This window comes from Diabrotica virgifera, chromosome 4 (genome assembly GCF_917563875.1).
Source record: "Diabrotica virgifera virgifera chromosome 4, PGI_DIABVI_V3a".
In the NCBI taxonomy this organism is placed as follows: domain Eukaryota; kingdom Metazoa; phylum Arthropoda; class Insecta; order Coleoptera; family Chrysomelidae; genus Diabrotica; species Diabrotica virgifera.
The window spans coordinates 82,332,527-82,476,705 of record NC_065446.1 but is presented as its reverse complement, the minus strand read 5'-3'; positions in this window follow the sequence as shown (position 1 = coordinate 82,476,705).

The window sequence follows — 144,179 nt, the reverse complement described above, 5'->3', positions numbered from 1 at the left end:
CACCGGCGATACAACAAAGAGGGCCATGTCATCTAGAGTGCAACCATATCACCTAGACTGCAACGACCAACATCTGTAGGCCTGGTGGCCCTGAACACCTACAACCCCAGAGCCAGTTGCAGGACAAACAACAGTACCATTCGACATCAAGAAGTTACCATCGAATCAATACCAAACGCCATAAGTATAATCCAAAAATTGTTAGTTTTTGGGCAAGAATTTGAATTTGTTATTGCATTTAATACATATTTTATTATATTACCAGAGAACGGCAGTTCTCGCCAGTGGCGCACACCCCCCCCCCCCTACACGCGACACTATATATACACGAAATTTTCGATTTTCTAAATCTGATTGAATTCAAAATTGGGCCAACTCCCATCTTAAAGTTCAGGAAAAGACTCACCCATTCATATGTCAGCCATCTATTTTGGTCCAAGGGTATGGATTTTACGGCCCTTCCTATTTAGGGTCTGTTTTTCGTTCTCGTCCCCAAAACTCCCAAAAATTTCGAAAATTTAAGTCTGACCTTTGCGGCTTCTCATAGTATTGATCATTACCTTTCCAACGCATGTCTAATTTTGAAAATCGGTTATACCATTCAAAAATTACCGAGCTCAGAAATATGACTCAATTTCTAATTAAAAAAGGGAAACTGTTTGTGGATATGTATGTATGTATGTGTGTGGAAAAGTTAAAGCGATCTGAATTTTTTTCCGTGTTTGAAGAGGGGGTCAAGGCCGATTCAGAACAGGTGTAGTTTGTGACTTTTGACCACCCATAAGCCTGCTATAGGACTTGGTAGGTACAAAACGGCATATTTTTTTGGGGGTATATATCTTCGGTTCAAGAAGAGACAGGAGAACCGCAAATACACCAAATCAATAGTGTTGAGTTAAGCTTTAAAATGGTTTATAAGCCGTCAGGATTAGACATACACACAGCTCAGTATAGCCAAAAAACTGAAAATCTAAACTTTGAAAATTTTGGTTTTTCGACAATTACTCAAAATTTCAACCTACGAATTGCGCCAATAACTGAGCGTTTGTAGAAGGACTCTAGACGAATCTTACGGTGTGTACCCTATATCCAGGAAAATTCGAATTTTTAAGTTATAGGCTTCATAAATATGATAAAATATATTATCTATGGGAAAAAACGTTTTTCAAGCTGAATAATTCCTGTAATAGTTTCAGTTATCATACTTAACCTTAGATGCATCAGATACTAATTGTCAATACGTTTCAAACTCATGTTTAGTGATCAAAATCGGTTAAGCCGTTAAGAAGTTATTAAGCTTCAAAAGTATAATCCAATTAACGATTATTCCCGAAAGGGTTTATGTAGTTGTACTGATTACGACGCTAAATTTGATCTAGCAACGGGCAATCCAAGTTAATTTACCGGACATCCCAATTTTTGTTTCAATCTATTTCGAATAGAAAAAAAAATTAGTGTACAGTCGCTGAAAACTACATCATTTGGGAGAAATGCGACAAAGGCGACCATTTATAAAGCTTAATGTGTAATGGAGAAACATTGCATTTAACTTCATACATTTAATTTATAAATAACTTTGAAAAACTCCTGATACAAGAATAAAAAACCGCTAAACGCCGTAAAAATGAGTGGCGCATACAATATGCCAGCTACAAAAGCTCTGATATGAATATTACGTGGCGCGAAAATGTATTTTCAGTTTGATGCAAAACAAAATTCTAGTTTTATTGTTCATATTTTTGATTAAGACAAGGTGGACTCACAACTTGGGAGATTGAGGTAGTCTAGTGTAAACGGTAACTATCGTGGTTGGTTGAAATATTATTTTCCAATGGTATTTCAATTACCTGTGGTAGTTTATCGCTTCACTTTGGCACCCGCCGTGCTTTTAACGCTTTAAAATTATTAAACGAAAAATATACCAAAAAAATTCCCTTCAACTGGATTGGAATGATCACTGGAGAGGTACATTCCGGTGCAGGTTCAGTGGTATTCAACTGATGACTGGACTGAAATGCTACTGGTATCATGTGAACCAGACATAACGGCAATATCATTATGCTTTTAAAGTTATCTTTAAATATTATCTTTATGTACTTCGATAGTCATTAAAATTCTGTAAGTATCCATGTAATGTATTTTTTTTAAATATATTTTTTTGACAGTTTCTAGTTAAACTAAATTTGAAATTTAATAAATAATTCTTCCAATTATCACTCACTACTATAAGTAGCCATTAATTTAATTTTATGAATACAAATATATACTTTACATGGAAAAGGTCTCACATATTTCAATTTTTTATTGAAATGTCGTGATGCCAATTAAAAAAATTATCGAATAAAAGCGGACTCGCCTTTCAACACATAAAAATTTCTTTAAAATTCATATCTGTGTGGCTTCTGTGGACGTTACCAGTTACCAGCATCCATTCACATTCCGAACTTCAAATAAATCAAAGCTCGCGTCAGAGTTAATTAACGGGTCGTAATTATTTAATTTGATGTGCGAATCCCACTAATTAACATGGCGTTTGTGGTTCGGAGGTGTTGATGAATTCATTTCATTGAAAACCTTTTGATTTACACGTTTTAAAGTGTAATTCTAATAAACCGTTTGCTGGTCTTTCAATTATCTGATTTAATTAATTGGTTTGGGCACTTTTGAAAGCCGGAAAACAGTTTTAGATTAATGAGGGACTGGTACTTCCAAATATGACGTTTAATTTGAGATTTCACTGAAACAATGAAGTTTCGCTAAATATTCCATTTTAAGATCACATTCAAATGTGATAAAACTTAAATCAAAAATATCTTTTTATTCTTAGTGCGCCGCATATCTATATTGCCACTTAAAGTGGCAATAATTGTAGCTTTGGAAACTGCTACACGATATATTTCCGCAGATCAGAGGTCAAACCATCTCCTCAGATCTTTCAGCCACGAGTTCTGACGTCTTTCTACTGATCTTAGACCAAACTAGACCAAACTAGCCTGTCCTGAACGCTTTAGGATAAACTAGTGTGGCCTAGGCCAAACTATTTTTACTCCAGGGAAATAAGGTAAAAATATACCAAGTTCGGGACACTTGAGCAGCCAGGTTGCAAATGGATTTTTTGGGTACTATATACATACCTAATACATTATACATACAAAAATGCCCGTCACAGTTCGGACGAGAAATTTAGTTATTAACAAATAAGTGTCAAAAATGGCAGTTTTTTCGTTTAAATCGCTACCAGTAAAAACAGGGTAATTAAATATCTTATTTATACTGTTATTATTTTAGTAGATGAGCCAAGGTTTAAAATGGCAGTTTTTGAATTTCGGTTCGATTATTTGTTGCTTCAGAAATTGCAAAATAAGACTAAAATTTCGAAAATAAAAAAATTGCTCTAACTTTTGTGAAAATGACCTTAAGACTTTCATGTTGCATGAAAAGTTGGAACAAACAGTCCATATAATGCACAAACAATTTTAAGACGATTCGTTAATTAGTTTAAATTGTATTCAATTTGTTTATCCCAATGAGCTTTTATTCGCAATATTATTGTTCAGAAAATAGTAATGATATAGCAATTCTGTGAAAACCACATAAAAGAAGAATAGTCATATTTTCAAAGTATTTTAAAAAAATTATTAAAAAGTCATTTTTATCATTCCGAAAACATTTTACTAAAGTAGGGTCATTTTTATTTCAAAAACAATTTGAATAACTTTGTTAATATTTACTGTAGATTAGAATTACTTTGGGATTTGAAAAGCTGGTATTTTTATACGAATTTTGAAAAAACATTTTTTGCCTAGGTTAGCCAGTCAAAGTTAGCCACCTTTTTTATTTAATTTGCAGCTACTTTGTTTATAACAATTAAGCAACCCAACTAGCGCCATTTCGAAGTTGAAGGTATATAGTTTATGTGTAAAAATTTGAGTAAACTTTAAACTTCAACAGAGTTGTTAATAAAGCTTTAAATATAACGTTCTAACGAAATCGATTTGTGGTCGGTGGAAATGAATTATTAAAATCCGTGCACTCAAAAAATGAAACTGATTCTTCAAACATATGCTGCGATTAATATCTCCAGAGTTTGTTGATTGATTTTGATCATAATTTTTTTAAATTGTATGTACTCGTAGTCTTGTAGAGTACGTTATGTACGTAAATCCCCACCTAACATTTCAAAGTGTTAGGGGGAGTTCCCCTTATCACTCAGGGATATGAAAAATAGATTACGACCGATTCTAAGATCTACCGAATATACATATATAATTTCATAAAAATCGGTCAAGCGGTCTCGGAGGAGTATGACAACTAACACTGTGACAGGAGAATTTTATAGATGTAAATATATAGATCTGTATTAACAAATAGGTGTTGGTGATGGAAAAGTGTAAATTAAGGGTTGTATGTATTTTTAAGCCTACATCATATAAAATTAAGATAGACAAATTTGTCCAAAAAATAAAAAAAAATGTCAGGGGGGCAACCCCCCATATAACCTAGGGGTATGAAAAATAGATTGAAACCTATTCCCAGTCCCATAGGATATACTTGTAAAATTTCATAAAAATCGGACAAGCCGTTTCGGAGTAGTATGGTAACTAACATTGTTGCAGGAGAATTGTATGTATGTATATTGAAGTAACTGTGAATTAAATAATAAAAGTGGCTAACTTTGACCGTAATTAACCTAGGCGAAAAGTTTTTTTTTTTCGAAAATTTGTGTAAAAATACCAGCTTTTGAAATTCCAAGGTAAATTTACTCTACAGTCAATATTAACAAAGCTATTCAAATTGTTTACAAGCCAAAAATGACTCTACTTCAGTAAAATGTTTTCGTAGTGACAAAAATTACTTTTTAATGATTTTCTTCAATAATTTGAAAACAAGACTATTGTTCTTTCATGTGGTTTTTACATAATTTCTATATAATTATTATTTTCTGAACAATAACATTACAAAAACACTTTGGGATAAACAAATTGAATAAAATTTAAACTAATTGACGAATCGTCTTAAAATTTCTTGTGCAGTATATGAATTCTTTGACTCAACTTTTTGTGAAATATAAAAGTCGTAAGGTCACTTTCGCGAAAGTTATAGCAAATTTTTTATTTTCGAAATTTTAGTTTTATTTTGCAATTTTCGAAGCAACAAATAATCGGACCAAAATTAAAAAACTGCCGTTTTAAACATTGGCTCATCTACTAAAAGAAGAATACTATAAATAAGATATTTAATTATCCTATTTTTACCTGTACCGATTTAAACGAAAAAACTGACATTTTTGACCCTTATTTGTTAATAACTAAATTCCTCGTCCAAACTATGACGGGCATTTTTGTATTTATAATGTATTAGGTATGTAGTACCCAAAAAACCCATTTGCAACCTGGCTGCTCAAGTGTCCCGATAAAAACCTTATTTCTCTGGACTATTTATCCTAGATAGAGCCGTACCTATCGGATTTTCAACACACAATACTACAATTATTGCATCCTTTGCAGATGACAGCTCTATTATCAACTACCGAGAATTAAGTAGATGCCTCTTTTCATCTCCAAACCCATCTAAACCTACTCGCAGAATGGTACAACCGATGGAGAATACATTACAGTACAAGTAACATTTACCAGCATCCGGGAAATCTCTCCTCCACTCACACTTAAAAATACACACATCCCCGTCAGTACAGAAATGAAATACCTTGGGTTGCACATCGACCAAAGTAACATGGAATAAACACATCCAAATAAAATGCAGGCAGTTGGATCTCAAGTTCAGACAAATGTACTGGCTCCTTTTGGTAGGACATCCAAGTTGTCATTGAATAACAAATTACTAACACGGTGTGTCCAGTAATCTCACGATTCACAATGATTTGAATATTCCTTGTGTAAGAGATGAAATACAGCTGAGAGCGACCAACTATGAATGCCGAACAAGAATCCATAACGAACTGATTGAACACGGAATGGGACGTTTCATCGCCGCCGGTTCATCGCCAGTCCATTTCATCGCCGTCCGTTTCATCGCCAGTTAGTCAGTTGATTTTGTATTATGGGAGATATTAAAAAGATTAAATTAAAAAGATAAAAAATATTATTATATTTACTGTTCTACTTCCCCTAAATTTTTGTACAGAAATTTTGGGTTCTTTTCGAATTTAAGAAACAGTTTCTCTTGGTTGGAAATGTTGACCGTGAAATTTAAAAAAATTATCATTATAATATATTTTATATTATAAAAGTTTAAAAGCCTATTAAAAGATTAAGTATGGCAGCGGGAATGGTTATATCTCGTATTTCCTAGAATTCCAAATTAATACTAAAAATAAATAATAAATGTAACTGTCGAAAATTCGGAAATATATCAGATAGCGATTAACTGACTGGCGATGAATCGGCCGGCGGCTTCGAAACGGCGGCGATGACCTGGCGGTGATGAAACGTCCTAGACCCGATTGAACATCTCCACCAGAATTGACCAGCAATCAGAAGACTCCAACGAACGTGGCCACAATATTTATTACAACAACGAAATAAACATATAATATAATATATAAAGGGTTGTCTCCAGCTAATGCCGTTTCCCTTCCGTCAGTTGGGACTTCCATTTTTTTCGATCTTCCCAGTCTCCGTCTTCCAATTCTTTCTTAGACATGGCTTTGTCGACTTCGTTTTTCCAACATCTTCTCGGTCGTCCTCTTTTTCTTGGTCTTCTTGGGCTCCATTCTGCAACCTTGTATATCCAAGTGTTTTCTGCTCTACGTACGTGGCCATATTATTTTAGTCTTTTCTCGTCTATATGTATATTACAGGGCATTTTTTTCCACTTGCATTCGTCTCCTTATCTCCTCATTTGTTATTCTGTCTCTTCTGGTGAGACCACAGCATCTTCTCCAGTATTCCATTTCGGTTGCCAGAATGCTCTTTTGGGTTTTTTGTTTATGACCCAAATTTCTGTGGCATGTGCTTCTTACTATATACTTAACGACGGGAGATTATCAAAAATTATCGATTTAATTCAGATTTCTGTAGCTTTCTATTGGTCAGAATCTCCTATGAATGAAATAATCATATTAATTAAATTAATTGATTAAGATTTGGTAATTTTTTAAAGACTCTTAGAAAAAATATTGTTCCTAACTCTTGCAGAAAGTCTCTTTTCCGCACTCGAGTGCTTGCCGAACTCCCGCTTCGCGTCGTTCGGCAAACTGCAGTCGCGTGTGGAAAAGAATGACTTTCTGCACTTGTTAGGAAATAGTATATTGTGCAAGTGCAGAAAGGTACTAATTTCTCACGAGTTTGAAAAGTTGCGGTACGAGCGCAAGCGAGTGCCGCAATTCAAACGAGTGAGAAATTACCTTTCTGCACGTGTTTCACACTATACTTTTTCTACAAGCACAGTTTTTCCTAAAAATAAAAATCACAATTTCCAAACGACGATTAATTATAATAGGTACCTATGTGATAAATTTTAAACTGTATTTAATTAATACCTACTAATCAATTTAAATTCCTTATACCTAAATAAATTGCACAGAAATCAGTTAAAAAATTAATGCACTGCCTTAATTTTTTTAAATTTAAACAATTATTACACATTATTGACATTATATTTATGCAGTCACGGATTTACACAAAACCTACTTCATTCGACGTCTCTTGCACAGGTTGCTAAATCCTTATTGGTTATTTGATAATTATAAAATGTATAATAAGAATAAAATTGTAAAATAAAACAGTTGTAACATCCATAATTTAGTTTCTATGCTATAGTTAAATATAATAATTGTCTTATAGGTTATATATTTGTCTAAAGTTTAACCACGGATGTAAACAGAATATAACGTTACTCAGAATGCGGTAGTCCACGGATGTAAACAGAATATAACGTTACTCAGAATGAGGTAGTCAACTGTGCAGAAAAGAACTTTGCGGCACAGAAACGTCACTTTGCGGCACAGAAACGTCACTTTTCTGCACACTAATGTCAAATATCTTATACTGTGAGAAAATATCAAGTTTGCTAACATAAAACCGTGCAGAAAAGTGCACTTTGAATAGTGGTTGTAGAAAAATAACTATTAAAGCACTAGTGGCTTAAAGTAGCATTTTTAACGCTCGTATGGAGTGCTAAAAATTCCATTTTTAACATGGTTGTAGAAAAAAATAATTTAAATAGAGTTGGCTAAATAAGCATATTATACAGGGTGTCCAGAAACTCTACCGACAATCGAAGACAAAAGATTCCTCAGATAATTTTAAGACAATTTAACCCAATTCATCTAGTCCGAAAATGCTTCCTAAAGGAGCTAGAGCTATTTGAAGATGGCGTCTGGTAATTATTTTTTCTTAAAAATCTCCAGAACGCTTCTATTTAGAAAAACGAAAATTGGTGTACACATATTTATTTTCCAGAGATAAATCAATTCCATCCATTGCAAATTTTTAGTACCGGTCATAGGAGTCCGTTTTGGGTAGGACAACAGTTATATTATCGCATAACTTTAGTTTTTAATTTTTAAGCATTTTTGAGTCTGGAATAATAAAATGTAAGGTATTATAGTCCTAAAAGGTATTAAGTCGATAGGATACACCGTTTTCTAGAAAAATCCATTTGAAATTTTTTTGTTTTTTGAATATAAAAAAAAATTCAAAAAAAACTATTTAGCAAAACTAAAACTGGTACGTTTATTTATATTCCAGAGATGAATTGATTTCATTAATTGCGAATTTCTAGTACCGGTAATATGCGTGCGTTTTGGGTAGGTCAACGGTTATTTTATCGCATAACTTTTTGTCTTTAATTTTTAAGAATTTTTGACATTAAAATATGAGGTATTCTAGTACTAAAAGTTACTTCTACTTTAAGTTGGTAAAGCACACCGTTTTTTTTTATTTTTTTCAATTTTTTTTTCAAATTCAGGAAACGAAAAATTTTCAAATCGATTTTTCTAGAAAACGGTGTGTCCTACCGACTTAAAGCAGGAGTAGCTTTTAGTACTAGAATTCCTCACAATTTAATAGTCCAGTATCAAAAATGCTTAGAAGTTAAAGACAAAAAAGTAATGCGATAAAATAACCGTTGCCCCACCCAAAATGGACGCCTATGGCTGTTACTAGAAATTCACAATAGATGGAGTCGATTTATCTCTGGAAGATAAATATGTCTCCCAATTTTCGTTTTTCTAACTAGAAGCGTTCTGGAGGTATTTAAGAAAAACTAATTACAAGACGCCCTCTTCAAAGTGCTCTAGCTCCCTTAGGAGACATTTTCGTAATAGGTGAATTTGGTTAAATTGTCTTAAAATTATCTGAGGAATCTCCTGTCTTTGTTTGTCGGTAGAGTTTCTGGACACCCTGTATAAAGCATTATTGGATGCTCCTCTTTCCATTCTTGAAAATTCAGTCACATTTACTTAAAACGTGCTTAAAACTATCATGTAGAAGTTGATTGTAAATAAAAGTTCAAAAGGAAAAACAAGCTCTGGACTAATAGTGTTCCGGTCATTTCAGTCTTAATATTTTTGATTTATTTTTATGTGTAAACTTTAGATTTGCTTACGAGTAGTAAGTTTTTGATTGTTTAAAAATAAAATTTATTCGTATAAATAGTAAGACATTGAATAATAATAATTATGTATCATTAATATAATAGTATCAAATGATTGTTGTCCTACATCATGGAACAAGTTCCAACACCCTATATTTAGACCGTCAACTACTCTTAATTTATTTAATATTCTGTAATGCCAATCAAAGAACCTCATTATTACACAGAAGCCAACAACAATGCCTCGAATAGGAACAATGCCAGCAACATTTTGACATGGATTGAGCCGTACCTATCAATTTGGAAAGTAAATTATTTCAATGGCACACAATAACATTCTTGAAAAAACACAAGAGAAACCCTCTACTTGTTTATAGCAGGTGAATAGTGGATGACTGGACAGATTCGGAATACCGATTCCTGTTGTTCATTGTGGAAGATTTGAAAAGACTTCATTTGGCTCCCGGATAAAAAGTTAAGAATTTCATTCCCTCCAACGTTAATTGAAAATGGCTACCGTACGAGATCTCAAATAAAGATTAAGAAACTTAACTCACTCAAGGAAAGATTGTTAATTATGCTTGTTACATATATCGTTTTCTTATTTTACAACTCGTGTTTCCGATAAAAAAGGAATGTTTTTTTATGTGAAATGAATTAACTCAACATGGAGGGAACACAATTTTAATAAAAGTAGGCTTTGGATTAGGTTGAAATTTGAAATGAGTAATTTAAAGTTGTGGTAGGGGAGCCCGAGCGGGGATTTTTGCAGCTAATCGAGCGCGTCATATTATTACATGGGGAGAAACCTTGTGCTCTGAAAATGTACCTCTACCATATATTGGCTCTTATTGCAGGGTAGTTCGTTAAAGGGGGGGCCGAAAAAAAATCTATCCTTAGAAAAACTCGAAATCGTCAGATTAAGATAAGATAAGTTAAGAACATGCAAAACAGTGTATATTTCAAAAATCTGACGATTTGAGCGGGGCGTAAGGAAATGAGTCCCAAAGTTTCACAAGAAAAAAGCGAATATTTCGCGAAATGAATGACACATCGAAAAACTAAAAAATACGTATTCAATATTTTTCAAAAATCTATCGAATGATACCAAACATGACTTCCCACAGAGAGGGATGGGGGGTAAATTAAATTTTTTAAATACGAATCCCGCGATATTTCACGAAACGAACATCAGATCGAAAAACTGAAAAATACACTTATTCAATATTTTTGAAAAATCTATCGAATGGCACTAAACACGAACCCCACGGAGGTGGGGTGGGGGGTTACTTTAAAATCATAACTGGGAGCGGGAGTGGGAGGGTTGTATACTGTCCCCACTGTTGTTCAATTTGTATTCAGATAGAATATTTAAGGAAGCGCTGCATAATTTGGAATGGGGTGTGAAGGTTAATGGAATTCTGATAAACACAATCAGATATGCAGACGATACAGTTATTTTAAGTGATGATATGAATGGATTACAACACCTTTTAAATGCCATTGACACAGTGGGAAGAGAGTTTGGCCTAAATATAAACTGTTCAAAAACAAAATACATGGTATTTAGCCGTTTGGCCCATCAAGATTCACGTTTATATGTTGATGGTCATATAATTCAAAGAGTACCCAGTTTTAAATATCTTGGTTGCCATATTACTGAACAACTAGATCCAGATAAAGAGATAAAATGTAGAATCGAGATAGCCCGCACCACATTTTTAAAAATGAGGTCATTCTTCTGTAATGATACCTTGCAACTTCAACTTCGAAAGCGCATGATTAAATGCTACATTTGGTCAGTCCTCTTGTATGGTGTCGAAGCATGGACATTAAAAATATCCACCATTAACCGTTTGGAGGCCTTTGAAATGTGGCTGCACAGACGTATTCTGAAAATACCATGGACGGCTATGCTGACAAATGTGGCAGTCCTTAAGAGAGCAAATGCTACCCGCGAGCTGCTTGATAACATCAAATATAGAAAGATGGCCTATTTTGGACACGTAGTAAGGGGAGACCGGTATAATATTCTTCAACTTATTATGATGGGTAAAATCGAAGGACGCAGAGGAATTGGTAGAAAGCAGGCCTCTTGGTTGAAGAATATCCGGGAGTGGACAGGAATAAAGAAAGCAGAACACCTATTTAGAATAGCTTGAGACAGAGACAGTTTCGCCATGTTAATCGCCAACGTCAAGGGGACTTGATAGGGCACGTTAAGAAGAAGAAGGGAGCCCCCACTTTTTGATTTGCAAATTTGGATTCCTTACGTAAAAATAAGCAACTTTTATTCGAGACATTTTTTCGAATTATGGATAGATGGCGATATAATCTAAAAAAACGATTGTTGGAAATGGAAAATTAAATTAAAAATGGAAAGTACCCACTAAAATGGGAATCTCTACTTAACTTTTTTTGGTTTTAGGACCTACTCTTCACAACCTAATAGGGCCCCATAACGCTCTAGTGACTGCACATTTAGCATACTTTGCTCCCCTACCATTGTATGTTGTTTGAATGTGCATATAAAGATTTTTATGTATCCCTTTAGCTTCATTTGATAACTATAAAAATCTATATTGTTCTACTTGATGTGCATATTCTTGTCGAATGTTGACGTTCATCATGGAAATCTTTATTTTATCTGCAGCAGCGAGGAAAAGCTTCACTGATATTGTGTTGACCCAGATTCTGAGGTTCTTTAACAAGGATCTTCTTCTCTTCCTGAATCTGGCTTCCCCAATATGTTTACTTGCAAAATGGCTTGTAGAGAGGCGTATCTGGATTTATTTCGCATATTAAAGATTAAAGTGTCCGAAATATTGTAACTTTCGAGATTTGATGCTGGACAGTATCTCTTGGTTCTTTTTCACCCTTTTGAGGATCTAGTCAGTTGTGATCTTCAGTATTCTCCGATATAGTCACATCTTAAATGCTTCCAATCTTCTGCACAAATCTTCGTTCAAGGTCCACAATTGAATACCATAAAAAAGCTTATCTGGTTTCAGAAATGGGAGAAACTACACCAGTCAAATTCTAGCTTTGATGGAACACATCGAGAACTGATTTGAAGAAAGAAAGATAACAGACCTAGCTCTCGTAGACTGTAGACCTTAGCGCCGAGTACGACACCATCAACCACAGTAACTTGCTGCAGAAAGTCTACACCATTCTTAAGAACTACCAACTCATCAAAATAATGAAATCACTATTGCAAAAAAGACGATTCTACGTGAGTCTTGAGGGAAAACAAGTTGCGGCGTACCCAAACAAACGACTTGGCTCAAGGTAGCGTAGCAGCACCTATACATTTACTAGAAAACTTCTTCTACGCAGACGGCTTAGGAGTCACAGCTCAAGGCTCTAGTTTTAAAGAAGTCGAACAAAAATTGGAAGCTGCCATGAATTTGATTACCAATTATAATAAAGAAAATTCACTAAGTAAGACCAAATCCAACCAAAACTCAGGTCTGCTATTTTCACTTTCAGTCCCGACTGGCCAAGAGGAAACTCAACACCACCTGGAATACACTTTGCTAGAGCACACCGAAGAACCAATACACCTCGGAGTCATACTAGCTGAGTCATACTCTCTCATTAGAGATTAGAGCTGTCTAGTATGACCGCGTATGACCCTCAGAGAAACCCTCTGCTTGTTTATAGCAGGTGAATAGTGGATGACTGGACAGATTCGCAATACCGATTCCTGTTGTTTATTGTGGAAGATTTGAATAGACTTCATTTGGCTCCCGGATAAAAAGTTAAGAATTCCATTCCCTCCAACGTTAATTGAAAATGGCTACCGCACGAGATTTCAAATACAGATTAAGAAACTTTACTGACTCAAGGAAAGATTGGTAATTATGCTTATATTATCTTGTTTTAAAACTCCGTATTTCTAATAAAATGGAATGTTTTTTATGTAAAACAATTAACTCAACATGCACGGAGCACAGTTTTATTAAAAGTAGGCCTTGGTTAGGTTGAAATGATTCATTTAAAGTTAATACGCAAATACGGCGTATAAAATCTTATCGAAAATCTAATTAAATAGGCTAACACCGTTTATAGAAAATTTCATCAGGGGGCTACCAAGCCGGCATCAGAAAAAATAGATCGACCGTAGATCAGATTTTTACTCATAAAAAGTGAGCGTTTACATCGAGGCGCCGACCTTCGCTCCTTAGTATTGCTCGTACTATTCGTAATTATCGATCCCCACGTAAAATAAAATGAATTATGTTAAATGCGAGCATTCACGAAAATGAAGAGTACGATACTAGGCTCTAGGCGATGATACCATCCGATGGTCTCCGTTATGAACGCAAAGGCAGCTGCTTGAAAAAGGATGGGAATTCAATACAAATATCCATAATCACTTCATAGATTTCCGACAATCGTACGACAGCATTAAAAGGGATCAGATATGGAATGCAATGGCAGAACTTTCAGTTCCAAAAAAACATATCCAGCTTGTTAAGATATGTGTAAATGGCTGTACAAACAAGATGTGATTTCACCTCTTCTTTTTAATATAATCCTGAAGAAAGTAGTAAAAACAGCACGAATTAAAACATAATTACTGAGAGTAAATGGACCAAAATTACTACTAGCATACGCGGTTGACATTGATATTGTGGGAAACACAGTCACCAATGTGACTTTCAATAAATTGGGGGTAGAGACAAAGAAAACTCGTTTAAGGGTAAATGAAGAGAAAACCAAATATATGGGCATCAACATACAAAAGGGACGAGATAGAATAGGGCAAAATGTTAGGATATACCCATATTATAACTTTGAAAGAGTGGAGAGTTTTAAATATCTCGGAGCAACAATCACTGTCGATAACAATATAACGGAAGAGATTAAAGGGAGAATTCAGGCAGCAAACAGATGTATGTACAGCCTCCACAATATCTTTTCTTCTTCTTTTCGCCCTTTAATTCGTCCAATTTTGAACATAGGCTTCTCCCCGATTCCTCTATTCGCTTCTGTTTAGTGCTTTCTGTTTCCAATGTGTTCCTCTTATCTTTCTAATGTCATCTTCGCATCTTGTCAGGGGTCGTCCTCTTGCTCTCTCTTCTGACCATGGTCTCCATTGTTGTATCGTGGTATTCCACCTATTTTCCGTTTGTCTGGCGTTATGACCTGCGAAGCTCCATTTTAGTCTGGCTATGTTGCCCTGCGTCTTTGAATTTTGTTTTATTTCTTACCCAATTGTTTTGCCTTTTGTCTGTTAATTTTACTCCTAACATTGCTCTCCATGGATCTTTGTGTCTTCATTATTTTATCCATGTTTGCTTTGGTCAGCCTCCACAATAGATACTATTAAATCTAAGAGCCTAACACGACCATCAAAGATCAGAATATATAAAACAGTGATTAGACAGGTGCTCTGATATTTTGAGAGAAAAATCCTCAGAATAATCTTTGGACCTTATCGCGACCCTAACAGCAACCACTACCGAATGAGAACAAATGCTGAGGTCAAGCAGATGTATAGGGCAAGCGACGTAGTCCATCTGCAGACGTAATCTGAACATACGGAAAACCAAAATTCTCGTAATAAGTAAACAACAGAATATAAAACCGTCTATATATGTAAATAATAGCAAACTTGAGCAAGTTGATAAAATCGTTTACCTCGGACAGCAATTAAATTGTAACGCAGAAAGTCATGGAGAAATTAGATCTAGGTTAGAACAGAGACCCTACATTGGCATTGAGGATCCGCCTACTTCGCTGCTACGTGTTCTCGGTCTTTATGGTGTCGAGTCCTGGACTGCGAATAAAATCGATCTAAATCACCTTGAAGCTTTCGAAATGTGGTGCTATAGAAGAACTTTAAAAGTTAGAATAAATCCTTTGTAAAAGGTATAAAATTTATTAAAATCCCTAAAGGGCTACATCAGAACAAAACGTTTTCGATTTTATTACAAAATCATCATCAGTGTAAGACCTAAAAGTAAGTATAACCTATTTTATTAATGTAAAATTGATATATAAATTCTGACTAAGGTTTAAAACAAGTGGTTATACTCACAGTCTGGATGCTAGCTGAGCCACCAAAGAAATATAGGGGTAATAACCCTTCAAATATAAAATGTATGCTTTACAGATGCATATTTACTTACAATGCCTTGTGATGGGCAAAAGGCAACGGGAATAATGCCCTAAGGTAAGGTATTTAAATTCCCAACATGTGGGATGCAAAAAAATTTGAGTTTACATTTCGATGACTTTATGGCAACTGAACGAAAGTTGAGTGATGTTTCTGAAAGGTGTCAAAGAGCAAACCGAACAAAGTGACATAATGGTTACCATGTATTACCTCAGCCAACTGATTGTGATATGATATTTTAAAAAAAAAAAAAAAATTTTCTCAACAGTAATAACTAACATCAACAAAGATGTGGCTATAATAAAGTTTACCCCAATTTTGTAGCTTGTATTAAATGAATTTTATAATGTGGATGGAGCAGTAGCCAGATTGTATGCAACCAACTATACATAATAATAATGAAAATAAATAAATTAGCGGAAATGGATCCATTTATGTATAGGAACATCTGGGACCCAGTAATTAAGTGGGAAAATCTTTTGCTAAAATGTTTTATTTATGTGTAAAGGTTGATGATTGTGGTTCGAATTTAAAATGGAATCGAGTCCAAATGTGTTGATGAAAGTTGAGTTTACTATGAATGAAAAATGATTTAAATGTACTAATTGTAAGAGTAAATTGGGTAGTCTATTGTGTGTGGAGGTCTGATATCACAGTAGTGTTGAAATTATGATAAGTAGTATAATTTACAAGAGGAGATTGATATGATATAAAGATATGTAGGTTGGTTGGCTAAAGATAGGTGTGTGTATTAAATTGAAGTGAAAACAAGGTATCAATTGAACTCGTAACTTGGGTAGAAATGATAGGTCCTTTTATGTAACATAAACATCTAGGACTAAAAAAGTTTCAAGAATTAGGGTATATTTTTAACAAGTTACTGAGTTAAATTGAAAAGGTTTAAAATTGGATGGATGTATGAGGGTGTTTTGGAATACAGCTGGCATTGTTGGTAAATATCAGTTAATAACTAATGAAAAATATATGGTTAGATATCAAAATTATTTACTGTAATGAGGTGTGATGAGAAAGGCTGGGAGACCCAGAGATCATACTTTAAACTCTAAGGGTAAAAGAGTGGAAGTATTATGATATGAACGAATTTTTTTTTGTTTCGAAGTTAAGTTGGACCTAGGGCGAAAACTTGAAACGAATGATGATATGTTGTGAGAATGGGGGGGGGGGAGAAATCAAATAGTGTCAAAGTTGTGACTTGCAGATTTAACAAAACTGTGAGAAATAAAGTTGAAGTAGATTAATTTGGAAGACTAGTAGAAAATAAGGGGTAATGAGTTAATGTTTTAAATGTCAATGTGAGACAAGTAGATATGGAGGAAAATTAATATAAATGAAAAAAGGATTTATAAACAGCAAAGAAGTTCAGAGATTTAAGTTAAGAAAAAAGTTGACGATGTAAGGGATTGAAGTCACGATTGAAGGACACATGGCGGTTGACACAATTAGGGCTTCTTTGCTTTTCTTTAATTATTTCCAAGTCTTCGTATAGATCCAGTTTTAAAAAATTCTTTTGTGGTATGTTGTGAATTAGAGATACATTTTCCGGAATGTTAAGAGTGTGACTGTTTTGTTTTAAATGTTGAGAAAAGGTGGAAGTGTTCTCTCTTTTTGTGTGTTCAAGGGAACGAGATGCTAGTGACCTACAAGTTCTTCCTATATACGTAGCATCACAGTCAGAGCATTGAAGTTTGTAAACCCCACTACGATTCATGTAGTTAATAGGGTCTTTGGAGTTGGAAAGACATTGTCCTAAATTATTGGAAACTTTAAAAGAGATGTGTATGTTGTCAACTGATTTCTTGATAATATTACTGATATCACCGGAAAGGCTCTCTTGATGGTAAGGCAATGAAACATAAATGGGTCTGGTGGTAAGGTCCCTGGGAAACGCAGCCTCCCTCAGAACCTTCAGTTGTCTCTTATGAAGGAGTTTGGTTATAAGGTTGGGTTCATAACCGTTATTGAAAGCAATTTGTTTCAGAGTGTTGAGTTCTTTTGTGTAGTTAGATTGAGATAGGGGGATGGTTTCTAGACGGTGTATGTAGCTGTGGAAGGCTGAGTACTTGTGTGAGATTGGATGGTTTGAAGAAAGGGATATGACATGATCAGTCTGTGTTGGTTTCCTATAAATACTAAAATCGAAGTGGTCATTTAATCTGGTGATGGTGAGGTCGAGAAAGTTAATTGAATTGGATGATTCCAGTTCCATAGTGAACTTAATGTTGGGGTGGATTTGATTAATTTTAGAAAGCAATAAATCAGCTGATGTGGGAGGTCCTGTTAAGAAAACTAAACAATCATCTACATATCGAAACCAATGTAGAATTTCAGGATTTTTCATAATGTGTGTGGATTCTAAATGATCCATAAATATATCAGCTAAGAGAGGAGATAGACAACTTCCCATAGCTAGGCCATCAGGTTGTCTATAATATGTATTATTGAATACAAAGAAATCTTGAGCTAAGCAAAATTGTAATAATTGGATTATTGAGTTGGTAGTAGACATAGTAATGGAGCTGGCTCTAAGAAGAGAATGTACCAGATTAATAGTTTCTTGTTTGGGGACCGAAGTAAAAAGGTTGCTAACATCAAATGAAAGCATAGTAATGTTGGGATGAAGATTAATTTGTTGAAGTTTGTTGACTAGATGATTGGTGTTTTTGACTGAGAAGCGAGGGGAAAAATTCGTCATAGTGTTGATGAGGTTAAGTATGAATTTAAAGAGGATTGACACAGGAGTGTTTATGAAACTAACAACTGGACGAATAGGAATACCCTCTTTGTGTATCTTAGGTAAACCGTACAGTCTGGGTGTCAAAGGATTGCTGGGTAATTTCTAATAAGGTGCATCATGTTCTGAAAAAAATTCTGTGAAAAGCTTGAGGTTATCTTTAAGTTTGTTTATGAACTTTTTGGAAGGATCCTCATGAAGTAGAGTGAAGTTATTATCAGATAAAAATGTAGTAACTTTTTCATGATACAGATTTTGGTCTAAAATCACTAAACAATTCCCTTTGTCTGCTTTACTTATGATAAGATTGTTGGATTTGACTTTGTTTTTAATAGATTTCAGGGTGTTGAGGTGGTCTAACCGTTTCTTATCTGAAAGTGAAGGAAAAGAAGAGGTGAAGTAAGTGTTTTGAGAAGTGGATGGTAGATAAAATGAGGATATATTATTGGGTGTATTAGATGAGACATTTGAATTAGATAAGTTGTAAGAAGTGACAGATCAGATATATTTATTTTTGAATTTATTAATAGTTTTGTAACAGGAGTTTCTAATAGACGTTTTTTGATTTAATGGGACAGAAAGATTTTGTATGATGATATCTAGCTCAATGGAAAGACTCTGAAGGTCCTTTTCAGAAACCTTTCTGGGAATGGAGTGTTTGAGTCCTAGATTAAGAAGTTCTAGTTCATTTTTGTTAAAGACAACAGATGAAAGGTTTTTTAATCTTGGGTGGAAGACAAAATCAGAAAATTTGTTATTTTTATTATTACTGTTGTTATTATGTAAATTAGATTTGTTATTGATGAGTTTACTAAGTTTAGAATTCACTCTATTGAATTTAACAGAAGTCACCTTGTCCAGTCTGTCCTGGACATCATTCAGAAAGCTATTTAAGTTATCAAAACCGATGTATTCTAAAAGTGAGTCATACGTTACCTTGAGCTTACAGTTAATGAAGTTTATCTTACTGTAATGGTTGCAAATCTCCTTTTTTAATATTTTAAGTTGGAAGGTGTTCTTAAGGTTGGTTGGAACATTTCTTGGAGTTTTCACTTTACAAAAAATCGGGAATACTTTGTTATTAATGCATTGAGAGATGAACCATATATCCAGTTTGAGTGTGCATCTTTTTGTGGCTAAGCGCATATACTGTTGAGCCAAGTTGACCATACCGTCAATTTACAAAATCCACAAGGAAAGAAAAGTTTTCCTGTAGTTGGCTGTATACCATCAATCACAAAAATTGGAATAAATCCTTTGTAAAAGGTATAAAATTTATTAAAATCCCTAAAGGGCTACATCAGAACAAAACGTTTTCGATTTTATTACAAAATCATCATCAGTGTAAGACCTAAAAGTAAGTATAACCTATTTTATTAATGTAAAATTGATATATAAATTCTGACTAAGGTTTAAAACAAGTGGTTATACTCACAGTCTGGATGCTAGCTGAGCCACCAAAGAAATATAGGGGTAATAACCCTTCAAATATAAAATGTATGCTTTACAGATGCATATTTACTTAAAATGCCTTGTGATGGGCAAAAGGCAACGGGAATAATGCCCTAAGGTAAGGTATTTAAATTCCCAACATGTGGGATGCAAAAAAATTTGAGTTTACATTTCGATGACTTTATGGCAACTGAACGAAAGTTGAGTGATGTTTCTGAAAGGTGTCAAAGAGCAAACCGAACAAAGTGACATAATGGTTACCATGTATTACCTCAGCCAACTGATTGTGATATATTTTTTTTAAAAAAATTTTTTTTCTCAACAGTAATAACTAACATCAACAAAGATGTGGCTATAATAAAGTTTACCCCAATTTTGTAGCTTGTATTAAATGAATTTTATAATGTGGATGGAGCAGTAGCCAGATTGTATGCAACCAACTATACATAATAATAATGAAAATAAATAAATTAGCGGAAATGGATCCATTTATGTATAGGAACATCTGGGACCCAGTAATTAAGTGGGAAAATCTTTTGCTAAAATGTTTTATTTATGTGTAAAGGTTGATGATTGTGGTTCGAATTTAAAATGGAATCGAGGCCAAATGTGTTGATGAAAGTTGAGTTTACTATGAATGAAAAATGATTTAAATGTACTAATTGTAAGAGTAAATTGGGTAGTCTATTGTGTGTGGAGGTCTGATATCACAGTAGTGTTGAAATTATGATAAGTAGTATAATTTACAAGAGGAGATTGATATGATATAAAGATATGTAGGTTGGTTGGCTAAAGATAGGTGTGTGTATTAAATTGAAGTGAAAACAAGGTATCAATTGAACTCGTAACTTGGGTAGAAATGATAGGTCCTTTTATGTAACATAAACATCTAGGACTAAAAAAGTTTCAAGAATTAGGGTATATTTTTAACAAGTTACTGAGTTAAATTGAAAAGGTTTAAAATTGGATGGATGTATGAGGGTGTTTTGGAATACAGCTGGCATTGTTGGTAAATATCTTTAAAAGTTTCCTGGGTGGAGAAGATTCGAAACTCCACAATACTAGAACGTCTCAGCAAGACTACTGAGATTATAAAAAGCATCAAGCAGAGAAAGCTGGAGTATTTCGGACATATAATGAGAGGTTGCAAGTATAGGTTGCTGCAAAATATTATGCAAGGAAAAATAACAGGCAAACTCATTTCAGGACGAAGAAGAACCTCATGGTTGAAGAACTTGGTATATTGTGTTGATAAAACCATGCTATTCAGGGTGGCAGTGAATAAAATTAAGATAGCTATGATGGTAACCAACGTTCTGAAAGGACATGGTACATGAAGAAGAAGACGTGGTCCAAGAAATTAAATCTCAACGTCTAATATGGGCTGGCCATGTCCATAGACTCCCAAATAACCGCCTTGAAAAGTGAATCTGGGAGGAAGCTCCCATAGGAGGAAGGCGCTTAGTATTAGTACGCCCACGAATACGATGGAGAGACAATATATGGTCACATTTAAGAACAATGGAGCTACCCACTGATCCAATTATCATGGACGACCTCTCGAGATGGAAGCGAGTTGTGAAGTCAGCCGAGTAGCAGAGACCAACCCCGGGTTGTAGTGATACCAGAAGAAGAAGAAATAAAAAATTCGCAGCGTATCCCACGCTGAATATTTTTAGATACAGAAACATGTATGATACGCTTTAATTTTGTTTGTATATCGTGACACCAAAACAAAATAATAAACTAGCGCATTTACCCAGTTTTGATAATGACAAGTTGGCACTATTCAAACACTTAGAGTATTCCCGGCAACTCGTTGTTGTTTTAGTCTAAAGATTGAACATCTCCAGCATATCTCCGGCCCATTCTGCTCCCGAATTTATCTCGCTACAACACACAATTATCGTCACAATGACGACAGTATGTTATTATAAGAGAATTGAAAGCATACATACGAAAGTGAGAATTATACTCTACACGTAACACTGTGTCTGAATCTCATATTTTGGTTATGATTTGTGTCACATTATAATTCAAGATGGAAACAATGAACATATCTACCATTCATCAAGTTTTGTGTTAGAATTATATTATCTTATTCCTGATTTAACGCGATATAGAATTTTTTAAACAATATGGTATGTAAAAGCGAATTTAATGCATAAAATGAACAATAAATATTATGACAGGTATATTGTTTGAAAATAAATAAAAGGAACCAAGATATAATATACTATATAAATGATATGTAGTAAAAAACATTGATAGTGTTTTGAATAGATATCAAATTTATTTCTGGTTCAGCAACAAAAATCTTAGTCTTTTTCTACATAATTTCGTCGCCTTAGTGTTATAACTTGATAACTCCAAAATTGACGTTTTTAAGATAACTAGTTCACAAGATGTATTTTCTTTGCCTCCATATTGTGTAAAAACTTGATAACTCACTCCAAACGGGTTAATTATTTATTTATGATTGACGAAAGTTGATAAAACTCAAACGCCCCTAATATTCAGTGCTAAAACTTGACAAGATAAGTTATCAAGGTATTGTTTAATCGAAATGATCGTGAATATGACATACACTGAATGCTACAACTAGCTAACTCTTGTTATCTAGTTGTCGCACGTATTTTTCTGAAACCATTGATCTTACCACGTAATTGCTATCTGTTTGTTCGGTTCATGTTAATGCAATAATTCGAGAATTGCTTCGAGAAAATAATGTTTAAAATATTAGTATTGTTCAAAAGTTCACATGGATACAACTTGGCACCACATGCCACATTACCAAATAAATGTTAACATTATGGTAGTTCTAAAAGTTGATAACTTTAATGTTTCATGTTATTTTCCATGATTATCTATTTATTTCATTAACTATTTATTCCATATTGGAAAACAAATTTGCACCGTATTCCTAAAAAGATCAGTAGCCAAAAAGTTAAGGAACAGTATTTTAGAGCTGCAGAGTGAATTCCGTATTTACCAACATCATGGTAGCTGCAGAAATATCTTTAAAATCTTTAAACCTTTTTATCTCAGAACTACTAATTTCGAGTTATCAAGTTATAGTATTAAGGCGACGACTTGAATCCGCCTATCCCTTAGTAATTATTATTATTGAAACATTTGTTGTCTCTCACTACCTAGTTCATGGTCATGCCATGCCCATATACAGGGTGAAAACCACTTATGGAATAAAATCGTTTTTGTCCTTGTTTTACAAAATTATAAAAACACAGATCCATCATTTTTTGTATACAGTGATGAACGCGCTAATAACCGGCAAAATAGCGAAACACATTTAAGTTTGTGAGATAAAGAGAAATGAAACTAGTGGAGGTGGGAGATTTAGCGATAAAAACCTAAAAATATATATTCTATTTATTGTTGCCCATCTTTAGACGTATCGGACGAGTTTGGCAACTGTCACTGTCACAGTGACAGTTTTAGTTGACATACTCCTCTGATACGTCTAAAAGTGGGAAACAATAAATAGAATGTCATGCGTCTCAGAGGTGGGTTCATTGCATTGCGATGGTTTGCCTTAAATTGGCAGAATTGTTTGTATTTCCTTCAGAGTTGAGACTTCTGAGCTTCACCGATGAGGCATAAGGATGCTGAAATAGCTATATGGAGATGGTGGTCCAACTCTGAATCAAATATAAACAAAACCTGCCTTGATCTTTTTTATCTTTAATAAATAGAATGTATATTTCTAGGTTTTTATCGCTAAATCTTCCACCTCCACTACTTTCATTTCTTTTTATCTCACAAACTTAATGTGTTTTCCATCTTTTTCCCTATTTTGCCGGTTATTAGTGAGCTCATCACTGTATAAATGTACACTTTTTAAACATGAATTTAAATGTACAGGATGATTCACGCAAGCTTAGCATATTCCATAAGCTTTATTTTTAATAGAACACCCTGTATGTTTTTATATTTTTAAAAGCTCCTTAACAACCTGATCTCAACGAACTATATTAGTAGGGTCCATTTTAAATATTACAAGCTGAAATTTTGAAACTATACAGTGTGAAAACCACTTACGGAATAAAATTCTTTGTGTCCTTATTTTCGAAAATTATAAAAAAACTCTGGTATGTCAACTTTAAAATTTAAATGTCCGCATTTTAAGCAGAACACACAGAACTGAATGTTCCGCAGTACAAAGGATCACAGATCTCCTGTAAAAAGTAAGATAGGAGGACCAAAGAAAAACTGTTAGGGGACGCTAATGCAGAACATGTCTGGTAAAAGGACTAAGATGAAAACTTATGCAGAATTGTTATTGGGAAAGCCAACCCCGTATAGGAATAAAGGGAAAGAGAATGATGAAAGCTACACAATTTGGCAATGTAGGGTAAGGAAAGGTATATTGGTGTTACAAGTAATTTGGTGATAATTTTTAATCAGATTACCACACAGTTCCCTATGCAAGCACATTCATGACACAGCGCTGGTATGTTGTTACGAGTGTAAGTGGGACAAACGTATATTACGATTTCGCAATGCACGCACCCGCTTTTAGTAAACCGACTGTTTTGACCGTTGCGTTGTACGACAGTCGACAATGTAGCCATTTCTTTTTGAATGTGAGAGACGGTTACATATTTATTGGAATAATTGCTGTTCTCTTTATAAAACTTTATAAAACCATTCAATAAACTAATTATCATTAAAAAAGCTGCATTGAATTCTTGATTTAGCCAAGGTAAGTTAAATTCCGTAAATTGCGGTTGTTTCACCAAGCTTTCTAACCACTGTCACCAATATACCTTACCGTGTCACCAACTTACCTAACATATGTTTGTATGTCAATTTGACATTTACTAATTATTCATTTTTTTTTAAATAACTCTTCTAAACATTTACTTCAAATAATAAGTAACATAATAAAGCAAAACTTACTTCTTGCTTAGTTGTCAAATTCCTATATTATGAGTATTTTTCATTTTTATCACCAACCAACATACCTTTCCTTACCAGTTTTATGAACTAGCTTATGTTTTAAGATTTCTTATGGAAATTGAGATATGCACGAAGTAAGTATCTGTTCAAAAAACATATTAAAATTTATATGACATCAGGATTTTTCATCGTCTTCTTATATCTGCCCTTTCAGGCGTCGGATTGGGATTCCGGTTCTTTCTTTGGCCATCGTCTTTTAATTGTCCAATACTTTTCTTTTTATACTAATTATCCCTTTATACCTTCCGATATTTACGATCTAATCCATTTCCTTCTGGGTCTTCCCCTTCTCCTTTTCCACCTACTTCCCAATTCTAACATTTGCCTTGAAATTCTTTCTGGTTGGTTTCGTCCTATTATGTCCGAACCAGAACATTTCCTTCTGTTTAATATATAACATTGGTTTCTACTTTGTAATTTGTCTGATAACTTCATTTCTTATCCTGTCCCATTTTGTTTTCCCGCACAGTTTTCTCTGATGTCTAATTCCGATTGCGTTGATTTTTTATTTATGTTTTTTTTTATGAATTGTTCTGGTTTCGCTTGCGTATTATAGTATTGGCACTGTTATCGTATTGTGAATTTTTCTTTTGACTTCCATTTTTACATATTTGTGTCCTATAGTCCACAGTACATCGTCATTTTTGGAAGATGATTACAAAAGTCTTAAAAATGGTTTTAACTGCTTCGTTTGAGCGAGTCTACCGCTTTCTGAAAAAAATCAGAGTGTAGGTTGGACGCGTTTGCGCACGCCCCACTATGGTGGTACTCCACCCTCAGGAACGTCCTAGGTTAGTGGGAGTAGTTACCCCCTATAATAGGGATTGATGAAGTAGACACTATTTGCTGAATACTTATTTATTTACCAACTGTAAATACCACAGTAACTAGTTGGTGTCCTCGAGGTCTAACTATCTAATCAGGTATCTGAATCACGAATGATAATTGATAAAAGAATTATAAAAGAGTGATCCGCGATGTTATTTTGTATCTACAAATAAACTAGAAAAGTGTTGATGTTTTTAATGCTGACACGGCTTGGCCGTGAATTAAGAATAATATTGAATAGCTGACAAAGCGTTATTGAAACTAGTGCACTTGTAATCGGTGTCATCTTAATTACTTAACAAAAAACGTGATGTTTGTTTTGTAAGACATTTAAAAATTAAACGAATATGTCTTGCTCTTGTTTTGGATGCTGATAATCCTGTACACCACGCCTAAACCTGTAGCTCTAGCGCGGTTAAGTTTTGTTATTGCAAAACTATAAAAATTTTAATTTAAATCAAAAGATTAAACGTTAAAATAAAATCAATTATTTTTGTCGGACAAAAAAAAGGCGCAATCGTAGAGTCCGACACCCGCAAGATATCACTCTAATAGTGCGGTAGTTGTGTTATTGCAAAACTCTTAATTTTCAATTGAAAGTACTTAAGTATACTTAATTAATAAAGATTGTCGATCTCTTGTCCGACAAATTTAAAGCCTCGTTTCGTTAGTCCGACAGCGTAAATATGTTAATGACGCGGGACGCGAAACGCGTCCAACCTGAACTCTGAAATTTTTCAGAAAGTGGTAGTCTTGCTTAAACGAAGCAGTTAAAATCATTTTTAAGACTTTTGTAATCATTTTCCAAAAAGGACGATGTATTGTGGACTACTAGTATTGTTATTGTTGTCTTAATTATTGTGTAGTATAATCATGTAGATTTATTTCCTCTATTTGTCATTTCCTTATCTATTTTGCCATCATCAATCACAATTAGTGTTGCCCAAATGCAAGACCAAGACGAGACTTAAAGAGTCTTGGTCTTGGTCTTGCACCAATATACCTGGTCTTGTTCTTTTTCTTGGTATTGCACTCCTGGTCTTGGTCTTGGTCTTGGTCTTGGTCTTGGTCTTGCAGCAAGTCTCGCAGTTACCCACTAGCATATTGCTGTTTATTAAACGTTACTTTAGATCTTAGAACAACGTAACAGTGTAGGTACGTTTTCAGCTTGACTTAACATACAGGGTGAGGCAGATAACCTTCCTATTAGAAATATCTCGAGAACTAAAGACAACAGAATCATGAAAATTGGAATAAAGGGGTTTTGAAGAGTGATCTATTTAATGAAAATATTTTTATATATTTCCTACTTTAAGTTATACCGGAAGTTGCTTATAACTTCGTTTTTTAAAATGGGACCCCCTGTATATTTTTACATTTCTGAATCCTATTCCATGTCTTCTTTCTAAAAGTTTATGTTTATGTCCTTTTCTAAAAGGTTTTGTAATGTTATATATGGGTAGTTTAAAACGTTTTCTTATTAATTTCGTAGCAACTTTCACACTCTGTAGAATTGTAGTTATTTGACATCAAAAACTTTATTTATATTCAAATGATTTTAAATATAGTCTACTATTGTTAAAAATTATAAGTATGTATATCTAAATGTTGCATTTGATATACAGGGTTGGGCGAAACTCGGAATAAGTATTTTCTGAGTTTTCTTTAATGGAACACCCTGTATTTTATTATTGTAATGAAATGATATTTTATGGTACTTTTTTATTTCTTAAGCATTCCCTATACCTAACTGCCTTAATTTGTGCTTAATTGTTAATCGCACCAACAATCTTAACTACGTAGGTATTTTGATATTAATAGCTCAACCATTATTGGTAACTTTTAGGATCAGTCTAGATTAATATGTATCTATTTCCGAAAAATTATTTGCGATTGAATATGTTCACGACCAACCTAATAAAATTTCAAGTATTTTTTGTTGCAATTAATATTTGGCTTGAATCACCAATAACTCACAAACTAAAGCAGTTAGGTATAGGGAATGCTTAAGAAATAAAAAAGTACCATAACATATCATTTCATTACAATACCAAAAAACACGGGGTATTCCATTTAAGCAAACTCAGAAAATACTCATTCCGAGTTTCGACCAACCCTTTATTCTAAAATTAAAAATTTAGCTATACTAACAATTCTTAACGATAGTAGATTATATTAAAAATCATATGAACATAAATAGAGTTTTTGATGTCAAACTACTACAATTCTACAGGGTGTGAATATTGCTATGAAATTAAAAAAAAATGTAATTTTATTTTAAACTACCCTATATAACATTACAAAACCTTATATTTTAACAACGAAGACATCGAGGAGAATTTAAAAATGTAAAAATATACAGGGTGCCCCATTCAAAAAAACGTAGGAAATAGATGGAAATATTTTCGTTAAATAGATCACTCTTTAAAACCCCTTCGTTCCTATTTTCATGATTCTGTTGCCTTTAGTTCTCGAGATATTTCTAATAGGACATTGATCTGCCTTACCCTGTAGACATAGTAAAAACCAACCAAATTAATAAATATCTAAACAACTCACATCGGGTGGGGTTTGAACCCACGAACTAAACAACTATCCCTTCCTATACTCTCACAAACTGAGCTATCTACCATATCCCACGGGAGTCGGTTTGTTTCTTTAAACATTTGCATTTAATAACCTTATATTACATGTGCTAAAACATGGTTAAAACACAAAAAACCAAATAAATGACATAAATTTGACTGTATTAAAGAACATTATCTGTCTATTTTTTTAGAAAGGAATTTTGTTTGACCCATTGATATAAAATTGCACACTCTGCAGAAAGTTTGCAAGTACGATGTTTAATCAAAATTTAGAATCCTACTAACTGATAAGGAAAAACAACTGAGTGTGTGTCGTATATTTTTTATTAATAGCTTAGGCGACCTATCTTTAAAAAGTTTCAATAGGATATTATGTACTGTCGGCATCACAACACAGATTATTTTATGAAGGGACAGCTATTCTCAAAATCTATACAATTACAATTAATTTCAGAGTGAAGGCGTCGCCGTCGTCTGCTAGGAAAGCATGTATTACAAAATATTTTATTTTTACATTGTAATAATTTATTATGACCTCTGAGTACGTGTCAAATAAATATGTCAAGTGTTATTTTAATGAATATTTTGATTCGCTATGTATGTTTATTGTATTGTTCATAATCCGCAAGTCCAATTTTCCCAAGTCCAAGCATAATATATCCTAACTACTATATTCCCTAAAATGACACTCAATCCTAACTGCAAGACGCAAGAGTCTCTCAGGCTTAGTCTTGTTCTTGCTTAAGTCTTGCATGGTCAGTCTTGGTCTTGGTCTTGCTAAAATAAAGCGGTCTTGGTCTTGGTCTTGCGAAAACGCAAGAACAAGACCAATACTGCAAGACCAAGACCGATTTTGGGCAACACTAATCACAATGCTGCCCAGATATCCGTACGTTGTTATTTTTCTAATATTGTTCCATTAACTACATTATTTAATCTCCTTAGTGTTTTGGTCTTGCTTTTAATAAACTATTGGGGATTTTGTTTTATTTATATTCACTTTCATTTAGTATTTCTTCAGTCTACGGTCTACGTATTCATCAGACCTTGCATCTTATTTTTATTGTTCGCCAACTGTACAGTATCATCTCTGTAGAGTAAACTCTGTAATTTTACTGGTTGCAAGTTCCTGTATCTATGTATTTTGTTTAGACTTTTTTCTTCAGCTTTGAGGTTCTTTATAGTTCTGTCCATGCTTTGACGAACAGCAATGGCCTTAAACGATCTCTCTGTTTTATTCCTTTATTTATTTTGAATCCATTGGATCTTTGGCCACCCACTTGTACTTTGCCTCTGACTATCTTGTATGTCTTTTTAGCCTTAATTATTTATAAGTTTTTAATCTAGTATAATATTGACAACATCCTAAGCTAGGAATAAGAAATCTCTTATTCTTTATTTTTCTTTTTATTCTTTACTCTTGTTTTGTACATTGTATTTTGTACATTGCATTTTGTACATTTTGTGCATTAGTGTTTATGCAAATGTATGATAATAGTTGATTTTATGCTCTTGATTTATCGTATTTGAATCAAACTCCCTAAATTTCCATTACTACGTTATTCTAGCTGAACAAAACCGATAGAGTTTCCATTAGCGTCAATGCAATAGAAAGAGGCTGCTACAGGCAGTAATTTCCTGTAGGAATGCTCTACTCCTATTATCTCGTCATTAATCTCAGTGTTAAACGTGAAAGCTCGTTTTGTTAGTTCCCGTTTTAAACACATGTTTAAACCACGTGACAAGTGACAAGTGACAAGCGATAGATAGGTTTTTAGATTCGTTTTTGTGATTGTTGTAGCCGATGCGTTTTTATTGTGGATTATGCATTCGATATCTACCGCTATCAATATCGAATATCGAATAAGAGAATATTATAATCCTTTTGATACTTACGGTATGTTAAGTAGAATGTGTCTCATCTGTGAATGAATGTATATTTTTTAGTCAGCAATAATGCGGACATTTACGAAATAATTAATTAAACAAGTTGCTATTAATTTATTTCTTTGGTTACAAATTACCAACATTTATCACAGTTGGAAGACTAGATATATTTTATATTTATGTCGTCTCTACATATTATTTTATATTCTTAGAGAAATGGTTCCAAGGTTCCATTGTATTTTTGTATTCCCCCTTTGTATTTAATTTAAAACTGGGGTGTTGCTTTAATCAATTAGCTACCTATCGTTCTTTTCATATTATATTCATATAATATAATTTACTATTTTAGTTGAGAATAAGCCACAATTTTACTTGAAAATTAAGTTTATTTGACGTTTCTATTTCCACTTCGGAAATCGTTCACAAAATACAACACATTAAATTAAACAAATTTTGTTTTTGTTGCCAAGTAAAAAATTCTTCTAATTTACTAAAAAAAAAGAAAAGATGGTTCAGATTTGATTACAGTACCTCTACAGTAGCTTCTACTATGTGCTTATATGTATTTCGGAATAACCCATCGGAGCACCTGGGTAGAGGCACTGAACTGCAATCAAATCCTTTCATCCTTTCGGGGTAATTATCAAAATAATTACCAAAGATGCTACTAGCACCATCTATGAATCAAAAGTCTAATAAGCCAGGAAATAAAATTCGAAATTATTTATCCTCTGAGCTTTTTAAGTTGGAAAAATAAAGCATAACAGAGTGGCGAAATACTCGACAAGGGAAATCTAAATTGCATTTCACGTCATTCACCGTGATAATAATTTTAGCGAACTATTTCCTTTAATATCCGCCAAAGGTGAATAAAGTATAAACTAAAAGAAAAGAAAAGAAAAGAAAAGAAAAGAAAAGAAAAGAAAAGAAAAGAAAAGAAAAGAAAAGAAAAGAAAAGAAAAGAAAAGAAAAGAAAAGAAAAGAAAAGAAAAGAAAAGAAAAGAAAAGAAAAGAAAAGAAAAGAAAAGAAAAGAAAAGAAAAGAAAAGATGGTTCAGATTTGATGATGGTGCTCCGATGAGGAAACTTTTATTCCGAAATACGTATAAGCACATAGTAGAGGCTCTGTACAATCCGACAAGCGAGAGCTGGCGGGTGACCTTGCGCGAAAATACACAACGAGAAATACACAATACGAGTAGGTTACCCGCCAGCTCTCGCTTGTCGGATTGTACTGTGATCAAATCTGAACCATCTTTTCTTTTAGTTTATACTTTATTCACCACTGGCTAAGGGTCCTTGTAACCACTGTTACCTTCGGTAAAAGTTAAAAATCTTGCAAATAAATATTTTGTGACTACTGTAAAATAATTTCATTTATATTTTTACCAATAGAAATATATTATGTGTTAATAGTAATGTAATTCAGTAAATAGCCAACTATTTATATTAGCGAGTTTATGTGACGCAGTTGCACTTTATTATACGTTGTTACCATTTTCGATTGTGGTTACATGTGGTGATCCTCGCTGTCGGTCGGGACCGGCTAGTATGTGAAAATTTTGAAGAAGCGACGGCGTGAGTGCGCTGTGTATAAAATATTAGTAGGCCTGTTTCCAGTTTTTGATTTGGTTACAGTACCTATTACAGTGGGCGTGCAATTAACCATGGATGAGTGTCGCTGCGTAATCGATCAACTACTTGAAAAGCAATTCTCCTTGTATAATTTTAAAGAAAAAAAATGAGATTATTGAAAATGGAAGACCTATTTTAAACAATTTAAAAAAGGAATAAAAAAAAAGTAGATCGATATATTAAATTTAGTTGGTACAGTGAAAATCCTTGGCGATGTGGTTGCAAGAAAAATAGACTGTATTGTTGGCCATGTCTTCTTGTTTCTACAGAAAAAATGGGTTGACCAGCGGCCGAGTTAACGATTTAAATAGTTTTAGAGTTTTAAAAAGGAGACATGAAATTTCTCCGTTACCTACATGTAAGATGTATAGCCAATTTGATTCAGTTTGGCAAAACAAGAATCGAAAGTTCTCTTAACCAAGCTTTTAAAGCAAATATTGCTAAACATAATGAGTTTGTTAAAAAAAAATAGACAGGTATATCCTTAGCACACTTATAATAGATACCGTATGTTTTTTTGGCCAAACAAGAATTAGCGTTTCGTGGTCATTTTGAAGGCGACGACTCTGACAATTACAGGAAATTGTTAACATTAATTGCCAAAAAAGATGAAAAATTATGCCAATGTCTAGAAATATCAACTGTTTTTTAGAGAGTTTCAAGTGATATACAAAATGATATTATTAAAGCCGTATTATACAGGGTGTCCCGAAAAGATTGGTCATAAATTATACCACACATTCTGGGGTCAAAAATAGTTCGATTGAACCTAACTTACCTTTACAAATGTACTCATAAAAAAAGTTACAGCCCTTTGAAGTTACAAAATGACAATCGATTTTTTTCAATATATCGAAAACTATTAGAGATTTTTTATTGAAAATGGACATGTATCGTTCTTATGGCAGGAACATCTTAAAACAAAATTATAGTGAAATTTGTCCACCCCATAAAAAATTTATGGGGATTTTGTTCCCTTAAACCCCCCCAAACTTTTGTGTACGTTCCAATTAATTCATTATTGTGGTACCATTAGTTAAACACAACGTTTTTAAAACTTTTTTGCCTCCTAGTATTTTTCCGATAAGCCATTTTTTATCGAGATGCGGCTTCTTTTTCAATATATTTACGTAAAAATTTAATGGGGGTTCTGTTCCCTTAAACCTCCGAAACTTTTGTGTACAACCCAATTAAACTATTATTGTGGTACCATTAGTTAAACACAGTGTTTTTAAAACTTTTGCCTCTTAGTCTTTTTTTCATAAGTCACCTTTTATTGAGATGTAGCTTCTTTTTCAAAATATACCTAAAAATGTAAATTATAAATAAATTTTGGTTTTTTTAAAATGGTTTTGGTAACACTTTAGAAAAAGTCACGCGTCGCCACTGTTATTCACCTTTGGTGGATATTAAAGGAAATAGTTCGCTAAAATTATTATCACGGTGAATGACAGGACGTGAAATGCAATTTAGATTTCCCTTGTCGAGTATTTCGCCACTCTGTTATGCTTTATTTTTCCAACTTGAAAAGCTCAGAGGATAAATAATTTCGAATTTTATTTCCTGACTTATTAGACTTTTGATCTTCTAATTTAATTTTATCTGAATCATTCATATTGGCAATTCAGATATATATTATGTATTATACATTTTAAAGTAGATGTTTTTAAGAAGATAATGCCAATATTTATTAGTTACGCTCCTCCTGGGACGACTTTCTTGGAAGATAGTTCATTCGATTACATAAAATCAACTTGAACTTAAGAATTAATTTAGGAAGACCACATGCAATGATGACAGTAAAATTCTCGTGTTAGTGATCCCATAGTAAATCACGAGGAAAAGAGTGAGACATCGCATGTTTCCGGAAAATTATCCAGGTTCATCGGCTTTAAGTCGTATTATTTTTACAAATTTATAATGTAAATTTCATATTAAATCCAACCACTGTTTGGTTTTGGGGCTTTGGGTAAAATAAGTTTACTGAGGATAGACTGATAAGCCCAAAAACGATCTGAACGACTAATGTGTAAACCATTTGGATTTTTTAGAATTTTAATTCTTGAGTAAATTATACCCATTACAAAAAGGAGTTTTTACTACATGTTAAAAGTTATTGGAAATAAGTAAATTTAATGACAAAATTTTTCAGTAAAATAAAATTTTACTATTTTTTTACAAATTTTTCAGGAACGTCAAAACGTTCTGTGGTATTTGAGGCCCTTTTAAGGGTTTTTTAAAAAAATATACCTTTTATTAAGAAATCATTTTACATTAAATTTACTTGTAATTAACGGTATATAGCCAGCTACAGGAAATTATACCTTGTGGATATTTTTATTGGAGATACTAATATTTGACACCCAGTTTTTTATCAAAGAGCATTAGAACGTAGATAAAGGGCATCTACAAGGGCATGTCGGGGAGAGATTAAAGAGAAGAAGACTGCCTCAATAGAAAAAGAATGGTTATTCGGAACAGAAAGGCGTGTGAAGGCACGTATCCATTACTTTGGTGCTCCGTGCTCCGTGCAGCTGCTCCACATAGTTTATACGTTGGTGCTCCTGCTCGGCGCTTACCCTCGGCGATCCAATCGGTTGCGGTTTATATGTAGTAGAGCGTATACCGTATCCATTGGAGCAGTTAAATGGAGTACTGACACCGTATAAAGAGGGACAGTAGAACTACTCTCCGAAAAATTAGAAGTAAAATCTTTCAACGCGCATGGTGACCGCGCAATGTTCCCAGTCGCTAGACCACCATTCTTGCATTGTTAGTCGCGTAGAAACGTACGGGTTTTAACAGGAAAAACCCTCATCCACCACTGATGAATTACAAATTGCGTACTGCCGGTATTACTGCTTGAGATAAAAGTCATCAAAGTGCCGACATAAGGAGGTTTTACTGTCCCTCTTTATACTGTGGTCACCTGTGGTACTGAGCACCAACTTAATGGATACGTGCCTTAACGCTATAAAACCAGTTTGTTATACCGGTTATATTAAATAGAATATTAAATATTGTTCTGAAGCTGTTTCTTTGTCTTATCTTATGCTTCTTCTTCTTTTACTTCTTGGAGATCTGTCGATCTGTTTAATTCTGAAGCTGCCTATGGCTAATTTACTGGGAGGTATATTGCCAACTATCCCTCCATCTTTTAGGTGGTCTTCCGGGCGGATTGTTTTCTAGAGTAATTTTTGGGAGTATATTCTCATCCATTCGCCTTACATGGTTCTACCACATCCTGTTGCGCTGCCTACCCCATCTTACAATATCTTGAATTTTGCATTGCTCTCTAATGTTTGTATTTCTCACCCTGTCTCTTCTTGTTTTCCCCACTATTGTTCTTAGGGTTTTCATTTCGGCAACCTTTAGCATCTGTTTCGTTTTGTTGGTGTCTTCGCGCACTTCTGGCACATGCCATGATCGGTCGTATGCAAGTCTTGTAGATTATAATTTTACTATCTGTGCGCATGTACGGATTTGACCAGACTGTTTTCCGCAGACATCCTGACAATGCAGATGCCTTGTTGATTTGACTCATCAGGTCCTTTACTGGGTCGTGGGTGCTTGATATATCTATGCCCAGATATCTGAATTACATCACCTGTTCTATGGGGTTGTTCTCAACCACTAACTTACATCTGAGACGATCGTTTGCTATTGTCATACATTTAGTTTTGTTGGTAGAAATGTTCATATTTAGTTGGCGGCTTATTTGAAAGAACTGAAAGAGATGTCTCTGAAGATCATCTTCTGATTCGGCAATAATTTCTGCATCATCTGCGTAACACACCATACCAATTCCTTTGTTGCCTATTCTATATCCGAGATTAAGAGACGGCAACTTATGCAATTTACTATTTTGTTGTATTATATTAAATACAAACCTAATACACTGATACCAGAATACCTAAAAATATGTGCAAGCAATGAAGTAATAGCAAAGCTGTAGAAATTGAAATTTACGAATTCCGTATTTCATTTATTTGAAGATTAAAAAGGATTCACTCTCAAACATTTGAATAATTTATTAGCTCCTTTCGGGCACTAAAAATAGTTACGACGAAAACAATGCCTCCGCATATGTAGAATTGATATAATAAAGAATAGGGTTGTAACAGAGCACAATTACCACAAAGGCTCAAAACACGTTTTACCATCACAATACCAGGATTTAATTTAATCTGGCGTTTCATAAAACGAGGCCGAGGAAAAAGTACAAGGGCAGGCGCTCTTCAACGATGGATTTTGCTACAATCATAATCGAAAGTGGCGGAGACTATTCAGAAGTGGGATTGTCCACCCCTGCGGGGATAATTTTATATTTAAAAGGGTTTGACCGCGTGAAATTGATTTAGTGTTTAAATTATGCATTTGTGAGCTATGATTTACTCCATATGTTAGAGCTGCTGGATAAAATTGAACCGAAAGAGTGAGCATAGTGTTACAATAGCGTGGAAGGCTCTCAGTAGCTAAGTGTGACATATATTCAGTAATTATTAGTGAATCAACAGGGTGTAGTATTGTTAAGATTTTTTTTATTATTTGCAACACATTATTTACAACACAAGGCGTGGATTTGTTTAAATCTTGAATGGTATTGGAAATTAAATTCCTGGGAAAGTAGTTAGACACTGTTGCAGATGGCAATAATTTTGGTGTAGTTTAAATTTTAGTATAGGAAGTTGTTTAGGAAATGTTGTTCAGATCGCAAGTTTATCAGTTTGCCATAACCGGTCGTACTATCTTAGTTCCACAATTAGTTCTGTAATTCAGTTTCAACTACAATATTTCTTCACTCTGTCCTGGCCCTTAATTCCTCTACCCATCCTCTACCCTCCCTGTTCCAATGATACTAATGGTGGAATGTTCCTCATCTTGCTAGGTTAAGCCTTTTTAATATGGTTCTGAAACTCTTTCCTTGTTTTTTACTACATATTTTATACAGAGAAATATATTATACAGAGATTTTATACAGAGAACTACAATGAATTGTATTATTATTGGTATACTTTATTTTATAGGCCTGGATCCCTCGTACCAAAAAAAAGTTGTTTATTAGCAAGCTGAAGATTTGTTAATACAGTATGCGGCAAAATAAACAGTACTGAAATGAATATTGAAATGTTTATGATGATTTATACAGGGTGTCGAGAAAAGATTGGTCATAAATTATACCATAGATTCTGGGGTCAAAAATATGTTGATTGAACCTAACTTACCTTAGTAAAAATGTGCACATAAAAAGAGTTATAGCCCTTTAAAATTACAAAATAAAAATCAATTTTTTCCAATATTTCGAAAACTATTAGAGATTTTTTATTGAAAATAGGCACGTGGCATTCTTATTGCAGGAAAATCTTAACAAAAAATTATAGTGAAATTTGTGCACCCCATAAAAATTTTATGGGGTTTTGTTCCCTTTAACCCCTCCCAAACTTTTGTGTACGTTCCAATTAAATTATTATTGTGGTACCAATAGTTAGATACAATATTTTTAAAACTTTTTTGCCTCTTAGTCTTTTTTCGATAAACCAATTTTTATCGAGATGCGGCTTCTTTTTTATTAAGTTTACATAAAAATTGTATGGGGGTTTCGTTCCTTTAAACCCCCCAAATGTTTGTATACGTTCCAATTAAACTTTTATTGCGGTACCATTAGTTTACACAGTGTTTTAAAACTTTTTGCCTCTTAGTATATTTTCATATTATAAAAATGTAAATTATAGGTTTTTCATATTATTACCAGGTCTCTATAATCGTACTTAACCATATACAAATAGGTGTTGGATTTCACAAATTAATATTCAAAATATCTCCATAAAAACTGGATTTTCGAGAAAGTACTAAGAGGCAAAAAAGTTTTAAAACACTGTGTTTAACTAATAATACTTTAAGAATAATTTAATACGAACATACACAAAAGTTTAGGGAAGTTTAAGGGAGCAAAACCCCATAAATTTTTTATGGGGTGCACAAATTTCACTATAATTTTTTGTTAAGATGTTCCTGCCATAAGAATGCCACACGTCTATTTTCAATAAAAAAATCTTTAATAGTTTTCGAAATATTGAAAAAAAATTATTTTCATTTTCTAACTTCAAATGGCTATAACTTTTTTTATGCGCATATATTTGTACTAAGGTAAGTTAGGTTCAATCAACATATTTTTGACTGCAGAAACTGTGGTATAATTTATGATCAATCTTTTCGGGACACCCTGTATATCTAGTATACATGATATAGCCTTGCAAGCATTAGTCACGACGACGCACGTTCCCGATAAAACAGATGGTAAAGATGCCTTCTGGTCAGAGGCGGATCTACGGGGAGGGAAATGAGGAAATTTTTACCCCAACAAAGTCCAAAATTAAAGAAAAATTTGTTCAAACATAAATACATTAGCTGATATGAAACCGAAATCACAGGAAGACAAATTCAACCAAATAAACACGCTAGTTAGTAAAATTAAATGTAGATGTTCGAAACCTGTAACTTGTTCCACAATTAAAACTGCCCCTGTTTCAGTGTTCCCGTACATCAAAGTTTGTCCGACTAGACACCGTTAAGCTATTAACAAATTTTCAGCTTGTTATTAATAAACTTTTTGTTGGTACGCGGGATTTAGGCCTATTAACGTATCGACTTCCAATCTTAAAATCGTTTCCAAAAAAATTCCTAAATCAATTTGTGAGAAATTAATAACCTATTAATATCATTAAATTGATGAATTATTTTATAATTCATCAAAATTCTAAGTAACCGCAGCCAGTTTGATGAAATTTTGCAAGTAAGCTAAACTTAGCTTCTTTTTCAAAAGTTATATGAAAATGTGTGGTTTCCCTTTTTAATGGTAAAAATAGTAAATGGTGAAAGGGGAGAAAGGAATTAAAAGGGTATTTGGTCTGCAATATCTATATTATTGTTATATTGCTTGGTCTAGCCCTAGCCTCTAGCACACCACCATAATGGGTATCCATAAATCCATACAGATCTGAATATTTGTTTGTAAAGTCATAACTTATTATGGAAGAAAAGAATGTAGTTTCTTTCAACCAGCCAGTACATTTTTTTATACCCTATATTTAGTTCCTCCCTTTCTTTCTTGACGTGAGCCTTCCAGCGTAGTTTGGTATCTAATGTTATGTTATAATATATCTAAATACTTAGTAGTATCTATCTGTTCTGTGGTATTTGGATGTTGTTGATTATAGGTAACTAGTATAATATATTGTATTTTTTGTTGGTAAAATTAACTTGAACACATTTAGCTTCATTCAGCCTTTATTCTCCATTTTTGTGTTTGGTTAACCAAATTCATTTATTGATTTGGTTAACTGCTATTTAAACTTTGTTAGTCGCCTCTTCACTAGTGGTCTTTACTGCTTGGATAGTCGTATCATCAGCAAAGATGACAACTGTGTTGTCTTTCAGTACAGGGTACAGGTATATCACGGGTGTATAGTAGGTATAGGACAGGACCCAACACATTGCCTTGTGGAACACGTGAAATTGATATAGTGTTTAAATTATGCATTTTTGTAAGCTATGATTTACTCCATATGTTAGAGCTGCTGGATAAAACTGAAACGAAAGAGTGAGCAGAGTAACACAATGGCATGGAAGGTTCTCGATAGGTAAGTGTGACATATATATTCAATAATTAGTGAATCAACAGGGTCTAGTACCTATTGTTAAGATTTTTTTGTTATTTGCAACACATATGGAAGGGGTGGATTTGCTTAAATCTTGAATGTTATTGGAAATTAAATTCCTAGGAAAGTTAGAAACTGTTGCAGAAGGCAATATTTTTGGTGTAGTCTCTTTTAAAATTTAAATATATAAAAGTTGTTTAGGAAAAGTTATTCATAGCACCACAAGTAATCAGTCTATTATAATCGGTTGGTTGTACTGTTTTAGTTCTACGATTACTTAGGTAATTAAGTTTCACCCACAATATTTTTCCACTCTTTCTTTGTCCACAATTCCTCTTGCCAGCTTTTAGTTCTCTGTTCCAATGATACCTTTAATGTCTTGGTTGATTTGGTAACTACATTTATCAGAATATAGACTTCGTCCTAGATTTCTATTATTATTTTATTACTATTATTTTTGTGTATAGGTGATGCAATGTCTCTCATATTTTTTAATACCTATTTTATACATACATATATAAATATTTATACAGAGATAAACTGTCCTGTGTCGCTAAACTCTTCTTTGCTTGTATTCTTTTATGTTGTTCTGAAGCTATTTCCTTGTGGCATTTTTATAATTATGTATTTTCTATGGGAAATAAGCCACAATTTTACTAAAAAATGAATTTATTAACGTTTCGAAGCCCAAATCGGGTTTCGTTGTCAAAATACAAAATACTATTAAAATAAACAAAAATGTTGTTGCTAAGTAAAAAAATTCTTCTAATAATTTATTTAATCTGACTCATTTATATTGGCAATTCAGACGTATATTATACATTTTAAAGTAGAAGACTTTAAAATGATATCGCCAATATTTATGAGTTGCATTCCTAGGACGACTTTACTAAAAGATAGTTCATTCGATTACATGAAATCAATCCCAACTCAAGAATATCCGTCGCAAAAAAATTATAGCATGTGATCTGTTTTTAAAAAGACAACCAAATGCAACGATCACAGTAAAATTCTCGCGTTAGAGATTCCATAGTAAATCACGAGGGAAAACCAGGAAAAAAACCTCGTGATACTATACCAACATCGTAAGTATTTGGTCTTACATTAAATTTACCTTCAAAAAACTAATACCAAATTCTGACTTTAATATGTTTAAATTATAAATAATATTAATAATACATAGATATACAATAATAGTCCAAGTAATGAAGCTTAAAATAGGACAAAACCTCGCAATTTTTACAGAATGGATCGATTTGCTTGAAAATTTAAGAATAAGTAGTGGATAGTCCAAGGATCAAAATCTATATGAGCCCGAAAGGCGCTTTTAGCATGGGGGTGGTTGCCACCCCATCTCGGGGGTGGAAATTTTTTGTTATACTTTAATCGCAAAAGTTGGTAAAAACGTTCATTCTAAGCAAAAAATGTTCTATATATTTTTTTGATAAAATTGATAGTTTTCGATTTATTCGCTGTCGAAACTGTTAGTTTTATATCGAAAAAATCAATGTTTTTAATAAGTTTTCTGCTAATAACTCCAAAAGTTTTCGTTTATCAAAACAACCTTACTTAACAAAAATGTACCTTTTGAAAAAATAAACAAAACCAATTTTTCAAATTTTCTTTAGAACCAATAGTAATCGAGCTATACTTTATTATATGTTGGCTCTTCTTCGTTAAATGCTTAATTTTGTAGTTCCAAAGTCAAAAGACGGGAAAACTATGCATTTTTCGAGAAAAACTTGTTCAAACTAATTTAAAGCACTTAAAAATATCTATCACCAAAAAAAAAAAGTCTCTAGCTCAAAAATTAAGTGACTTTTAATGAAAATAATGTCAGTCCCCATTTTTTTCAGCGAAAAAGTGATCGCAAGCAACCCTCTAATCACCACCCTAATTAAAATTAGTCATTAACCTTATTTGGTCTTTTTTACCATGTATTATTAATAGGTTCTAGAAGTTTGGCCGGCTTAGAATGATTAGTTTAAAAAAAATGGAGTTAAAAGCGAATAACGAATTTTTGTAGTTTGGAAAAAAATGGCCTCTTCTTCAGAATAGCAAAATTATCATCAGAGATACAAAAAAAATGTTTAAATATGAAATTGTAGCTTATATAATTCCCAAGAACCTGGTTTACAAAAAATTTTTCTACGGCAAAAATTGAGTGAGTTATTGACAATTAAAACGTAATAACAGGCAAAAACCACCTTTACCAAGCTTTTCAAAGTCACCTCTTTTTGCGACTGAGGATTTTAAAAAGATTTAATATTAATATGCTTATAGGCCTTGTAAAAATATATAAAATTATATTTTTATCAAACTTTCTAAGATAAAAATAAAAAATTTACGGTTAAAAAATCAATATATTTTTTTGAAAAAAAAAAGAAGAAATCCAATTGGAAGCATAATAATGTAAGTTAGCGGTGTTTTTGGCCATTGGCCTTATTTACTGTTACTTATTTATTTATTTATTATAAATAGATTCTAGAAGTTTGACTGGCTTAGAATGATTAGCTTTAAAAAACTGGAGTTAAAAACGAATAACCAATTTTTGTAGTTTGGAAAAAAATGCCATTTTCTTCAGAATGGAATGATTAGCGTCAGAAATACGAAAAAGAAAAAATGTTTCAATATAAAATTGAAGGTTATTTAATTCCCAAGAACTTGGTATAAAAAAATTTTCTACGGCAAAAATTGAATGAATCGTAATATCGAAAACATTGATTTTTTCTATACAAAACTAACACTTTCGATAGCGAATAAATCGAAAACTATTAGTTTTATCAAAAAAATGTACAGAACAGTTTTTGCTTAGAATGAATGTTTTTATCAAATTTTGCGGTCAAAATATAATAAAAAAATTTCACCCCCGAGATGGGGTGGCAACCACCCCCATGGTAAAAGCGCCTTTCGGAATCATATAGATTTTGATCCTTGGACTATCTAGTACTTATTCTCAAATTTTCAAGCAATCGATCGAACTACAGGAAAACCTTTTTCTTTTCCTTGTGGATTTCAAATCGGTCCATTCTGTAAAAATTGCGAGGTGAAAAGCTTCGGTTCCTGGACTATAAGTAATACTAAAATATAAAATTTGTACTAACTCGATATGTTATTGACTTACTAATCGTGGTATTTTCTTTCCATTGACTTCCTCTTTCAGCATGGGTAACCACATCCTACTGCAGTCTACCGAGGAATTTGCGACACAATTGGTTTCATTCTTTCAGGACTATTCTTGAATCTCTCCACTGAACTCTATGTTCATTATCCCATGCGTGTTGACATATTTGAGATCTATCAAATTCTCTATTTTTAATATAAGACTGATGTTCACTTTTTAACGTTTAATGAACAAGAAAGAACAAAGAATTGAATTTATAAAATACCTTGTGAATGCGAACAATTTTATTTAGGTGAAACATCAAGACCATTAAACGTTAGAATAAGTGAACATCAGTCTTATATTAAAAATAGAGAATTTGATAGATCTCAAATATGTCAACACGCATGGGATAATGAACATAGAGTTCAGTGGAGAGATTCAGTCCTGAAAGAATCAGATAGTAAAAAGAGAAAAATCAAAGAAGCGGCTCTAATTATGCTAAATGAAACCAATTGTGTCGCAAATTCCTCGGTAGAATGCAGTAGGATGTGGTTACCCATGCTGAAAGAGGAAGTCAATAGAAAGAAAATACCACTATTAGTAAGTCAATAACATATCGAGTTAGTACAAATTTTATATTTCAGTATTACTTATTGTATATCTATGTATTATTAATATTATTTATAATTTAAACATATTAAAGTCAGAATTTGGTATTAGTTTTTTGAAGGTAAATTTAATGTAAGACCAAATTCTTACGATGTCGGGATAGTATCACGAGGTTTTTTTCCTGGTTTTCCTTCGTGATTTACTATATAATCTCTAACGCGAGAATTTTACTGTTATCGTTGCATTTGGTTGTCTTTTTAAAGACAGATCACATGCTATGATTTTTTTGCGACGGATATTCTTGAGTTGGGATTGATTTCATGTAATCGAATGAACTATCTTTTAGTAAAGTCGTCCCAGGAACGCAACTCATAAATATTGGCGATATCATTTTAAAGTCTTCTACTTTAAAATGTATAATATACGTCTGAATTGCCAATATAAATGAGTCAGATTAAATAAATTATTAGAAGTATTTTTTTACTTAGCAACAACATTTTTGTTTATTTTAATAGTATTTTGTATTTTGACAACGAAACCCGATTTGGGCTTCGAAACGTTAATAAATTCATTTTTTAGTAAAATTGTGGCTTATTCTTTTATGCCCAGGACATTTTGAAGCTTTATGTATAGTATTTTTATTTTTTGCTCATATGGAGTAATCAGTATTTTTTTAATTACAGTGTGGAGAAATACGAGCAGACAGAACAAGCAGAAGCAGAGGTAGACCACCTACACGATGGACATACGACGTCAAAAGGGGTTCTGGGAATTGGCTACAAGACCAAGAGAATTGGAAGATATTAGTCGAGGCCTATGTTCAACTTTCGACTCAGAAAACTTAATGATGATGATGATGATGATAATTGAATATTCATTGTCTAGTTTATTTTGTAATCTGTGTTCTATCGTCAATATTCTAATAATGCATTCTGTTGTTAAAACTGTTTTGTTAAATAAATATTTTTATGATACAAGTGTGACCAATAAATCAGCAAAGAAAATAAAAAGAGGATATAATATGAGACTGGTGAAAAGTATCACTCTGTACAACTGCGAGGTAAGCCTAAGAGAAATATCACTGGCAACACTGAGAGCAACGGAAATGGATTTTTGGAAAAGAGCAGCAGGAAGATCTAGAACAATCACACATGACTTATCAACAAATCATCAATATCATCATTCTCTTTGCCTTATCCCTATGCGGGGTTGGCTTCCCTAATTGCATTTCTCCACACAATTCTATCTTAGGTCATATCAATGTTAATCTCCTTTACCAACATGTCCTGCCTTATCGTCTCCCCCAGGTCTTCTTTGGTCTTCCTCTCCTACTCCTTCCAGGAATCTGCACTTCAGCTATTCTTCGTATTGGGTGATTAACGTCTCGACGTTGAACATGACCAATCCATCTTAACCTATGCTCTCTCATTTTGGCATCAATTGGTGCCACACCTAGACTTACCCTAATATACTCATTTCTAATTTTATCCTTCTTTGTCACTCCACTCATCCATCTAAGCATTCTCATTTCCGCCACATGCATTCGTTGTTCCTCTTTCTTTTTCACTTCCCAACATTTAGTTCCGTACATCATAGCCGGTCTTATGGTTCTGTCACACAACACACCACTCGCTTCTTTCCTCTTCATCCATCCAGCCCTAATTCTACTGCATGCATCTTCATCTATTTCTCCATTACTCTATAATACCGATCCTAGGTACTTAAAACTATTGCTTTTTACAATCATTTCGCCATCCAAAGATACCATTTTATTTGTAGGAACTCCATCTTTAAATGAACATTCCAAATACTCTGTTTTGGTCCTTCTTCTTCTTTAAGTACCGTGCCCAAATTTTTAGGCGTGGGTAGCTTCCATAACAATTTGCCGATATCGTTCTCGATCTTGTGCGGCATGTAACAATTGATCTGCTGATAAGCCAGTCCATTGACGAAGGTTTCGGAGCCATGAATATTTCTTTCGACCAATTCCTCTTTTTCCGTCGATCTTTCCATTGAGTATTAACTGAAGCATCCTGTATCTGCTACCTCTCATTATATGCCCCAGATATTCAAGTTTTCTCTTTTTTATCATCTTCATTAAGTCACCTTCGCCTTGACCTACTCTGTTTAAGACTTCTCTGTTTGAAATGCGTTGAACCCAAGATATTCTGAGCATTCTACGATACGACCACATCTCAAAGGCTTCTAATTTGTTCATCATGTTAACCTTCATGATCCAGGTTTCACATCCATATAGTAATACAGGATACACATAACATTTTAGGAACTTGATTCTTAGTTGTAAGTTCAGCTGAGAGTTGCTCAGAATAGATCTAAGTTTCATAAATGCTCCTCTTGCAATTTCTATACGAGTTTTAATTTCTTCATCCGAATTTAGTGTCTCGTTTATCCAACATCCTAGGTATTTAAAATGGTTAACTTTTGTTATTGATTCATCACTGACAATTAGTTGCATAGGGCCGACGTCTTGTTTACTAACCACAAGTAACTTTGTCTTTGTTGCATTTATGTTAAGTCCGTTATTGGAGCATTCTCTAGTGACTCGATCAATAAGGAATTGAAGATCTTCGATATTTTCAGCCATGATCGCGGTGTCGTCTGCATATCTGATGTTGTTAATAGTTTCTCCCCCGATTCGAACTCCACATTGTCCTTCCAAGGCTTCATTAAAAATTATTTCTGAGTAAACGTTAAACAAAGTTGGGGATAACACACAACCCTGTCTGACACCTCTTTGAATGCAAATTTTGTCTGTTTCTTTGCCGTCTACCAGAATAGAAGCTTCTTGATTCCAATATAGATGTTGTAAAAGTCTCAGATCTTTATCATCTATTCCAATCATTTCTAGATATTCAAACAACCTATCATGTTGAACTCTATCAAACGCCTTCTCAAAATCTATAAAGCAGACGTAAATTGGTTTCTGTACTTCCCATGATCGTTGAAGTAATGTTACCATTGAGAACAAAGCTTCCCTTGTTCCCAATCCTTCTCTGAAACCAAATTGTTTGTTTCCCGTTGTCTCTTCACATTTCTGCTTGATTCTATTAAGAATTATCTTAAGAAGTAGCTTGAGGGAGTGGCTCATGAGACTAATTAGTCTAAAATCTTTACATGATGATGTATTGGGTTTTTTTGGGAGTGGAATAAATGTAGACTCCAACCATATCTGTGGCATCATTCCAGTCTCGTATATATGGTTATAAATGTTTGTTAATTGTGAGACATTGTCGTCATCCAGAAGTTTGAGCGAGTCTGATGGTATTTGGTCATGGCCTGGAGATTTCCCATTTTTGCTCTGTTTGATGGCTTTCTCTACTTCCGCTTTTAAAATACTAGGACCAGTATTCGTATACTTTGTGGTGTTAAGTGGTGGCCTCGTATCCAGGAAGAGCTCTTTTATATAGTTAGTCCATTCTTCCTTTTTTTCATCCAAGTCGAGAATTATGTTACCTTTGGAGTTTCTCATAAAGTGAGGAGTTCTTTTTCTCTGAGTGTAGGTAATTTCTTTAAGCTTTTTATGTATATTAAACTCGTCATATTTTCTTTGTAGTTCTTCCATTTCACGACATCTTTGTTCCATCCAGTCCTCTTTTGCTCGCTTAACCTCGTATCTTATTTGTCGATATATCTCTCTATACCGAATCTCGTCTTTGTTTTTCCAATTTCTTCTTTGTTGAATAAGGTCTAGTATTTTATCGGTCATCCAATCCTTTTTCTTTATTGGGTCTTTTTCTGGTTTCAAAACTTCGTTTGCTATGGTGACCATGGCGGAATTCATGATATCTAGATTTTGACCGATATTTTCTTGTTCAGATCTTTCTGTTTTTTAACTGTTTTTTAATCTCACGATTTATCTTATTTCCGAACTCATCTGCTATTACGGCATTTCTTAGGAGTCGAGTATTAGGTTTCTTCTGCGTTGTGGGGGCTTTTATTCTTTTTAGTTTTAGTTTGAATCCAGCACAGAGCAGATTATGGTTAGTTGCTGCGTCTGCACTTGGGTATGTTTTTGCAGATGTAATACTGTTTCTAAACCTTCTATTAATGATAATGTAGTCAATTTGATTTCTGACTTTCTTTCCCTCTTGTTCAGCTGGAGATTTCCAGGTATATAGTCGTCTTTTAGGTTGCTGAAACAAAGTATTTGCTATAATGCATTTCTCTTCTTGGAAGAACTGTATTAGTCTTTGCCCTCTTTCGTTCCTTTCTCCAAGTCCATACTTTCCGGTTATATCCTGTGTGATTTCGGCACCAACTTTTGAGTTGAAGTCTCCCATAATAATTGTCTTTTTTGGTCCTACTAACTTTTAAACCTTTTTTCTTCAGAGCTTGTCTCCACTGTTCCAGTTTTTGTTCTAAGTATCTTTCACTATTTCCTATTAACACTACATCATCAGCATACATTAGGCACCATGGAATACTACCCTGTAGTCTCGCTGTTATCTGGTCCAAAACTAATGAGAATAAATAAGGACTAAGCACCGAGCCTTGGTGTAATCCTACTTTCACCTGAAATTTATCAGTCTCTCCCACACCTGTTCTACTGTTCTAACACTAGTCGTTACTCCCTCAAACATATCTCTCACAATCTTTACATATTCGTCAGGGACTCCTTTCTTATTGAGTGCCCACCACAGAATATCTCGAGGAACTCTATCATATGCTTTCTCAAGATCAATGAATACCATATAAGCGTTGGTCTCTTTATTCCGGTATTTTTCCATCAGTTGCCTTACAATGAAAATTGCATCTGTTGTTGATCTGCCCTGTATAAAGCCAAATTGATTATCGGATATTTCGGTTTCTTCATGTATCCGTCTATTAATTACTCTCTCCAATATTTTCAGGGTGTGGCTAAGTAGTTTTATAGCCCTGTAGGCTTAATGTACAAAACATTGTTGTAGGTCTCCCTTGTTTTCTCCCTTGTTGTCTCCCTTGTAGACAGGTACTAATATACTGCTTCTCCATTTGTCTGGCATTTGTCCAACTTCCATAATTCTATTAAATAGACCTGCTAGCCAACTTATTCCTGTCTCTCCCAATGCTCTCCATACTTCCCCAGGAATATTATCTGGTCCGACTGCTTTTCCTTTCTTTATTTTTTTTAGCGCTTGACCCACTTCCTCGTTTGTTATTCTGGTAACCATTTCTGTTACTGTCTCCGTTAACTCCACAGGCTGTCTGTCAAATTCTTTATCAACAAATCACTTATCTGATTCGTACATATACAAATAATGGATGAACAACGAATACCAAAGGAAATAAGTACTAAAATGGCAACCAGAGGATAAGAGAAAACGAGGTATACCGAGAAAAAGTTGGAGCGAAGGAATAGAGAGCTGAGAGAAAGAAACGTAGAAGAGGGCCTATGGAACAACCGGACAAAGTAGCGATTGGAAGTCAGAAACCGGCGGAGAACGTTATAAACCGACATGTAGTACTGTAGTAAGTAGTAGTATATCAGCCTCATAAAAATGACATTGCAGGGTTCAAAAGCCGCAGTTAGTGTAGATGGAGAACTGTCTCCCCTGTTTGACATCAACATGGAGGTGAGAAAGGGAGACTCACTTTCAACCATGCTGTTCAATCTATTTTTTGAGGCATCAAAAAAACTAATATAACCGGCCATATAAATACCCAAACAGTGCAAATTACTGCATATGACGATGTCGCCAATATTAGTATAAGCAAGACACAACTAATGGAAACGTTCAAGGAAATTGATACTAAAGCACAAAAAAGAGGGCTTAAAATGAACGAAACAAAAACTAAGTACATGACCATCAAAAGAACACCTGAGAATGAAAATAATGTAGTAATAGACAACTAAGTATACTACTGGACCTGTGGATGCCTTCACATATCTGGGCACAGAAATCAATCAGAGGAATTCCGTAATCAGCGAAATTAATGCACGTATTTCCAGTGAAAATCGTACATACTATGCTAATAAAAGATTGATGACATCAAAATTATTAGACAAAAGAACCAAACCGACTATCTACAGAACCTTGATTAGACCCGTAGTAACTTATGGTTGTGAAACCTGGGTAATGACGAAAAAATATGAAGCCCAACTCAGGGCATTCGAGAGCAAGATACTGAGAAAAGTATATGGCCCGGTGCAAGAGAAAGACGGCACATGGAGAATCAGGAGAAACGACGAGGTTAATGAACTGAATGAAGGGTATTATGGCTGGGACATGTTCAGCGACAAGAAGATACGAAAACGACAAAGATATTACAGTGGAAGCCGGTAGGATGGCGAAAAAAAAGGAAGTCCCAGGACGAGATGGTTGGATGACGTGAAAGACGATCTGAAGACCATGAATATAAGACAGTAGGAGAAGGGCACAAGAGAGATCTGAATCTGAATGGAAGGACATAGCCATACAGGCAAAGACCCATCCAGTATCCAGGGTTATGATGCCAAATGAAGAAGAAGAAGAAGTACTGTAGTAGTAATGTATATACACAAAAAATGCATAGCAATGCAAAAGTCATGATGTGATCTACTCTAGCCTACAAAGCAAAGGTAGGTACCTACATGAAAATATTAAATTTTCGGACACTTTCTCAGATCACCTCCAAAATTTGGATCATCTGCTCTATTTAGTCTACTCTTAAAAGGACAACTAAAGGGTTAAGGGAAAAAACAAGGAATGTCACGTTATCTTTATTTTGAGAAAATAGGAAATTTAATGTTTGTGACTACATATCTTTAAACCATTGCACTGAAGAAATAGTATTTATGTTTATTTAGTAAACTTAAAGTACATTGTATTTAATACACAAACACATTTCAACCAAATTTTTAAAGAACAGAGATAAAAAAAATTAAAAAGTAGCTAATTACAAATAAAATCTGAAAAAAAAAACAAGGACTGTCCAAACATCACGTTATATTTTACGTTGCAAACATTAGTTGTACCAGCTGATAGAAAGGCTGAAAACAAAATTATGACAATAATAATCGCAATAAAAATTATAACAAAAGGAAATACATTCTTTTATAGTTTAATGCAATGGTCGCCTGATTGTTTTGACTTTTTGAGAGCAGCCTTTTTAAAATTATAGAATGTCTGTGTCTTACGTTTGTGTAACTCATTTTGAATTATTAATTTGCGAATTTCTACAGCAACCTGATCATAATTTAATGATTTTAATTTCGCCTGGAATTCATCACATGCTAAACATATGTCTGATTTTGGGTAACCAAAGGGCAAACGAAATTTGCTGATAATATGTAACGTAAGAAACTTTAATGGTGGGATGTTTTTCTTTGAACAAGTTGAACATTTTTGTAATGTTCAAACTCTCTGGTAAATACTTTTTCTTAGATTCGTGTAAACTGTAATAGGATATTCTAGTTTTAAAAGACTTTATGTGGTTATATACTGCTTCACGCGATTCTGGATGCAACTCTCTATGCTGAGAACCATGTTTACCACGTTTGTCTTGTCCAGAAGTTCCTGTAGCTTTTAAATTTTTTTGTAAGTGTTTAATTTTGCCCTTGGTTACACCATGTATTGACATGAATGCTTTAAAACACACATTAATTTCTTGAGAAACGCCATTAGGCTTAATTCTAACTTTATAGGCCGTGCCGTTTCTAACACTTCAGGCTTTTGAGCTATGGCTGTACGGAAGGATCTTGAAGATACCATGCACAGACAAAGACACCAATGAAGACAACAGCTACGGAGGATGAACACAACCGCAGATTTAGTCTTAGGACTTGAGAAATCAAGGCAGATACGAGCTAGTCCAATGCAGTTTACAAGGTAAAATTGAAGGAAACAGGGCCCAGAACGAAGAAGAATAGTCTGCCTTGCTAACATAAGAGTATGGTGTAGAAAGATCTCAACACACCTATTCCGTATAGCAACCAACAAAGTCATCATAGCCAGAATTATCACCAACGTTCGGATGGACTGGCACCCTAAGAAGAAGAAGAACTTTCTAACAAACATAAACAAAGGAAACTAAACGATTAAACTCGCAATAAAAACGTAGTTAATTTTTGTTTTTGTTCAAGTGGACTCTCCTTGTTTTTATCGTTATTCACGCGTGGACATTTCCAGTTTTTTTCCTTCGCAGTACTATTTTAAACAGGCATATTTATCGGACGGTCCACGTTATTATCTACCACTCTACTGTAAATAGTAAATACCTCAATTTCTCATAAAATGTGACATTCCCTGTTTTTTTCTTTCGCCCTTCAACTATGAACTATAGAAAAACTATGAACTAAAGTATAACTATAGAAAAATATTTATTTATTGCTTAAAGTGAATAATAAAGGATACAGTTAGCTACAAAGGCCTTTATTGCAGTCTTGCAGATTTTACAATCCAAGTCACGCCAAAGCCACCCAAAACATTTATTCTGTGGAGAGATTCTTCAAAAACAACCCGCCCATAATCAAATACTTTATTGCCCTAACAACTATAAATAAATTTGGGAACCAGTTCCTTCTGCGAAAAAAACTTTATAAGTAGTATTCAAGAACAATCAGCTCGTTCCGTCACAAAAGGAAGACACTGTATTAGCTGCAATAAAAGTGAACCAATGTAATAAAAATAGTTGTTTGAAAAAATGAAACCCTAAAATTTATTAGTCGAAGGGACAAGCTGTCTGGGAGTTTCGACCCAGCGAACGGACCTTTCTCACCGGTGGATACCGCCGGATAATAAACCAGTGGCGTCTCAAAGATTAACTTGTTAACAAATATGACCATGTGCTCAATATATTTATAATCTAATATATTTCATTTCTACATAGAGATTTAGAGATATATGTATACACACACAAGAATGTAGTGTTTATTAAAAAAATGGAATTATCCCATAATGCCGCTCGTAGTGTATTCTTCTTTAAGTGCTGTCTCCCAATCGGAGGTTGGATATCATCATCACTATCTTTATTCTATCTACCGCTGCTCTGAAAAATTCTATTCTGCATTTAAACCAGTCCCAATTCAACCATGCCACTTTCCTTCTTTCTATACTTTTTCCTGCTCCTACTCTCATCTTTCCCTGTATTATCAGTCTTAGCATTTCATATCGCTGTCCCCTCATAGCTCTTAAGGCTGATTCACATTATAGCTCAGGTCACGGTCCGCTCACGCTCAGCTCAAGGTTCGGTCAACTATTCTTACACGCATCTTAATCATGCTATCCGCACTAAACACAACGGTCAAGTTCCGTCCCTTTTTTTGACCGCGTGGTTTCTCCGAGAGAATATTTTGATCGTGGCTTGAGCTGACCGTGAGCGGAGCGTGGCCTGAGCTATTATGTGAATCAGCCTTTAGTCTCAGTTTCAATATAATGTCTTTATTGCAGAGAATTATTGTTATTGGTCATTTTCTTCTGAAATTCAGGTTCCCAGGTATTTGAATTTATCACCTTTACATCACCTTTATGTATTTATACCTTTATATCACCTTTATGTATTTATACCTTTCTATCGGTAGGTACATATTTCCCAAATGTATGTTTGTTTGTATATTTGTTTTCTTAGTTAATATCATATGTTTAGTTTTTTTTATATTCATGTTTAGGCCATATATTTCACAGAAAGTATTTCTGGATGCCACGTACCAAAAAAAAAGTTGATTAATAGCAAGCTGAAAATTTGTTGATTGTTTAACGGTGTCTAGTTGGACAAACTTTGATGTATGGGATCACTGGAACAGGGGAAATTTTAATTGTGGAACAGGTTAAAAATTTGGAACGTCAGACTACGAAAACGTTTCATGTATTTTGTCGGACAGAACTTCCAATTGATTTGTTATCATCTCATTAAAGTCTCATGCAAAAATCAGACTGGTGTTTATCACCAACTGGGCATTTTAATGAGTGGAAGACGAAGAACATGTCAAATTATAGGAATCATGTTGGTTAGTAATAGCAGTCTGATTTTTGTATAAGAGCTTAATGAAAGGATAACAAATCAGTTGGATGTTCTGTCCGAGAAAATACATGGGACGTTTTCGTAATATGACGTTCCAAATTTTTAAACTGTTCCACAATTAAAACTTTCCCTGTTCCAGTGTTCTCGTACATCAAAGTTTGTCCGACTAGACACCGTTAAGCTATTAACAAGTTTTCAGCTTTCTATTAATCAATTTTTTTGGTACGCGGGATCCAGGCCTATTTGGTTGGTTTAGTAGTTGTTAGAGTTATTCAGCAGAGCTTGTCATAATCACGGTGTCATCTGCATATTTTATGTTGTTAAAAGTTTTTCCGTTAAATTATTACTCATTCACTTTTAGATAGTAATGCTTCTTCAAATATGTATTCACTATATACAATGAATAGTAATGGAGGCATAATACATCCCTACCTAACCCCTCTCTTGACTTCAATTTTTGGACTGGGTTCGTTATCTATTAAAATTGTTGTTGTCTTTAATTCCAGTAAAGGTTTTTTATTATACGTAAGTCCCTGTTGCCTATATTTTTTGGAATTTAATAAATTACGTACATTCTTCTTTTTTTGTCAAATAATTAAATTAAAAATTTTTTTGGAGACCCTGTATAAATAATTATGTAAATATCTATTTTACTGAATAGAGAATTGAATAATTTTCAAATGAGCTGGCACACGACTCCTATTCTCATTTAAAAAATCATCGATAACGTCATCACGCCCAGATGGATGACGTCACTAGTATGAAATATATGCCAAAAGATCATAATTTAAAACTAAAAATCGACCAATTTCGGTATTTTTCTTTAAAATCGCGGGTTTACGAAATATTGGAATTTAATCCTTTCATTTGCACCATACTGTATACATATTCCACGGACGTCTATGTACTGAACCGACACCTTTATAGAATAACATACCTTCATCTTTAGATGGAAAGTAAAAAAATTGCAGCGCACCCAAGCCGATCAATCATAAGTAATGTGACATGACAGTGAGCATGGTACTTTGTCTATTGTAATCTGTCCATTGTATTTATCTAACCGGCACTCTTAGACAATTTTTTCATTTTCATGAATTACTCTCGTTTATGTATAATATGCATGATAATATGGGATGTCCCATGTATAAAGAAAGTCTAAGAGAAAATAAATGAGATAAACAATAATTGCTACCAAATTCTTGTTGGTTGAATATTTTGTACACTTTATTACATAATATTTTAAAATGTGTTACATTGTGTTATATTTTATAACACTTTTAGACTAAAGTCTTAATTTAGCCACACTTTATAAGTGAAAAATGCAGAGAAATGTTTAAAAAAATAAATGTTAAATAACCAAAAAATTATTGAACATTTGCATGTAGACTTACTAAAAGATAACACAGTCTGCGGTAATTGCAGGGTGGATGGAGTAACTCTTCGGTTATCACAGCTTTCCTGGATTTCATAAAATACGGAGAGTGATTGGCAAGGTTAACAACCTAACCAATCGTGAAAACGAATACTGCTCAAATAGGGCAGTCAATGAGGATATTTGGCTCCGAATTCCATCCTACTACATCGATTTACTTGATATTTTCAAAGTAGGGAATAGATCAGGAAACAAAGTCTACCCCATGCCGATATACGCTTTTATCTTGGGGGTGGTTCCCATCCCTTCTCGGGGGTGGAAAATTTTTTGGTTAAAATAACCACGCAAGTAGCTAGAGAAGCTAATTCTAAGCAAAAACGGTTCTATTTTTTTTTTAAACTTAATACTTTTTGAGTTATTCGTGGTTGAAAATTGGCCATTTTCATTGAAAAATGACACCTTTTCGCACGGTTTTCTGTAAATACCTTAAAAACTATGTATCTAACAAAAAAACTATATTTTTGTACAAAATATTTTTGTAGCTTATAAAAAAACAAAGAGACTCGTTCCTTCATAAATCTTCTAGTTATAATACAAAAAGAGATATGGGAGGTGAGAAGAGTTTGTTTTTTTTTGTGCATGCTCAAATCGATGTGTTCTATTTGAAATAACAGAGAAACGGTGGATTTAAGGTGTATAATAGGTATTACCAATACCTTTCAGAGTGCTTGAAAAGAACTTTAAAATAAACAATATTAACACATTCGCGGACACGCTGTCATTTTATACACGTATTCTTATGGAGTAAATGACTTCATATGCAGTCATGACCGCGAATGTGTTAAATGTCGATTACATTAAACCTAAGCGAGATATGCTGCAAAATATTGATAACTAATGTATTTTAAGACAAAATGGGAAGGATATTTTAACTCCTAATCCATCAGAATTTAAATACATCGTTTTCCTTCTACAATACTCTTTATTATAGTGTTATTTCTATGTTCAAAAAGTTGGACAGGTTTAAAATGAATGGTTTTTGAAAAAAATAAGATCAAATTATAGAGCGCATTTTTAAATTTTCTTAAAAATCTCCCTTTTTCTCCATGTAACTCGAAAATGATAAGAGATACGAAAAAACGATATTAAACAAAAATGTAGGGTTTTTTAGATAAAAATTTTGTTTTAGTTTTTCATTACTGTATCTCTTATTGTTTTCAACTTACAGGGAGAAAAAGGAAGCTTTTTAAGAAAATTTAAAAATGTGCTTCTATAATTTGATCTTATTTTTTTTTTCAAAGACCATTCATTTGAAACCCGTCCAACATTTTAAACATAGAAATAATACTATAGTAAAAGGTATGGTAGAAAGAAAACGATGCATTTAAATTCTGGTAAATGAGGGGTTAAATAAACTTCTCATTTTTTCTTAAAATACATTAGTCATCAATTTTTTTGCAGCATATCTCGATTAGTTTGAATGTAATCGACATTTAATATTGTTCATTTTAAAGGTATTTTTAAGCACTACAAAAGGTATTGGGAGCATTATACACCTGCAATCGACCGTTTCTCTGTTATTTCAAGTTGAATACACCGATTTGAGCATGCACCAAAAAAACAAACTTTTCTCACCTACCATATCTCTTTTTGTATTATAACTAGAAGACTAATGATGAAACGAATCTCTTTGTTTTCTTATAAACTATAAAAATATTTTATATAGTTTTTTTAGTGAGATGCATAGTTTTTAAGGTATTCGCAAAAAACCGTTCGATAAGGTGTCATTTTTTAATCAAAATGGCAAATTTTCAATCACGAGTAACTCAAAAAGTATTGTTTTAAAAAAAATAATATAGAACAGTTTTTGCTTAGAATTAGGTTCTATATCCACTTCCGTGATTATTTTAACCAAAAAATTTTCCACCCCCCAGAAGGGGTGAGAACCACCCCCAAGATAAAAGCACACATAAGAATATGGTAGACTTTGAATTAGAGGATAAGTAGAGGCTATTCTCAAAATTTCATTAAAATCCATGCAATAGGATAGAATTCGGAGGTAATATCCTACCTATTCTTGCTCCCATTGACTGGCGTAAAAGGAACAATGTGAAGCCTCGGAACCGGATTAATAATGTGAAGACGACAATGGTAAGAAATAAGGATAAGAGAAAAATATCCAAAATCCAGATGAGAGTTACGACAGGGACCATTAGATCGCTCAACACAAGAAATGATCCAAGTGTTTCTCCTGAAAGAGAAACAAATAGACATACGCGCTCTACAAGAAAAAAAAAAGAAATAGAAAAATTATACTTAAAATTAGGTGAATATATATAATCTACAGTGGAGTAGCAAAAAAACAGGGAAAAGGAGGGTGTAGTCTTACTAATACACCAAAGATCTACCAAAATCAGATCAAAAAGTCTCAATAGGTACCAGAAAGGATTGTAATAACAAAGATAAGTATGGAGAAGGAATCCCTGAACATCATAGGAGTATACGGCCCAGAAGACAACAAGCCTTAAACAATAAGGGAAACGTTTTATGATGAATTACAACAAGTAGTGACAAGTCAGAGGGAAGATGATAATACTGGGGGATGTTAACGCTCAAATAGGCAATCAAGTAATACCCGAAATTAAGCAAACATACAAGGAGAATCGAAAGAATCGCGTCGCTCAAGTGGAATTGGGCAGGACATGTCGCCAGATTGTCAGACAACCGATGGACAAAACGTATTGTCGAGTGGAGGCCACGAGAAGAAGCACTACGGAGCAGAGGACGACCACCAACCAGATGGGCTGACGATCTGAAACGTATTGTCGGCAACTGGATGCAAGCCGCACAAAACAGAGAAAGATGGAAAGAGCTGAGGGAGACCTATGTCCAGCAGTGGACGCGTACGGGTTGATGATGATGACAAGGAGAATGCAAAAAATGAAAATGAAAAACTGATGATAGCCTTCTGCACGAGCAATGAACAACTTAGAATAAACAATACATTTTATAAACCACACCACCCTTTATAGACCACAAACATCAACACAAATCATCAATTAGCTTAGCCTATGTTTGTCCACCGCTGAACGTAGGTCTCCCATAAAATTTTCTACTTATCTCTATCTTAAGCTTCTTGAATCCAATTTGTGGTGATGCGCTTTGTAGCATCCGTCCATATAGTCGCTGGTGGTCCTCTGCTTCGATATGCCTCTTGTCTTGGTCGCCATTCCAGAATTTTTCGGGTCCATTTATCATCATCCGTCAATCTGGCAACAAGTCCGACTCAAGCGCATTAAGCCATGGCTATTCTTTCAATTGGATCGGTGACTCCTCTTCTTCTTCTTTTTATTTCTAGGTTTGTACTTTATCTTTGATGGTAATACCTATAATACCCGTAATAACCTAACCTAACATCGATCTTTCCATAACATGTTGTGTAACTCTTATTTTATTTATTGTTCCTTTGGCCAGAGTTAGTGTTTCCGCACCATACATACGTAAGAACTGATAAAACACATTAGTCTCCGTGTCAATAAAAATCAATAATACCCGTGAACAAAGATCTATGATAGATCATGACCAACAGAGATATCCTCCTCCTAACGGCATTCTTTATTGAGGCGGTATTGAGGTTGGCGATCAATATGACAAATGTCTCTCTATTCTGGGCTTGATGAATTAAGTCATTCCCTGTTGTGTGATAATAGAGATAACAGAGATATAAGTACATGGAAAATAATCAATATATAATATGCCCCAACTCAGCAGATCTGATATCAGCGACCTGATAGCGAACATAGCTTAGTATGTAAAATAAAAATCATTATGAAATGCATCACACCCAGACAGCAGCCGTGTGAAGTTGGCACCTCTAAATACGATTTTTTCAATTTATTTTTTATTTTTTAATTGTCCATCAAATGTCTACTCTTGTCCAGCAAAAAATTTTTTTGTCCACCTTTTGTTTACGAGATACTAAAAAAACGTGAAATAAGGCCCAACACCCCGAAGTCAAAAAAACGTCGTAAAAACTGATACGTTTGATTGTCCAACTGTTGTCCATACTTGTCCAGGCATTTTTTTAATTGTCCACCTTTTATTTATTTAAATTAGCAATAATTATCGTTTGTTAGTAAAAATGCCAAAAAAATGAGAATTTTTGGAACTTTTTTTTCACGTTTGATTGTCCATCGAATGTCCACCCTTGTCCAGCAAAAATTTTTTTTTGTCCACCTTTTGTTTACGAGATACTAAAAAAACGTGAAATAAGGCCCAACACGCCGAAGTAAAAAAACGTCGTAAAAACTGATACGTTTGATTGTCAAACTGATACGTTTGATTGTCCAACTATTGTCCACACTTGTCCAGGCATTTTTTTTTAATTGTCCACCTTTTGTTTATTTAAATTAGCAATAATTATTGTTTGTCAGTAAAAATGTCAAAAAATGAGAATTTTTGGAAATTTTTTTTCACGTTTGATTGTCCGTCGAATGTCCACCCTTGTCCAGCAAATTTTTTTTTCTAGATTTCCTGATTTTTTTCTAGTTTGAATAAATCAGTTGATTGAGTGGTAACATAAATTAAATATTTGTTTAAAAAAAATTATTTTTGTAATAAAAGTTAATTTTTTTAAATCTATGGTTCACTTTACCAAACTCAATTTTATTTTTTTATAAAAAATTAAGTAATCGTGTGGGGAAAAAATAATACGCCATTTTAATTGCCTATTTGTCTAATTTGTAAAATTCTTATTAGTGTTTTCAAAAAGTGTATACAGGGTGAAATTTTTTATAAGACCCAAACGAACTATATTTTTAAAGCCGGACCTGATTTTTTTCTAGTTTGAATAGATCAGTTGATTAGGTGGTAATAGTGTAACGATTGACCAAAATAAGAGACACATCGATCTGACCGTTCAAAAATTATGACGAATAAAATTTTCTGTCAAAATGCGAAACTCGCCCTGTATATTATTAAACAATGGGAGCAGACACTTTTTAATGGTCATTCGTTGGGCCTCTATACGAGGTAGGAGTATGTACAGTTTCTCATGACTCACCCTGTATATTTTAGAAAATGAATTGAACACCTTTTCAAATAACTATAACTGATGAGCAAGTGGCCTGTTCATAGCTTTTATGCTATGATCGCAACTGCGATCAACAAAAAAAAAGAAAAATAGAAAGTGTACAAATAAAAAAAATGTCAGAATATGTCTAGACATCAGTTGGACAGTCGAATCTATTAGTTTTTACGACCTTTTTTCAAAGTCCAGGTGCTTGGCCTTATTATGGGTAAAATATATGTATCATTTTCTAATTATCTCTTAGGCTAAAAGTGGACAACGAAAATTTTCTTGCTAAGCAATAGTAAAAGTTAAAAACATCAAACAAACAATAATATATTTCTTCACTAATATGGAAAAGTTTTTTTAAACGAATCTGAGGGTTGCAATGCGAGCCGAAGGCGAGCATTATAATCAGATGAGTTAAAAAAAACTGTTCCACACTAGTTAAGAACGATATTTTATTCAACAATGTGTGAAAATGCGAATAATGCTTCGCTCGAGCGTGTGGAAAAGTAACCTTTATACACGGCGTTGAATAAAAATATCATTTTTTGGAATTCGCATTCATGATCCATTGTTGCTACCAATCTAAAAAATATTGCTGAGAAAAAACCAATGTTTAACAAGTAATGAAAATGTCTGAACACGAATGGACAACTATTGGACAATCTAAAGCTGTTAGTCCTGACAACTTTTTCTCGAATTCGGAAACTTATACTTCTTCCCTGTCCAAAAAATTTTTTTCAACTATTTTTTTCAAAAAAGGTGGACAAAAAACTTCTTGTTGGACAAGGGTGGACATTCGACGGACAATCAAACGTGAAAAAAAATTTCCAAAAATTCTCATTTTTTGGCATTTTACTAACAAACAATAATTATTGCTAATTTAAATAAACAAAAGGTGGACAATTAAAAAAATGCCTGGACAAGTGTGGACAACAGTTGGACAATCAAACGTATCAGTTTTTACGACGTTTTTTGACTTCGGGGTGTTGGGCCTTATTTCACGTTTTTTTAGTATCTCGTAAACAAAAGGTGGACAAAAAAATTATTGCTGGACAAGGGTGGACATTCGATGGACAATCAAACGTGAAAAAAATTTCCAAAAATTCTCATTTTTTGTCATTTTTACTAACAAACGTTAATTATTGCAAATTTAAATAAATAAAAGGTGGACAATTAAAGAAAATGCCTGGACAAGTGTGGATAACAGTTGGACAATCAAACGTATCAGTTTTTACGACGTTTTTTTGACTTCGGAGTGTTGGGCCTTATTTCACGTTTTTTTAGTATCTCGTAAACAAAGGGTGGACAAAAAAAATTTTTGCTGAACAATGGTGGACATTCGACGGACAATCAAACGTGAAAAAAAAATTCCAAAAATTCTCATTTTTTGGCATTTTTACTAATAAACGATAATTATTGCTAATTTAAATAAATAAAAAGTGGACAATTAAAAAAAATGCCTGGACAAGTGTGGACAACAGTTGGACAATCAAACATATCAGTTTTTACGACGTTTTTGACTTCGGGGTGTTGGGCCTTATTTCACGTTTTTTTAGTATCTCGTAAACAAAAGGTGGAAAAAAAATGTTTGCTGGACAAGAGTGGACATTTGATGGACAATTAAAAAATAAAATTTTTTTTGAAAAAATCGTATTTAGAGGTGCCAATTTCACACGGCTCCAGACAGCGACACAAACAGAAACAAAAATCAGAGTCGAATGACTAAATAAATACGGAAGCCACAAAATACCTATACAGAAAAAGAATATCAGAGAATATTGCTGAGAATGAAATACATATTAAAAAAATACAAATTAAAGTTGATAAAAGCATTAAATTAAAGCAACTAAGGAAACAAAACTGATATCAAGGAAACTAAGGAAACTGACAGAAATGACACTAGAAGAAACATATTTATATCAAGGCGAAAAAAGGTGATGTAACAGCAACGAATTGGTCAGCATATAGCTCAATTCAAAATGCTGTAGAGCATTTCAGCAAAATGCTGGTTTACATTATGGGTGCCACTATAGTATGCAGTCCAGGCGCCGGAAACAGGGGGGGGGGTCAACGGGTCCATGGACCCCCCTATTGTACTTAGTCTATAAGTATTTTTTTATTATTTATTATTTTTTTTCTGTTAACTCTAAACTTTAAGCCATCAGTACAACACTAAATTACACGACAACCGCTTCCTAAGAATTGAAAGAAGCCATAAAATCTAATAAAACACCCTTCTCTGAAAAATAATCTGCAGGCGCATTTGTTTGGGTACCGGTGGAACCATAAACAACGGAGATATTTTTCTCAATTCAAAGAATAACAAAAATGATATTTTAAAATGCAAATACATTACACTGGGTATAAACCTTATCTCATGAAAAGTCACGTTTCAAATTTGCGGTACAATAAAGATATAAAAATTTTGTATTTTACTAAATAATCCATGCGTACCTACCCATTGATGATAGAAAGGTTAATCTTTATGGTAAAGAACGACCAGTGAGATTAATAGTCGTGAATTGTCTATCAATCCTTTTGATACCGTAGGTATAGTCGGTTCGCTAAACTCAGACACAATTGGCTAGTAATTTTAGTAAGTGATTTTGCCATTTGATTTGTTAAAATTGGCAAAAAAATAATTACTAAATAAGTAGCTTCTTCTTCTTCTTCTTAAAGTTCCACCTCCTAGCGGAGGTTGGATATCATAATGGCTATGGTCACTTTGTTGGCTGCTGCTCTGAACAGTTGTAATGAACTACAGTTAAACCATTCTCTAAGGTTCCTCAGCCAGGAGATGCGTCTTCTTCCTATGCTTCTTTTTCCTTGGATCCTTCCTTGCATAATAACTATCAGCAGCTCATATTTCTCTCCTCTGGTAATGTGACCCAAATATTGTAGTTTTCTTGTTTTTATACTGTTCATAATTTCTAACTCCTTATTTAAACGTCGTAGCACTTCAACATTGGTAATCCTTTGAACCCACTGAATTTTCAACATTCTTCTGTAACACCACATTTCGAACGCTACTATTTTTCTTATATGTTGCCTTTTCAATGTCCAAGCTTCCATTCCGTATAGTAATATAGAAAATATGTAGCATCTTAGAGCCCTCAATCTGAGAGGCAACTGAAGGTCTTTGTTTGTAAGCAGTGTCTTCATTTTTATAAATGCTTGCCTTGCAGTTTCAATTCGGACTTTAATTTCTTTGCTTTGGTCATTTTTGTCATCAACCCAGGTTCCCAGATATTTGTATGTCTTTACTTTTTCTATTTGGGTTTGCTCTAGTATTAACCTTTCATTTCCATGTTGTGTTTTTGAGACAATCATAAATTTAGTTTTTTTCTTGTTTATTTTGAGTCCATATCGAATGCAATAATCGTTAATTCTATTTAACAATTCTTGTAGCGACTCAAGGGTGTCTGCCATTATAACGGTGTCATCAGCGAATCTTATGTTATTTACTGTTCTTCCGTTTATAGAGATTCCATCACTTAGTTCCGCTATCGCTTCCTGAAATATGGCTTCACTGTACACGTTAAACAGTAGCGGCGACAGTACACAACCCTGTCTTACCCCTCTCTTTATATCAATATTCTCGGACTCTTGTTCGTTTATCTTTATATTGGCCTTGTGATTCCAATACAGATTGATGATAATTCGTAAGTCTCGTCTGTCTATATCTCTGTTTTTCAATAATTCTATTAGTTTTTCATGTCGGACTCTGTCGAACGCTTTTTCGAAGTCGATGAAACAGGAATAAATATCCAGGTTCATATCTAAGCATCAAATAAGTAGCTAATAATTACTAAATAGATAGTAATTTTGCCAATTTTGGAAAAATTGGCCAAAAACAAAAAAATTACCTACTAAAATCACTGGCCAGTTGTGTCTGAGTTTAGCGAACCGACTATATCTATATCTGGGATTATAAATATAGTGTATTTTATCCTTAGAGTAATTGTGAGTCGTATGGTTAAATCTGGAAAATATAATATTTGTATTTGAGGTAAGTCTGCCCCCCCCCCCATTATGAATTTCTAGATCCGCGCCTGATGCAGTCTACCCCGAGGATGCGGTATACTTGTGCATATCTATTATAGTGTGCATAATAAGCCAATTTTGTGGCTTATTCCTAACTAAAATAGTAAATTGATATGACAGAGTATTAACTTGTACAATTAAAATAATAATTCTTCTTATTTATGCATTTTATTCACTTTGTAAAGATTTTTTTTGCTAGCACTGTAATACTATAATACAGATTATGTATACACCACATCCCCCGATAGAGCTCAAGCTACAGTAGCACACATTTAGGTTACCGTAAATGTTATGGAAGGTTTTTCAAAACTTTGGTAACCTATTTCATTTTCTATGGGACATCCTGTATTTATTACAGATATGTAGGGGAGGGGCTAGTACCTATGCGTTTTGTTCAGACCCTTTCGCTAATTGTGTATTGTATATACACGAACAATATTTTAGTTTTGTACTCATGGTGGCCTTCTCGATTCTGAATGGGTTTTGAATTAGTTTTTGATGAGAGTAAATTCAGGTTTTAGGAAGACTGCAGGAGCTGAAACTGCAGTTTGATTGATAATTGTTACTTGTAACTGAAGTGGCTAGAAATATGTTCTGTTCTATGACAACCGGTTAGAAGAAACAAAAATAAAATAAAAAAATTACAGAGAAAGGTACGTGGGAAAAGGATTTGAAATTTATTTCTATATAACAAGGTGTCTTAGATTGGTGTTGGCCAATAATTTACCACAAGCTGATCAATGTTTTGATCATTAACATTAATACTTACAATTCAATACGCCACTCAATAAATATCTAATACAATTTGATATTTATTAGATCTATTGTGTATTGATTTCTGCGAGCATGATTTCTGTGATATAAATTGCTTAATACAAAACAATTCTTCAAAAACCAGAAAACCTGTTTATTTCGGGATTTTATGGATTTTCCCCATTTTATAGATTCCAAAATAGATCAAATCACGGTTTTTTATAAGTTTTATTTAAAGTTTAAAGTAACTAAGTCCTTTAGGAAAACCCTTTAGAGAAAATCTGAAAATACACCCAGTTACAATAACAATCGGACAAGGACAACGTAGATGACTCGGACATGTACTAAGAAGAGGAGAAGAAAAAATAGTAAGATAGATATATGAAGCGAAAGATATGGGAAGAAAGAAGAGAGGAAGACCAAGAAAGACGTGGACAGAAGAAGTGAGGGAAGCGGCCGACAAAAGAGGAATAAAATGGGAGGAAACAAAAACATTGGCCGTGGATAGAAGGAAATTGAAGAAAATGTGGAAGAAAACAACATAGAACTCAACTCCGCATTAACTGACACCGAAAGGTAGAAGCGTTCTGGATTAAGTAAGTAAGTAAGTATAAGTAAGTTGGTCCTTTACTTTAGGACATTCAAAAATGGGAGAAGCACGTTCAATTTATCCAAAAACGTATGTGTTTTTGGGTTTTTTTGGGTTGTTCTGGATAGGGTTACTTCAAAGTAAATACAACCTATAAAAATATCTTGATTTTATCTATTTTGAAGTCTATAAAATGGGGAAAATCCCCAAAAACCCCTTAAAACCCTCTGGTTGTTGAAAAAATCTGGAAAACATTTTAAATATAGTTTTTGATAAGATACACAAAATAAAAATTAGACCATCTCCAAAAAAAGTTATATGCTTTTTTCGAAAAAAAAATTAATTTTCAGGTCATGCACACTCAACATACGAGTCTATAAAATATACATGTTTTGTAAAAGTAAAAGAGGGAGAGGAGGGGTGGAGGGTTAAAATTGCGCTCAGTCTTATTTTTTAATAGCATAGAACGTAAAAAAATGACACAAATTGAATTCTGGGAGTGGGGGAATTTTGCATATCTTAACGGGGATACCCTTCGATATAAAAACGTAAAAATAATAAATTAAATATTTGCACTATTAAAAAAAGAGCAGAAAATATCCAGATACTGAGAACTATATATTTGTATTATTATGAAATAATCTCATAGAGATATTTCTGCATTATCTGCTGTATTTAATGGGACTAAACCACAATTTGAATGAAAAATTCGTTATATTGGACATAAATATTTTTGCCTACTTTGAAAGTGGTTTTCAAAATATAAATTACCTTTTTAAAAATATTCTTTTAATTTGTGTTTTAAGGAAGATTTTCGAGGTAGAAATCGAAACGCCAAAAAGTGTATTATATTATAATTGTGCTATATTTCATATAAATATGGAAGATAACTATACCAGCACTAAGACTTGTGCTAGTTTGTTATTTTCAATTTAAAATACATATATACAAAATTGCCTTTATCTTTAAAATATACAATTTAATGGCCAGTTTAATAATAAGAATCCTTTCAAAAAACAAACAGTAGGTATTTAAATTAAGTGTGTAAGCATAATGAAGAAGACTAAAAGAAGCAATTCAGGAAAGAAATCAAGCTGGAAAAATAGGTATTTCCTTTTTTCTTCCTTGTTTTAACTTTTTTTGCTCTCTTTGCTGTATTAAGACACTTAAACGCAAACTTTTAATTCCAAAATGAATGTTTTTAAAATAATTTTTAAACTACCTGTTGATTGAATAATGTGACGACGAAAAAATTAGGTATGCGTCTTTATGAAAAAGTACCGATCATAATTTTACACTTGGTATGAAATTATGCTGCCATCATAATAATATTTACTTTATCAACTGCTATTCTAAATAATTTAATGAATGCACAATGAAATCAATTACTCAGTTTATTTTTATTTGCTTTCGTTCTATATTTTTTGAACACTGTATACTATGAACTCGATCAGCGATATTAGTATATTAAAGTAGGTATTGTTCTTCCGCTATAACTTTTCCCATGCGTCACGATTCATTTTCAAACAAATTAAGTCAAAACATAAAGTGAAACAAACGTCGATGTGTATATACATTTTGTATACTGTATGTATACTATATATTATTGTGTTTCAATTTATCAATCAAATATAGAATAAAAATTTTAATTTTTTTAATATAACGCGGGCACATAAATTTGATACACCCTGTATATTGATTTGTAAATATTTATTAGAAGTTAGCTTTCAACGCAAAGTGGTGTCTCCTTAATGAATTTTTCCATGAAGAATATTAAAAACATTTTTGTGAAAGTGAAAGTTATTTAGGATTAGTATTTTAAACCGATCGTTTATTACGGGAAATATAGAAGCCATAGGTAATTAGTTCTTAGAAAATTAAGGTAAAGAAAGTTTGGAATTTTAAACTTTTTATTTAACCCCGAGTAAATTTTGTAGAATTTCCCGAAAGTAATTAGTATGATGGTAGGAATATTTTTGAAAGTATGAGTGGGTGTTTCGAATGAAAAAAAGAAGGGGGAAGCAGAAATGTCTCTGATTGGTTTGGCAATTTGGAATGGGAAGGAGAGAAGGTTGAATTTTCAGATAGTTTTGGAAAGAGGGATTATTGTGTTACCGGCATCCGAAGGGAGCAGTCAAAAGTTTTCGTGAGTAGTTCAGAAGCAAGTACTAGTGATTGTGTTGATAGGGAGAGTAGCTGAAAGGTGGAACGAGAGATAAATCAAATCGAGAAGAAATACCTCTTTGATTCTGTAAAGTCCAAGAGAGTAAGTTACAAGAATTATCGATATTAAAATTATTTGTGACACCAAGTAAAAAAGATACTTGGGTCTCAGGGGATTATTGTTGAGAGAAAGAGAGGAGAGAGTTTTGGAGTTTATTGAACGAGTACTGGTAAAAAGAGGCCTGGCTTGTATTTTGGAGAAATAGTTGCTGGTATCCTGCTGGATTGTTTGCTGAAAACGGAGAGGGCTTTGATTGTTAGCCTAACATAATCAACAAGGAGGAGCTGTTTGGGTCAAGAGGAGACATCATTGTGTGTGAATAAAAAAAGTCAATCACTAACCAATGTGATAGATTTTATTTATAATCAGAAGTTAATTTTTTTACGTAAAAGCATATGCATTTAAGATTCCAACATTTCAAAAATTTAATAGGAAGTATAAGTAATTTTACGAATACCAAAGTTTGTTTAGCTTGTTTTATTAATGGTATCAAGAACAAAGCAATAAATATTTTTTTTGAATTAGATTAATTTATATGATAAAGGTTTCATTTGGACAATTATGCCCACAGAATTTAATTGATAAATTTACAGAGCATTGCTTTTGATAATAAAGGTATTTGTATGTGTTTATTTATGATTTTTCTATTTATTTCCTTTTCCTATTTTATCCCGATAAGGATCAACTAAGAGATACTGAAGCCACGAGAAAGGATAAGTATAACCTGAGAGAATTTAATTAAAATTTTTTTTTTGACAAAAGGCACCCTGAGATTTTTTCTTAATATGTTTTATGTATGATTTGCGTTAATTAAATAATTGATCAAATAAATAATAATTAATATAAAAGTAATAGAAAGCAGATCATAACAATATACTACACACATCGGCGTACGTTTCACTTTATAAATAAGTATAAATATTTCAAACAATTCCAACTGCACTTGTCACATTCATTTAAAAGATTAAGATTTTCAAATATTTGAATAAAGCTTTTGAAACATTTGTTAGTAATATTTTATTCATATTTTAATTATTTGACGTTACAAAGTAAGTACTCCTGTCAGGTCAGATCATTATTTAAAACTGTTGATGTTGCCATGGTAACTTTAAAATCCGCGTCTTTTTAAAAGTTGAATTTAAACATGCTGTGGAGTACTTTGAATAAGCAAAATGGGTTGCCAATAAAAAAAATATTTTACGTCCATGGAAAGTAAACAATTTTTTATGTTTCAGATTTACGAGGTACGGATCATGATTGATGTACTACAATCTTGCTTCCTGTGACATACCAGATATTTCCCACATTAAATACAAATTTTATTCTTACACATCCAGAAAATCCTTATCGATTTCTAAAAGCGATTGAGAGTGTCGACCCACATTTTCGTGAACTAAAAAAGCCGGATTAGATCTGACACTAATCCTTACCGAAAAAAAGCCCATGAATGCTTCCCAGCTTACTAAAATAAATACCTAACAAAGGGCGCTACTTGCACATTGCCAATATAACAAAAGTAGACAACAAATACCAACAATGAAATAAAACACGCTCAATAGACATTATTAATCCAACCAACAAACATCCGACACTTTGCCAAAAAACAAAATCGGCCCTTATTCAGCTCCCTCTTTAAGGGCGAGTTTCATAGGGCGGCCACTGAACCAGTATAATTCCTTCTAGGCCTTAATTCGTATGGACATTGATATTGTAGGGCAGAAGATTTACAGAAACGGACTAACTGAAACTTATTTAAAATCTCTAACTCTTGCTACAAGCCAATCTGGAAACTACATGAAGGACAATGATAAATTTTGTAGACCGGCCTAATAAAAACACTAAATTGATAATGAAAAATGAAACTCATTATACCTTTAGGATATCGATGGTTCAGTATTTAATCTTATTTCATATCTAATCTTATTTAATCTTATTTCTAGTTTGACAAGTAATTTTAATACTTCCTGTAGCTGTTTTCAATTCATGCGTCTATGTCATTATCGCTGAAAGTGAGAAAGACCTGCAGACGCTACTAAACAGAATTTATGGTACTGGAGAAGAGTTTGGTTTAACAATAAACATAAAGAAAACAAAAACGATGGTTATCAGTACGAGAGGTAAAGTCATAACAGGGATCCAGATAAAAAATGGAAATATTGAACAAGTGGACAAAATGAAATATTTAGAAGTCTGTATTACGGAAGATCTAAATCCGAATTCAGAAATTCGATCAGAAATAGAGCAATTTCTAGCATATTTTTACCAAACGAAAACAGCTTAGACTTAAAGTGAGAAATATGTATTGGCTCATTAGACGCAATTCCAAACTATCTTTGGATAACAAAATTTTACTCTACAAGTCCATCCTCAAGCCCATATGGACTTATGGGATTCAGCTATGGGGCCCTGCTAACGTCTCCAATACAAACATGTTACAGAGATTCCAAAACAAGGTGCTGCGTGCCATAGTCAATGTGCCATACTATGTATCCAACGAGGTAACTCAACACGACATCCCCTTAGAATCCGTGAAAGAAGCCATACAACGTTTTAGTGCTAAATACTGTGAACTAGTGCTAGTGCATCCTAATGCGTTTGCCAGACAATTAAATGTGCGGGACGTCTTTGAAGTGCGTAGACTAAAACGGCAACTGTCGTCCGACTTGACAACTGAATGTAATCAAGTGTATTCAAACTGATAAAATTTTAATTTTAGAATTGTAAAGAGGTTACTCACTGGAGTACCTCTCTACATCTCTGTATTTTTTTACCATAACAAATGCTTAATGCCCAATGGGCAGATTGTTGTACTCAATGGAGTTAATAAAAAAAATGTAAAAATTATTAATTTTTTCATGGAGTGTTTTGGTGACACTTAGAATTGCCCTTTTGCTCTTGCATCTGTTTGTGGAAGGATTTTGTTGCAGCTACATTTGACAAAACGTTGTCCTGATCTAACTGAACTTCTCGTAGCTGCAACCCGATATTTCAGAGCCTTAGTTTATATCTAATACCTCTAAAAAAATTTGATGGCAAATGTCGAATTCTCATCTGAAAAGGGCAGAGACATTAATACACCATAAAGTTAGATAAATTATCACTAAAGCATCGCTAAGGGTTGCAGCTACTAGAGATCCAGTTAGATCGGTCAAGGTTTTGTCAAATGCAGCTGGAACAAAAACTGTTGCACAAACAGATGCAATGTGCAAAAAGGCAATGATACTCCGCAATTCTGTGTCACCAAAAAACTCCATGGAAAAATAAATAATTTTTACAATTGAGGTATAACTATTGCTTTTATAAAAAAGAATGTATATTTTTTATAATAATAATTGTTTGTATTACCAATTTTCCATTAGTTTTAACGACAAATCATTATCGTTTTAATAAAAATGATTATTTTTCATTTATAGAGTATTTTATTCAGTTTATCTATTTATTTTGGCTGTGTAGGTATACTATAATGTTTATACTATTTAAGCCGTACTAGTAGTGGGTCCTGCAGTTTTCGTATTAATATCAGGATAAACTAGTTTGGCCTAGACCAAACTAGTTTATTTTGTCGCGTTTAGGATGAGCTAATTTATCCTAACGCGTTCAGGACAAAATAGTTTGGCCCTAGGCCAAACTAGTTTGTCCTGAAATCGGGTTTGGGCGGTAACATATACATTGTAGGTAAATCCCAAATCATAATTTACAAAGTTTCTACATTGTAAATTATGATTCGGGAGTGCTCCTAGTAGCATTTAACGTGTCTTGGTTTGTGTATTTCTAGTGCATCTTGATTGTAAATTTAATATAGGTGTTATAGTCAAAGCCCGAATTTCAGGCACTCCTAGGTTTGACTAGGCAATCCTCAGGTGTGACTGACGATCTAAGTCAAAGCCCGAAATAAAGTTACAGTTTCGACCTTTGACTAGTCAAACCTAGGAGGGACTAAGTTGGTCAGGCAAAGGTCGAAATTTAATTTTATGAAATCGGGGTTTGACTAGTCAAACCCCGATCAGCTATTAAAATGTCGTAATTTGTTAGATTAAGTTTAATAAAACGTTATTTTTTAATTTTAATGTTTATTATTTTTATATTGTCGTAAATAAAATTACAAAAATAGTGTTTATTCTCACATGTTGAAATATTATGGCATTTAGAGTTGCACAATACGTTAGACCTTTTACACTTTTAAAGAGAATTTCTTATTGCAGTAGCATTTTTTAAAGCCTTGTCCTCCAAATTTAGAATCTTTTGTACTCATTTCTTTTAGAGACAACAACGTCTGGAACATCTTCGAAATTAAGAAAATTCTCTTTGCATTCTCTTATTTTATTTCTTGAAACAAGTTTGTTTATTGTTCCGTTTTTCGTACCAACTCTATATAAATCGTCAATCGTTTTATCTTGTGTGATACTCAAAATATTTCGAGCATCTCCTCTGGCTCTATCAAAATTGGTGATACGATTGTTACAGTTATTCCGATCTAAATTGGAGGTTTTTTTTTATTTAATTGTTTCATAGTATTAGCCTGGGCATGAAAACCTTCAATGACCTTTCCTATATTTATTTTAATATTTTCTGTCTGTGTAACAATACCTATCCCCAGCTTTGATATAGGTAAAGGAGATGCTCGAAATATTTTGGGTATCCTAAAAGCTAAAACAATTGACGGTTTATATAGAGTTGGTACAAAATACGGAACAATAGACATTATTTTTTCAAGAAATCAAATAAGAGAATGCAAAGAGAATTTTCTTAATTTCGAAGATGTTCCAGACGTTAAGTTGTCTCTAAGAGAAATTAGTACATAAGATTCTAAATTTGAAGGACAAGGCTTATTCTTCTTAAAATGCTACTGCAATAAGAAATGCTCTTCAAAATTATGTAAGTGTAAAAAACGTCTAACGTATTGTGCAACTCTAAATGCCATAATGCCTCAACATGTGAGAATAAACACTATTTATTTTATTTTAATTACGAAAATATAAAAATAATAAACACTAAAATTAAAAAATGACGTTTTATTAAACCTAATCTAACCAATTACGACATTTTAATAGCTGATCGGGGTTTGACCAGCCAAACCTCGATTTCAAAAAATTCAATTTCGACCTTTTCCTGACCAACTTAGTCTCTCCTAGGTTTGACTAGTCAAAGGCCGAAACTGTAATTTATTTCGGGCTTTGACTAAGATCCTCAGTCAGACTGAGGATTGCCTACTCAAACCTAGGAGTGCCTGAAATTCGGGCTTTGACTATAACATAGGTATATATCAATACAGATTAAAAAGCATTGTCAAAATAAATACATATTTTTCAGGGGGGTATAGCAAAAAGTCTTTGAAAGCATTTAGGTTCAAAATTTATTTAAAATATGGTAACAATAAATTTCTCATGTTTCTTTATCCAATAAACGCACCTATATATAAATAAATTAGACAACAAAAAATACCATTCCACTCCTGTTCAGTGCAGTTGGGCATGGGGATTCTGTAGGCAAACGCAGATGATAGTGCATGGTGTTTGCATGGCTATAGATTTAATGTGCCATCACTAATTTGGGGTGCTCTCTATATCGCAGCAATATGGAAAAGATTAATTGTGTTTGGCTTAGATGATCGTTACGGGTATCAACTGATAATTTTTCAAGTACTCTTCTTGTTTGTTGATTGCATCCTTTTGATTAGTGCCAGAGAGGCTTATAAAAGCCACTTATCTACGACAAGGTTTTATGCTAGTAGCGAGTAGTGATTTACACGTATAATTTAGGGTTAACCCTTTTTATTATAAAACCATACCTATAATAATAATAATAATAAGATAATAAAAATGATATGTACCTACTTATAAATAAATGATTTGTATAGATGTCAAAATATGTATAAATATTTGGCAAGAGCAGAAAATTGACCACGAGCAAATGAAAACTGAGATAATTTCGGAGTTCAAAGAAGGGCCGGGTTAGCCAGTTACTTCGTTAAAATCTTAACAGTAAAAATTTGTTTAGGGCACTGAACACCTACGCATGTTCCTACGCATCTGTGATATTCTTAAGTGGACTATAAATACTGGATATAGAAAGTCATCAGCGAAAAGTACAAACACACCTTACGAAGGCACAAAAAATCATCCTTGTAGTGCAGTAGAAAGAACGATATGTTGTTACAGAGGTACTGGGTACTGTCATGTGTTGTAATCCTTAGGTACTTAGATTTGAAATTGATTGGATAATAAAATGCAATAATTTCATAAAGTATTGTATTAACTTATTTATAGTAACTAATACAATAATTGATTCGTTGCCTTTTTTGTACTTCTTATTTATATAGGTATGACTACGGTATCCGCCAAAATAAACAGTACCGAAATTAAGAGGGCTGGTAAACTGCGCACGTAAGTTAGGGTGACCAAACGTCCCGTAAAAACGGGATTGTCCCGTTTTTTAACGATTTGTCCCGGGGTCCCGAAAAAGTCTCTCGGGACGCCTAAATGTCCCGTATTTGCGTTGGGTTGATTTTATGTATCTGACTATATTTTCTCTCTTTAATTTCTTTTCAATTTCGACATTTGTTTTCACTATTATTTCTCCCTCTCTTGTTACATTGTGGCCCAGTATTAGTATTGTTCTCATTATTTTTCTTTCAAATTTCAAGAGGCTATCTTCCTATTTCTTATTAATCGTCGTTGTTTACATTCCTTATGTAACGACAGGTATTATTAAGGTCTTATAAAGGTTCATATTATACTTAGTCTTGCTTCTCAGCAGATTTCTATTCATTCCATATATGTTTTTTGTGCTGGTTTATCTCTAGTCCTATTTTCTTCGATTCCTTATTTAATTTTCCAACTGATTTTATAAGTGTCATCTTCGTCTTCGAATCGTCTATGAAGACTAGATCATCTGCATATGCTACTAGCTGAAGTTTATCTGTAATAATATTTTTGTTTGTAAAGTTTGTCCTCCTTATGACTACTTTCAATATCAGATTAAATAGTGTCGAGGAGATAAAGTCACCTTGCTTCACGCCTTTGTTTACATTGATCTTCTTAGAAGTTGTTCCGTTAAAACTGATCCTTGCTCTGGTGCTCTTTAGGCCCAATGTTAGCATATTATGTCTTAATTTATCTGGGATTTCAACATTATCTAGCTACTCCATCATTTTCAAAAGCACTTTTGAAGTCTATGAATATAAGGTGAATTTCTATGTTGCACTCTTTAGATTCTTTAATTATTTGCTCCACTGTAGGTATGGAATTAATTCTGAATACCAAAACGGGTCTAAACCCGTTCTGGTATTCTCCTAATATTCGTTCAGCGCATGATTTAAGTCTCATGTTTAGTATGTTTGGTAGAATGTTATATGTGGTGTTTAATAAAGTTATTGTTCTGAAATTCTCGCACTCCTCCTGATCTCCTTTTATACAGGTACAACATATTATAACACCTATGTTCCAATCGCCTGGTAGTCTTTTTTGTCAATATTTGTTGTATTAGCTGGTTTATTTTTTTATGTAATACTCTTCCTCCATGTTTTATTAATTCCACGGCTATTTCAACTTCTCCTGCTGCTTTTCCGTTTCCTAGGTGTTTTCATATTTGTTTTTGTTTTTGTTCTTCTTCTTATGTGAAAATTTTTACTTCGTCGTTATCTTGAACGGTCTTCACCGCAGTGTGTTTCCTTCATAGTGACTAGCATTTTTTCATAATATTCTTTGCATATTCTACTGATCTGTTTCTCTTCAATTACGGTTTCTCTTTTTGGTTTTTTAGTCCTCTTGTTTTAATGTTGAGCTTATTTTTTGTTGCTCTGATGTTTTTGTAAAATTGTTTTATTTTATGGTTTTCTCTGCCTGTTTCAATATCCTCCAGCGAAACCAGTCATTTTTCTTCTTTTTATTTGTTGAGTTGGGCTTGTTTCTCGCTATTTTGTATTCTTCCCTTTTTTTGTTCTGACGGGTTGTTGATCCATGTCATTCTGGCAGAGTTTTTAGTGCTCTGTCTGTTTCGTAGTCTTGATCGTACGTAAATTATATATTCAAAGGTAAATTGAAAACGATTTATAGGTTCAAAATTAGCTAAAATACCATGTTTCAATCGCCCCTACCTGTTTGGGTATCGTCCCAAACCCTCCTTGGCAGTGGCGAACCGGGAGGGAGGGGGTGCTACCACCTTTATTCCTGGGCGTATGTGAAAGATATATAAAGAATAGTAGCAAAATGTAACTTGTCTTTTACAAACAATACAAAAAATTTCGGTGACCAAGCCAACCCCCCTCCCCGAGAAAAATTCTAAGTGCACTACTGCTCCTTGGATGTGTCCCGTTTTTTCAAATTTATGATTTGGTCACCCTAACGTAAGTTGCATTTATCATATTTGGCATACTTGTCATTAGCTGTCAACTTGACATTACGTTACGGTTAAAATCTTTGTCATTATGGTTCTTTCTACCGAAGAAAAAGATTTTTTAGTAGAACATAAATTTCCGCTCATACGGAGTTGGACGGAATAAAATTTTTTGTCGCACAGATTTCGAGTATCCACCTCATTCACCGGATTTAATACCACCTGATGCCTACATTTGGGGTATGACGACGAATTCCATATTTCGCTCGGAAAATCCGCCAGAAACTGAATATCTATGACAGGATAATAACTTATTTTCAACTTGTAGCAACCACTTTTCTTAAATATGTTTAATGATCTTCAGAAATGTTACGAAGCTTGTTTGCAACGCCATGTTGCACATTTTAAACATATTATATATTATAAAAACTAAAAATAATTTTTTTTATATTCGGTACTGTTTATTTTGGCGGATACTGTATTTTAAAAAATTCAGAATTCTAGAAAGATTCTGGAATGGCGACCAAGACAAGAGGCATATCGATTCAGAGGACGACCACCGACTAGATGGACTGACAAGCCCTTCTTCTTCACTGGGCACACTGTGCACGTGCCCAGGGCCCCGCAATCTATAAGGGCCCGCTATAGTCTCTACTCGATAGTAAATGATAATCGAATCGGTTATCTAAGCACGGAAAAAATATACGTGAAATATAAAAATAGTACATTGTTTACCGGGTAGGAAAAGCTTAACATTCCTGGACGACTGTGAAGCTTAACATTCCAGGAATGTGGCTTTTCCTACGAGGTAAACATACTATTTTTCCGCAAATCGTTTAAAATTCGACAGATATTGATTGATTTAAAAAAAACGCGATAATTTTATTCCCAAATAAATGGTGCTTTGAAATTCCTAATAAAATTACTTGGGTTACTATGGAAACGTATTGAGGTTGAATTGTCAAACTTGACGCTTATAAATTTAATTGCTGGTGTTCTCGAAAGTAAAATGATAAGTGATGATGAAATTTCCATTCCTGGGACTCCTCCAGAGCTGGTTGAGGCAGTGAATACTGCTTCATTAGAATTATTGCCAAAGAAATCAAGAGAAAAGTACGAAAATGCCATACAGACGTTTTATGGATTATTATTATCTATCATTTATGTAGAACACTAACAACTGTACGGAAATATCATTTCCTTACAGTAAGGAAATGACATTTCCTTACAGTAAGGAAGTCCTGACTTTTTCTTCAAGAAATTTTGACAGGAATGTCAAAATTTCCTGGCGATTTGCGGAAAAATATATTTTTTAGATAAGTACTGTTATAGTATGCAGTAAGATAGAGCTGTATAACTGCATAGTATGACAGCTGTCATGGCTACCACAAAGATCATCGTATTGGACACGAATTAATACGAATATCACCTAAGTCCTAAACTATAAATATATGATCAATATATAAAAAAATTAGCTAAATATTTTTCTTTACCGTTGACAATACATCCGATTTGTCACATGTTGATGTTGACCAGCTAACTTGTATAATTCTATAGTAAAATGCCGTGATGTTGTTGAAGAGTTTCTGAAAATTATGCCCATTAAAGAGCATAAATCTGATCATTCAGCTGAAACCGTCTTTAATTTTTTAGATAGTCATAGTATTCCTATTAAAGAATATAGAGGACAAAGCTACGACAATGTTTCAAATATGTCGGGAAGATATTCTGGTCTAAAAGCAAGAATCAAGGGGAAATGCGAATTTGCCACCTTGTACCATGTGCAGGACATTCACAAAACTTGGTGACACAGTTCTGTTCTTTGAAATGATTCAGAAAGCATATAACTTTTTTTATTGATCTACTTACCGTTGAAATATACTGACAGAATATTTATTTTAGATTTAAATTCAGCCAGAGTTGATGCTGTGAGCGCCTTGCATGGAGGTCATAAGGAAATTATAGAAGCTTTGATATCCATCGCCACTGATAGAGAACATACACAAGGAACTACAGCAGAATACCTTAGCCTGTCCAAAAAAAAAATTAAAAACTAGAATTTATTATACTAACAGAAATTTGGAGCTCTACATTGAAAAGAATAGATAAAACAAGCAATTATCTTCAGAAAGAAACAATAACACTGTTTTATGTTATGTGATTAACGATTTTGGTCAACTCAATTCTACAAGGGTGCCTCCTTCAATCAGCATAGATAGGTACTTATAAGGACTAATCGTTGACTTGGATGCTAATTACTTTGTATGTATTACACTATTTTAATTATTATCTATTCATAATACGTAATAATGTCCAATGTTACTGTAAAGGAATAAAAATAAAGCTAAAACTTTGCATATCTATCTATGTTATTTTTCTATTCGAACAAAATAGTGCCTTATTATAGACCACGGTCCAAATTTTGATAATGTGCCCAAGGCCTCTAAAAGGTGAAAGACGACCCTATGGACTGATGATATAAAGTGCATTACCACCAATTGGATAAAAGAAGCTCAAGTTAGAGATAGGTAAAAAATGTTACGGGAGGCCTACGTTTAGCAGTGGATAAATATAGGCTAAATGATGATGCTAATAATAATGACGATTTAACAAAATATCTAACTGTATCTTCTGTAATGGTATCGGGTTATGCGCGTGTTTATTTAACGTTGCTCGACGTGTGTTTAATTTGAATGGCCAATTTCAAATAAATATTAACCACACAACGTAATTAATTTCAACACAACGACATTACCACGGTACGTAGGGGGAAGAAGATTTATGGATATAAGTGAGTAATTAGAAAAATATATTGTTTATTTATCGAATTATTTTCGAATGCAATATAGTATTGCAAGATAGGAAGATTGCGCAGTATATGACACCGTTTAAACTGAGGAAACCAGAAATCCGCATAAACCAGCTTACTAGCTTCCTACCGAAGAAAAAGTGAGCCTTGGATGGGTAAATCTCTGCATGGGCGCATCCCAATGAACTCAGCCAAAACTATTTCCACAATACAGCGTCGAACTATTCGCTGGCATCAGAAAATATGTTTCCTGAACCATAATATTTCTTACTCGCCATTCAGGATCAGGTTATACTTTATACCAATCAAAAATTACCTGAAATATATCGGCAAGGCCTTCAGATCCAAAACGACAAATGCCCGTATGGATGTTAAGGCTAAGGCTCCACGGGCGACAATTTTACGCCAGCAGTAGCCGTAAAACGAACTTAAGGTTCCGCGGAACGGAATAGGAATAGCCGAACTGAACCTACTACGCACAAGTCCTGTAGTCGGGTATTCCTATTCCGTTCCGTGGAACCTTAAGTTCGTTTTACGGCTACTGCTGGTGTAAAATTGTCGCCCGTGGAGCCTTAGTGAACGGCTCCACGGGCGAGAAATTGACGCTAGCAGTAGCCGTAAAACGAACTTAAGGTTCCACGGAACGGAATAGGAATAGCCGAACTGAACCGACTACGCACAAGTCCTGTAGTCCAAAAGGTCAAGGTCCAAAATTAAAGAAAAAAAAATTGTTCAAACATAAAAATATATTAGCTGACATGAAACCGAAACCACAGAAAGACAAATTCAACCCAATAAACACGCTAGTTAGGAAAATTAAGGGAACTTAATGCCTTAAGTTATTATTTATATCTTTTATGTAATCTGAGTCTATCTTTTTTATGTCGTTTGATTGGTTTTTAATTAGAAGTTTGGATGCCCTAAGGCGAATTTCTAGATTCGCCACTGCCTCTGGTACGAAAAAATCTTTAATTCTAGTCCGCAATTCCGAAATGGTAGACGGTGGATCTGTCTGACTCCTTCAGCATTCCCCATATGTACGCATCTAGTGGCGTTAGTTCTGGTGTGTGGCAACTCCCAAAATGATCGCGAAGTATTCGAAGAGACTCCCTGGCAGTGTGACAGGTTGTCTCGTCCTGCTGAAACCATTGTTGATTTTAAACTTGGACCGTTTTCGTGACCTTTTTCGTATGACAAATAGTACTCCACCATAAAAATTTTTTCTGCAAAACTTAGAACAATTCTGAACCACCTAACATTATCACGACATTTATATACGTTATAACGACGTTCGGAAACCACTCAGTACGTTTCTGCGCCTGACATACAAATTTGAGGCATACGAATTTCAGTAAGTACTGTTTATTTTGCCACATACCGTATATTTTTGCAACATGATGGAAAAATAAAAATGGATAAAATTGAAAGCAAAATCCCAAATAGTCCACTAAAACGCAGAATCATAAAAAAATGACAAAGAGGATACCAAAAAATTACCATCCTGTATATAATAATATATTGCTTAATCTACTTGTTTCCCTACTAAAAAAGATTAAAATTGAAATCTCTTTATCGAACAAACCAAACAGTATTTGAGCAATCTTATCAAGTAATGAAGTCATGTTTATCAGACTAGGAATCTATTGTTGTCCATTGTGATCGCCCTAGTACAAGAGCAGAGACCCATTCACATTGTAGGCACATTGTAGGTATTGTAGCAAGACGTAAGCAAGTTCGGGGATAGGGGAAATGAAAATGAAAATAGCCTCTTTCGTCTACTGCTGCAATGGGAAAGAAACCCGCTTTTACTTCTTATTCGAGATCAATCAATATTACCCATATTTGTCAACGGAGCTTTCAGTATACAGTATGGTGCAAATTATAGGAATAAATTTGTTATTACGTAAGCCGGCGAGTTAAAGAAAAAAACGTGAAACAGGTCTATTTTTCATTTTAAATCATGATTTTTTGACATGTATATCTTACCAGTGACGTCATCCATTTGAGCTCGATGATGTAATCGAAGATTATTTTTAATGAGAATACGGGTCGTGTGCTAGCTCATTTAAAAGGTTATTCAATTCTCAATTCAACAATATAAACATTAACACAAAAATGTATCAAGGGTGTCCAAATTTTTTTTTAATTAAATTCATTGACACAAAAAGAAGAATGTATGTAATTAATTTAATTCAGAATACATTTATTTCGGTGGTGTGTGTTGACGGAATTGATTAAAAATAAGTGTAACAACGAATAGTAATATATTTATTTATTTTGGGTAAACAAGCTTATATCTCGAAAGGGTATTGTTAGCGAGAGCGAGGGTGTGTCTGAATCGTTCGCATACTGTGTCGAGACTGGCTTGCCGGACAACCAACTATTATGTCAACTGGTTTGCGGTTTTGCGATAATGGCCAGAAGGGCCATAAATTACTGCATCTGCCTTTTAAAAGATGAGAACCTTTTTGTATTTTAAGAAGTTGACATGAAGATTGTGGCAATCTGGCATCGTAATCAATTAGTGTTTCCTTGAAAAAAACATTAATTTTATACAATCTGTTTAGGGATACATTTTCGTTTCTCGAAATCAACGGCCCTTGGCATATGGTTTGTGTATTACATGTGAATTTTAAATGACTAATGTTGTTTCGTTTTGGGAAAAGTTAATAAAAATTAAGAATATAAAATTAGCAAAAATAGTAATTAAAGTGTATCGCTATACATTTTACTTCTGAACATTGAATTTAAGCTGAAAGCAATGTTTATTTTTCAAATAACATTTTTTATGTTTTCTGACAGCAGTAAAATGTATTTTGAATTAAATAAATTACGTACCTATATTCTTCTTTTTGTGTCAATTAATTTAATTTAAAAATAACTTATAATCAGAGAAATACATTATAGGTTTTTTTAGTATATGTTTGGTGTAAATAAAATTCTTGTAAATAATAAATAAAACATAAATTAAGTGTTTTTATTTAAAATAAAGCGTTAAAATATAATGTAAAGATTGCGTAACAATATATCACCCCTTAACTCATTCCCGTACTCATCGGCGATATTTTACCATTTGCACTGCAAAAACAAAAACTCAAAGTTACTTGTGTAATATTTTACAAGAACAAAAAACCGCTAAACGCCGCGCCGTAAAAATGAGTGTCGCATACAATATTCCAGCTACAAAAGAGCTGATACGAATATTACGGTGGCGCGAAAATGTATTTTCATTTTGACGCTAAATAGTAACTTTGATAGAGTTTGTATTTTGAAGCTTTTTGTGGCGTGTTTTACTTCAAATTTAGGTCTATTTTCAAAAATTCAAAGTAATTTGATGGGATTACAAAAACTTAGTATTATTTCATATTTTTTCCTCATAGTCTTTAATTTGCACTGCCCATTACTTAAATGTTTTAAATCTTATGATTTATATTTAAAAATTTGAGTAGGTTGTAAATGAATGCAATTTACTGTACTCTAAAGTTCTTTTTTATAAAACTACGAAATAAAAAAAGTTGTTTTAGTACCATTCATCTTAGTTAACGTCCACGTTCCTGCAAGCGCCTTCAACCATATAGATATTTTTCCATGTAATTGCTTCATTTGATCCTAAATGGCGACTACTAGATTCTCTTCTCGCAGAAACCATAAATAGCGAGTTACAGACAATGTTGGCATTCGTGCTTTTTGATATACGATACTTCCATGTGATAGAATACCACAATAAAGTGTAATGTATTATAAATACGTTTCTTCGACACAAAAAGCATTAATTCTGTACAAATATTTATGGTTTTATTGCGCCAGGTGGGGCAGTGCTTTTGCTGGTTTGACGAACGCAGTGGTGGCTCTTTCGTGGGCTTCTTCCATTCCTTTTGGATACTAAAAACAGACGTAAAACAAATTTCCAAAAAGAAATGGTTTCTTTATTTCTACATTATAAATTTCGTAAACGCAGTGCCCAGTAAAAATGTCGTGCACTGAGTAAAATAATCAATAAAAAATTATTGCGCAGGACTATGATGGGAGTAATAGTTATTTTCCTAACAAGTGCAGAAAGTCAATGGGTGCGTTCGGACGACCATAGCGGCTGGCTGTCAGCAGAAATCGGCTGAGTGGTTGAATCCAGCCGTGATAGGGAAAGCTTAGTAAATCTCTCAGCGGCTGGCTTCCAGCGGTGACGTCTGACAGCTACTGCTGGCTCAGCTGTCCAGCCGCTGTGGTCGTCCGAACGCACCCATTATTTTCCGCACGCGACTGCAGTTTGCCGAACGACGCGAAGCGGGAGTTCGGCAAGCAGTCGAGTGCGGAAAAGAGACTTTCTGCAAGAGTTAGGAACAATATTTTTTCTAAGAGTCTTTAAAAAATTACCAAATCTTAATCAATTAATTTAATTAATATGAAAATACATACACAAATTAATTCTTTGACAAGGTTGTCAAAACCAAAGTTTCAATATAATTAGTTAGCATGACGACGATCTTGGTTTCCATGACGATGATTCAAAACGACTGTTATTGTCTACCGATTTGACTTTCGAATATTATGTCAAAATAATTTTATTTCATCGAATTGTCGCGTTAATTTCATTAAAACAGGAACACAATAAGATATATTTGAAATAAATTAGTAAATAATATCTACAGTCGGAAAAATGAAAGAATACCCATGAACGAACATATAAAACACGCTGTGTTTTTCTGTGACCATGTCACACAAAAAATTGGCCAGCGCATGTACCGGGTGTCCCAATAAGAATGGCTCTCGGCCATATCTCAGGAACCGTTTATAGTAGAGCTTTGAAATAAAAAATTTGATAACAAAAGTTGCCTCAGGAAAAGCCTGGAAATTATTTTCATAATTGTGGGTCCACCGCTAGAGGGCGTAATTGAATATCAAAAATAAAAAAAACCTAAATTTTACAAAATTTTCCTAATGAAGGGGCACTGGAAATCCGATTATTGTATTCTTCATCAAATTCTGCGCATATTTGATTTAACAAGTTTAACTCTACCTTTGCAAATAAGAGGTGGGGGTGAGTGGGAACCTTGTTATGAAAAAATGGCTGTAAGTCCGGTTCTGCTAAATCAAATTTTGAAAACTGGGTCTTGTTGAAGACAGATCTTTTTCTTCAATGTAAGCGTGATAATTTTGAACCATGCTAATAAGTAGTAAGCCAGCTGGGAGGCGTTATTTAATTTTTTCCGAAATCTAGTTTTCTTTGGAAAATATTAAATACAAGTATGCATTTTTAATCATACTTTATAAAATTAGATTCAATTAGCAATAGAATAGCGAAAACCGCATGTCAATACCTTTTTTCTATCTCAAGATATCTCGAGAAACGTGTAAATTTTATATATAACTGTTACTATCACCGGTAAACTAAGTTAATGAAAAGTAGTGTGCTGTGGAAAAAAACAAAATAACATTTTCCAGATGTCAACGTATAAACATATAATTAATCAAAACAACAATATAAAGAGAAACAATACTACTAAAATTAAATATAACACAGAACAAAAAGAACTACTTAGTGACGACCTAAATATTCAAATTGTTGCCCATCATACACTACTCTAGAATAGATTATCCAGAGAATACTAAACGCCATTCAAAGCATATCGAGAGCAGAAATTGAGACTGCTGTTCAATCTACTCTTGAAAGAGTAAATGTTTGCAACGAAAATGAAGGGCAAAAATTTGAACGTTTATGTCATCACTAAATAGTTGTTTTTATTTCTTTGTAATAGGGCTTTTCAACGCTTCTCATTTGTTTCGAGCCTCTGTCATATGCCGTATAATCCGTGTATAATATTAATATACGAGATATGAACGAGGCTCGAAACAAATGAGAAGCGTTGAAAAGGCCTAATATACGTTGACAGCTGAAAAATATTTCTTTGTTGTTTCCATAGCACACTACTTTTAATGAATTATTTCGTTTACCGGTGACAGTAACAGTAATGTTTTTAAATTTACACGTTTTGTAAGATATCTCGAGATAGAAAAAAGGTATTAACATGCGGTTTTCGCTGTTCTGTTGCTAATTTTGTCTAATTTTGTAATATGGTATTAAAAATGCATGTTTGTATTTAATATTTTCCAAGGAACACTAGATTTCTGAAAAAAATTAAATAACGCCTTCTAGCTGGCATATTACTCAGTAAGTTGGTCCAAAATCATAACTTTTACATTGACGAAAAAGATCTGTCTTCAACAAGACCAAGTTTGCAAAATTTGATTAAGCAGAACCGGACTCACAGCCAGTTTTTCATAACAAGGTTCCCACTCACCCCCACCTCTTATTTCCAAAGGTAGACCTAAACTTGTCAAATCAAATATGCGTAGAATTTTATGAAGAATACGACGATCGGATTTCCAGTGCCCCTTCATTAGGAAAATTTTGTAAAATTTAGATTTTTTTATTTTTGATATTCAATTACGCCCTCTAGCGGTGGTCTCACAATTATGAAAATAATTTCCAGGCTTTTCCTGAGGCAACTTTTGTTATAAAATTTTTTATTTCAAAGCTCTACTATAAACGGTTCCTGAGATATGGCCGAGAGCCATTCTTATTGGGACACCCGGTACATGTAATAATTATTGATACATGTACTTGCACTGGACAATTTTCTTTGTGACACGGTGACAGGAAAATACAGCGTGTTTTATATGTTCGTTCATGGGTATTCTTTCATTTTTCCGACTGTAAATATTAGTTTATTGCATGTATTATAATTACTTTAAGGCCATATTAACATATCTAAATTAACACGGGTACGGAAAGCTAAAAACCGAGTGGGGAAAAGTATCACGCGTGCGGAAAAGTAACACGCGTGCGGAAAAGTGAAACTTTCTAAACTAAAATGCGTGCGCGAAAGTAGACATTTTTGCACGCTCGTAGAAAAAATACCTATTAATACATGGAATCACGGTTTTTGCTCCAAATTTTAAAGGACCGTTTGGATTAACATGAAATTTGGCATACACATAGCTAACATGGCTTTTGCCCAGGAGGTGAGTTTCACCCCTTCTGTAGTAAATATGTTCATTTTTCAACAACAAAAAAAACACGTTTTTAGACGGTTTTTCGCAAATAACTCAAAAAGTAAGTATTTTATCGAAAAAAAAAACATTCTTAGCAAAAATATAGCCTGTACGAAGGTGAAAAAAATTATGTATGTATGAGATCTCTATACCTAGTAGAAGTAGGGTTATACCTAATTAAAAATAGATTTATATTCGCCAAATACCAAATATGTAAAGTATTTCAACGTGAAATAACGAACAAATTAAACACTTTTTGGGGATTACTTTACATGGACTTCTTTATAGTGTTTAGAAAAGCCTTATTTCTGTTTTTTAAGTTTCTAGCATCAAATGTAAGCAAGTTACGCTCAAAATAAAGTTGATCCCTTTTGTTTTGGCAAAAAAAATCGGGAAAATCACACCTAATTAGCAACTTAAATGAAATTAATTATTACCGCTACATAACTACATAAGTCGCTTTACTTATGTTGTATTTATATAATCTGTAAGTTTTAATGTTTCAGTGCTTACTTTTGAAAAAATTTGGTGTTAAAGTATAATTTAAAAAAAATTTAATTTTAAAAAAAAAAAAGATTGTTTTCAAATTAACTTAAAAATTATTAGTGATGTCAAAAATCTCAAACAGTAAAAAAAGTAAATTTACATATACTCGTGATTAGTGACTCGTTCAAGCTCTTTCAACTACAGCCCTTTCAAAAATAAGCACTTTGATCCGATGAAACTTTAAGATCATATAAACAATACATACACGAGTAAAGCAACTTGTGAAGTGGTAACGATTAAGTTCATTTGAGATGCTAATTGAGGTGTGATTTTTCCGATTTTTTTACCAAAAAAAAAGGGACCAACTTTATTTTGAGCGTAACTTGCTTACTTTTGATGCTAGAATTTTTTTTACAAAACAAAAAAAAAACTTTTTTTAAACACTTTAAAAAAGTTGTAATGAGTTTTCTTCAAAAAATGTTTCATTTTTTTGTTTATTTCACGTTAAAATTCGATTTGGAATTTGACGAATATGAACCAATTATTCATTAGCTATAACTCTGCTTCTACTAGGTCTAGAGACCTAATACGTACACCATTTATTTCATTTTTTTACAGGCTATATTTTTGGTATGAATGTTTATTTCGACAAAATACTTACTTTTTAAGTAATTTGCGAAAAACTGTCTAAAAACGTGGTTCTTTTGTTGAAAAATGAACATATTCACTCGCACATAACTAGAAAAGTATTGACTTGGTCAAAAATCTCTATAAAACAAAAGTTGCTTAAAATTAGTCAGTTTATCCACTTCCGGACTTATTATTGACGTATATTTGTTCATCCCGAGAAGGGGTGAAACTCAGCCCCAAGGCAAAAGCACATATCGGCACAATAGCACTTTTTTTCTTTGACTCGTTAGCTATGTGTGTGCCAAATTTCATGTCAATCCAAGCGGTTCTTTAAAATTTAGAGGTTTTGCAATATTTTACCGTCAGCGAACTATATTTAAAAATACATTCTTGAAACTTCCTAAATTCGTCTGCGAGAGAGACCAATTCTTTACTTTTGTTTCTTTTCTACCTATTCCTTTCAATTATTTTCGCCGTTTGTCAATATGTTATGTGATTACGATTTAGTCTTTCCAGTTTTTTCTTAGTTTTCCATTTTTTCTTTGTATTTCTTTGTCTCCATCCCTTCCTTCCATTTTTTTTTCTCCTGGAAAACCTCTATTATAAATAGATCGTGCCGCAGACAATTAGCCTATTGAACATCTTTCATTCCTTTATGATACCAATTCCAGAATTCTGGAATTCGAATTCTGGAATTCTGTACCAGCTTATACATGTCTAGTTGATAGACACCACATATATTTTGAGTCACTTTGGAGTCTTCAAAAAGTGTTTTCCTGCGATCCAATGCCTCGCAGTCATGCAAAATTAAGTCTTCATGAAACGCTCCAATTGTATGTAGATATCTCTTAACTGGCGCATGTCTAGTAGGGAAGCCTGTTATGACTTTGAGCTGAATCTTGCTTGTTTTTTGCAGTACTTCAGCTGTGGAGTATCAACACATATAGATTTTTTAATGTTCATGGTGTTCAATTGGAAATAACTTAGATTTAGTCCAATGTCAAGACATGACATGTTATAAAGCATATTGGTAAACAATACATGCATTTGTAATAAAAAAACTTTGTGTATCTTCAGGAATTTTATTTTCCTCGTGGATTATTGTGTATCTGCACGTATGCGGCATTGCGGCATAATCAGCGTGAATTAGGTATTAAACCCGGAGAATTACAGAGGAATTACCTTATTAAACATAACATAAAAATTAACAACCAAAGTGATAACAAACAAATTGAATAAAATTAAAACATTAGCAGAAGAACAACAAAGTTTTAGGTCGGGAAGATCATGTACTGACGCTATATTTATAATGAGGCAAGTTCAAGAGAAATCGATGGAATACAACAAACCGTCATATTTATGTTTCGTGGACCTTAAGAAAGCATTTGACAGGGTCACATTAAAGGACATTATCCATTTGTTATCTCTATATCTCTCTGTTATCTATAGAGGTACCTCTAGGAATAATTAAATCGATCGAAAACATCTACCAGAACAACAAAATAAAAGTAAAAGTGGAAGATCAACTAACTGACCCAATTGAAGCCAGCAATGGGATAAGACAGGGGAATTCCTTGAGTCTTTTATTGTTCAGCCTGATCATGGACGAAATAATAAAAAAAAGTAAGAACTAAAAAAGGATACCAAATGGAAGAAAAACAACTTAAAATAATCTGCTATGCGGCCGATGCAATACTAATCTCTCAAAGTGAAGATAATTTACAACGTATGCTGCACCAATTCAACATAATCGCCAGAAAATTTAACATGTTAATTTCCTCAAAAAATACAAAATGCATGGTTATAACAGCAGATCCAATAAGATGTAAATTGGAGCTGGATGGTCAGATAATAGAACAAGTGATGAAGTGTAAATACCTAGGCATCACACTATCTAGCTACGGAAGGCTCGAAACAGAAGTGGAAGATCAAGTGAATAGAGCAAACAGAGCCGCAGGTTGCCCGAATGACACAAAATGGAGAAATAAAAATATCGGAAAAAAAGGCAGCATTTACAAAACAGTCATCAGACCAATAATGACATACGCGGCAGAAAACAACCCGACACAGAGAGGACAAAAAGATTGCTCGAAACAGCGGAGATGAAAACCCTTCGAAAAATCGATGGTAAGACTCTATGGGACAGAGCTAAAAGTACAGATATACGGAGATGCAAGGTGGATAACTTTAATAACTGGGTAAGAAACAGAAGAATAGAATGGACTGACCACATAAGCGAAATGACAACAAATAGAGTAGTCAGGACAGCGAGAGACGGTTCCCCAATAGGAAGACGATCAGTGGGAAGACCACGAAAACCATGGAACGACAACTTACTAGAGGTACATTGAAAAAACAGACAGAGTCATGTCTATAAAAAAAGAAGAAGAAGAGAAGAAGAAGAAAGATTTTGTTGGTCATACGTGTTGACACAGGTAGACAATAGAAAGAAATCGACTCTTGTTTACATTGTACAGCTCGCCCTGGGTTAAACTATACATAATTGTAAAGTTGTCAAATAAATAACGTAAAAATACATCAATATAGAACAATATACATACATCTTGCCATGTGTCTGTCTGGTTATATTTTCACAATATAAAATATGTTGGCTTAGGATCTAGGCTTTTTTCCGGTCGTGGATGATGCTTTTTGGCATAAGTATTTTGTAGTTTTCAGTGTCGCATATTCCCCTATGACTTGGAAGTCGCATTCTCACACTAGCTTTGAATCCACCTTAGGGCTTTTGAAAGCATCAGTGGATACTTGGCTCTCTGCTCATATATTAATCTGCTTTAGTTTGAAAGTCCTCATTAATTTCTCTTGCACACTGCACGATTACAAAAATCTCTGCCTGAAACACAGAGGTATATTCTCCCAGTGGAATATTCCTGCTCCCAACCCTTGTGCAGTTTTAGAATTGTCCGTATACCAGGTATAACCCTGAAGTCTAGGTCAACAATTTCCTCTGGCCATCCTTCTTGTGGGTAAACGTCCACTTGGAAAAATACTTCAGGCTTCTATCTCTGTGTCATATGGTCAGAAATCATCACCCATTCTATGGTTATTTATGTTACTACGTCAGGTATCCAGACAGGATGTCCAGAAAAGAGGTATGTAAGTTACCCCAAAAAGATCAACCAACAGGTGACATCTAAAGTTCTTAAGGTGAAATATTGTATTCTATATATCTAAAAAAACGAAACAATAGTCCTCTTGGTATTCGAATCGATTCGAAGCATATAATGGCATTTCAAATGTATACCTACCGTAGAATAAACGCATACCACGGATCGCACATCTTACAAAATAATTAAAGACTAGAATAACTTAAGATAAAAACTAGAGTCACCGCAACGATCAACCAAAATATACTTTTGGACATATAACTAGAAGAAGAGAAGGCAGGGAACGAATGACACTTGATGGCAACACTCAAAAAAATTTAGTTCGTAATATTGATTAACAGTGTTTATTGAATAGTATTTCGTTGTAACAACAATTTAATTTTTTGTTTCAAGGAACTTTTAGACATTGACGAATGTATTTGGTTATTGTCACAATGATTGAATAATAATTGTGAAAATAACTAGAGTACATTAATCAATAACACTCAATTTATTCAGCCAATAACTTAGTTTCGTATATTTAATAAATAATGTTAATTCTGGCAGCAACTCACTTTCATGATTTCGTAGATGACAAGCAATTACCTTGGTTTATCGTGACAATGTAGAACGTACAGATTTCATTAAAACAATGTACAAATGTTGTCAATATAGAGTAATATATGATTATTGTATAGATGTAAACTGATTGTTGTGACAACGAATGCATTAATCAATCTACTACTGCGTTTAATAACCAAAATCAATGCGTTCATGGTGACAATAAACGTAGTTGTTGAGACAATAAATGTTTTGCTTGCCCATTTGAAATGTAACGGTTTGTCCTTATCGTGATACTCCTAGCTTCTCTGTGTTACATTTGTTTAAAAAAGAATTCTTTGTTAAACAATGTTGTTACCTCTGCCGAAGTGCCGAATAATAATTTCATTTCGTTTCCAAGTGTAGTCCGTAGTAGAAGGAAGTTTTCGTGTGTCTATTATCGTGAAATTTCGGTCGAATGCTTTTTAAATTTTTTTCGAATCCTGAGAAAACTAATTAGTATTTTTGAAAATTTAAACGCAGAATAAAATATTACAGTATTATCGAGGGTCTGAAGTTCCTGAGAACTTCTATAATGATTATTTTAATAATTCACAGGGGTGAAAAAGAGAAAATTTAGTATGATTTTTAATTTCAAATATACCATTCAAAAGAAAAAGCAGTCACATAATGTACTTTCCCATTTAAAAAAAAAACAAAGTTATGCCTGTCACCTGAAGAGGGATCGTGTAAAGTTCGAAACATTGATGTTGTAATATACTTTGATTATTTTAAAAATCGATCTATCCCAGCGTTTTGCTTATGTGCTAAAAATAAATAATGTAATAAGGGGGGGGGGGGAGTGTAACCTTATTCCAGCGCACTGTATAAGTGAAATCATAATATGATTTCTCATATTATGAGAAATCACACAGTGTAAAGTCCATTAGGTTTAGGACAAAAAAGGGGGATTTAAAAAATTATTATTAATCAATATCATACATTGGGCTAATGCATTCAGTAATTATTAATATAAAATACGTTCATAGTAGGAATGAACGAATCTGATTGTAATAATCAATAGGATTGCTTGTAAGAATAACCGTATTTATTGTGGGAATGAACGGAATTAATTGTAAGAATAAACGGAAATAATTGTAGAAATAAACGAAATACGTTAGGAGAAATAACACTGTTATTGACACAACGAATAGTCTTCGTCGGTCAATTAACGACGCTGTTGTTTCAATGAATAGTGTTCGTTGACTCAATGAACAGAGTTCGTAATATCAATAAAGTGATATTATGGTATGCATAATGAATGTTAATCCATTCAATAAACGTAATACATTGGACTAAGTTTTCACTCTAATGGCATATAGCATATCCCACCAGAATGAAAACAATGGGAACCTTCTCTGGTTACACCTCCGAGGCTTCTACAATTTGCAAGCCATACGGATGCTGAGACTAAGGAAGATGAGGGAATTCTACAATTTACAATTCACGTCCCATCTGCTCAGCGCGGTAAAGTTCCAACGAGACTGGTTCCCTTCATACTCCACACAGAGTAAATGTAAATAAAAAATGAATAACCATTTTCAATTTCGTTGCAAAACGAAAATACAGCCGAACCATATTCCAGTCCAATCAGAGAGTGCTGCAAGCACCTCTACCGGTTTCGAAACTTATTAGTCTCTCATCAGGAGGCACATATGCTGCTCTCCCTGATCCAACCAAAACAAACCCCAGCGTGCAGTCCCGAATTGCAACGAACGAAATGGCATAGATGCCCTAGCGGCAACTGCTAGCAAAAGACTAAGTTTTCACTCTAATGGCATATAGCATATCCCACCAGAATGAAAACAATGGGAACCTTCTCTGGTTACACCTCCGAGGCTTCTACAATTTGCAAGCCATACGGATGCTGAGACTAAGGAAGATGAGGGAATTCTACAATTTACAATTCACGTCCCATCTGCTCAGCGCGGTAAAGTTCCAACGAGACTGGTTCCCTTCATACTCCACACAGAGTAAATGTAAATAAAAAATGAATAACCATTTTCAATTTCGTTGCAAAACGAAAATACAGCCGAACCATATTCCAGTCCAATCAGAGAATGCTGCAAGCACCTCTACCGGTTTCGAAACTTATTAGTCTCTCATCAGGAGGCACATATGCTGCTCTCCCTGATCCAACCAAAACAAACCCCAGCGTGCAGTCCCGAATTGCAACGAACGAAATGGCATAGATGCCCTAGCGGCAACTGCTAGCAAAAGACTAAGTTTTCACTCTAATGGCATATAGCATATCCCACCAGAATGAAAACAATGGGAACCTTCTCTGGTTACACCTCCGAGGCTTCTACAATTTGCAAGCCATACGGATGCTGAGACTAAGGAAGATGAGGGAATTCTACAATTTACAATTCACGTCCCATCTGCTCAGCGCGGTAAAGTTCCAACGAGACTGGTTCCCTTCATACTCCACACAGAGTAAATGTAAATAAAAAATGAATAACCATTTTCAATTTCGTTGCAAAACTCTCTGATTGGACTGGAATATGGTTCGGCTGTATTTTCGTTTTGCAACGAAATTGAAAATGGTTATTCATTTTTTATTTACATTTACTCTGTGTGGAGTATGAAGGGAACCAGTCTCGTTGGAACTTTACCGCGCTGAGCAGATGGGACGTAATTGTAAATTGTAGAATTCCCTCACCTTCCTTAGTCTCAGCATCCGTATGGCTTGCAAATTGTAGAAGCCTCGGAGGTGTAACCAGAGACGGTTCCCATTGTTTTCATTCTGGTGGGATATGCTATATGCCATTAGAGTGAAAACTTAGTCTTTTGCTAGCAGTTGCCGCTAGGGCATCTATGCCATTTCGTTCGTTGCAATTCGGGACTGCACGCTGGGGTTTGTTTTGGTTGGATCAGGGAGAGCAGCATATGTGCCTCCTGATGAGAGACTAATAAGTTTCGAAACCGGTAGAGGTGCTTGCAGCACTCTCTGATTGGACTGGAATATGGTTCGGCTGTATTTTCGTTTTGCAACGAAATTGAAAATGGTTATTCATTTTTTTTGTAATACATTGGCTCAACTAACGAAAATAATGAATTTATTAACATCGCTTTGTTGTTCCAATAAAACCAAGAATTGGACAAATTTTAAGTATGGCGTTTGTTGTCTGAATTAACATTTTTATTGATATTACGTACCTTTTTCGTTGAGTGAACGTAGCGGGCAAAAGATCCAGAGGAAGATTTCCAGTACAATGGTCGAACCAAATAAAGGACATGACTGGTTACTCATTCTCCGAAGCAAAAAACACGCACAGGAGAGAAGATAACAGAAATAGTCAAACAAATTACATGACGCCACTACATCCTTACATAGGAGAAAAGATCGAGGGGGGAGGGATCAGCTCAATATCATTGACGTAACTTTTTGAGCCGTGATATATTTATAATTAGTTAATATGGGTAAATTCAACTAATTACTTATTAGATGGTACGATACGCCTCTGATTCGCGGCTTGCGACTCTCACACCTCGAGCGGCGGCGGCTGTTATTAATATTTATCATGACTTGTTCAGCTCCCCCGGGGGTTTCTTTACGGCTACTGCCCCCCCAGGCCCCTCGCCGGCCTCTTCGCACATACAGCCACAATAGGAATTCCACGTATGGAAATTATATTTTAATTTATCACTCATTTTTCTATTGTCCATTTACATCGGAGTGTTAATTTTATTTATTTGTTGTATTCATTACCGATGGACCGTGCTAATGTGTCTTGTGGAATGATTCGTGTACTTAGAGATTTTGGATTTATCGTGAATGTGGTCGAACGTAAATTAAATGATTTGTTTACTTAGAGGTTTTGGTTTTATGGTGATGGTAGAAGGTTACCAAGAAATAAGTGGCAGATAAAAGTCATAAAAACTTAAGATACAAATAATAAAACACATAAAATATAGTACTGCTGTTTGTAATGATACCACGTTTTCATTAAAAGTCCTTTCAGGACGTCGGTTACCATCATAGCTATCTTAATTTTGCTCATTGCTACCCTAATAAATAGCATGATTGTATCACTACTATTAGTCTGGGCTGATTATCGGAGAATAGGCCATTTTTGGGAAAAGTTATTTACCAGCAATTTTATTGCTGGAATCAAATTATAAGATCCTATATATTAATAATATAGGTATGCAAAGTCCTCAGATAGTGTGCTACTTTTTTTATAAACAAAATGGCGCTCGAAAATCGTGTTTTTTTCAATTATTGCTTTAGAACTCCGAAGATTTTCACTTTACAACAAAAACACTCAAACAAAAATTCACCATGACTAAATTCTGCATAGAGACGTGTTTTTCCCGATCTGCTCCGACGAAAATTTTCCTCGGAAAATGCGGGTTTTCCCAACAAAATCTTTAATTTTCAAATAAAGTTTTAGATAAGTAATTATTTACCAATAATTAAATAATTTGGTGACTTAAAAGCCTTCTTGGTTTAGATTATAGTTCCAGAAGCTGGTGAAAATTGAACGAATATTTTAGCAACAATTCAATTGTGAATTAATAATTTACGGTCGTAATAATAACCAAAATAATTATTATACACTGATCAAACTTTGAAATCTTATAAAGATGAGATGCCTATTTAACATTTTGTCGACAAAATATAATTTTTTTATTTTTTTGCGTAATCTTTAAATGTTTAAAAAAAATAGTTATAAACAAATTAACGTTTCTCAGAAAGTTTTTATTATATTATAATTTTAAAAAATAGCTAAAATGCGCATTTCAAATATCTTGAAAATGAATGCTTTAAAACTTTTTTGCAACCATTTGCAAAAAAGTTATGAAACAGCAAAGTAAACATACGATTACTACGGTGTTAATAATTTTTTTTTAATTCTTTCAAAGCGTAGAAGTGAGTTTAAAGTACAAGCCAATTATTTATAAAACAATATCGATTATCAGCTTAATGGTTGTATTTTAATTAAAGATTATAAGTATATTTTTTTGTAATTTACACGCGCGAAAGTAGAATAATACAGTACCGTAGCTACCCGCCCACATACACAACTCGCGCGAGTTTAAGCGTGTCAGTCGCTTCGAGTGAACATTTTATCTCCGGCTCTGTATCAAGCCTACTTTCGCGCTAAAAATTACAAAAAAAAGTATTTTTAATCTTTGATTAAAATATAATCATTGCAATAATTTTTGACATTCTTTGTTAGTAATTAGATTGTACCATAGACTCACTTTTAAGCTTTGAAACAATTAAAACAAATTATAAACAATGGAGATATCGTATATTTATTTTGCTGTTTCCTAACTCTTTTGCAAATGGTTGGAAATTTTTTTAAAGCATTCATTTTCAAGACCTGTGAAATACGCATTTTAAGTATTTTTTAAAATTAGAATGTAATAAACAATTTCTAAGAAATGTTAATTTGTTTATAACAATTTTTTTTAAACATTTAAAGATTATGCAAAAAAATGAAAAAATTATATTTTGTCGACAAAATATTAAATAGGCATCACACCTTTATAATCTTTCTAAGTTTGATCAATGTCTCATGATTATTTTGGTTGTTATTGCGACTGTAAATTGTTAATTAACAATTGAATTGTTGCTAAAATATTCGTTTCATTTTAACCGGCTTCTCAATTTATAATCTATACCAAGAAAGCTTTTATTTCACCAAGCTATATAATTATTGATAAATAATTACTGGCCCAAAAAATTTATTTGAAAATTCGAGATTTTGTTGGGAAAACCCACATTTTCAGAGGAAAATTTTCGTCGGAGCAAATCGGGAAAACATGCCTCTATGTAGAATTAAATTGGGGTGAATTTTTATTTGAGTATTTTTGGTCTAAAGTTAAAATCTTCGGAGTTATAGAGCAATAATTGAAAAAAATACGATTTGCCGGCGCCATTTTGTTTATAAAAAAAGTAGCACACTATCTGTGGACTTTGCATACCTATATTAATAATATATAGGATCTTATAATTCGATTAAAGCAATAAAATTGCTGGTAAATAACCTTTCTTTGTACTTTACTAATTAGACCAACGTATTATATCTATTTTTTTTTTTCAAAATTTAAAGATTATGCAAAAAAAAGAAAAATTTATATTTTGTCGATAAAATATTAAACAAGCATCTCATCTTTATAATCTTTATAAGTTTGATCAATGTATCATGATTATTTTGGTTATTATTGCGATCGTAATTTGTTAATTAACAGTTGAATTGTTGCTAAAATATTCGTTTAATTTTCACCGGCTTCTGGAATTACAATCTATACCAAGAAATCTTTGATGTCACTAAGATATTTAATTATTGATTAATAATTACTTACCTAAAATTTTATTTGAAAATTTTAGTTTTTGTTAGGAAAACCCGCATTTTCCGAGGAAAATTTTCGTCGGAGCAAATCGTGAAAAACATATCTCTATGCAGAATTTAATTGCGGTGAATTTTTATTTGGGTGTTTTAGTTGTAAAGTTAAAATCTTCGGAGTTATAGAGCAATAATTGAAAAAAATACGATTTGTCGGCGCCATTTTGTTTATAAAAAAAGTAGCACACTATCTGCGGACTTTGCATACCTATATTATTAATATATAGGATCTTATAATTCGATTCCAGCAATAAAATTGCTGGTAAATAACTTTTCCATGAATTTTGCTAATTAGCCCAGAGTATATACCAATAGCGCAAGTTCTTCAACCAGTGGCATAACAAAATCCGTCGTCCCCCCCCGCAATGGGACCGCCCTTAAAAAATTACTAAATGCGACATGTGTAACAAAAACTTATATGTGTTATAGCCCAGTAAATTAACGTAAAATACGGCCATACCGTGTAATTTTCAATGTCACCACCGAAGTGGTCCAGTCGATACTTTTCCAGATATTTACGAGTGAAAATGTTTAACATTGTTCAACAAAAACCACGTTTTCAGGGGGTTTTTCGCATATAAGTCAAAAAGTAAGTATTCGTAAGTAAGTAGCAAAAATGTAGCTTCTACAAAAATGAAGTCTATCGACCAAGTAACTGCAAATTTGTAGCTCATGAAAAATTGTTCTTATTCGTCAAATTCCAAATCGAATATTTTAACGTGAAATAACAAAATAATTAAGCACTTTTCGGGGAAAACTCATTAAAACTTTTTAAAGAATTTAAAAAAAGTTTTAGGTAATTTTTCCTTTTTTTTTTAATCTCTATCAATAAAACTAAGCAAGTTACACTCAAAATACAGTTAAAGCCTTCTTTGGTAAAAAAAATTGTGAAAATCTCCCCCTAATTAGCACCCTAAATAAAAGTAACTATTACCGCTTTACAAATTACTTAACTTTTTTCTATATGACCTGTATTTTTAACAGCCATATCTTTTTAATATATCTTTCCATATAAACCATTTTTCTCTTAAAGAAAAACAAAACAAAATCAAAATATGTATAAAAGCAAAACATACATTTCTTTACTCTTTGAGATTTTCCATAGTCAAGGGCGGATCCAAGACCAACATGGTTATCTCACACTTTACCTCGTTCAGCACAACCTTTACTACCGTTCAGCACAAAGCTAAAAATATTTTTCTGGTGCAAGCGGGATATGTGTTTGAAACTAAAAACATTTGAACTGCAAACATATAAATTTATATTATTTTAAATTCTCAAGGATCCGCCCTTGCTAATACCTTTTAAGTTATTTTGAAAAAAGGTAATTTTTCTAAAATAAAGAAACTTTTTTTACTATAAAACCAATTTTTTTCAAAAATAAGAACTTTGAACCGATCCAACTTGAGGGAGAATTTCACGTTTTTTTTTTAGTAAAAAAATGGGCCAACTTTATTTTGAGCGTAACTCGCTTATTTTTTATGCTAGAAGCTTGCTATAAAATTCTATAAAAAATAAAAGTAAAGCTCGTTTTTCTAAAAAAAGTTTTAATGAGTTTTCCCCGAAAAGTGCTTCGTTTGTTGGTTAATTCACGTTGAAATATTCGAATTGAAATTGAACGAATAAGGACAATTTTTCATGAGCTACAACTTTCCTTTTACTGTGTCGATAGACTTCATGAATTAATAGGTAGGTAAACCATTTTTTTTTGTTTTTTATAAGCTACATTTTTGCTAAAAATATTTGTTCGATAATATTACGTGGTTTTTTTGTTGAAAAATAAACATTTTCACTCACAAGTCACTTGAAAAGTATTGACTTCGATAAAGAAGCTCTAAAAAAAAGTTGATTATAATTAGTCAATTTATCCATTTCCGGACTTATTTTAAATGTATATTTTTCACCCACGAGAAGGGGTGACTTTCAGTTCCCAAGTAAAAGCAACCAACGGCACAACTCCAACTTTGAAGTGGAGGATAAATAGAATCTAAATCCAAATTGCCAAGCAAATACGTCGTGACGCAGATAATTACACTCCAAAACGGTAATTTACTGTTCTATTAGTGTATTCATGCAGTATTTATGACAACTTACATTTTTCATCTTTACTGGTAGAGAATAAAATAGAAAGAAAATTAATAAACGGCTACATTATTACATAGTATTATTATATGAGATGAACAATTTCGTGCACTACTATCAGCGAATACAATATCTACAAATCTACAATTTTATTAATTTGTAGATACAATACATTACATACGATACATTGCATCTATCTGATGGGCAACTTTATTTTCAATACTGCATTGCTTATAAAACCTTGCGTATGTATGCGCAAAATAATATAACAATGACACATTTTTAGATAAATTAGACGACAAGATGGGGCCCCTGACATATTGCCCCCCCCCCGCAAGATTCATGCTGCGGGGGCCTCTGTTACGCCCCTGTCTTCAACCATGAAATCCTTCTTCGCCCTGGACTGCGTTTGCCTGCTATTGTCCCTTGCATAGTATTTTGTAACAACCTATATTTGGGACCTCTCATTATATCTCCTAAACACTCCAGCTTTCTCTTCTTGATGCTTTTTATAATCTCAGTAGTCTTGCTGAGACGGTCTAGTACTGTGGAGTTTCGCATCTTTTCCACCCAAGAAACTTTTAAAATTCTTCTATATCTCCACATTTCCAATACCTCGCTCCACAGTCCAAGACTCGACACCATAAAGAAAGACCGAGAACATGTAGAAATAATCCAATTTTAGGTCTCTGTTATAATAACTTTTATCTATCAAGAGCCTTTTTATTGACTCCCCCAGACTCCGTGAGGCAGACCTTTGAGGTGTGTGATTCAGAAATTTTCTTACTCACCTGGGGGCCATTTCCGTTTGTTTTATTATTCGCCATGGTAAAAAGAGGGGGGTAATGGCAGTTAAAACACCACGCTTGCCATGCGGGTTGGTGAGTTCTTATTCAGCCGCCCATTCTGGGTCAGACGCTGTTTGTAGCCGCTCACTCTGAGACAGACGCTACTGGTTTGTGATCTTATACTACAGTATAACCTGCCATATCCGGACCTGTCATATCTACCGAAATCTACCGAGAAAGGCAGTCCTGCTGTTGGACAGCGCACTAAAAGAAGAACTAAAAGGATGAAGGAGAAAACGTTTCAGAGACTGTAAAAGAAGTAGTGGTCTTGATATCCGGATTTTTGAAGTTATACTTCTTTACCGGCGATATGAGGGTGAATTTTTATATGTTAAAACCTATGATCCCGGCGCATGCGCATTATAACTTTGTTCTGATTGGATGTTCAAATGACATGTCAAAAATTATTCAATATGGCGGCTGTGGCACAGCTGTACTAGTTTGATTATTTATGGTTGTTGCGTTTTGAAATTTGTGGGAAAAGAAACAAAGTTAGTTAATAGTTATACTGCCTTTTTAAATAGTTTTCATATACCTATATTTTTGGACTTTTGGTCTATTTTGGACAAGGAAAACTCATTCTAATTTGGTAAGTAGTTTTTATTATAATCATATTGTAATTATACATTTGGATTAGGTTGGAATACATACATTTATTTTCTCAAGAATGGGGATTTTAGAGAGAAATCCCAAATTAGGTCCGATTTTTTATTTTTAAATCATGATTTTTTGGCGTAGATCTATTTATCTAGTAGGTATGTAATGCTTTGATTTACATACTTAATTTGATTACCAACAAAAGTTCTACCAATCTTCATCTAATATATTGTTTTCTTACTGTTTTGTTATATTTTAATATTTTCTTCCACAATATTTAAACTATGGGCCATTCCACGAACATATGCCTGTTTTGGATTACTTCGACAACGAATATTTTACTGCGCAACATAAGAAGTACGAAAGTAAATGGCGCTAATAATTATTCCAATAAACAACAATGTAATTTGCAATTTACTTTCGTTCTTCTTATTTTGCACAGTAAAATATTCGTTGTCGAAGTAATCCAAAACAGGCGTATGTTCGTGGAATAGGGTATACATAATTTAATTATATTCAAAACAACTGTCAAACAGTAAAACGTTCAGTTACCCTATTTTTCCACATGACAAATAATGTGGAATTGGACGAGTGAGTCTAGGCTTCGATTACGAATCAAAGCGCCCCGAAATTCACGGGTTCGATTCCCGATGCAAGTTTTTATTTTTTTATTTTTTTATGCATTTTATGATTGTAAGTATATTTGTTATATAACTTTTTTTTTCAGAAAATGCGTATTTAAAATTTTTGCTAACAATTATTATCGTTCAGAAATAATTTTTTCTTTATGGCATTTTTCAATGTGTTTGTGTGCGTTTTATTGTTTTATTTTTTTAAATTTTTGGTATTGTCTTAAAAATCACATAATATGTAGTAGAAGTATAACTTCTTACGTGCGTACAAAGTACACACACATTCTTTTTTTCATATACGGATCGGTCTGTCGCCACATTGATCCGGATATGGCAGGTTTGACTGTATCTCTAAAATCAAGAGTTGCCAGCTTCGCCATCTTCCCTGTACCGAAAGTATTCTTCGTCGCCTTGGATGCCGTTCTGGACTTCATCCATGACCCTGGACAAGGGACGCTGGACGCTTAGCAGTTGCTAGCTTCCCGGGTCAGGAAGCTCCTGGAATCTGCAGGGGACAGGGATTGATTCACTTTCCCTGATAGGACTATCCAATAGAATCCAAGGAACTCCAAAGGAGTTCCTACCCGCTACCAATACCAGACAGCAGAGATCAAAAGATGAGTTAAACTGGCATGGGCGACATTTGGAAAACTAAGCTACATCCTTAAAAACAAAAGATATCCACAACATCTTAACACCAAGGTATACAATCAATGCGTACTCCCTGTTCTCACTTACGGTTCCCAAACGTGGACGTTTACAAAAGCAAACATGGACAAGATCATAAAAACGCAAAGAGCAATGGAAAGGCAAATGTTGCACATACGACTATTAGATAAAAAGAGAAACAAGTGAATAAGGGAAAAACCAAAGTTGGGGATGTTAGACGTTAGAAGAAGTTGAAAAGTTGAAATGGAGATTTGCAGGACACTATAAGACAAAAAGAAGATCGATGGAACAAAATTCTCATAAACTGGAGATCGTGGGAATATAAACGAAGCAGAGGAAGGCCACAAATGAGATGGGCAGATGATGTCAAGAAGCACGTGGGCTCTAGGTAAATAACTGTAGCGATAGACAGCGAAGAATGGAAAAAGATTGGGGAGGCCTATGTCCAAAGATGGACCGAAGAAGGCTAATTAGATAGATAGTTATTACACATTGAACATCCTTCTAAAAGCGGCTCTGCCTGCTCTATTCTGGATCTAACTTCACCGTGATTCACTGCGTTGCAGTTTAATATCCAAGGTAAATAATTTGATCAACTTGCTCAAGTTTGGTATTATTTACACATATAGACGGTTTTATATTCTCTTGTTTACTTATTACGAGTATTTTGGTTTTTCGTTTGTTCAGATCCAGACTGCTTCCTTACAGCTCTCAACGACACTATCAAAAGTAATGTTTGCAGATCTTCTTGAATAGAAGCTAGAAGTACTGTGTCGTACGCATATCACAAATTATTGATGACTTCATGGTTCCCAATTATTCCTTTTTGTTTTTCAGAAAATATAAAATGAATCAGCATATTCTACAGACAATAATTTGATTATAATAATAATTGATAAAATTAGTTAAATGCCTGTCGCCATTTCCTTCTCTCTCACTGTCTCATTCGTGCTTGTCTTTACCTCTATATCGTCAACCTATTCTTTTTCCTCCTGCCTCTCCTCCTCGATACCTGCTAAAACTGCATCTAGGTCCCGATTTTCCTTCTGTTTTATCGTCAGAACCTTTCTCAATTAACGTGCGGGTCTTAATTTGAGAAGAGCTTGTTACACCAATCAAATCTTGAACTCTAAAATACAGTAACAATGCGATTCGGATCGACGGATAGTCGAAGAGCGAAGAGTAAAATAAAAGTGTAAAAAGTGAAAATGAGAAAAATGAAGACATATTAAGAAATAAATGCATTTCACTTACCAAATTAAGATTGGGTGGTTTAACTAACAGAGGTGGTGGCACAAATGTTACAACTTCTTCCGCAGCGGGCGAAAACGGATCTGCACAACTCAATTTCTAGCGGGAAAGTGAAACGAATAAAAAAAGTAGGCTTTTTTATAGAAAATTATTTAAATAAATAAATAAAATAACTAGAAAAATAAAGAAGATTTGGTGTGGTTCGAGCGGTACTTGGAAATATTTTAAGCAGGACGTGATGGAAGTGAAATTTACCCTACTAACGGCATATTTTCGGCACTTTCTTTGAGGGATTATTTACTACACTAAGCATTAAAATTAACGCACCACCTTAAAAATTGGACATTTTTGATGTCTCGTATTTCCTAAACCTGTTGCCCGATTGTAGTGACTTTTTAATATGATATAGCTTTATTCTTCAGGAATATCAATGTAATAATATTGTTGCTAAAGAGATAAGTGTCATTGTATACCGGGTGTATCCATGATAGTGTGCTTTTTCCTCAAAGTTTGGAACACCCTGTGGAATATTCTAGCGTATATAAAATATTGAAATTAAAACTCAACGATAGCCTTACGCTTTCTTAATATTTTGCTTTTTGATTCATTTGCTTATGTTGGATAATAAAAAAGTTAGGTACTTTAACAACTAGCAACGTTCTTCATCAATACAGGGTGTTTCTAAATAAGTGCGACAAACTTTAAGGGGTAAATCTGCATGAAAAATAATGACCCTTGACTTTATGAACATGTGTCCGCAAATGCTTCGTTTTCGAGATACGGGATGTTGAATTTTTTGTTACAAACTGACGATTTATTTATTGCTCTAAAACAGGTTGAGACATGCAAATGAAATTTAGTAGGTTTTAAGAGGTAGTACTGCGCATTTTTTGACATACAATTAAGAATTTTATATTTACCAATGTCGTCCGTAAGGGTCATATTACCCGTATTACACGGTCATATGTATTACCCGTATGCACGCTAATGGTTAATATAAAATTCTTAGTGGTATGCTAAAAAATGCGCAATAACTACCTCTTAAAACCTTCCAAATTTCATTTGCATATCTCAACCGGTTTTAGAGCAATACATAAATGGTCAGTTTGTAAGAAAAAATTCAACATCCCGTATCTCGGAAACAAAGCCTTTGCAACCATAATATGTTTATAAAGCAAACGGTAATTATCTATTCATGCAGAATTACCCCTTAAAGTTTGTTGCACTTATTTAGAAATACCCCGTATTGATGTAGAACGTTACTAGTTGTTAAAGTACCTAACTTTTTTATTATTCAACATAAGCAAATGTTAAGAAAGCCTAAGGCTATAGTTGAGCTTTAATTTCAATATTTTATATACGCTAGAATATTCTTTGTTGCACTTATTAGAAATACCCCGTATTGATGTAGAACGTTACTAGTTGTTAAAGTACCTAACTTTTTTATTATTCAACATAAGCAAATGAATCAAAAAGCAAATGTTAAGAAAGCTTAAGGCTATAGTTGAGTTTTAATTTCAATATTTTATATACGCTAGAATATTCCACAGGGTGTTCCAAACTTTGAGGAAAAAACACACTATCATTGTTACACTCGGTATACAATGACACTTATCTGTTTAGCAACAATATTACTACATCGATATTCTTGAAGAATAAAGCTATAACATATTAAAAAAATCACTAAAATCGGACACCAGGTTTAGGAAATACAAGACATCAAAAATGTCCCATTTTTAAGGTGGTGCGTTAATTTTGATGCTTAGTGTATATTGAAAACAAAAAACCACCAACAGCTTTATTTAAAATAGCGGAGTGGGTAGTTATAACGGGAAATTATAAAATATAACAGCACCCAAGAGGTAGATTTATAAAAATGTTTATCTACTCTATGTCATATTATGTATAAGATTTTAGTTTGTGAAAACTGTCATTATAGATAGCAGTGCGTGAAGTGTTAAAGTATGCGTGAAGTAACAATGTATTTAAATGGGACTTAAGTACTTTTTCGCACTGTTTTTGACACACTTTTACATAATCAAATATCCTTTACTGTCGCGTTGTCATGGTGATGACATAATGAGCAATAAATTACGACAAAAGTTTTGACAGTTTTGTGGTTAGAAAGAAGTTAGAATTTCTAAATGTCAAAGTTCTAAAAATTGTAGAATAAAAATAAATTCCAGTGACGAAGAGTTAGTTTTTTTATTTGTTCATTATAGATAAAATATTGTATGAAACTGTGCGTGACGCACTTTTTGCGAACTTACGCGATGTATAGCACTCGCTCCGTTGTCGCTCGTGATCTAAACATCGCGTTCGTTCGCAAAAAGCATACTTCACGAACTGTTTCATAAATAACTATTATAACGGGTATGGCCGCTAATGAACTCGTGAGAAAAAGAATTAGAGGAAATAAAATCATATACTGGGTGCTTTTTTTAAGTGTAATAAGTTAAACGAAGATTAGCCAAAATATTACAACTGTCATTTTGACACGCTAAAGCATAGCCAGACAGGTATTCAAGTACCAACTTGGCGGAAAAACAAAAAGAAAATGATCGAATAATAGCTGGCAAAGAACCACAATAAGACAATATAAAAGCGAAAAATATAAGGGCTCGAGATTTGTAGACCCTATGTACTTGGTATGAAGGACTGCCTTTACCAAAAATTACCCTATTTACAAAATTCCAAAAACTCATATTGATACAATTTTATGAATCAGTTCATTAAATAAACAAATATTTATTCATTTTCAATTTCATGTTCTGCGATTTATTATAAATGGAACACAACTACGTTTTAATGCAAATATTATCCGATAATTTAATATCTTAGTAAACACTTTTAACCCCCGCTGTTATATAAATCTCAACCGACCACATCTTGGTTACAGCAATTAAACAGGGGGTTTGGAGAGTTGACAACTTATCCCTGTTTCGTCCCCTCTCAATTTTCATCACATCAGTACTTAATTTATTCAGGTTAGGACTTTGCCCTTCACTCCTCTAAGTCGGTGAAAGTGAAAAAGATTTTTGTCACATTTTGGAACACATCCTACAATTGTACACGGAAGATCAATACGTATCATTTCGTGTAAATCACATGGTGAACTGTAATACTTAAGTATAATAGATAAAGATTTTATACTTCGTTGAAAATGCAAATTGCCATTTTGTGGATTTTAGATTTAGTTGCAGCTGTGATTCAACTATCCCGAACTATTCAGAGCAGCAGCATCTAAGATCAGAATAGCTATGATGATTGCCAACCTCCGTCGCTGAGATGGCACGTAAATAAGAAGAAGTGATTCACTAGTACTACTAAGGCAAGGGTGCTGTATCTCGCCAACACTATTCAAAATATACCTCTAAGCAGGACTTAACTAGAGATTGCAATTGCTGGATCCAGCATCCAGTAATCCAGCTGGATCCAGCGCTTTTTTTTACATGCTGGATTCAGCAAAGCGTGCTGGGTCCAGCAGCGCGGATCCGCAAACGTGTTAAATTCGAAATAAGTTACTACTTAATGTCATCGTTAGCCTCTTTATTCAAAGTCGGCAACTCCCAGTAGATCCCAGTAACTCAGTATGCTGAAAATCTTGCTTCAACAGCCTAAAAGTTTGTATCGATAAAGCGTTGATACACATTGATTCTGCGATAATACTCTGTACTGACGAGTGGTCAATAATCAATGAGTTGATCGCCACTTTTTAACCGGTGAAATTGGCTGTAGAAGCTCTTTGCAGAAGAGAGTCCACTTTGATAACTGCCGACACAACCGCGAAATTTGTCTTAGACAAACTAAATAGCCAGGAGTCTAGCCTTAGTGCCGATCCATCGGAGCATTATGCAACAGAATCGCGGAACGGTGCCTCTCTGAAATTTATATTAGTGTGAGTACTTACGAAGGGTATAACGAAGGACTAAACAATCCTGGTTTTCCCCGTGCCAAAAAAGAATGCAATGCGACAATAGATGAAAAATTTGTTAAGTCGTATAAATACACAAGTGATTGTGGAACCAGTGCAAGAGGAGATAATAAAAGGAGATGGGCCAGCTAATCCGAAGCCAGTGAATTTTAATTTGGAACAAGAACTTGAGCAACTTGAACAACTTTTGTAACCAAAATATTTTGGAAAAGGAAATGACCATTTATGAAACAGAAGAAATGAAACTCGATCATTTGTCCATAGTCTATGACTATTTGCTGACCTTAAAACCGACCAGCATAGAGGCCGAAAGGACTTTCTCCTCAACCGGCTATATGTTTAGTTCTGTGCGAAGTAGGCTAGACGATAGATAAAATATGTTTTTTAAGGTCTCACTTAAAAAAAACTATTTCTATTATAAAAACTATGTTTTTATTTTGATTCCATATTTTGCTGGATCCGCGCTGGATCCAGCTTGATTTTGGTCAATCTTGCAAAAATCCAGCTGGATTGAAAATGCTGCTGGATTGCAATCCCTAGACTCAACAAATGGAAGAGAAAATATACGAATATGGGCATACCACTAACGGACTCAACTTTGTACACGCTGTGCTTTGCGGATGACCAGGTGATTATCGCATAGGACGCTGAAGACCTTAATTACATGATGCGAAAACTATTAGAAGAGTTTACAGAGTGCGGTTTAGAAGTAATATGGAAAAAACTGAGAACATGAGTATCGGAAGAGAGCAACATAGCCTCCTAGTAGAGGAAAATCAATAAATAAAATTATGTGAAGACTACAAATACCTGGGAGTTAAGATCACCCAGGACGGAAAATTAGATGCAGCCATTAAGAAACGAAATATAGAGAGAAGGAAAGGCATATCATTACTGAACAGCGTACTTTGGAATAAAAACATCTCTAAGGAAAATAAAGGAAGAATATACCAGCATCACAACATATGGATGCGAAGTTTGGCCCCTAAACGGCAGAACAAAGAAAATGCTTAGAGCAATTAGAAATGGACTTCTGGCGGCGTTCGGCGGAAATATCTAGACGCGCCACAGAATAACAAACGAGAGAGTCCGAGAAATCATGGAGGTTACACATACTATTGTTGACGACATCAGGACGAAACAACTCAGCAGGTACGGACATGTAAGGAGAATGCCGGAGAATAAAATTCCGGAGATTCTCGAATGGCAACCAAGAGGTAGGCGCAAACCAGGAAGGCTTAGAAGAAGTTGGAGAGAGGAAGTTGATAGAAAAATCAGGGACAGAGAACTGGAGGACGATCTATGGAGTGACAGAACGAGATGGAGATTGGAAATCGGAAGACGTCGAATAACGTTGTGAACCGATGAGGCGTCTAAAAGCCAAGGGGTATAAGTGCAATTTTGGTCGAGTTGGAGATAAGTACAGTAATAGTTGTGGTAAAAATGTAAACATTTTAATGTTGTGGTAAAAGGATACAAGTGAATTTAAAACCAATAGTGACATCTATGAGTACTTCACTTAACTCCTAAAAATAGTTTGTTTATCATTTGGCAGACATTGGATATAAGTAAGCTTATATCCCTTGTACTCCAAACAACCAAACACGTATTCGTTATCTTATTTGGAAGCCAAATCGTCAATACTTGTTAGATTAGTGGTACAATGTGTTCAACATGCATTACATCACATTTTAGTTAAGCCGGTTGACCCGATCCAAGTGTAATTGGATTTCATAATCATAATCATAATCCATAATACTTCCTCAGCATCGTATAACTCGATGAATCTAACGCTCTTCCTTTCAGACCATTTTCTTTTCGTACTTACATCTCATTTTCGATTTTCCGACAACGACGCCAATTTAATGACACTACTTGGACGAATAAGTGACACGGTCAAAGTAGCAAAGTATATGCTGTTTGTGCCTCCCATCCATCACAACAGAATCAGAATCATTTACAGAAATTTGCCTTACCAACAACGCGAAGGATAAGAAATCACAGATCAAGGCATTCTGGATAATATTTAAGAATATGTATATCCCGACTAACCAGACAACTGCTTCGAAAGGGATGATTACTAGTTAAGTTTAGTTTTAGTGTGCTTTCTACTTTTTACATTTTATATGCCAATTTTTTACTTTTTTATACAAAAATTCTTTGTTTTGTTAATCACATTATATTTCAAAGAATAAAAGTACAATCCAAGTGTTTAATTGGAAGACAGTGGCTATAAGTGAAGTTTCTTATTCTAAACTGTCTTATAAAATGCTATTTTTTTTAATTTGAATAATTGTACTATTATATAATAGTTTTTGAACTTAAAAGACCAGCCAATCACTAACTATTTTGAAAAACAAGCGGTAGAATTTAGGAAAGGTGTTAAACTTCAAACTTGATTTTCTCAAAACTACCAAAAATGCACTTGTATCCCTTGGCTTCTACAAGCCTTATATGTGATTCAGTACACTTTATTTTTCGGTTTAACCTTTTAAAAAATTGATTGTTGTCTTATCTGCAGCAACGCGGAAAAGCTGCGCAGATGTAGTGTTAAACTAGGTTCTAAGCTTTTTTAACCAGGATGTTCTTCTTCCTGGACCTCGGTTTCAGTCTTCAAATATTTTTTCTTGCAAGATGGCTTGTAGTAGGGCATATCTAGATTCATTTTGCATAATGGGCCAAGTATTTTAACTTTCGTTATTTGATGGTGATCAGTACCTCTAGGTTCTTCTTCATTCTTCTGATGACCTCCTCATTTGTGATTCGGTCAGACCACGAGATCTTAAGTATTTTCCGATGTCTTCTTCTTTAAGTGCCATCTCCGCGACGGAGGTCGGCAATCATCGTCGCATTCTTTCTTTTATACCAAGAGATAGGTTGTCACTCTAGAAGAAGACCATCATCTGGTTGAAGGTGGATCTAGCTATTCTGATGTGCGCTCTTATCTCCTGGTTGTTGGCTCATTCTTCATTTATTATAGTCTGAGGTTTTTATACTGCGTCACTTTTTCTACTGGAGTTTGATTGACGTATAGTTGACTTTCTGTTATCTTTTTCTTGCTAATTATCATGAGCTTTGTCTTCTTTACGTTTATATTGAGTCCACATTGGCCACTGTAATAAGTGATTTTGTTCATAATAGTCCTGTATCCCGCGTACCAAATAAAATATTATTATTAATAGTAAGCTGAAAATTTGTTGATTTAAGTCAGCCTTGAGGAATTTATCCTGTACTATAGATAGATATCGCTAAATATCATTGCGAGCGATTATTATTAATAGGTAGATATCGCTAACTATCATTGCGAACTATTATAATCCTGTATGAATCAGTCTTCTTCTTCTTCTTATACTTGTTGTAGATCTGTCGAACTGTTAATTCCGACGTTGAAGTATTTCTTGAGAGGTAGACTGCCAGCTATCTCTCCATCTTTTTTGTGGTCTCCCCGTTGGACGCTTGCCTGCTGGTTTTCCTTCTAGAGCAATTCTTGGTAGTCTGTGATCCTCCATTCTTTTTACATGACTGTATGAATCAGTAATTTTAGAAATTAATAATAATAATAATAATACATTAGCACTACAGGCCTAGGAGGCCCACAGCTTGGTTGACTATTATTCTCCATTCGTTTCTGTTTCTTGCTTTTCTTTACCTTGGTCACTTTTAATCTTCTGATATCTTTCCGCACTTCCGCTTTCCATCTTGTCCTTTGTCTTCCTATTCTCTTCTTTCCTCCTATTGCATTAGTTTGGAGGCACTTTGATGCCCAGGCATTATCTGCCTGGATACTGTTGAGGCATTATCGGCAAGTGTCCTATCCATCTTAATTTTAGAAGTTATTTTCGTATTTCCTTCAAGTTTCCATTTTCTTTCCTATCTAAGTTATTATTGGTATCTATTTTGATTTTCTGTAAGCGATTAAGCTTTATTAGGTCTGCACATATCTCATCCCTTTATCCTTCCAAAAACTAGTTACCTATTTCCTATCCCTTCCTGTTGAAGCGCAGCAGCGATCATTATTACCAGTTGAGGCGCAGAGGAAATGATCTTGGATCGGCTTGAAACTGGACGACCACAAGCACGAATGGAGCAGTTTGAATGATTGTGGTACTTCGATGGGGAGGGCAACGGGAAAACCACCTTATTATATTTCCCACAAATCTAATCAGCCCTTTCCGAACTTTTCGATAACAAAGTACCCCGCTCGACGCTTCCAGTTAAACCAACTAGCCTATATTATATGGGCAATTTATCGATCTACAAACTATTTCTTTACTTGTGTAAATTCTTAATGTTGTTCTGAAGCTATTTCCTTGTGGCATTTTTATGATTAACTATTTAGATGGGAAATAAGCCACAATTAAATTGAAAAAATTATTTTATTATTTATTTTTTATTATTATTTAATTGTGTAAATTCTTCTTCTTCTTTAAGTTCCATCTTCTATCGAAAGTTGGAAATCATGTCTATGCGGACCCTGTTGACTGCTGCTCTAAATAGCTCTGCTCTACTACATCCTGCATCCGAACCATTCCCTTAAGTTCTTAGCCAGCATATTCTTTGTCTTCTCACATTGTGTAAATTGGAAATCTTTAAATACTGAATTTTTTAAATGGGTTTCTCTATTGTTTGATAATATCCTATGTTTCTCTATTGTTTTATTGATAAAAGTAATAAAGAAAAACTATTTTTTTGTACAACCACTATTCAAAGTGCACTTTTCTGCACAGTTTTATGTTAACAAAGTTGATATTTTCTCACACTATAAGATTTATGACATTAGGGTGCAGAAAAGTGACATATCTGTGCCGGAATAGTTATTTTCCTAACAAGTGCAGAAAGTTATACTTTTCCGCACGCGACTGCAGTTTGCTGAAAGACGCGAACTTTCTGCAAGCGTTAGGAACAATATTTTTTCTATGAGTCTTTAAAAAATTACCAAATCTTAATCAATTAATTTAATTAATATGAAAATACATACACAAATTAATTCTTTGACAAGGTTGTCAAAACCAAACTTTCAGCATAATTGGTTAGCATGACTACGATCTTGGTTTCCATGATGATGATTCAAAACGACTGTTATTGTCTACTGATTTGACCTTCGAATATTATGTCAAAATTATTTTATTTCATCGAATCCTCGCTGTTAATTTCATCGTTAATTTCATTAAAACATGAACACAATAAGATATATTTGAAATAAATTAGTAAATAATATCTAAATATCAGTTTATTCCATGTATTATAATTACTTTAAAGCCATATTAACATCTCTAAATTAACACGCGTGCGGAAAAGTAAAACGCGTGCGGAAAAGTAAAACTTTCTGAACTAAAACGCGTGCGCGAAAGTAGACATTTTGCACGCTCGTAGAAATAGTTATTTATGAAACAGTTCGTGAAGTATGCTTTTTGCGAACGCACGCGATATTTAGAGCACGAGCGACAACGGAGCGAGTGCTATACATCGCGTAAGTTCGCAAAAGTACTTCACGCACAGTTTCATACAATATTTTATCTATGATGAACAAATAAAAGAACTGTAACTCTTCGTCACTGGAATTTATTTCTATTCTACAATTTTTAGAACTTTGACATTTAAAAATTCTAACTTCTTTCAAACCACAAAACTGTCAAAACTTTTGTCGTAATTTATTTCTCATTATGTCATTACCATGATAACGCGAAATTTAAGGATATTTGATTATATGAAAGTGTGTTAAAAACAGTGCGAAAAAGTAAGTCCCATCTGCAATACATTGTTACTTCACGCACACTTTAAACACTTTACGCACTGCTACCTATAATGACAGTTTTCACAAACTAAAAACTTATACATAATATGACATAGAGTAGATAATAGCTATTTGTATAACAAGGGAGGAAAGTGCTACTTTTCCTCCCGAGAATGAAGTTTACTGCCCGACGCGTAGCGGAAGGCAGTAATCATTCAAGGGAGGAAAAAGCACGTCATTTTTTCATTTTTACTAATAAATATTAATTTATTTATGTAACTAACCAACAAAATTTATTAGAACTAAAACTAAAAAGTAGGTACAACATAACTGTCAACTGTCAAATATAAGTCAAATTATTAATGTAAACATTGTTAAATCAAAATAAGTAACAATTTACTGTTTTTTACCATTCTGCAAAATACAGGGTGTTTTATAAATAAACGTTAAAATGTATAGATACTTACGTAATAGGAATTAGATATTGTACAGGGCATCAATAAGTTATATTTCATAAATGAAACAGAATGACGTCACTTTTACTTTTCCTCCCTAGGGAGGAAAAGTACAAGTTTGCTCCCTACAATCAGGTCCGGAAAAGTATACTTTCGGTAGAGGTAGGTGGAAAAAGTTCTTTTCTGCACAGTAGACTACCTCATTCTGAGTAACGTTATATATTCTTTTTACAGCTTTGGTTAATGTAGACAAATATAACCTGTAAGACAATTATTATAATTAATTATCGAATAGAAATGAAATTATGGATGTTACAACTGTTTTATTTTACAATTTTATTCTTAATAAATATTTTATATAATTATCAATTAACCAATAAGGATTTAGCAACCTTAGCAAGATACGTCGAATGAAGTAGGTTTGGTGTAAATCCGTGACTGCGTAAATATAACGTCAAATGTGAGATTATTTTGTAATAATTATTTAAAATAGTTTAAATTCAAACAAATTAATGTAGGTAGTTCATTAATTTTATAACTGATTTCTGTGTAATTTGTTTAGGTATAAGGAATTTAAATTGATTAGTAGGTATTAATTAAACACAGTTTAAAATTTATAATTTATTGTTATAATAAATCTTCGATTGGAAATTGTGATTTTTAGTTTTAGAAACATTTGTGGTTGTAGAAAAAGTATAGTGTGTAACACGTATAGAAAGGTAATTTCTCACTCGTTTGAATTACGGCACTCGCTTGCGCTCGTACCGCAACTTTTCAAAGTGGTGAGAAATTAAAACCTTCCTGCACTTGTTACAGAATAGTATATTGTGCAACAAGTGCAGAAAGGTACTAATTTCTCACGAGTTTGAAAAGTTGCGGTACGAGCGCAAGCGAGTACCGCAATTCAAACGAGTGAGAAATTACCTTTCTGCACGTGTTTCACACTATACTTTTTCTACAAGCACAATTTTTCCTAAAAATAAAAATCACAATTTCCAAACGACGATTAATTATAATAGGTACCTATGTGATAAATTTTAAACTGTATTTAATTAATACCTACTAATCAATTTAAATTCCTTATACCTCAATAAATTGCACAGAAATCAGTTAAAAAATTAATGCACTGCCTTAATTTGTTTAAATTTAAACAATTATTACACATTATTGACATTATATTTATGCAGTCACGGATTTACACAAAACCTACTTCATTCGACGTCTCTTGCACAGGTTGCTAAATCCTTATTGGTTATTTGATAATTATAAAATGTTTAATAAGAATAAAATTGTAAAATAAAACAGTTGTAACATCCATAATTTAGTTTCTATGCTATAGTTAAATATAATAATTGTCTTATAGGTTATATATTTGTCTAAAGTTTAACCACGGATGTAAACAGAATATAACGTTACTAAGAATGCGGTAGTCCACGGATGTAAACAGAATATAACGTTACTCAGAATGAGGTAGTCAACTGTGCAGAAAAGAACTTTGCGGCACAGAAACGTCACTTTGCGGCACAGAAACGTCACTTTTCTGCACACTAATGTCAAATATCTTATACTGTGAGAAAATATCAAGTTTGCTAACATAAAACCGTGCAGAAAAGTGCACTTTGAATAGTGGTTGTAGAAAATATACTATTATTTGTTGACTTGTTCTATTGAACATTTCTATAGTGATTTCCATGTGATATTCCATTTGTAGTCCTGTCCTGAAATAAATGAGTCCAGTTTAAGGTTGAAGCCCAACCGCCTTGCTTTACTCCAGCTCTTAATCAATTCGCATTCATATTGTATTAATCACATTAAGCTGAAGTAAGAGGGTGCTTCAATCACCAATGGTGACGGAGGCGACAGTCATCAAATTTAAACGAACTCCCACAGTATGGGTTTTATGGGAAATATAAATTTACACTATGGCGTAAGTTGCGTCAATTCTCTAATTAAAATTTTTGGTATTTATAGGCCTGGATCCCGCGTACCAAAAAAAAGTTTATTATTAGCAAGCTAAAAATTTGTTAATAGCTTAATTGTGTCTAGTCGGACAAACTTTGATGTACGGGAACACTGGAGCAGGGGAAGTTTTAATTGTGGAACAGGTTACAGGTTTCTAACGTCAGACTATGAAAACGTCCCATGTATTTTGTCGGACAGAACTTTTAGTGCAGTCACTGAAGGTTTTCACCTCCGATTTCGTTGAACCTCCATCGATTTTCATGACAATTGGTGAGTAATTAGAGGATACCTCAAGGAACAAAGGTGACATGATGCCAACTTGCGCTTTTACCCTGGGGGTGGATGCCACCCCTTCTCGGGGGTGAAAATTATTTTATTAAAAATAATACCATAAGTCGATAGAGGGGCAAATTATAAGCAAAATTTGTTATATAAAGTCATTAAAATAAATCAACACTTTTTGAGTTATTAAAGACCAAATATTTTATTTTTTCGTAAAAAAATGCATGTTATAAATCGTTTTTTCACGTATAAATAAAAAACTATAAGCTTTTACAAAAAAGTTATTATTACTGAAATTGAAGATAATAAAAAATTGAATACATTCCTCACATAAAGAACTAAACTAATGTTAGTTCAAAGTGAGTTATTGGCAATTGAATGTGTATTTTTTTCGATGAGTACTCAAATCTAAGTATTGAAGCTTAAATAACGGGAAAACGATGCAATGTATAAAATATTCCTGCTAAACATTTGCAAAAGTGTGCGATCTTTGATGTTACGATCTCAAATAGGGGCTGATTCTTTGTTTTCTAAAGGAGTTTTGACACCGGTTCAATAAAAAACTTAAACATGAGCAAAAAAGGAATAGAATAATTAAATGAGGCGCAAAGAGGTCCACTTACCAATTCAATCCCTGCATTTGGTCTTCAAGAGGGCCCTCAGCTGCATTTAACACTGCACCAAGTCCATACACGAAAAAAGCCTTACCAGCTAGGCTTTTACACCGGCAAACGAGCGAGCCGTTGGTTGAGTAGCAACTTACGAACTGTTGATTGTAGAACAACTTGCGAGCCATTCATTGTAGAGGCACTAGCTTCTCTTACTTTTGACGAACACTACAAGGCTCCAGTTTTTGCACTCATTAAAGCAAACCTCTTTTATATCGCGATAAAAGGCAAAATAACTAGAGTTGGGACCATTTGCCTTCCTCGTGTAAATAAGTTAATTCAAATTTAAAGGAAAATACAACATTCTCCCCCACCAAAATGCAGCTTTAAATGGTGCATTTTAAAACTATTACAAGCTAATAAACTAAAAAAAAAATAACCCAAGTCATGGCACTTTGGAATAAATCCCAAAAAAAAAATTAAACAATATAATACTAATAATAAGATCAACAAAAAAAAACTAAGGAATTATTTAACTAGGCAGAGGACACAGCTTTACCAGGGGGCGTCGAAGAATTCCCTTTGTGGTCTTAACATCTGCAACTCTTATAAGTCCATCCTGTCCCGGAAATACTTGGGATATTCGTCCCAAACGCCATTGCGAGGGAGGGATATTATCATCCTTTATAAGGACCATCGTTCCGAGTTCGATAGGTTTTAAATTATCGGATGAAGTCCATTTACTGCGCTGATGCAAAGTATGCAAATATTCTTTGCTCCAGCGTTCCCAAAAAGTTTTATGCATTTGATTTATTAACTTCCATCTCATCAAATGAGATGCAGGAATATACGCTCCATCAAGAGGTTCAAACACAGCCGAAAGAGGTTCTAGATTTAAAAAATGACCCGGCGTTAGAACTGACAAATCATTAGGATCAGAACTTATAGGGGACAAGGGCCTAGAATTAAGATACGATTCAATCTGAATTACGACCGTGTTTAGTTCCTCATATGACAAGATCTGATCACCTATAACGCGAGCTAGGTGCGTCTTTACTGACTTTATTCCCGCCTCCCATAAACCGCCAAAGTGGGCAGCAGATGCAGCATTAAAATGGAAGGAAATATTTTCATTTGAAACAGCATTTTTCATGAGGTTAAGGTATTTAGCAGCGCCAACAAAATTACTGCCACGATCAGAATATAAATTATCAACCCTACCACGACGAGCTATGAAACGCTGCAAAGCAGAGAGAAAAGTCTCACTAGATAAATTACTAGCTAATTCTAAATGAAGAGCTTTGGTGGCCATGCAAACAAAGAGGCACAGATACACCTTACAAGATTTAGCTCCTCGATAGCGATTCATCACAACATAAAACGGTCCACCAAAATCCATACCTGAATTCAGGAAGGGTTTAACCTGGGAAATTCTAACTAGGGGTAAGTTACCCATTGGAGGTTGGTAATTTCTAGGATTGTGCCTCCAACACTGTATACATTTTGACAAAACCGAGCGTATAGCACGCTTAGGAGACAAAATCCAAAATGACTGGGCAAGCAAAAAACTAACTGTACGCAGCCCAGCATGACAGTATCGTTTATGGTAATAATCAATCAGCAAATAAGTTAATCGACTTTCGCGAGGTAGGATGCAAGGAAATTTCTTATCAATCGAAACAGACAAATATCTAAGACGACTGCCAACCCGTAATACTCCTTGATCATCGATAAAGCAGGACAACTTTCGAAAAGGTTTGGAAAAAACATTTCCCTCGAACTCCCTTTCAAAATATCGATGTTGAGTATATTTAACTAGCATAATCAACGACTCATAAGGTTCCTTTGAACTTAAGGGACCTTCTCTCTTATCATTGGGGAATTTTGAATTCCAAGCAAACCTCAAGATCCAAGCTGTAAGTCGTCGTATAAACGAGAAATCGGAAATGTCATTCAATAGATTCTCAAGAAAATTATCATCATTAACACAAGCCAAAGTTACCGTACGCTCCTCATCAAGCATTTCAGTACACTCAGAAAAGCAACAGGAAGCGTCTGGAATGGGATCGGTGTTATACAAAAACTCAGGACCTGCAAACCAATGAGATTGCTCCAACATTAGAGCAGGTAAAACACCTCTGGAAGCCAAATCAGCGGGATTCTGAGCAGAAGGAACATAAAACCAACTATTAGGAGAAAGGCGTTCCTGTATATATGAAACCCGGTTAGAAACAAAAGTTTTCCAACGATGAGGAGAGGATTTTATCCAACTTAGAGCTACCTGAGAATCGGACCAAGCTACAAATTTTGCGATTTTAAGTTTAGGATCGAATACTCTGACTACAAACTGCATGAGTTTAGATAGTAGAACTGCAGCGGACAGCTCCAAACGTGGAATGCTTACAGTTCTTATGGGAGCCACTTTTGACTTCGCGCAAACAAAAAAGACACAAACCTGACCATCTGGTAGAACAAAACGCAAATAAATAACAGCGGCATAACCCTTTTCACTACTGTCACAAAACCCATGTACCTCACAACAAATATACCTGGACACGAACATGCACCTAGGTATTTCAAGCTGTGCAAGGGATAACAGTTGTTCCTTATACTGGTTCCAAACTTTACAAATTGAGTCTGGAGGAGAGTCATCCCAGTCGATTCCGGACAACCATAAACGTTGGATAAGGTGCTTCGTGAACAAAGTCATGGGAGCTAGAAACCCTACAGGATCAAACACTCGGGCCAATTCAGACAACATACTTCTCTTAGTACAAGATTTGTCCAGAGCTGTCACAAAAGAAAAACAATCCAACTGTGCATTCCATACAAGTCCAAGGATTTTTAGAGGTGACGAACAACTATTATCATCAAAGGAAATAGGTTTCTTACCAATATGCGACTCCGGTAGACCTTCTAATAATCGCATATCATTGCTCGACCACTTACGCAATTCAAACTGACCTCGAGATAACAAGGATATTAACTCATTCCGAAGATCTAGCGCAATTTCTAAGGTATCACCACCACAAACTATAACGTCAACATAAGTACTCGTACGCAAAACTTCAGCGGCAAGGGGAAACTCTCTACCTTCATCTTCACTCAGCTGCAACAAAGTCCTTAAAGCAAGAAAAGGAGCTGATGATACACCATAAGTAACTGTTAATAAGCGAAATTCCTGTAACTCTTCATCAGGAGAGAATCTAAAAACAATCCTCTGATAATCACAATGACTTTTCTCAACTCGTATCTGCCTATACATCTGCTTAATATCCGTGGATAAGACATATTTATGAAGTCGAAAACCCAATAAAATAGTTAAAATATCTTGTTGTAGTTTCTTTCCAGTAAACAAGCACTGATTAAGAGAATTCTGATTTCCAATTCGAGCAGAAGCATTAAATACTACTCGCAATTTGGTAGTCAAACTATCAGGTTTTAATACAGCATGGTGAGGAATATAGTAACAAGATAATGGACGAGAAGTTTCTGACACAAGCTCCATATGATGCAAATCCAAATAATCTTTCATAAAGGTACAATATTCCTGATAAACACTAGGATTTTTCAAAAGCCTTTTTTCTAAGGAAAGGAAACGATTTACAGCTAACTCAAACATTCCTGGAAAAACAGGAGATAATTCCCTGAAAGGTAGAGCAACGGTATAACGACCAGAGCCGTCTCGACAAACATTCTCAACAAAATTTTTCTCACAAAGAATATCTTCAGGAGCTGAACATTCTACTTCAGGAACAGTTTCTAAACTCCAAAACTGCTTTACAGACTCCTCCAACGAAACCATTTGATCCACGTGACAAAACAACGAGGTGGCAGATGTCATAGGAACCGAACTACAGGGACCCATAAGGACATAGCCAAAAACGGTATTAAGAGCATCAGGCATACCTCTAGGAGTTTGAACTTTACCTTCTAATAATAACTGAGAAAAGATATCAGCTCCAAGCAATAAGTCCACCTTACCAGATAGATGAAACCGAGGATCTGCCAACTTTAAATTAGCAATATAAGACCAATGCCCAACATCCAAACTAACAACGGGTAGGTCCTCACAAATTTTTGGCAACACAAACGCCTCACAATTAAAAATAGGATCCACTCTATCCACAGGTTTTATCTGAAGATCAACTCGACCAACCACTGTACTTTTTATAGCACCAATACCTTGTACCGATAAGGTAGCAGAAGAATGTCTAATACCTAACTGACGAATACAAGACTGAGATACAAAAGAGGTCATGCTGCCCCCATCAATTAAAGCTCGAACAGGTTGATACAATCCACAACCATCCATAATTTCTACCACAGCAGTAGCTAACAAAACGCTCGAGTTTTTTGAGGTAACACTACCTAATGATGCAGCATGTGAGCTCAATGTTCCAGTATTAACCTGAGCATCAGAAGAAGCAGTAGTTGGAACGGCAGCAACAGAAGTAGCGCCTTTAGTGGCACTTTCAGAACTTTTAAAATGTAAAAGACTATGGTGGGATGAATTACAATGACAACAACGAGCGGTGACACTACAACTACGAGAATCGTGTTTTTCTAAACATTTAAAACAAAGACGCATTCTCTTACAAGCGTTGTACCGTTCATAAGGAGATTTATTTAAAAATAAAGAACAATCTTTTAAATGGTGATCGGCAGAACATAACAAACAAGTCGTCGCATTAGGCTTCGAAAAAAAACTATAGCGATTATTGACTTTAGAACCATTTTTATTTGCATTGTGTTTAGAAGGCGATTTATTTTTTCTATTAGAATCCTTGGGAGAACAAGGCGACAACAAGGATGAGTCAAACGAAATGCATTGACTTTCCAGGAAATCAGATAATTGAATAAAAGTAGGCATTTCACTAGAACCATGTAATAATTCAAAACGTTGGTGAGTCTCCTGGTCAAGCTTGGTGAGAATTTTGTAAGCTAACACAAAATCCGAAATTTTATAACCCAAATTTTCTAAAGCTGATAAATTTTCCGAAAAGGTATCAATTAAATTACTATAACTATCAGAATTCTTAAACATAGTTGCGGGAGCTTCTTCAATTTTGCACCAATGTGCCATTGCACGCAAACGTTTATTTAAATACCCATTTTTTAATTTATCATAAATCCTAATATAATTTTCTCTAGCTAAAGGCAGGGATTTAGCTAACCTTAAAGGAGGCCCTTCTAAACTTTGAATCAAATACGTTAATTTTTCCGTATCATCAACGTTAGGTCTACGGTGCACAAGCGCATCGAATAAGTCAAAAAAAGTAATTGCTGACGTAAAATCACCGGAAAATTTAACTAATTCTAACTGGGGCAAGCGAAGATTACTAGGAGGTTGTACTGCATTCGAAGCGGCGATATTTTCCTCATTCTTTTGACTATTATCATCATCTTCAAAGAGATCCGCGAAATTAGCCTTGATCTGATAATAAGCATTCAAAAATTGGGAACGAATAATGTCCTCAGAATCTAATTGAGCATCCGTAGGTTCAGAGTTCAAAAGATTTGTAACGATGTTTTGATGATTTTTATTAAAACTCTCCAAAACATCGTCTAATTCTGAGTACCGAACACGAAAAAGCGACTGCTTATGAACCTCTGTAAGAGCAGAATTGGATAAAGACAATAACGTTCCTAAATCGTTCATTGCCATTCTCCTTTGAAAGGTATATTTTTTCAATTTGTCAGCCATTGTGGAGAAAAAGAATAAAAATTTATTTAACGTAATCAACGGTAAAATTAAAAATACAAATAATCAACGATCCCCTGGTCAAGCTGCCACTGGCATAAAGAGAACGCAATTTTAACTATAAATAAATTCAAATAGCTAATATTTTACAAGTCTAATGACCTAAACAATTAAATTTAATAATTTATCAAAAAACAAGAATTTTTATCAAGCGGCCGCAAACTGATTTTAAAATTCGAAACTTACAAAATTCTACGTACCTATTGAATACCTGTAAATTCATTCAAGGTCAACCAATTGACATTACCTGCTACACAAGAAAAGAAGCAAAAACTGTACGCAATGTTTTTTTGGGCGTTATTTCAAAATGCAAATTTTATTATATTATTCAAAATTAATTGTTAACAAGCAATATTGTATACAAGCGAGGAAAAACAAGCCACCCCAACAATAATTGAACAATTAATTATAAAAGCAATAAAGTTTAAATTCTTTAAAAAACCGACTATCAAAACACCTCAAAAAAACAATATCCACGTTCGAAGTGACCAAAATGTGCGATCTTTGATGTTACGATCTCAAATAGGGGCTGATTCTTTGTTTTCTAAAGGAGTTTTGACACCGGTTCAATAAAAAACTTAAACATGAGCAAAAATGGAATAGAATAATTAAATGAGGCGCAAAGAGGTCCACTTACCAATTCAATCCCTGCATTTGGTCTTCAAGAGGGCCCTCAGCTGCATTTAACACTGCACCAAGTCCATACACGAAAAAAGCCTTACAAGCTAGGCTTTTACACCGGCAAACTAGCGAGCCGTTGGTTGAGTAGCAACTTGCGAGCCATTTAATTGTAGAGGCACTAGCTTCTCTTACTTTTGACGAACACTACTAGGCTCCAGTTTTTGCACTCATTAAAGCAAACCTCTTTTCTATCGCGATAAAAGGCAAAATAACTAGAGTTGGGACTATTTGCCTTCCTCGTGTAAATAAGTTAATTCAAATTTAAATGAAAATACAACAAAAAGTACTTCGGAGTACCTATCAAATGAGCTTCAGAAGAAGGTAATAGCTTCAAAATTAAGCAAGTTATAATGAAAATAAAAGAACCGTTTCGAATTTTTTAGGAAAAAGTGAAAAATAAAACATACGTCATTTTCACAAAAATTAAAATTTATAGTAATCCTTACAAGAACTTCTTTATATTAGTAGAAGTAATGTTTTCGATAATTTTGACCGGCTTAGAATGCATATTTTTGAAAAAAAGATATGATTTGAAAAACTCATAAGTTTAAAATTATTGTATTTCTCATATTCTTTTGATAATAACTCCAAAATACTCAATACACGTAAAAAATTATATATAACCAAATTTTAGTTTTTTTATGCCAAATATTTTACCTGTTTTACTATTTCTATAGAGTAAAAAATAAACGAGATAGAAACGTTTAAATCTTAAATTTTGCTGTGGGAACCATGCAACCGGGGTCATTTAACTTTTTATTTTTAAAAATGTAAGGGGTTTAAAAGATTAGGTTCAACGTCCTTAAATAACACTTGGAATTAACTTTCAAACAGTTTTTAGATGAACCTGATATCGTAAACACGAACGGAGTTATTAAAAAAAAACAATAACATTTTTTGGAAAAATTTTTAAAGGACAAATTTTGAAAAAATTTTGGAACATAAATTTTAACGCTATCAACATGTTCGGGGCCCATTTAATAGATATTTTTAAATACTTTGACAAATGTTTAATAAGTTTATGTTATAAAATGCATCAATTTCCCGTTATTTCAGCTTGAATACTTAGAGCTTTTTACTCGCCGAAAAAAATATACATTCAATTACCTATAACTCACTTTTAGTTAACACTAAAAGGTTTTTGTAGTAAGGGGTTTCATTTTTTATTAGCTTCAATTTTGATAATTATAACTTTTTTGTAAAAACTTACACTTTTTGAGTTATTGATGAAAAATTGGTTAAAAACTTGCATTTTTCTCAGGAAAAATTAAAATCTTTGATCTTTAATAACTTAAAAAGTTTTGATTTATTTTAATAACTTTATATAAAAAATTTTGCTTGAAAGGACATCGCACACATCTTATGGAAATATAATGTCACTCAAATTCAATAAAATTTATACCAATAGATTCGTTTTAAATTAACGATCAAATCTTATCATTGCGTCAACTCTCTATTTTCAAAAATAAGAGCAGAAATTGATATAAATAAATCTGAAATCAAATGGGTAGGTACATAAGTTAGAGAGAGAAAAAATATTTTAAATTACCCAGATTTTCGGTACTCCATAAATCAGCGGATTAGTTTCTCTCTGTCTACCGTGATCGTTCCTCTTGCTTTGTTAATATTACTAGCATGGATTTTTTAAGAAGGAACTGATTAATATTGTGGTTTTTGTGCTAGGAGAGTGTAACAAAATTGTGCTACTGGTAACAAGAACTTATTATCAGAAAAGACGACAAGCAAGAAGCGAAACTTTTTACAGTTTACTATAATAACTGTTGCAACGGACTGGACACGTAGATTGCGAGAAATCAAAAACTATTGTAAATTAAGAAAGTAAATTTAATGTAAAAAATTAAAAGAAAATTCCGGTATAGTTGGCTGTATACCATAGTTTAAAAAAACTTACAAAGAAATAAGAAATTCAAGTAGGTACATGTTTTATTAAAAAACTTTCCAAAAAATCCAGATTTATCCAAATAGATCACAAAAATTCCAGTACGTTCTATGGTGGTCTTATCAGACCACCACGAGTGAAACATTCTACTCGTAGTTGAAACTAGCCCACTTTCTTATTATTTGTAAAAACAAAAAAGTGAATATGATGTTAAAATTAAAAATTAAAATGACACTAGGTGGATGTTATAAGATTAACTTTAAGGGAATATAGGATGTCCCTGCTCGAAAAGTTGAGCGATCTTATTGCTATGGGTGATACAGGCCAACTTATTAAATTTAAAGTAATCCTCATGTGTCACAGAATCCTCATATTAGCACGAGGAAAATTGTAAATGCTTTTGAAATTAGTAATATGACTGTAGTAGTATAGGAAGAATTTTAAAAAAGAAAGAGATGCATCCATAGGCGCCCATACACACGGGCAGGGTACATACGTGGCCGTGGCCCCCCTAGCTTTTCGGGAAAGAACAAAAATTAAATTTATATTACATAAACGTATTTTTGTCAAAAAATTATTGGATAATTTTGAGAGATAAATTGGAAACAACATATTTATTAATAAAATAATTTACATATTGGGTAATTAATAGTTTAACAGAAAATCTGTGTGTCTGCGACAGCGGTTTATATGGAATGTGCATAATACACATTTCGCACAGTCAGGGTATGCTATTAACGAAATCATTGAAAGATATTAGAAACGTGGGAACATAATATATACTGTAACCGACACCCAAAATTACAAATTAAATGAATCATTTATAATACTGCAAAGAAAATCATATCAGCAAGAAATCCGATCTCTGACCGATAATCACTAATGAGCCATTCGTCTTTGAGAACTGGAACTATAAAGAGAAAGTGTAAAATCTGTGATTACATTTGTTTTCTATAATATTAAGTTTTGTGTACACCGAATAGAACCATCTTCATAAGCAGAAATAAATTCATATTGAAAAATAATTTTTTAAATTTATTGAACATAGTCAAATTTTAGTTTGCAAAAGTATTTTTTAGTAAGTAGATTATTTTTAAAGTGTACATTATGATGGACACAACAATTTTATTTAAATGAAAAACAGGTGATCTTTCATGACGAATGAGTGTTATATACAGGGTGTCCCAAAAGTAGCGGAAAGGTCGAATAATTCGCGAAATGAACATCGGATCGAAAAACTGAAAAATATGTGTTAAATATTTCTCAAAAATCTATGCGATGACACTAAACAAGTCCACCACTTCAACCCCTGAGTGTGGAGCGGGGGGTAACTTTAAAATCTTAAATGGAGCCCCTAATTTTTGTTGCAGATTTGGATTTTCCTTGTAAAAATAAGCAAATTTTATTCGAGCCATTTTGAGAATTGTGGATAGATAGCGCTATAATAGGAAAAAAAGATATATCGTGATACCATAGCAAAATTATAGAAACGGTCTAATATCTCGAGAAATATACTTCCAAATGAAAAACTAAAAAATATGTGTTTAATATTTTTCAAAAATCTATAGAATGACACCAAACAGGATTGTTCATTCCACACTCTAGAGGTGGGGTGAGAGTTAACTTTAAAATCTTAAATAGGAACCCCAGTTTTTATTGCAGATTGAGTTTCCTCCTCAAAAAATAAGTAACATTTATTCGAAACTTTTTTTAGAATTGTTTGACGGATGGCGCTATAATCGAGAAATGCGATTTATTTGCGCCATCTATCAACGATTCTAAAAATGTTTGGAATATATGTGACTTATTTTTCATAAGGATTCTAAATTTGCAAAAATAGAGGGGGCTCCTTTTTAAGATTTTAAAGTAAAAACTTGGTTCGACACATACTCATGGTTAGTCTAGTCGCCAAAGTTGAAGGCAGGACTTTGCAAGCATTGTATTCTTTTCAAACGGGTTTTAAAGAGAGGAGCAACTTTTGTGCTACCCATTCCATTTAAAAACTTGGTCTAGTATTTAAATGTATGAATAATTTGTCACAACAGGGTTCAAACTAGGTTTTTTAGGTGGTTTAAACTACAGTAGACTCCCTCTATAACGAGAACTGAAATGGTGGACTAATTATCTCGTTATAAGCGGATTTCGTTATATCAAACAACAATAATAATGAAATGTTTTGATGCCTCTTACGTAGTTTATTAGATGTCGATGGTCAACCTGAACAGTGAACAATGAGACTTCGCCGTCATAAATTGTAAATTTCCTATAATATTCAATGGTCGATAAACAGACAGAAGTTTATTACAGGTGGCCAAGTTTATTACAGCACTGGCCTCGATAATAAGACAGATGTTGGGCATTTATATGTACAGGCAGTTGGGGCATTTATTCATTTGTGACCATTACAACGCTAAAAACAGGTAAAGACACGTATTCTTCGATTTCAATTTTCCTCGTTGTAACCAAATATGCCTCGTTATAGAGCGTTATAGTTCAATAGGAATTATATACAATAATGTTCCTCGTTATAAGCGAAACCTCGTTATACCCGTGTTCGTTAGTTCGTTATAGAGAGAGTCTACTGTATATATTGTCATCCGCAATATACAAAATGTAATGCGCAACATCTTCACGTTTGCCCCCCCCCCTAAAATTTTTTATATGGGCGCCCTTGGATGCATCCATGTCACGCACAATTATTGTATCAAGAGCTTAACGAGAATGACTTAAAACAGTAGAACGGGTATAATTTCCACTCACAGGCAAGCAATATGGTCGTTGAATGATTTTTGCTGAAATTCTTGGAAATTGTGGCATTAGACGCTACATTTTTGAGGATCACGTAAATGAAGAAATTTATCTACATTTTTTGGACAACGAATTGCCGAAATTCTTGGAAACAGTATCGTTGAACATACGTCAGAGAATGTAGGGATATTACATTACGGCGCCCCTGTACATCACAACTTTTTAATGAATGAACATTTAAATGGATATTTTTCCTGGAAGATAAGTTGGGAGGGGAGGAGCCAAAAGCTGGCCTTTACGATCTCCAGAGTTAAATAAAATATGTACTTGTTTTCTGGGGCTATATAAAAAATATAGTGTATAAAACACGCGCTACAACGAAACAATATAAGAAGTAGAGAATTAAAAAAATAATGTATGAGATTAAACATAAATGTAATTTCTAGTTTAATCTAGTTGCTATTTTTAAGATCGCTTATATCTCATATTAATGCCGCACCCTGTATATATGGTTAGCAAAACGAATCTATAGTTTATCTGTTTTCCGTACCAATTTGGTGTTGTAACTGTACTTGGTATATATATTTTAATGTATCTAACTTACAGAAACTAATGTTACTTCACCTACAATACCGATCAAATTACTTCTTTGACCTCGGCTTTGGTCAAAAGAAATTAAAAGATCTCCTTTCAACATAATATAGGAATCTTACAAAAGAAAACAGAAATATCATCTTATTAATTGAAAATATAAAGACCGACAATTAGGCAACGTGATAATAGAAGAGATATCGAAATAGCCTAAACAAAGGAGACCCCATGTGGAGGAAATGATTGCTACTGTGCTTACTTTTCCATGTGCAAAATAATGCCGGATGATAGGGCAGATTTTTCTCTTCACTTCATTTTGTATAGGTTTTTATTGCTGTAAATGCTTATTTTCTCATACAGCTTACGACTTAATTCGTCTTAATTAATAAAAAAATCCTTAGAAGTCTCGGTACAAAGTTTTTTATATGCAACTATTAGTCCTGTCGCCAGGGGGGTACAACGGCCTCCTTTACCCAAATTGGGACTTACCCAAATTTTTGTATGTATTTTGACCGGTAGAACACGAATTTTTTGGGTAACAGTTGATCCGGATGTCGATTAGATTGTTATAAGCAACTTGAGGAATTACGTAACAGCGATTTCTCGCAAAACAAAACGAATGCATAATTTTCGGGATAAACGCGGTTGAACTTTCAAAAAATTGAAAAATTGTAATTTTTGAACCCGAATAACTTTTGATTAAAAAATAAAATAGCAATTCTGCTTACCGCATTTGAAAATTCAGGTCAAATTTTATCGGTTTTGATTATTTGCATTGCTGAGAATTTATTTTTTTATTGTTAAACAAAGCTTTAAACACATAGTGTTTCCCGTACCCAATACATGAGTTTTAATGCATTCTACGTAGAAATAGCCTCGCTTGCACTTGTATCTACCCTACCTACTCGTTTGATTTTAAATGGGAGATCATTGAAAACATCACTCAAGCACTATGTGTTTATAGCTTTGTTTAACAATAAAAAAATGAATTTTTACCAATGCAAATAATCAAAACCGATAAAATTTTACTTGAACTTTCAAATGCGGTAAGCAGAATTGCTATTTTATTTTTTAATCAAAAGTTATTCGGGTTCAAAAATTGCAATTTTCCGTTTTTTTGAAAGTTCAACCGCGTTTATCTCGAAAACTGTGCATCATACGAAAAAACTTGTAGAAACATTTTTTGCTTAGGATGGCCCAAAAAATACAAAAACATGTTTTGTTTGGCGAAAAATCGCTGTTATGTGATTCCTCAAGTTCTTTGTTTATAACAATCTTATCGACATCCGGATCAACTGTTACCCAAAATATTCGTATTCTACGGGTCAACATACATAAAAAAAACTTGGGTAAGTCCATCTGAATTAAAGAGGCCCGTTGTACCCCACTGGCGACAGGACTATATCGTTTGCAGTTGTATTATTTGTCTAATCTGAAAATGGAATATTAAATGTGGAGTTATCAGTGGCGACGCGTGACTTTTTCTAAAAGTGTTACCAAACCCGGATGTAGAAAATCTTGTTTAAAAGAATCTCGCAAATATGTCAGTGGCGGATCTACGGGGATGGAAAAGGGGAAATCCCCTCCCTAACAAGGTCCAAAATTAAGGAAAAAAATTGTTGTAACATAAAAATATTAGCTGACATGAAACTTAAACCACGGACAGACAAATTCAACCCAATAAACAGGCTAGTTGGGAAAATTAAGGCTACTTAATGCATATAAGTTATTATGTATGTCTTTTATGTTGTTTTGGTTTATCTTTATTATGTTTTTTGGTTGTTGTTGCATTGGAAGTTTCCCCCCTAAGGCAAATTTCCCCTCTCAATTACTCAATGTTACTCAATGAAAATTAAAGAAAATGACGACATTCGATCTTGCAATTGGGTATTTCTTTGGCATGTTTTAATCCGTTTCATTGCTGAAAAACTTCTTTCAACGGATGCACTTTGTAGCCGGAATTATTAAAAATAGGATTGCCCGTTTTAGGTCTGGATCCCGCGTATGAAAAAAAAGTTGATTAATAGCAAGCTGAAAATTTGTTAATAGCTTAAGGGTGTCTAGTCGGTTAAACTTTGATATATGGGAACACTGGAACAGGGGCAGTTTTAATTGTGGAACAGGTTAAAAATTTGGAACGGTCAGACCACGAAAACGGCACATTTATTTTGTCCGACAGAACAGACTTAAACTCTCCGAACAGAGATTAAACTCTCATGTAAAAATCAGACTGCTATTTATCACCTGTCATAATTCCTGTCATATGACATATTCTACATGTTCCACTCATTAAAACGCCCATTTGGTGATAAATACCAGTCTGATTTTTGCATGACAATTTAATCTCTGTTCGGAGAGTTTAAGTCTGTTCTGTCGGACAAAATAAATGTGTCGTTTTCGTGGTCTGACCGTTCCAAATTTTTAACCTGTTCCACAATTAAAACTGCCCCTGTTCCAGTGTTCCCATATATCAAAGTTTATCCGACTAGACACCCTTAAGCTATTAACAAATTTTCAGCTTGCTATTAATCAACTTTTTTTTCATACGCGGGATCCAGACCTATTTGCCAATTTAAAGGGTTCCTGTAATGCATTATCAAGTTCTGAAGACGTTAGATATTGATACAATTCTTGTACATTTTTTTTTAAATATAATCTGGATCATTATAAAGAACTGTCAATTTTGTTTTTATCTTTACTGTGTCAAATGGTTGTCCATATAGCTGTAAAAATTGATGAAAGGCCCTATCTGAAAATTTTTTGCTTTAAATTAGAAAACCTACTTTTAAGTTGGATAATTATAGTGTCAAACATTTCAAAAAAAAGTCGTCAACGACACTCCTCCATGTTTAATTGCACGCACACTGTAATAGGTAGGGGAGAGTTGGACAAAACGGGATACCATTCTTGTTAACTTTTACTACGGAAAATATTCTAAAGAAATTATCATATTATTATTTTATAGGTATAACATTTATTGCAGCACACGAAACACATATCTTTAGCTATTTTTAATAACTGGAAAATAGTAAAAAAAATATTTATTAAAATCCTACACATCCCGTTTTATCCAACCACGGTTGGATAAAACGGGAGAGGTTTATAATATTTAATTATAAAATTATATAAAACTTAATTTATGTCTAAATTAAGAAGACATTAAACTATATAGTAAAATTTGCTCTTGAAAGAATAATATCTTCAGTAGTCATAAACTTAAAAATAGGCGTTTTTTATGTTTTATGGCAAAATCGGAAATGAGACCTTTTGTAAGGGTTTATCAACATCCAAAATTAAGATCAAGACATATTCATTTAATTCTTAAATGTACTAGAAACAAAGCCAAAACATACACATTTGTTTACAATTAAGTAGGTCACCTAGATTTGTTAGAAACACCAGTCGGCAATAATGCATCGTCAACTAATCAATATTTTCGTAAGTCATGGCCAAAGCTGAGTCCACAATATAAACATACTACATGTTACAAGTTTGTTTATATACAGCAAGGCATCGTGATTCATTCTAATTCATTCGTTTATCAATTACCATTCTTAATTCACATGCACCCGTAGATGGTTTTACCGTGAGCACATCAACTATTTACTGTGGTCTTTATAGTTGGTAATAAACAAGTAGTTATCAATAGTGTTTAATTCTTCAACCCCTATTGGTCGGGGGTAGCTACCCCCAAACTACCCTAAGATGTTTCCCGAGGGTGGATACCCGCATACTTTTATTTAAGACTAGGTACGTATATCAAAACAAAAGTCACATAAAAATATGTTGTTCTTCTCTACGGTATGAGAAAACGCTTCATATCTCTATTTAAAAAATTAATAGGCCAACAAATAAATAGGTAGATGAAACGGGACATAAGAAACTGTATCCCATTTAATCCAACTTGTAAGTGTCCCGTTTTGTCAAACTCAGACATTTTTCAAAACAAAAATGGCTGCTGCCTAAATGTGAAAGTAAATTTAGGTAGACTACACATGAGAATATTCGTTAATGACTGCTTAATTAAATGTAATAGTAGTCCTGTCGCCAGCGGGGGTACAACGGCCTCCTTAATTCAGATGGACTTACCCAAGTTTTTTTTATGTATTTTGACCCGTAGAACACGAATTTTTTGGGTAACGGTCGATCCGGATGTCGATAAGATTGTTATAAACAAGAAACTTGAGGAATTACATAACAGCGATTTTTCGCAAAACAAAACATTGTTTTGTATTTTTTGGGTGATTATCAGCAAAAAATGGTCTTACAAGTTTTTTCGTAGGATGCATAGTTTTAGAGATAAACGCGGTTGAACTTTCAAAAAATCGAAAAAGTGCAATTTTTGAACCTGAATAACTTTTGATTAAAAAATAAAATAGTGTGACACTATTTAGTCCGCTCACAGATTGGCCTATTTCTTCCCGAAGCTTCTCGGCGTTACGAGACAATACCATTCCTATCCACGGCGTTCGGAACGACCGCTGCGGAAGTATATATAGAACCGAGATTCGAGCACAGGTCAGTCATTCATTCATCGAAGCGCGTCGCGTAATTTAATGTATTCGAATCGAAGATATGAAATGTATTTATTAGTTATCGGAATTATTATGTTTAGTTAATTAAATCATAAATTTGAGTTTGTAAATAAATTAGATGTGTTAGTTGGTATTATTTGTAACTATTAAAATAAATAAGTGATGTAAATAAAATAATATAAGTAAGTCTTCCTTTATTTAAATTAGTGCCTAAAAATATAAATAAATAAAATAGTAGAGTCAACCGCGTAACAAATGGTGCAGAAGTGAGGATACTTAAAATAAATAAAATATAAATCGTAATAAATAAAGTGTGTGACAATGTCTTCACAACATAAGAAAATCACTGATTTGATCGTTAAGGAGCTCCGCAACCAGTTAGAGGAGAGAGACATGGACACCACTGGGAAAAAGGCTGATCTAGTCGAACGTCTAAAGAACGCTCTTCAAAAAGAGGGTCAAGATCCAGAAACCTATTTGTTTGAAGACAATCATGCTGCTGTGATCTCGTCGATTTCGAAGGTTTCTGGTGAAATCTCCCAAGTTTCCTCGGATGTTTTGAAGGTTTCGACAGACATTACATCGTTAGAGAACAAAGTTTCGACAGACATTACATCGCTAGAGAACAAAGTTTCGACAGACATTACATCGCTAGAGAACAAAGTTTCGACAGACATTACATCGTTAGAGAAAAAGGTTTCTAGTGAAATTTCCCAAGTTTCCTCGGATGTTTTGAAAGTTTCGACAAACATTGCATCGTTAGAGAAGAAAGTTTCGGGTGATATTTCATCCCTTGACAGCAAAATGACTAACTAGATCTCCAAAGTCACTTCGGATTTTGACGACAAGATATCGTCCATAAAATCTACTTTTGAAGAAAAGATCAAGGAAATAGAAAAGAAAATGGAGGAAACGGAAAAAGTAGACAAAGGGATGGAACCCATCTTAACAGACATTAAAGATGATGAAACGAAATACAAATTGGAGCCACGGTCGATAGTTGAAGGGAGTGTGGGTCATGCTCGGGTTAAGGTGCCAAATTTCGACGGAAAGTCGTCATGGAACAGTTATAAGAAACAGTTTGAAACAGTTTCAAGAACGAACGGATGGTCTGAAAAAGACAAAGCTGTAAATCTGGTTATTGCTCTTCGAGGAGAGGCTTTGGATGTACTCCAGACCATAGCTGTAGAGGAGACGAATGATTTTGAACAACTCATGAAGAGACTAAACATGCGTTATGGGCACGAACATTTGGAGTATGTCTATCAGGCGCGGCTTAAAAACCGACGACAAAAGAAAGATGAAGCTCTTCAAGAATATGAGCTAGATATTGCCAGGCTAGTACGATTTGCTTATCCAACAGCTCCCGAAGACATGATGGAAATATTGGCTGTTCAAACATTTATGGATGGTCTTCGTGATGTTGAAATGCAGAGAACACTGCGATTAGCTAGTCAGAAGACGCTGGTCGATGTATTGTCCGCGGCCCTCGAGTTCGAATCAGCTACGCAGGCCTCTGGTGAGTACAGTGCAGTTCGAACTGTGAAAGAAGAAGAGGATGAAGACAAACTTGACCAGCTGGTAAATATGGTGAAAGGTCGAAGAAAACGAAGACCATAAATTGCTGCAATTGTGGTGAAAAGGGGTACGCACGGAGTTTAAGGAAGAACGCAAATCAAGAAACTCGCCAGCAGGAAATAAGAGAACGCACAGACCCTAGGGGGGCAACCTCGACTCAGAACTCCTCTAAAGACTATCTAATACTAATAGCTTCTTTGAAATGTCGTGAAGATAATGTATATGTAGATGGAGAAATAAATGGTAAAAAGTATACATTGTTGGTGGATACCGGAGCGACCAGGACCATTATACGACCGTCAGTTATAAACAGTCGTAAGAAACTCTTACCAACGAGGTTGCGACTGCGGACTGCCACAGGTGAAAATGCCAACATCCACGGAGAAATCCAGATACAATTGGGGATTGGAGCAGAAAAGTTCGTCCATACTGTCATAGTTGCAGACACCGAAGAAGATGTTATATTAGGAATGGACGTAATGAATTTGCGTGGATTTCAATTGGATTTTAAGAACAGGGTAATCAAAGTTGGCAACGAGGAGGTATTTCTTCATCCACATGATGACAGCACTATGCTAGCAGCTATTAGAGAAGATACAGTTGTGCCTGCGAGGAGTGAAACGATCATCGTAGCGCGGCTACAGGGAATTGTAGAAGAAGGAACACCTGTTATCATGGAGCCATGGAACCACGACGAGGAGGTTGGCCGAGGAAACATAATTGGAAAGGAATTGGTTACTTCTGCTAAAGAAATTCCCGTGAGATTGATTAATGTCAATGACTACCCAGTGACCATCAAGAAGGAGACAAAAGTAGGAACTTGTGTACCCGTGACGTCCATAATCCGGCAGACGACAACATCAGATAATTCCAACGACAAGTTCGACCAAATGGTTGCAGTTGCAGGCCAATCTCTAAATCAAATGGAAAAAAGGAAATTAAGGGAATTTCTTAGGCAATATCGTGACACATTCGTACCAAAAGGAGGAAAGACAGGAAGAACGACAGTTGTCAAACATAAAATTGACACTGGTACCGCTAGGCCAATTCGTCAAACAGCTCGACGATTACCACAGGCGAAGAGAGAGGAAGCTGAAAGGATTGTTCAAGAAATGAAGAAAGACGGGGTGATAGAAACTTCTACGAGCCCATGGGTCTCTCCGGTGGTCCTGGTCAAGAAGAAAGATGGAACTACGAGGTTCTGTGTGGACTACCGTTTGTTGAACAATGTTACCAAGAAAGATAGTTATCCTCTGCCTCGGATCGACGATACGTTGGACACATTGGCTGGAAGTAAATTGTTTTCTACGTTGGACTTGAAGTCTGGATATTGGCAGGTAGAAATGGATCCAGTGGACAAAGAGAAGACGGCCTTTACGACAGGATCTGGATTATGGGAATTCAACGTTATGCCGTTTGGACTCTGTAACGCTCCTGCGACATTTGAGAGGCTTATGGAAAATGTGTTGAGAGGGTTATCTTGGAAAACGTGCCTGGTGTATTTAGACGACATAATCGTTTTGGGAGAGACGTTTGAAGACCACCTGAAGAATTTAGAAGACGTTTTTAATCGACTTAAATCTGCCCAGTTAATGTTATATCCCAAGAAATGCCAGTTATTTCAAAGTAAAGTCAATTATTTAGGTCATATAGTCAGCAAAGAAGGAGTGGCCGTGGATAAGGGAAAAATCGATTCCATTAAGGGATGGCCTGAACCAACTGATAAACATCAAGTGAGAAGTTTTCTGGGACTATGTACATACTACCGTAGATTCATTAAGAAGTTTGCAGATATTGCTAAGCCATTAACGCGACTTACAGAGGAAGCAAGGGATTATTGCTGGGATGGAGACTGCCAAACGGCCTTTGAAACATTGAAGAGGCATTTAATTACAGCCAGTGGCGGCTCTTTAGAGGAGGCAAGGGAGGCTCAGCCTCCCCATAAATTTTTTACACACTCTATACTGTTTTGTTTATCATGAATCGCGAAAACAACAATTACTCTCACTATTATACAACGTGTAAATTCCATATTATCACTAATTATCCATACGTACGGAGCATTAGCATTAGAACGCATGATCGCGTCTCAGTTTTATTACATATTATTGTAGGCATGACCCTGGGTTATCCCGAGATGCACGAACGGAGCCGAGAAGCCCAGCATTCTCCGTTACTAATGCTCCGTGCAGCGCAGCAGGCGTTTAAGGAGACCCGGTCTCCTAACAGTGGCATCTACGGCGCCATCACACGCTGCCTGGAGATATACCAAGGGAGGCAGATTAGCTTCTCAGCTCCGTTGGGTGGTTGGGTGCGTCTCGGGACAACGAATTTTAGGGCCCTGACTAAAAATAATGAAAAATCTAAAAGTGCGAATTTTGTTATGAAATTTGGTATGTGGGGTTATAATAATATTTGGAACAACTTGCTCAAATAACTTTTTCCGATATCGGTAATTTATCGTGTTTTTGAATTCGCAGTAGGCCGCGTTTAGAATTAAAAAAATTCAATTGAGTATCTTAAAAAATTTGAAGCTTCATTATGTATGGACTGCAAAACTTCAAATCTGTATTTATTTTGATATGCATAGGTATCTATTTACAAATAGATGGAATTGTTAACAAATAAACGACACAAACTTTGGTATTAAACTTTTACTATTAGACTATTTTTAAAATGATGATATCATGAAATTATGAATTAGGATGATATTATGAAATGTAAATAAAAAATGGTCAAAAGATGGGGCCTTAAATTACATTTTTTGGCGCATTTTTTTGCTAGTGCAAATTTGTCTAGATATTTTACAGTTAGGTATAGCCTCCCCTATTGTAAAAATCACGAGCCGCCACTGATTACAGCGCCAATATTAGGGTATCCACTGCCAGAAGGAGAGTTCATCTTAGATACGGATGCAAGTAATGTGGGAATTGGAGGAGTGTTGTCGCAGATTCAAGGAGGACAGGAACGAGTCCTTGGATATTTTAGTAAAGTGCTTTCAAAACCTGAACGAAATTATTGCGTCACGAGAAGAGAACTTCTAGCAGTAGTAAAATCAGTGGAACACTTCTATCAATACCTCTACGGAAGGAAGTTTCTAATCCGAACCGACCATGTCGCCCTTAAATGGTTAATGCAGTTTAAGAATCCAGAGGGTCAGATTAGCCAGATGGATTGAACGACTTCAGGAATACGATTTCAAGATCGAGCATCGGGCCGGATTTAGCCACAGGAACGCTGATTCCCTATCTAGAAGGCCGTGCCCAGCAGAATGTTCCCATTGCAACAAAACAGAGTCAAAGGAAGCAGCAGTACTAAGAACAACAGTGGTCAACGACGAGTGGACGCCTACCAAGATCAAGGAAGAACAAGAAAAAGATCCAGTTTTACAGAAGATTCGAAAATGGAAAGAAGAAAATCGTCGACCATCTTGGCAAGAAATATCAAGCCTAGGCTCAGTAGTTAAGACGTATTGGGCCCAGTGGGACTCATTTATCTTGGAAGACAGCTTGCTTAAAAGAGTAATAGAAAATAATGATGGTTCAGTGAGGAGAACACAGATGGTGATTCCAAAGAGCGGAGTAGCCGAAGTACTCCGTCAGTTACACGACAGTCGATCAGGAGGGCATTTTGGTGTAAAGAAGACCCTTCAGAGAATTCGGGAACGATTTTATTGGATGAATAGTTCTGACGATGTGAAGGACTGGTGTAAGAAATGTACTACCTGTGCTACAAGTAACGGACCCTACCGGAAAAGAAAGGCTCCTATGAGACAGTACAATGTTGGAAGTCCGTTTGAAAGAATAGCTTTGGATATTGCCGGGCCATTTCCAGAAAGTGACAATGGATGCAAATACATGTTGGTGGTAATGGATTACTTCACGAAGTGGGTGGAGATCTACGCAATTCCAGACCAGAAGGCCGCCACTATTGCAGATGTGCTAATCAAAGACTGTATCAGCCGATTCGGAGTACCTCTGGAGATCCATAGTGACCAAGAAGAAACTTTGAGAGCGATCTATTTCAAGGAATCTGTGATAAACTAGGCATGAAGAAGACAAGAACCACGGCCTATCACCCGCAATCGGATGGAATGGTGGAGCGTATGAATAGGACAGTCGGCAAGTATTTGACAAAGATGGTGTCCAATCATCAACGAGACTGGGACCAGTACCTTCAGTTCTTCGCAATCGTCTATAGATCTGCTGTTAATGAATCAACGGGCCAAACACCAGCAAAAGTCCTATTTGGACGTGAGATGCGTCTACCCTGTGATCTAGAGTTTGGATGTCGACCTGGAGAAGATGTTGCTGGTGAGGATTACGTGAATGAATTGAGAAGAAGAATGGACGATGTACATGAGTTGGTCCGTTCTAATCTTCAAATCGCTAGCGACCGAATGAAGAAACGATACGATACCCAAGTCGAGAAGGGATGTTTCAGGGAGAACGACAAAGTCTGGCTTTATAATCCAAAGAAGCGAACAGGTTGTTCTCCCAAGTTGCAGCAGTTCTGGGAAGGTCCGTATCTCATTGTCAAGAAAATTAATGACGTTATCTACCGAATAAGCAAGATTCCTAGGGGAAAGCCGATGATAATCCACCATAACCGGTTGGCGCCGTACGAGGGAGACCACGACGTAGATGAAGAAGTGGAAGTAAACCAAGTTCGAGAAATACCTGACCTCACGTTCGAGGAGTTCATGGGGGCCTATGGAGGTACCGGTAAAGCGAGACATGGTGTTACCAATGAAGAAAAGCGAGATCTACTCGCACTTCCCGATGACTATTCACTGGCCCATACCATCCCGGCCAGTATCAAAGACGCACGAGGGTTGGCATCCGCCTTTCGAAGGAAGTTTGGTCGAGTTGCAGAACTTCAATGCCAACTGCCAACTCCTGGCAAAGCATTGAAACTCCAAGATGCATCACGTTACCTATTCTATCTGGTAACAAAAGACACTATTCATGACCAACCTACCTACCAAGATGTATGGGATGCATTATTTCAATTGAGAGAGCACGTGTTGGAGTCCGACGTGCAAAAGTTAGCCATGCCAAAGTTAGAATGCCGCCAATTAGACTGGAGAGTTATCCGAAATATGGTAGAAGAAATTTTTAAAGACACCGAGGTCCGGGTGTTAGTCTGTTGCAATCCGCATAGTTACTGGTGCGGAGCGAAGACCGTCCCCTGCCACTTTTATACAACTGGGAGTTGTAAAAGAGGGTCCAGTTGCAGATACCAGCATCCAGTTCCAGTCCCGACAAGGTTCCAGGAGGAACCATCTTTTAAGGAGGGGGCAATGTGACACTATTTAGTCCGCTCACAGATTGGCCTATTTCTTCCCGAAGCTTCTCGGCGTTACGAGACAATACCATTCCTATCCACGGCGTTCGGAACGACCGCTGCCGAAGTATATATAGAACCGAGATTCGAGCACAGGCCAGTCATTCATTCATCGAAGCGCGTCGCGTAATTTAATGTATTCGAATCGAAGATATGAAATGTATTTATTAGTTATCGGAATTATTATGTTTAGTTAATTAAATCATAAATTTGAGTTTGTAAAAATATTTGATGTGTTAGTTGGTGTTATTTGTAATTATTAAAATAAATAAGTGATGTAAATAATATAAGTAAGTCTTCCTTTATTTAAATTAGTGCCTAAAAATATAAATAAATAAAATAGTAGAGTCAACCGCGTAACAGTAGCAATCCTGCTTACTGCATTGGAAAACAAAGCCATAAACACATAGTATTTCCCGTGGCCAATGCATGCGTTTTAATGTACGTAATCTACGTAGAAATTGTCTGTATGGCGCCCACTCGTTCGATTTCAAATGGGAAATGCATTGAAAACATCATTCAATCACTATGTGTTTTTAGCTTTGTTTAACAATAAAAAAATTAATTTTTAGCAATGAAAGTAATCAAAACCGATAGAATTTGACTTGAACTTTCAAATGCGGTAAGCAGAATTGCTATTTTATTTTTCAATCAAAAGTTATTCGGGTTCAAAAATGGAAATTTTTCGATTTTTTGAAAGTTCAACCGCATTTATGTCGAAAACTATGCATCCTACGAAAAAACTTGTAAAAACATTTTTTGCTTAGAATGACCCAAAAAATACAAAACAATGTTCTGTTTTGCGAAAAATCGCTGTTATGTGATTCCTCAAGTTCTTTGTTTATAACAATCTTATCGACATCCGGATCGACTGTTACCCAAAAAATTCGTGTTCTGCGGGTCAAAATACATAAAAAAACTTGGGTAAGTCCATCTGAATTAAGGAGGCCGTTGTACCCCCACTGGCGACAGGACTGTAGTCACCGGAATTATATTTTTATATATGTATGTAGGCGGTATAATGTAGAAAACAACGCACTTAAAAGTACAAAGTATCAAAAAAATAGAGTTAGACAATTCTAAACACAACAACTTTTCGTCAAATAGTGGCATCGAGGTAAAACGAACTGAGAATGTTAAAATGACGACTGATAACAAGTTTTCGTCGTTGTCCGGTTGATAGCACCACTAGTTGGGTCTCTAGGCTAGGTATCCCATTTTTTCCGACTATCCCGTTTTATTCAACTCTCCCCTAAGTAACCATTCTAAAAAGTGGTAATGTGCCTACTAATATCCACAACGCGCTTACGCTTTCGCCTTTCAAAATTTACATACACGAGCCGTCTCCGACCGTCCGACCGATAGCCGATGGACCTTCATTTGTATCCACATTTAAAAGTGGTAACATTAACGTACAACCGAGTCGCATAAATTCGCCCATATTTTCGTGCGTCTAGTTGGCTTTTTAGTGAATTACTATTAACACTCATATTTCCATTGAAAAATAAAATAAAATGGAATGATTTCACAGTAGTCATAAAATATTTATTTGCAAGATTTTTAACTGATACCCATGGTAACAGTGGTTACAAGGACGCTTCGCCGGTGGAACGTATACAAGTTTTTTCTTTTTTCGATATACTGTATCGCGAGATATATCAGCAGATAAAGATGAAGAAAAATTAAGAATATTCGAAAGAAAAATCAGAAGAATTATGGGCCGAATAAGAATGGAAACAAAAAAATGAGAAGAAGAATGAATCATGAACTAACAGACATAATGGGAGAATATATAGTTAAATTTATTCAAGCGCAGAGACTGAGACGGCTGGGACACATAGAGAGAAGGAAAAACGACCTACTGGTTAAGAAGGTCACCAGATGGAAGCCAGAAATGGAAAGACCAAGGGGAAGGCCCAGAGAGAGATGGGAGGAGAAGGTTATGAGAGATATCAAAATCCTGAAAGTGAGAAACTAGAGAGAATTATGCACATGTCGAAATGAGTGGAAGAAAATTGTAACGAAAGCCAAGTCATACAACAAAGCGAATCAGAGAACTCTAAGTGAGAGCGGCAAATATTCCATCTGGAATCAATGGCTTTGATGAAGATGATATCGTCGGATAATAATTTGAAAGAAGTAAAAGAAGTATATTAAAGTGTGTAAATGTATTTTAATTTCCTTAGCTAAGCGCTTTCGACATAAAAGTCATCTTCAGAGCTAATGGTCAATATATAAAAAGTACTGGCTACTTAGGATTGTATTTGCTTGCATCGCATTAAGAAATTTGGAAGTCTGGCCAATTGTACAACTCCGGCTGATGAAAGTTAGTTTAAATTTTTAATTTTTCCTTAGTAAAACAATAAGAACAACCACTGAGACGATACATACATATAAAATTTTGTCATGGTACAGGTTTTACCCAACAATTTTTGAGTGATAAGAGCTGGCGACTGACTGGCGACTGACTCTAAAACTATCAACCATTAATAGGATTGCAGCATTGGAAATGTTGACTCATAGACGGATACTGAAGAGACCTTGGACAGCAAAAAATAATAATGAGGAAGTACTAAGGAGTGTCAACAAAGATAGAGATCTGCCAAAGGCTGTTAAACACCGAAAAATGTCTTATTTGGGACGTATAGTGAGGGGAAATCGATTTAGAATACTACAGCTGATACTTAAAGTCAAAATAGAGGACATTAGAAGTGTAGGAAGAAAACCAGTCTTGGTTAAAAATCATTCGTGAACGGACTCAGATATCAAATGCAGGACAATTAGCAGAAGATCGAGAAGCCTTCGTAATGGTGATCGCCAAAGTCGGATAATTCTGATATGGCACGTGAAGAAGAAGATCTTAGTACTCGTTTTCATTTTGTACGAAGTTCTAATAAGTCGTAACTGACTGACTGGCAAGTGCCAATGCCAATAAAAAAATTGTTTAAAAAATTTAATTCGTGGTCATTTTGAAAAGCCCTTAATCATCATACATTCCCTCTACCCTTTTATTAAAGATACAAAATCGAATACAAATCATACTTGTTTGTGTATACACCTTTTTCTTCTTGGGGATTACCGTTTTCATAGTCATTTTGTATATACCGTGTCTAATTTAAAAAGCGGCAGCTCACAAAGAAATAATATATGTGCATAAATAATACGAATAAAATTTAAAATATTGTCGTATGGAACCACAACCTGTTTAGATGCCTTAGTTGAAATGACATCTCGATAATATACTCCATATTTTTTTTGGTGGCACTAAATTTTTGTTGTGTACGCCACATAGTTAATAAGTTACATTTTCAAATAGAATTTCGTGGGAGAATATCTTTCTTAATGACGTGAGTAACTTAGTAGTCAAGAGAGTATTGGAAGATTGCTTGTTTGTTAAAAGGTAGAATATATAGGAAAACTGACCATCTGCTTGTTATAGGAGAAAATCTGTAAATTTATAGATTACGATATTAGAATTAAAAAGTTATTTATGTATTAAACTTTTAAATTAAATAACATTGCTTCTTTTTGAAAAGAGTCAGCAGATTTTTCCACAAATGCTTCTTACTTAGAAGATAGGGTTAAATTTTTTTGTATTAAAGTACAAAAAAACTACACAGAAAATAGGAGTAAAGAGAAAAGATTCTAGAGAAAGGTGGTAAACAGATCAATATATTGAAATAAAACAGTATGACGAAATGAATGATGATTATTTCATAGAGATTCTGACCAATAGAAAGCTACAGAAATAAAAACTACAGCGATTATTTCATTCATAGGAGATTCTGACCAATAGAAAGCTACAGAAATGCAAATTAAGGTGATCATTTTTGATAATATCCCGTCGTTAAGAATATTACGTCAGATGCCCTTCGTTGATACGAAAAAATACATTCAGTGACATTAATGACAATTAATGTTTTAAAAATTATAAAAGTGATGACTTTCAATCGTCAAATATTTATAAAAAGTGTGTGTTTAATGGTACTAATTTGTACTTACATAAATAAATTGCAATAAAATTTTGGTTTTGAACAGTTTTATTCATGAAATAATCGCAACAAATTGCACTCGAACTCTGAAATTAATATAGAATTTTTGCTCTCGTGACACTTTGACATAATTTCACTCGCCTTCGGCTCGTGAAATTAAAGCTGTCAAAGTGTCACTCGGGAAAAATTCAATAATTTCAGAGCTCTTGTGCAATTACTACTGATTATTTCATTCATAGTGACATTAATAGTCACAATAGTCATTAATAGCTCAGATGCAGAATTCATCATTATAATAAAAATTAAAATGGTAAACAGTTATTTACATCTGAAACTTTTCTTGTTGGAAGTTCTTTCTAGTTGGTACATCCTTAATCTGCGACTTTTACAATTTATAAGACAGCAGACGACGACCATTACCATTTAAATTTTTATTATAATGGTGAATTTTGCATCTGAGACTTTTCAGTTTTTTAAGAGATGTCGCTGAATTACTTCCCAATGGGGATTTCAATGATCTTTGAAATTTCAGAGGTGTGCACGCTAGCTCTGCTGAGGAAGCCTGTAAGGCAGAAACAGCTGTCCAGGGATCGTGCATCCCTCTGAATCGAAAACAAGGAAAAACCGTCTTTTGCTTTTGTATCTTTACTCAGATTTGAGTACTAGGAAGTTTCTTGTGTCCTTTTTGTAGACGAATGAAAACGGAATGTGACTGCATATAGTAGAGACCTTTTGTTTTCTATATTCGTCGTCTGCTGTCTTATAAATTGTAAAAGTCGCAGATTAAGGATGTACCAGAAAGAACTTACTAAGGAAGTAAAACTTCACTTGTAGGTAGATGGTGTATAAATTTATTAAAAATTTTTTCTAAAAGATCCAAGTTGGATTAAAGTGGGTACATCAATAGTACAAAAAACACAAACGTTTTCGGACTAATCAGTCCATCATCAGGTTGAAACCTAAAATAAGCAAACCACTGTATAAAAAGGCAAAGTTGAAATTTTGACTGTTAGAAAGTTAGGAAAATTTAAAACATGTGGTTACTTACTTCAGATCCAAAGTAGTTGGAACTAGCTACATAGTTAGGTCGAATGCCCATAGTATTACAAAAATTAAGCCATTTCGGCTACAACAATGTCGACAATAGGTCGATATTAAAAGAATTTAATGAGACTATAATGGAGTCTTCATCTTGGCTTCAAACTGAGAGACTGAAATATGACATTGAAAGAATATTGACAAGATCTTCTAGATAGGGAATTTTATGTGAATACAGTATTTTATATTGTAAAAAGGAAAAAAATGTTTAACTTAAATAAATGAATTTAATTAGCTATTAAATAAATGAGTGAGAATAAAACAATTTAAATTAATAATAATATAATCGTCATAGAATTATCATAAATAATTTTATGATATTATTAATTTAAATTGTTTT